General features: G+C 39.1%; 1 protein-coding gene across 4 annotated transcripts; it reads left to right on the forward strand.

Moving 5' to 3' along the window:
* The first annotated feature begins 8,232 nt into the window (after positions 1-8,232).
* CDH11 (cadherin 11) lies at positions 8,233-117,586 on the forward strand. Of its 4 annotated transcripts, none has more exons than XM_067540107.1 (15): positions 8,233-8,310; positions 12,501-12,628; positions 13,688-13,824; positions 66,920-67,050; positions 86,630-87,034; positions 88,171-88,465; positions 91,664-91,783; positions 92,261-92,428; positions 95,081-95,268; positions 99,287-99,540; positions 104,185-104,321; positions 104,502-104,623; positions 105,412-105,529; positions 113,473-113,724; positions 114,746-117,586. In XM_067540107.1, exons 5-15 carry the CDS (start codon positions 86,807-86,809, stop codon positions 115,240-115,242), a joined length of 2,379 nt encoding a protein of 792 aa, XP_067396208.1. In that variant the 5' UTR covers positions 8,233-8,310; positions 12,501-12,628; positions 13,688-13,824; positions 66,920-67,050; positions 86,630-86,806; the 3' UTR covers positions 115,243-117,586. The 4 variants fall into 4 exon arrangements, with proteins under 4 accessions (XP_067396208.1, XP_067396212.1, XP_067396209.1 ...); XM_067540111.1 differs by lacking the exon at positions 114,746-117,586 and adding an exon at positions 109,998-110,083 and having other exon boundaries at positions 113,473-113,579; XM_067540108.1 differs by lacking the exon at positions 66,920-67,050.
* Positions 117,587-144,179: the final 26,593 nt, after the last annotated feature.

Here is a 144,179-nt window from a genome sequence, read left to right on the forward strand (position 1 = left end):
GTACATATTAATCATATCAATCTAGTTAAAAACACCAGCTCTTATAAATATCCTCAGAGATCCCTCTAGAACAGAATATATTCTTCTTTCTTGTAGGTTTACTTATTTTGTTTCACTCTTCCATGGTGTTCAGTTTGTTCGTCAACTTTCAGGTCCTTAAAACAGATCCTTTAGGATGCTGCAAAAGCTCTTATCAACAAATGCATTTGAAATTTATCCAACTCTCCAATAGTTGTACAAACTGCAAATCTTGCAGACTGAAAATCCTTGGATCTTCTGGGATATTGCTGATTAAGATCATGTTTAATCTCCTTCTAATATCCTCTCAGTGGTTAGATCCTGATCTCAGTGATATACATTCAAAGTAACGCCATTAAATTCAATGCAAAACATAAGTCAAATATGTTACTTTAGATTTAGTGTCAGAATAGAGGCCTAGGATTTTATATTTTAACTCATTGCAATAATAAGTGTAAAAGCATCTGAATCACAGACCAGCTTCCTCATCCACAGTATTTAGTGGCCAAAATGTTTTTAAAATCTTTCTGGCCTAATTTGAACTTTATAGCAAGAGTAATTGTAGTAATAATTCAGCAAATATATTTTTAGCTTCTACTACTGTATCTATTTGCCTCCTTAAATTTTCACTGCAGCACAGCCTTAATTTGTCCATAGAGTTTTTGGGAAATTTTGTAATTATAGATAAAACACCAGGAAATATTTTTTGCCAGAATCATTGGAAACAAATCCTCTCCTGTCCCTATGTTGTCTGAAATCCCAACCATCTTAACATATCTTAATCTGAATTTGATTTTCTATGGATACATCTATGGATACAGAGAAACAACCTGCAGCTCTGCTGCAGCTGGTTCAGGTCGGCTGACTCAGACCTGTTGGGCTTGAGTTCTGGGGCTAAAAATCACACTTTAGACATTCGGCTTAAGCTGGCCTTTGAGCTCTGAGACCCTCCTCCTCACAGTCCTCCAGCTCAAGCCTGAACATCTACACAGCAATTTTTCATCCCCAGAGCTTGAGCCAAGTCAGCTGACCCAGACTAGCAGCAGGAGTTTTATCCCAGTGTAGACATACCCTAGGTTATCTATGTGGAGCATCAGTATGATGGCCTTTAGTATTCTCAGCTAAAATAGTATCATGTCTGTCAACCAAAATCAATATTGGATTTATTCTTCCTTAAATATTTGTGTAGCTTTCATTGGTATATGGGAATTACCTGTGCAGAACAACAGTGTTTCAATTCTCTTAGTCTCTTGCTTTCTAATTACAATGGTGATGTCTCCAGGGTGGCTGGCCCTTGTAAATGAAGTAGGTCCAGATTCCCAATGTCAGGCGGCCAATTAAGAGGGTGGGGTGGCACCTGGGGCTATAAAGAATCAGGGAGAATCTGAGAGGGAGATCTGGTCAGTCAGAGCTCCCTGAGTAAGACTCAGAAAAAGGCAGGTGAGAGCAGGGGGACTGTGAAAGTTCCTATAAGGACACTGTAGTTGATTTCTGGAAGAAGGCTGAAGGCAGGAGAGTACCAAAAGTGCTTTGCTTGCTGACTTCCCCAAGCCACAGAGCCAGGGCTGGATAGAGCAGAAGGCCAGAAAGCAGCAGAGGGAATTGCTTGCTGATTTCTAAGCAAGACTAAGTGACAAATATTTATCTTGTCTTGGACCCCACTCAGCGTCAATCTGGGTTTGAATTACCATGAAGGCATGCAGCCTTCTGAACCAGTTTCATACCAGACATGGAATTTGTACTGCAACGCAATTTTGATGACATTTTAGAGACAGTTCACTATGTCGATGTGGGCAGCCACAAACCATGACACATATTGTTGAGGACTGCAAAATGACTTAACTTTCTGGAGGTCTTCATGCCTTGAACATCGCTGATAAGAACACTGGGGCTTGGCTTGACTGGATTGCATACACCAAACAAATAAATTCTAAGCAAGAGAAATGGAACCAAGGCCCAGAGAGGGCTGAAGGTGGGGGAGCAGTGGGGGAGCTTACCTATTGACATCTTCAGGGTTGGAAAGCTGAATCCAGGGGAATAGTGAGGGGTGCTCTCTTGGTGGTGATTCTCCCAGCAAAAAGGCTGTGGAGAAGAGTAGGGTTGCACTTCACCTGCAAGGGCTCAGATGACTGTCCTGGCAGAAGGAGAGAAGAGGACCAAAGAGGAGCCTGGGTGTGGTGAATTATTCTGGAATGTGGTATGTGTTATGTCAATAAATGAGATGTTTTGGGATTTTTAAGACTGCTTGCACTGGGTGGTAAATGGACTATGTTTTGGGACTTATGTTTTGCACAATGTTTTTATAATAAAGCAGCCCTAAAGAGAGGTATTATTGAGGTAAGAGAGCCTGGTGTACAGTTATGGAAAACTGAGGTGGGCACACTGGTTGTGCCATAGCCTGTAGCAGAAGGGCACTCTGGGTGGGGCCGCCGTAAGACAGGGACCAATGTAGACTTCTGTAAAGTGGTAAGGATAGTACGTACCATCAAAATTAGTTCCTACTGCTATGAGATGTTCTAGGCATGATATTAGGAATCACCGCTCTAACTCCATGGGTATATTCCTGTATGTTTTTGTGTTGGTTAATTCTAGAAGGGATCATGGGCTGGGAACAAACATAACTGTTGGGTAGGATGATGGACATTGATTTTCCTTAAGTTCAGAAAGGGAGCTCTAAGAAGAGAGAAATAGAGATCCTTCTATTCCATATAGATATTAAGTAGAGTGAAAGTAACCTGGAGTAGATCTAGTATGAAGACCTGCTGATGGAATAATTCTTCAGAGACCCAAATTTCTTAGGGTACAATTATCTAACTGTAAATATTGGAGAATGCAAGGGACTCTCTTATTTACCTGTTTGCCGTATATATGTGTTCTTTGTGTGAGTGTGGTTTATGTTCTTGTGTTAATGATCACTTCTGATGTAAAGATATCCTTCTTTTCTACGTTGCCAGGAAAGAAAAAAACATAGAGGGTATATTCTTCCGTTCCCTGACAAAATAAAACAAAACTAATTGGTGGTAGCAATATATAAACCCATAAAGAAACTCTCTAAAAACAACTTGTTATGGGCAGATCCAGTTCTTTACTTGCAGGAGACAAATGAGAAGCTCCACTGAAGTGTTACTAGGGCTCTGAGAAACCTGCATTTGGCTGGGTTTTCAGTGCACTGCATCTTTTCTGTTTCTCTTGAAATTTCAGATTGTCAGTGGGACAATCTGGCATACTTTATGCTGATTCTGGAGTACCCGGAAATGAAATAGGGTATTTTCTTTCTTGCAGAAAGACAGGCCTCTCATCCCTAAACATGACTCACTCTGAAATAACAGATGCTCCCCTAAAATAGATAAGAGAGCAAGCTACTCATCCTCCCTAAAAGCAACGAAGTTACATGGTGATGAGTGCAGTATGAACGCCTTAGTAAGATTAGAGAGGACTACCTCCCCTAACCTCTAAAAATAATGCAAAAGCAAGAGAAGGAACCTGAGCTTTCTTATGAGTGGCAGTCTCGTGAAAATTAAGGCTCTTCCCACAGAAGTTAAGGTCTATATAAGCAGTTAGGGGATAGCAGAAAATCTTCTCTGAGGTTCCCAGGAATCTGCTGCTCAGGTTCATGAAACTGGGTAAGTTATTTGTATGAACCATATGGGATTTATTTTTTTTATGAAAAGTGAAAGGGTCCAGGCTCGACAAAAAATATTACATTTCTCCATGAGTTTTTAAATGATACGGTATATGGGAATTTTCAGGTGGGACTGATGTTCATATCTCTGATTTTACTCAGTGGCATGGTAGAGTAGTCTGAAAATGCTTTCCACCATTTACCAACATACACCATATCTTTGCTTAAAATGTCTGACATTGTTTGAGGTTTTAAACCTTTACATTATTTTAATTTCTCATTTTGAAAAATGAACAGCAAGGGGACACAGATCTCAGCTACTGAATCATCAGAAGATTCAGCTTTGTTTTCTTCTCTTGTACTATGTTTTTCTTCTCAATAACTAATAAATAAATATTATATATAAATAAGTAAAACAAATAACCAAAAGCATCAGATTGCCAAAACAACAGAAGAACAACTATTGAAAATTTGTTTTTAAAAACTCTGTTTTCTTGGCATGCTGATATAAATGCCTGAAAAATGGCAACATCCTCATTTACTGAATGATGAAGCATGGATGAATTCAGCTCTGTTTGATTAGTCTTTTTTTTCCCCCTAACATGAAAATTCCATACAACAACAACAAATCTCCAACTTCAGTTATATGTTAGTTGCTTAACTTTCCATGTTAGTTCATCTCAAGTCCATTCTTGGGTCCAAATATTCTCCCTATTTCCAAAATCTTAGTAGTCTTTTCAGATAGGTGCTCCATAAAGGAGGACAAATCTTCCCAGACCAGGCCAAAGAGTAGCAGAAGCCCTGCCCCTTCTCTGCTGTTATGATCTTAGATCTGTAGGGGCATGTGATGGTGGTTCAGCCTGCCACATCTATGAATGGATAGAGGTGTTTGGCTGGTAGAGCCACCTAACTGAAGATACAATGACCATTCTATGTCTTTACACCAACACTCCATCAGTGATACAAAAAAGAACCCTCATGGGGCACTATTCTATGGTGTACAGGGATTGCAGACACCATGGGACAAGAGTCAAAGATCACTGAAGTTGGTGGAAAGATACCCAATAATTTCAATAAGAATTGTATCAGGCCCTGTGACTTTCCATATCTTGTGCCTCCATACATTGGAACCTTACTGCTTGTGCTGATTTTTGAATGATGTAACTGCAGCACGTGATTTATCCCTCAAAAGTCGGAGACTGAAAAAATTTGCTATTTCATCCACCAACTAAGAATAAAACACATCTTGCCTTCCTTGAAGCAAAACCTGTCATTTTCATCCAGCCCTCTCACTGCCAGGGAGTTACTTATACCCCTTGACTAACTAGTATATGACAATAGAAAAAAAAACCATTTTTTTTAACTGCCACAAAATGTGAATAAATACCAGTCTTTTTAAATAAACATCCATGATCAAGCAAATTTGTGCTTTATTTTACACATGGGCATTTCACCTAAATCTTATATTGCATTTAATGATCAATGAACTTTCAAAACTAAATGGAAGATTTTTTATTTTTACTAAAGCAACATAAATTTTCATTTTTCTATGTTTCATAACTGAGACTGTTTTTCTGTTTTATGATTGATTATTATGTGAATCATCTAATATTTTAGTTCTGACTCATATGACTTAAACAAATTATAATGTCTAGTAATATTTATATTTAATAATAAAAGCAGTATTAAAGAATTATAGTTCTAGGACTTTAAAGAGTCAAGCAAACTTATTTCTTTGTCTATCAATTTTTATTCACTTGAGCTTATTAGATGGAAATGACTGTGAAATTGTTTTAAACATCAGATAGTTCAGTTTGTTCACCTTTATTTATGGTTTAAAGTAAAATTCATAACTAAAGCTTTGTCATTATTTTGTTGGGCTGTACACAAATGGCTCCATTTATAATTGTTTACCTGACAGCTACAATTGTGATAGTGACTGAGCATATGTGCAATGTGGTCATTCATACATCAGTATAACAGTGGCTCTGATTATGGCTTTGTATGGGTAGATAAGTAGCTATTGACTCATAGTAGCAGAAATAGCATAGGGACATACACAAAAATCACAAATAAAAATCTGAAATACTTGAGGCGCATGCTGGGCAAGATTGACTATCTCAAGCTGTGGGTATTAAATGAAGAAAGATCTTTGTGCTAGATAAGCATGACTGCCTGGTGTTCATCAGTACAGAGGGTTAGCAGCTAAGATTACAGGAACATCATTTTCCCTTAAATCTACTTGGCCACATTTTTTACTATTCGCAAACTGAAGTTACACACCCTCAATATATACTGGAAAAAACATCACTTGCCAATCATAATATGCATATTCCTTAAATGGAGCACAAGAAAACAGAGAAATGTCAAATTGTAAAGAGTTTAAATATCCTTTTGTTATGAGTTGTAATAAGCAAAGCTATTGATTATACAGCACATACTTTACAAAAGAAGTGCCAGTCATAAGTGGAATTAGAACACACATGTTGGTACTAAGTATTAAGCTCTGCTATATTTTTCTACCAAATGGTCTATGTTCAAAGTGTGCATGCTCTCTAGTAAGTTAAAATCAGTCTTTGGACAATTGTTTTCATGTCAAATGAATTACATTAATTACTTCCTCCTAGTACTAAATCATTTAACAACCCCACCCAGGAGCTGCAATTTTAGTTAGGGCCCAATCCTGCTTGCCCACTCAATTGCAGTGCCATTGAAAGGTAAATTCTTTTATGCAATGGTGATACATTTTTTTTTTCCAAAGTGCAGTGTCAGGAATAAATGGGCCTCAAACTGCTAACTGTAAATCATACCTTGTCTAAATCTAGCTTTCTGACCTGTATCCCTAAAAGCCCATTAGCAAAAGGCATAGATGCATTTAAAAGTTTGAAGTCCACCTGACATACCATTTATGTTTCTTCTAATTCTTCTGTGCTATATGGATATTAGGTTATGAATATATATATTAAGACTATAGTTACAGTGAAGTTCATAGATAGCCTCTGCATGAGGTACTTTAATGTACACAAATTATTTAATATACGCAAAGATCAAGACCTTGACAACAGGAGCTAAATAGTTTCACACTATCTGAGGATCTGTTTCAACATTTGCTGAGCATAGTTGAATATCGGCCTTTCCAGATCCATGGTCTCTGGGCCCATCCTGTACTTATTCAGTCCCCAGTATGGTTTAAGGCTGATCAGAATTAGGCCAACTGGCTATGGCCCAAAGGACTGGTATGCTAGGTAGGTATTGCTGGGATGCAACAGCACTTTGACCGCATCCTCTTTCTCTCAGCTCTTCCCTCAACATGCCCCCCATGCTGAGGGATACCTAGGGTTGGCATAGTTAGCTCCTATGCCACTCAAATTCCCTCCTGCCAGGAGAATCTGCAGGTAGACACCTAAGCCAGTTTTCTGCCAGCTTTATGCTTCAGAACGGCTTGACGCTGTTGATGCAGCCAAGGATCTGGCCCAGAATAATTAATTAAACTGGGTTATTTGTCCCTATGGGTGTGAGACGAATCTATTTACAGAGATAGAATGCTATTCTAAAGTAAATTTGTGTATATTAAAATACTGCATGCAGAGGATATATTATGCACTTTGCTGTAACTATAGTCTTAATATATCTATTCATAACCTAATATCCATATAGCACAGAAGAATGATAAGAAACCTAAATGGTATGTCAAATGGACCTCAAACTTTTAAATTCATCTACGCCTTTTGCTAATGGGCTTTTAGAGATACAGGTTAGAAAGCTAGATTTCTTATTTAGACAAGGTATGAGTTACACTTAGCAACTTTCAGATCCATTTATTCCTGACACTGCACCTAAGGAAGAAAAAAAATGTATCACCATTGTATAAGGAGAATTTATCTTTCATTGGCACTTTCAATGACCTTCCATTAAACCGGCATTTGAAAAAATGGAGAAGGATCCATGCACAAAAAGATTCACCCTCCCTTTCCCCCAATTATAACATGAACAAATTTGGGCCTCGGTTCTGTAATTTGATCTCTGTTGGCAGGCCCTTATGCCTGCATGGAATCCCCGTGAAGTCATCCCTACTGGTCTGACCACACAGATCAGATTGTGGATTCTGGGCCTTTGATTCTCCTATGTGGGGGGAAGGTGGAGGAGGAGGGGCTGGATGCTGACACCACAGTTGCTCTCGGGCCGGCCGGGGAGGAGCAGGGTGGAGGTGATGGCTGGCACTGCCACCATGGTGTCCTGGGACCAGCAGGGAGTGGGCGTGATGTAGCTGGGCACTATCACCACAAACACCCCAGGGGCAAGGAATAGAGGGGCAACAACTCTTTCAGGATATTCAATTTTAAAAAAAAATGACCTATCTGATGACTTTTACATTGAGTTGACGACAATTCCAAAATCCCTTCCTTTTGTGGTATTCTGAATGAAGAGTCACTATCCTCTGAACTCACCCTCAGTACCTAGATATACTTCTGCTCAACAGCAGATGTCCACTCCATCTTACTTTTTCCTTTCTTCCTTCCAGATTTAGACAACCTTTTACTAACATGATACACTAAGGGGCCTGAAAACAAACTTTTCTACTCCCGGATGTATCAGAATGAAAACATATGCGAGCCTAGAGCGCCATTTGGGAGAGAGGCGGAATGTACTTTTTGAAGCACCTGATACAGGTCAGTGTTCATCCTTACAATTTTCACATTTACATGAAGATACTTGTGCACTATTCAACTGGTAAATCACAAGGAAAAGGATTGTAATATACAGCTTGGAAATCTGGTATTTTCTATATAAGATGTTTGTTTCTTCTCCTTACCCAATCCTTACCCCCCTTTAAAAAAATAAAGCCTTTGCCTTTTCTCTTCCTGTTTTAATACCCTCATGTTCAAGGTCTCACCATCGCCCTTATGGCCATGCAGAAATCCCAAGACTTGAAAGCTTTGTTGTTGCAGTAGCTTCTCTATCAGTTGTCTTTAATGAGATGATTTTTTTAATCTGATGATATCATCAGTTTTTAATCTGATGATACATTTCTTTTACCTTTCTCAAAATAAACATAGTTAAAGTTTACGTTTCCTGAAAGAAGATAATTGTGTCTGCAAGGATGGCTGCAGCTATTGGGTGTTCTCTGAAGGTTGCCAATTTTCAGTTGTGCAATAGATGAATTAAGTCCTAATCTTGTCCCTCCCACCAAGATGCATACTTTTGCTAAAATACACTATCCCTCTAGGCTCTCCTCACTGTGCTGCTGCAGCTGTTGCTGTTTCTTTTTCCTTCCTCTTGGCTCATGAGAATACTTCTTTTCTGTCTTCTCTACTCCCAGCTGCTCTTTGGTTTCTCACACTGAACCAAATTCTGCTTTGTTTCAGTGAAACCCTATTGAATTGATGTCGTAGGTGTAACTTTGATCAATAGTATCCTCTGTTAGCTGTCCTAACTCCTCATTCATCTTCTTCTTGACACCTTCTCTCTCACTCCTTCCTGCTCTTCCTCCATTTTGAGCTCTTCCCAACTCCTGCTGCAGCAATATGGGAACCCAGTATCATGTTGCTCTTATACCTCTACTACTTTCCGGCAGGAAAAAGTGAAGGGAATTGCAAGAGTGTTATAGGTAACTAAGAAGGAAAGGACGGCTTCTGGAAGCCATAGGGAAGAAGTGGCCTCTTGGGGACTAAAGAAGAGGAGTGGGGAAAAGAGGAAAGGCGGCAAATCTTTCATATTAACGTAGCAATAATCGCAAAGTATCCAAATGGATAAGGTACAGGGATAACCTTCTGAACTTTGGAGTACTTATCTGAACTGAATCTTTTGAAATTCACCAATCAATAATTCCCATCAAACCTTTTCAAACAGACTGTGATATTTGTTCAATTTTAACTTTTTTAATTTAGGAGCAATACATAAGTTTTAGCTGCATCAAAAAGATCCGTCTGCAATATGTTTTTGTGAATGTGTGGGTGAAGTTTCATGAACTGAAGTGCAGTACTCACTTTCCCAGAATAATTATTAAATTAGCAGAGCTGCAAGGGCTCAGATGTTTGGAAAACAAATCAGCTAGCTTATTTTCAAATAATAAATTATGTTAACTTACTATGTGACCAGTAGAGTTTTAACCAGCTCCAGATTTTGTACATTTAAACCCACTGCAGAAAATGTTACCTTCTCTTAAATTTTGCAGATCTATTATCACAGATGTTCCTAACTGAAATATGCACATATTCACAAACACATAGTGTATAGTAATGTTTAAAATATGCATAAACTTCCTTTATTTACATCTAACACTGATTGCATTTTGACAATAGATTTCTAGCAGATGCATGTGGTAACTATGGGCTATATTCTTCTCTCATTGCCACTTTGTCATTGACTTCAGTGGGAGCAGGATAAAGCCCGATGTCCATGGCAGAGATGTTGCTACTTTTTCACTCCTAACTTTTGCTTGGGGTAGTCATCTCGAGACAGATCTTCTTCTAGTTAAGTGAGATAAATGTAATGAGCCCTGGCCACAATGCAGAATTCTTAGCCTCCAGCACCAGCTTTCATGGGTGAGGAGGGAGGTTCCCTAAGCAGCAGAACTAGTCTATAGAGAGGCACTGCATGGCACAGAGACCTATATGTGGCAGGTTGGGAGGACCTTGTTCAGGTAATCCATGTGGATCTTCCATCCTACATCCCATGAGGGGACGACATATAAGAACCATAAAGACGGTGTAGGTTCTGGTGTTCTGTGGCCTGGGGGATTCTTCTTCCCTTGCCTCCTGCATATCTCCCTTTAATATTTGGTCTAGGCTGGAGACTGGAATCTGGAGCTATATGCCAAATCTTGAGGTTCATCAACAGGAAAAATGCCCATTGACTTCAGTAGGAGTTTTGCCTGAGTAAGGACATCCAAAATAAATCTCCTGCAATGATGACATAGTAATTAGGAACTGTTCCTTTATTTATAGACCATGTAGGGGCTAAACCTTATGTGCCACATTCTGCCCTCAGATATACCCGTGCAACCCACTGACTTCAGTTTCTCACCATGACCAGAACTTGACCTAATGTGTCTTGTGTTGTGGTTTGGCTGCTGACCGTTGATGCAATTGAATATACACAAAGGGCAGCACTGAGCTTGGGACTCTATTGATTTGAATGGGAATTCTGCCTTAATTTTTCCTGCAGGATGGAACCCTCCAACTACAACTGCTACAACTGACAAGACAAATGTAATAGCAGTATCTGATTAGTTTTAATCTTTGAGATTTCATCTCAGAAAGCAGGGGGCAAACTCAAGCCAATCACCAGATCTAATGTTGCCATACTCATTTGTTAACATGCCTCTTGAACGAAATTAATGAAACCTTTCATTATAGATTAATACGCTCTTTGACTACAGAGTATTAGGGGTACCTTTTGTGTATGCTTAATTAGATTGAAATTGCTTTCACATTTCCTTTATATTCAAGAAAAATCTGATCTCAGCAGTTTTAAAAGAAACTCACAAAAATTACCCCTCCACCTATGCTCCCAAAACTAGCACCGGAAAAGAGAAGAAAACATGTTCCAGCTAACTCTCTAGCTCTGGTCTTTGCTAAATGGATATTCAGCTGCCACTATAGACAACAGCAGAACCACACTAAGTATTAGCCCCTACAGTATGTACTCAAAGGAAAATAATTGCTTATTCCTATGTCATAATTCCAGAGGATTTAGGGCCTAATCCACCTTGCATGAAAATCAGTAGAAAGACTCCCATTAATTCAAGAGGGAGTTGGATTAGGCCCTTAGTGAGATAAAGTAAACTTTGTGTTCTATATGGGACCAGACTTTATATGACTTAGCCAACTCTAGCTTGCGCAGGGAAAAATCTCACAAGAAGCAATTTTGCTGCCCTCCCTCAAAACAATGCTCACAAAAATATGACTTCTTCACAGCTTCCCTCTCCCCAGAAAAATTCCCCTCACACAGTACATCCAAGATACATTCCCATCAAACTTCCTCTCTGTAACATTCTTCCCCAAAAACTCCTCAAAACATTTTCCTCTCCCTTCATTCCCCTCATCAACTTTGCTCCAATAAAATTTCCCCCCAAAACCACTTCTTCAGCAAAACAAATTTCCTCCTCACCAAATATCTTCCATCTGAAAACCCCATTCCCAACAAAATAAAATAACCAGTAAATAATATATTATTAGCTTGTTTTACTCCTTTCAGCTCTCCCCCACGTTTATCTATTTCTTTCACTTCTTGTATCCTGTTTGACCTAGATTGTAAACACCATATGGCAGGGACTGTTTTCCTTGTTACATGTCTGTACAGGGTCCAGACAATGGAGCCCTGAGTCGGATGTGGATTTCTCAGGTGCTCACATGATGCCAGATGATCTTACTTCATATGTACCTCAAAATATTCCTACCCTCTGAAAACTATTTCCCCACAAATGCAACCCTGCCCCTGTGGGATTGTGCATTGAATCCCCAACTCACCATGTCCCTTTGAATAAGATTTTTCCTTTAATTCACCAGGGACCTAATTCTACCAAGACAGACTCCCAGCTCTTTCCCTGAGTGGTACTCCGAAGGGAACATCTTTAATTTGCTGGACTCATGAGCATTGTGTGTCTCCTGCCCAGGATGCTTTAGTTCATCTGCTTACCAGGCTGCCCCCTTCCAAGTTTTGTTCCTTGTCCAGTGGCAGTGCCCATGCTATTTTTTCCCTCCACATAGAGTTGTTGGTAATGCTGAATTAACCACAAAATACAAGAGTCATGTTCTTAGGGGGCTGGCTGTATTCTCACAGAACCTGAGTGTAGCTGGGGAGACCTTGTGGAACCAGACTGACTGAGGAATGAGCAAATTATCTCCACCTGATGCAGGCTCCTGTGACTGGATCCAGCGCAGATGCTAAAGTAAACTCCTAGGATTAAAGACCATCCCCAACTGCCTCGGCTATGCTGGCTGGAGATTAGGTGGCCTGATCTGGTCCGTCGCTGCTGGATCACAGGTGAAAGGAAGAGGGATGCTTTATCCACTGCATTCACTGGGAATCCAGGGAGCAGACAGGTCTTGACCATGACTAGCCACCACTGGTTCCAAGGCTGATGGGGGAGGAGGACTGAGGCCTTGGACAGCTGCCACTGGTCCCTGAGAGGGGAGGGGACAAGCGGGGGGCATGTAAGGCATCTGTCACTGCCTTTAGCTTTTGAAGAGGGGGCCTGGCCCTGGACTTTTCTCTGGACTTCACTTCATGAAGTGAGAAGACGCGTCACTGCTGCTGTTTGCTGAGCAGGCTGGGCTGGGAGGGAGGGGACCATGGCCCTTTCTTTTGGGTGTGAGGATGCTCCTGCCCCTAGTTCTCAGGCAGCCAGAGCCAGGGCGGCAGCAGCCTCCCCTGCCGGGCCAGGGGGTCTGGAAGAGGGGCCCCCTCCCCTGCTAGAGCAGGGGGTCCTGCATGGGGGGTGGGGGGTCCTGCAAACCCCTTCCCAGCCCAGGGCCGCTCACCCAGGCCTCTGCCAACCAGCGATCTGCAACTTTCCGGGGCTCGCCCCGCTCCACTACCAGCCCCGGCTGCGGGGCGGTAGGCGGGCTCCCCTCACCAATGGGCCCGGCGCTGGTAGTCTTCCCTCTTCCTGGGTGGGCGCCGCCCGCCGGCGGAGTGGATCTGTGGGGGGGGATGCGGAGCATGGGCCGGGGGGCGGCGTGGGGAGCGCCCCAGCTCGCCGAGCTGCAGGCCGGGGTGCTGGCAGCCATCCCCCCCCGGGGGAGCAGGGCAGGGACGGGGCGCCGGGCTCCTCCTCGGTCTCCCCCTCCCCGCCTTTGGCCTCCAGACAGTGGCTGGCTCCGCTTCCCCAGCCCACGGCCAGCCCCGCCCGGCATCGGGGGCGCCCAGGGAGGGGAGTCGCCCTTCGGTGGGGGGGGGGGGGGAAGAGACGAGCCAGGGAAGAAGCAAAGAGCCTCCAGCCTCCCCCTTCCTCTGACCCCGCTCCGCTCCCCCGTGCGCTGCCTCCCCCCCCCCGCCCCTCCTTCCTCCCTCCTGCCTCTAATTCCTGCCGCTCGCTCGCAGCCTCATTCCGCCGCCGCCGCCCGTGGAGTGTAACCGGCCGAGGATGCGGCGGTGGCCGTGCAGCCGCGACTTCTGACTGGGACTTGCCGCCTCGCCCTGCGCCGGAGCGGAGCCAGGGAAGCCGGCTGGACGCCCAGGTGAGGCTGGGGGCCGTGGCCCTGCGTTGCTCTTGGCGGCTGGGGTTGCCTTTGAGGCTGGGCGTTTTGGAGGGAGGGGGGGCGCTTAGAAGCTGAGGCTGCGGCAGGGGAAGCAGCTGCGAGGTGGCGGAGCAGAGAAGGCGCCGCGCTGGGGGGTCGCTGGGAGCCGAGCCGCTGCCCTGGGACCGAGGGAGCCGAGGCGGGCAGACGCCTCGGTGCGCGCTCGAAACTTGCCAGCCGCGAAGGGCTGAGCTGGGAGCGCGGCGGCGGCGGCGGCTGCAGCTGGAGCTCTGCGCCGCGGGCAGTCCGGCCAGCCGGGAGGGGACCGCCCGGCGCGCACAGCCGAGAGAGACCCGTTGATCGGGGGGCTGGAGGGGCTTGGCGCGGTCGTGGGACCCGCCGCGTCTGGCAAGTCTCATTCCGCGCTCCCGGCGCGAGCCTGGCTGGGTTTCTCCGCAGCGGCTCGGGGCGAGGGGAGCGGCGGTGGTTCCCGCAGCGGGAGAGGCAGGCGGTGGAAGGACATCTCTTGGCGAGGCGCTGCTTTTCGGTCTGACTTGGGGGGGGTGTGTGTGTGTGTGCGTGTGTGTGTTCAAAGCCGGGGAAGCAGATGTGCAAAGAAACGAAGTGAAACGCTTCTCCTGGCCCCTGCAGCTCCAAATCACGCCAGGGCTCTGCAGAAGGGGAGCGAAAACAGGAGTGCAGGCAATAAAAGCTGTCTTAGCCAGAATGGGAAGGGCGGGGGGAAGCGAGCAAGACTTTGGTTGTTTTTTTTTTTTTGCTTGTTTTCAAATTCATGCAGCAGTGTCTAAGATGGTATCTGTCCCCAGACCGGGATAGGCAAAAAATCATTCCGCTTTTGGTGGTCTGTATGTCATCCCAGATCCCACCGAAGGTAACAGAGATGAAGCTTTAAAGCTGCACATCCACACCAACACCATTAACTTTTAGAATAAAATCGCTTCCCCTGTAATCCTCCAGGCGTACATATTGCAGGCTGACATCACAGTACAAATGACTTTACCTTGCATAGATATGCTCATGTGTTATCTGCTCTTTGTAAAATATTAATTTGGCCGGGATAGGACTGAAACAAGCCAGTTGGTATATACTGGGGAATCCTCTTTGTACCGTTACCCTGGCTGTGTAATAGAGTCTTTACCTACTGAAGAATCTACGACAAAGGATCCTCTTTTAGCAGTAGGAGTCACTAATTCAGAAAATGGCCTTTAATTTGGGGGAAGCTCATTTGTTTTTCACATTCCAGTGGCGTGTAACTCATTGGAAAGGACTTTCTTACTGTTGATTTGTGTTGACGATATAATAAGTTCACAGACCATCAACCCTCTATTAAGAAATCAAATATTTATAATTATTTAATAATAAAACTGTTGAATGAAAAAAAAGCAATAAATAATTCCAAAGCAGAGATACTCAGACATGGTGAAGAAGGAAATATACTTTTTTTTTTAAAGCTTGCCTTCATATTTCCAGATTTATGTGGTTTCCCAAGTAAATATCTCATTTTTTTCTCTAGTCCAGTTAAAATGTCAATAAATAAGTTTTGTATTTAATTATGGGTTTCTACAATAATTAATCTGAGGTGTGCATAGATCAATTACTTTTCCACTGGGATTTCAAACACAAGTCGATGATTTTCTGGGTCTTGGGATTATTTTTATATGAGATAGAAATGCAGCTGTTTTCTTATGAGCAACAGTTTTATAGTACTACATCAGCACAATTTGTGATGTTGGGAGATAAGCAATAAAGAACAGGAGAGAGAATAATGCAAACTAGAGCAAAGCAACCAAGCGTCATCTGTAATTCAAGAAACCTACTCCCCCCCCCAATACATTTCTCTGCCTATGAAACCCTAGAAAACAGAAGTTTCTGATTGCATTTCCAAAGCAGTTTTCCTTGCTATTGTAGGAGAACAAAGAAATAAAGTTACAAAACAAAGGACTACAGATTTTACAAAGGAATGTAGACCTCTATAGGAAAATAAATTAGAAAATACCTTGTGATTAGGATTTTCTGGTTGTGGAGCCTGAAATATTGAATTTGTATTTAAATCTGAAGCTCTGTACTCTAATATGAAGAAATAAGTATGATTGAAATATGCTATTTATAGACTTCTCACAGCAGCTTAAACTTTGCTGAAATACACAAAGTCTGTTCTTATAAGTGTTTTTGTCTATAAAAATCATGATGATCTGGGCTAGGTCATTACTGCAGAAGCTATTACAATAAATTATGTTAATAGATGGGATAAGTAATTGCAATTTATGATTGGCAATTGCTGAATGAAGACCTTTATAGAAAAAGGTCGATTGAGAGACTGGCTGATAAAATGAAATTATTTCTGTTGCACAATACATGTGGAACAATTATAATGGTTAGAAAGCTTCTTGTGATTTTCCTGATAAAATACATCATTTGTGTGTGTTATGTGAGTTCAAGTGCAATTAATGTACCATTTTAATAAAGTTTGAAGTATTGCCTTTCATTCAGTTCAGGATATATATATGAACTTTGGAGCTGCAGTAGCTTAGGAGGCTACATTTTCTACAGACCATTTGAACAAATAATGAGACTAAGCAGAACATGTTTTTATGTTGGCAAAGTCAGCAAGAGGCAATCATTTTCTTCTTTGACTACTACAGTTTTCTTAATAGGATGTTCTTTGTCATTCAGATACTGAGCAGGTATTTATAGAAATATAATGCAATTTCAAACTTCTTTAAATAATTAGTTCTCTTTTTGCTTAGTGTGTCTCTATTAAAATTATTTGAATCCATTCTGTGAATCAGATGTTTAGCCAAATTGCTTTAGTGTGTGAGAAATAATGTTTTCATCTTGACTTGTTTCACCTGAAACCATTAAGCAACATACCTACAAAAAGTATTTGTTGGTGTCAAAGTCTTGGTATTCATATTTAAAGCTCAGAATCTATATTCAATATCTAATAATATTACCACTTTTTTTTTTTTTTTTTTTTTTTTTTTTTTTTTAAAGAATGGCACTTCAGTTTTCATTGTACCTTTCTTGGGCCCAATTCAAAGCCCACTGAAGTAAATGGAAGGATTCCCACTGACTTCAATGGACTTTGGATCTGACCTTGATAAATATGATTTAAGAGGACTTAATTTTATAGTTAAGTACTGTCATCTCATTTCACTGTCTAACTTACTTTCTGCATTCATTTTTTCTCAATAATACTATCAAGGAGTTGAACAATATCAAATGTGTCAAGTGTATATCATTAAAATTCTCCCAGTGACTTTGGGGGTAGGAAGGTGTGGACTGTAATTATGTATTTGAGTTATATTGTTGAATATCATGGGTTTCAAAACATTCTCCTAGAATGTATAGTTATTTTTGCTTTTCAAACACTGTCGTCTAAAACTTCATACATAGGAGTACTAAACCCATTGTTTTTGTTTTTGTTTTTGTATAAATAGTTTAAAGTCATTAAAAGATTACTGCATGGTTATAAAACTATATTTGATATATTTATAAGTCAGAGGATTGATTTGACTAAAAGATCTCAAGTTTTTAAAATGGTTTTTACAGTACTAATATTTGTTATTGCTTAACAAACTGATCAACAGGTTTCTGGGTGTGCTGAATAATTATGTTTTTTAAAAAAGTTACAGAAGTATGGATCAAGAAGGAATTTTCATCAAATTCCTCCACATTTACTAAACTGGACATCATATAGTTTAATGTCTCTGAATTCACTGTGTTAATAAAGAAATGATAGCTGTAATGTAACCTTAGCTGGAAATTTAGGGCACTAAATTTGGTAATTATTCTTTAAAAACCATTACACTTGTGAGCACTAGAGGGCACTAATGCTCTTCTCTAAATCACTTCTTGTGGCCCATCTGCTTCTCAGGGCACTATGAAAAGACGTTTTGTTACTACCAGCATTGCAGGTCCTCTCAGGGGAGACAGAATTCAATCTAGCTGTGGTTCAGGCTAATGCTCAGGCAGTTTGTCAGGATTAACATCTTTCTAGTCAGTGGATCGTGTTACCTTCAGCATCATATTACCACCTTGTGGAGTTCACTACAAAGTTTTGAAATCATGTAACTTTAGATTGTCTGAGGAGTGACACAGCTGGAGTCTAGGTGTAAAATAAACAGTATCAGTTCTCCCAGCAGCAATGATTTTTAAAGTATTTGCTGTCTTTCTCTGTCTTCCAAAAAGAGCATCACTCCATGCTATGGGAAAGCAAACAAGTGTTGAGAGAGAGAGAGAGAGAGAGAGAGAAAACCATGATAAAAAATACTGGTAACGCTTGGATAATCTCTTAGCACATTCTTCCCAGTGATGGAAGATATTGAAAACGACTGAAAGACACTTTTGGTAAAAACATGTATGCATTTTATATTCAGATGGCCAGATGTGGCTCTTATTTACAGTGCTGTAAACTAGTGTCATTAGAGTTCCTCTGAGTTTACATCAGTGTAACTGAGAACAGTATAGGTCTCAAAGCATCCCAGCAGTCGTGCGAACACTTTGGTATACAGAATTCATAACCATATATAACTGATACTTTAAAATAAGCCATTACTAATAACATGGAGAAATGTCATATAACAAAGTATTGATTTTTAAAATGTTAATTGTTGGCATATTAAATTATAAATCAATCTGTGAAAAGTACGGTGCATAAAATTTCTGATTCCAGTGTTTGTATTTATTTGGGCTGAAATTCAGACATATGACCGGAAGTTTAGATGCCTTGTACAAATTTCAGTATATAATTGCAACATCAGAAATTCTCATGAATACAGTTTAATGATAGTTACAAGGCTTCATTATAGCATATCAGTCAGTTAACTCCAAATATCAATCATATAAGTTATTCTATAGTAGCATGTAATGGTTAAAGAGAGCTGCTACATACTTTAAGAGAAAATTATTATTGACCCTGTACAGAGATACTGAGGTGCAGAGTTCCTTTCCTTCCCCATCCCCAGTGCACCCACAAAGAAAGCATCTATAATGCTCTTAGCTGTGCTCAAAGTGAATGGATAGTCCGCATTGCCTGTGGTTCTCAATGGCCTCTAAGGGAACATCTAGCTGTGGCTGGTTCATCGGCAGTGCTTTCCCATCTCCCAACCCAGCTAACATTCAGAGGCTGATATGAAGGGGAGCAGCCAGGATTGCTGCTGGCTCCTTTGTGGAAAAAGGCATTATCCCTTCCTCTGCTTGACAAAGACATAATGCTTTCTGCTGTAACTGGCTGGGTTGGTGCAGTGGTTTCCAAACATCCAGGCCTTACAGTGTTCAGTTGGCTCCAAGAGCCATAATTTAGCTCTTCAGTTTTAAAATGCTGTCTTAAGCAAATGTTAGTTTGTTGCTTTAAACTTTTGCAGTGAGCAAGAATCCTCTCCCTTCTGAATCAGCAAAAGAGTTCATCAGAGTTCTTAATTGTATTGGAATGGATACTGAGTTGAAGTAGTAGAAATCAATGTAAATGGATTATAGGAGCAAGGATTAAGTGAAGAGTGGAAAAGTGGATGCAGGGTTTTCCAAAATAGTACTGCTCAAACACTACTTTACATGTCCAAGAATAAATTATTGTTATAATGATGATTTAGTAGTTCATCAACAAAAAATAAAATACACCACAAATGGGCAGATATACAGTAGCTGCATTATGAAAGCTTTATGCAACTCATTAGATATTAATATTTATTGTAAAGTAAACAGCATTGAACAGACCTGCTGCTGATATATTTTAAACAGAATGAATCCAAATGTAGAAAACCTCAATATATCTAAGATGTAAAAGCATTTGAGATTTCATGTAACTGGACAAGTAAGAGACTGAAATAAGTTGCAGAGTTCCCATTGATGCCAATGGGAGGCACATTGCTCAAAAGCTGGGATAACGTACAGAAAGAATGAAATTAAACAGCCTTTTAAAATACAATTTACAGAATTTTAACATTTGTGCAAGGTGGCAGCTTGACAGCACTTGGAGCTCAGCTCCATTTATTCACCAGACACGTACTGCATGACAGTGCAAGTTCCCCATGCTACTCCACAAGCATGCCTCGGTCCTGTTCTAGGGAGAGTCTATTTCATCCTCTGTACATATAGAAATCTTGGTCTCCCCAATGAAACTGGCAACTGGGGGCACCCACTGGGATTTTTATCATATGGACATTGTGTCTGCTTGGAACAGGACTGAGAGCACCATTTCATTTCAAATGCAGCAGTAAACATCCACAGTCATTGCCAATTTGGGACAGATTAAAAAAAGGTGCCTTATCCTCTTACCTTTCTTCTTAGCCATCCAGTTTGTTGAAGAGATGCTTCTTATGTGTTGCATTTCAGTGGCCATTCATTTTTCACAATACTTACTTACAAGTATTATCGGTATGCTTTTGTATTTCTGCATAAACTGATGCTACAGAACTTTGGTTGAAATGTAATTTTTATCTCAGTGAGGCTGTTGGTGTATACGTTCAAATAAAATAAAAATCCAGAAACATATTAATTGTGTCTCAATGATTACATTAAATAGTTCATTACATGAATGCTTATCATTCTGCCAAGCATAAATCATAGTTCAGTGTAAACCAGAAATGATTGCTCTATTTGAATCAGGAGACTAAACCCTATTTCCATTAATGCTAAACTGTTTTATTAATACATGCATGTGTCGGCATAAAGTCATACACTTAAATGGTCCATCCCTCCTTAATTTAAAGTAATTATCTCAAAGATCTTGGTTGTCCCTAATGAATGAATAGTTATATTAGTCCTTTCCCCTTTTTTCACCCACTAATTTAATCATATATGTAGACATTGTAAAGCAAACAAAATAAATGGATTTTTGTGTAAACTTGGTCTAGAATTTCATGTTAAAGCGTTAGTACCAAATTAAAAGAATAATTTTAACTATAATTAGTCCCTGGATAATTAGTTTCAGATTCAAGCCTTCTGGATTTTTTAAGGTAATTTCAACATATATATATATATATATAAAAAAAATTTCAGCTTTTGAATATGATTTCAAAGCCAATTATTTCTTAACTCAAACACCATAAAAAAGATATAACTTTTAATTTGTTCTATAAAAGTGAAATTCAAAACAAGTTATGCCTTGGTTTTGAAACTAATAATTTAACTAATAAACTTTATGACATAAGGATTTTAAGTAAACATGTAACCTTTTTATGGTACTTGAACCTGTAATAATCATAGTAAGAGCACATGGTTCTAACTGGTACTTTTTTAAAATTTCTTCTTGAATAGGTAGGGCTAGTAGTTTTTTTTTTTTTTTTAAAGATCATTGTGCATAAGTGCAACATTTCAGCAGCTGTGTGGTTACTTTAGGCCAATTTTTGATACCCTTTGTTATTTTGAATACCTGACTCCACAAGAAGTTTCACTTACTTCAATGACGTCTGTGGGGTAGGGTGTTGCTCAACATGAATAAAGGAATCAGAATATGGCTCTTTAGTAACAGCTGAATTTCTACAAATCATCTTTTTGGATTTTCATGGATTTTTGTGGATTTGGCTGAAGGCAGAGTTTTCAGATCAGTTCTTCTACCAGGCAAAGAGTCAGTCCTTATTTACAGTATACTTGGTGATATATTGGCCTCTGGTTAGGCATTTACGGATACCATGAAGCTCATTTTGGCTCACTAATAGAGATGGACTTAAGTGTTTTTCTTTACTGGAAATAATTTGGAACCAGGGCAGAAACTGCAGTAACTATTTAGTGAGGAGTAAACAATACTGGGTTGAAATGGTAGGATGCTGCCAGATTAATTCAACATATGTATGTACCAGTATGCAAAATACACTGCATGTGATTTGCCCCACCCTATCATTAAGGATAAGCAAACCAATATAGCTACAATAAGAATCAACTCAAACTTTCATCCAAAATTCCAGTGAACCTGAACAGTGTACCATTTAAGTATAACTCTGCCTCCCTCACTGTTTTCTAGTTTTGCATGTTTTTTTTAACAAATCTCCACCTAAAACCTGACAGTGTAAATTACTGAGACTTACTATTCTTTCACAATTTCAAGCCCAGATGTAAGAGGTTTAGAAAATTTGAACAGGGTTCGGGTGGCTAATATCAGTGTTTAATTATAAAGTTTTTTTTCTTGATTTATATTTTCACAGTTGTGCACAATTATGGGTTTTAAATTTGTTTTGTTTTAAATTTTCACAGTAGTGGGAAATTATGGAGGGGTCAGTCAGTGGGGGGGCAGTCAGACAATAATTATTTCATGACAGTTGACATTCAGATTAAAAAAATTAAAACCTTATAACCATTAAAACAGAAAACACCTTGTCAACATCACGTCAATATATTCAAAGTAAATATCCTTAAATCAAACTCTAATAAGTTCTCAAGGAGTATTTTTATTACTTTGTCTAGCTGTAAATTTCAGTTATTACAGATGGAAATATTTTTGTTGGTTTATGTGTGAATGGTGAAATAAATGTTTACTGACATTTACTAATAAAAATATCTAATCTTTCCGAGCCTCATCATATTCCAGTTCCAGTTAGAACATGCAGCCAGGAGAACGAGTCTGATCAATGGGATTTGCAATAATTTTCAGTGGGGATGAAATGTAGTGCATTGCAACAGCAATATATTTATGTATATGAAAGGGCTAATCAAGTAGTAAGACAAATAGTTGTAGGTCAGACTAAATGATCATAATGGTCCTTTCTGACCTTAAAATCTATGAGTCTAAGACTTATTTAATATTCATGTGAAATATGATGCATTCACAAAAAATGGAGGCTCACTGGACCTAATATTCAACTTTCAAATACTGAATGTATTGCACTTTTTAGAGAGAAAGAGATGTTGTGGGTTTCAGGAAAGAATCTGTTTGTTAAAAGTTGGTTAGTGCCAAGCCACTATAACAAAGATAAATTTGCAAATTTGGGCTCCAACTTGAAGACTTCCCTTGCACTCTTTTTGCGTCTTCGCCTTTTTCACATAGGATCTTGCCAACTGTTTCAAAGAAAAGATGGACAAGATCCACTATGACCTCCTCTTATGCCCATCTCCTCTAACAACCTCTTCCCCTTCCTCTGTGTTATCTACTCAGAGGCTTCCTACTTCCTTTCATCCTCTAACTCCTTCACATGCTCTAGTGAAGTTATCGCTTCCTCCCACTTGATCTTCCTTGCTTTACCAATCTGTCTCCCCACATATTATCAATCTCTCTCAATTCAATCCTTGATTTCTACCTATCTCTTCAACATCTCCTCAAAATCTCACTATCAACATAAACGTAGCATGGCCAAACTCCCCCATTTTCTGTAGATACCACCAATGTTCTTCCTGGCCTATAACTTGGCTCCTTCCTCTCCCTGCACATTCTAGTGTGTCCAAATGCTGCCATTTCTTTCTGCACACTGTCTATGAGATAGCAGGTTCAGGCCATCATCATCCTTCCATCTCGATTAACGTAATCACTTCCTGTCTGCTTTATTCCCACATCAACCTTCTTTAGTCCATTCAAAATGCTTATGCCAAGATGATATTCCTTGCCAGTTGATCTAACCACATCTCTCCCCTAACTTCCACTTCTCTACAGCATTAAGTTTTAACTTCTTCTCATTGCCTTCAAGGTCTCATAAATTCTTGCCTCTCTTCAGTGCCAACCCTGTCTCTTTTTGCATTGCCCTCTCCTCAATCAGAGATATCAGCCTCAATATCCCATTCATCCATTTCAGTGGCAAGCATCTTTTGTGCCTTTCTCCATGCTCTTCTGCCCCCAGCATGTCTGGAGCTCCCTGGCTAAACTGATCTGAAAATCCCCATCCTCTTCTCTTTCAAGCCCATTCTTAAGAACTGCTTCTGCTATGAAACCTTGATGAAATTAATTAGGACATCCCTTTATGCAATAAATAAATTGATATATGAAACACCACTAGCTCACTTTTTTTAATACAATACGTTGTGTACTGGTCTTCACTGGATACTTGGGCAATCTTAGATGCTACCATAATCTTCTTTATTGTTTTGTTACCCGTCTGTGGTAACACATTGTCTAGGTTGTAGGCCTCAAAGGTCAGGTTCTTGTTGCCTTTCTGTTTTGCTAGGTGCATGGTAAGCTAACAGCTGCAGGTAGGAAAAATAAATAATAAACTTTATATTGCGCTTTAATACATTCCTAGTTAATTAATATTCAACAACCCCCCCCATTTAAGTAATATGAGATTGATGCAAACTGATATATGAGCAAGCAATCAAAGAAAAAATGGTATTCCACCTTTACTCACTCTCCAGTCATTCTTAAATTGATCTGTTGTGCCTATGTAGTACATCTTATGTACAGTATGTGATACAACTGGGACACTTACAGTTAGAATGGCAGAAAATTATGTAAATAGTTTCACCCTTGGATCACAGTTTTCAATATTTTTGTCTACTGCTTTTCAGTGATGTTGGAACATGTACTGTCCATGCTGTAATACCACCAGTACCAATGAATTCCATTGAAGTAAAAAAACCATAGGCTGCCTCCATACTCCAGTAGGGTTCTATAATTCTGTATCTTATGCAAAAGCATCTTATGATAGCAGGTGGGAGCTGACACGGTTAGGTCTGGACAGGTTCTGAAAGATGAAAATCAAAGCACATTTTTAAATGCTAATATGTTGAATATCCCTTTCAGCCTGACAAGTGGAGATATTCAGCATATATTTGGAAAATTATGGAATTTTGCACTTTATGTTTTGAAGTCCTCTTTAAAAGGAGCTACATCAGTGCATTGATAGACAAATAGGCTTCCAATTATTTGACAAGTGGGTTTTTAAAATTAGTTATGAGCAGAAGAGAACCTTTGGAACAATGAGTCTTTACACCTTGTCAATTAAAATTACTCAAATTGATTAAAAAGAAAAGGAAATGGAATAATCCAGGCCCTCGTTCAGGGGGGAAAAAAAACCTCTTTTCAGGAAAGCATTTAAGTATGTACTTAAAGTTAAGCACATGGTTATGTGCTTTTCTGAATTAGAGCTAATTTCATTTAAAGTAAGAGATCATGATAGAAATGTAAACTGCAGAGATACAAATACATGGCAATTCTTAGAGATGAGTCAACAATGGAACTCCCTTTGTTTCCCAACTTGGGCAACAGGATAAATAAGGACCTAAAACTGAACTACTCCTGGATTTAGTTTTTCAATATTGAAAAGAAACCGCTCTAAAATTTGTTTATTTTTAATGTTAATGTCATAATTTATATATTTATATGTATAATTGTTTCTTTTGATATTATTAAGAAAGGCTTCAGCCTTAATCAATTATATAGAAGAAGAGGTTTTTAAGAGAAGCTTTTTTTTTCATTCAGTTTGCAACAAAGACCCCTGGCCATGTACTGTGTGTTATAGGATCAGCATCTATTTATGTAATAGTAAATGGATTAAATTCTGCCTGTAGTCACTCTGGTGTAAATCAGAGTAACTCCCTTGACATTAGTGGAGTTACTCTGATTTACAACAGTGTTGGAGAGAATTTTGTCCAGTATTTTAAACCATTTTTTATTATTACATTACCTCAGTTTTTACAACAGTAACCTACGTGTAGGCATACCTTTCATGACTAAAAAGACTTCTGAAGCTAGCTGCATTAGGCATGCAATCCACGCACTATCATATGTGAGAAATTGCACTAATATAACTTTAATTTTCCAATCAAATTGAACAAGAAATGAGTTTGGCTGAAATAATCAAGTCTATAGCGAAAATGCCAACTCTGATACTTACCAAGATATGATAGTTGCTTGTTGTCATGACCTTGGGTTTTTTAATGTTTAGCTAGAGGTTGAAAAGGGTGCTGCCTGTAATTACTCCTTTCATAAGGTTCTGTAGGCCATACTCTGCAACAGACTTGAAACAGATTGTCTACATATATCAGCTTACTGACTCACTGGGTAGCAATCTATATTTTATTCTCATAGCCATTAAATGCTATTTTTATGACCAACATTAATATATATAGTCAGTGAGACAATTCAGCCTTTCTGAATCTCCCTTTTAAAACAAAAGCAAATCAGCATGTTCTTTTTTTGAGGGAGGTAGATGTAGAGAGATGTGTCTAATACTGGATTGTTGTTTGATTTTTTTTATTTAAAATGTTAACAAATTTTCACATTAAAGGTCTACAAAGACATGATTTTTCCACAACTTCCAGTCATTTTTGCTGTAAGAAATAGTACATTTTTTTGCTCAGAAATTTGTCTGTTTTCACCTGAAAACTAATCCAGTTTTATTAGACATGGGCCCATTTTCAAGTTCAATATAAAATGCATAAAACCTGGAATTTTATAAGTTAATTTCCTTAGAAATATTTCACACACCACTTGTAAATTCCTCTGACAACTTTTTATTCTTTGAGTCACTCTTTTGGACAATTTCCTATTTCACCTATTTTTTGCTTATGTATACAGCACTTGTGACCAGGGAGTAAATAAAATATCACATAAACATTAGCCTGCTCTATCATTCTCCCGAAATCATTATACATATTTTTCCTTTGGGGCTTCTCAAAAGGCCACAAGCTTTATTATCCAACAAATTAGTGACATATCAAATGCTTTAAAAGCAAGGACATGAATTTTTATCTATATCCAGATGCACAAAATTATGCTTCTATATCTTTAGTTAGCCAGGCATATTCATTATGCTGCCTTAAGTCTATGCCTTTATGAATTGAGATGTCAGTCTGAATGACACAATCCCTTTTCATCCCTGTTCCTTGAAGGATGGACAGCTTTCTGCCACAAATGATACCATGGAAGTCTTCTCTCAAACCTACTTTCCTCAGTTCTCAAAGCCTGGTGAGGCTATTTCAAGAGTCAATGGCAATGCTAATAAGAGTGGTGACAGCTCTCTATACACTACTTATGTCCTTCTATAGTCCTTTTAAATTATCTCCTCACCCTCCAGAGAAGACCACAGAATGCATGGGATTAGGTTCAGCTCCCTGTCTCTGGGTGAACCCTTAACCCTCTATTTCAACAATGCAGATAGGTTAAGAAGACAAGGTTGGAGCCACTTTAGGTTTAGTTGTGGATTCAGTTTGGAAGCCAGATCAGGGCTAGGAGATGGGTTTGTTGTCCATATCACCAGAAATCTTCTGAGTTGCTGTCACATGATATCAGCCCCAACTGGTTGAAATCTTTCTATAACAGATTATCTCACAACTTTTAATTACATACAACACTTCGAAGATGGCAGAATTCTCAGGCCTCCTGTAAAATATTTCTCCCACTGTGACACATTCTGAGTGCAAGAAGGTGCATGTACTTATAGAGAGGGAGGAGTGAAAGACTAACTGATCTATTAATTTATTTTCTCATTTAAACAAAAGTGCTTTCTCCTAAACATATCCCCTGAAGAAGGCTGCACCACTTGGTCAATAAACTTATATTAAGCTTAATTTTGCTAGAAATACTGCGTATGTCACTGGCTTAGAAAGTGCTCAATTGTTGTTTGAAAAGGTGTTTGTGTGTATGCATGCTTATGCTTCCACCAGGAGAACGTTTGGAAAATGCTGAAAGAGAAGGTGGGGGAGGTCATATCTTTTATTGGATCAACTTCTGTTGTTGAGAAAGACAAGTTTTCAAGCCACACACAGTTCTTCTTCAGGTCAGGAAAGATATTCCAAGCATAACAGCTAAATGCAAAGTGGAACTTGCTTAGTGTAAGTGGTCAGTGCATATTCTAAGGGACTATTCAAGGTAGAGTGGCTCATTAACACCTCTGCAGTCATAGACCAAAAAGAGGGGATTAGTTGGTTACAGACTCTTGTAATAAACCTTAAATCCAGTGTCTCTTTTCAGTCCATGATTTTCAGTGGCTAGAAGAGTTAACAATTGAAGATCTGAGGTTAGTCTTTTGAAAGTGTTGTGCAGTTTTCCATTGAGGATGAGAACCAATATGACAGACATAGAATGATCGCTTTGTGAAAAGTGTTCACCCACAGGTGATAGGAAAGCTCGTTTCTCTCACCAACAGAAGTTGGTCCAACAAAAGATATTTATTACCTTACTTGCTTTGTCTCTCCAATATCCTGGGACCAACATGGCTATAACATGGAAAATGCTGGACTTTTGCTGAAATCCCTTGTATTTCAAAGGCAAAATAATTTTCTCTTCCAAGGTATTTGTATATGTCCCAGTGAGCAGTCATCTCTGGCAGGAGTGATTAAGCAGAATTGAGAGAGGGGCTAGTGCCTTCTGAGGCATGGAATCCCAAACTCTCACATCAACTGGTAGTAGAATTTTAACAAGACCCCTCCTCCCAGGAATGACCTCCAACACTTCACTGCTTATATACATTTAAAAGTTTTCTCCTCTGTATTCCCACGCTCCATGCTCCACAGAACTCTCAAAGTATGAGCATATAAGCTTTGTGTGAGAAACTACACAGTGGATGGGAGGGATGGAATTTACATCCCAATTTGCAGGCAGTACGCAGAATAATGTTGTAACCCTTACTCTTGCTCCTATGTTAGAATAAGTGTTGCAACCCTTGCATAATCCTCTAAATGAGAGATGCACTTTAGAGGTGCTTAATCTCAGACTTAGTGGCTATGCTTCCACCAGTCTGACTTCCACTCCAAACTCTCTTCCATGGTGTTCTATGTATAGCCTAGCTCAGTACCACTTTACACTAGTAGGGTCCACTACTTCGATAATGGAACAGTCGCAGTTCCATTGTATTAGGCACCTCTGTGCTCCCTATATACCGTAGGATCCTAATGCAAATATTTCATACCATAATAAAGAATGCCTCTTAAGAGCTTCATGCCAAATTTTTACAGTGGACTTGCAAAAGTAGTAAATCAACAAAAATGAAACTTGCAGAGCGGTGACAGCATTTGTTATCAAGACAATATTGAAAATACATAAAATATTTGAAACAGGGAGAATCATGCTTATAGTTCAGAGTTGCTTTGGTTAGGAGATGTGTTGCTATTGAAGGAAGCGATCAAGACGATTCCCTGAATTTTATCGAATTTGTTTTAAAATTTAATTTTTTTTTTCCTTCACTGTTTTTTAATGATCCTTACACAGACAGAAAGATACTTTGGAACTTTGGTGTGTTTGTAGAAGCAAGCTATCCTTGCTTACAATCAGCTAGCATGGCAAATTTAAAAATCAGAGTGTTTCAGATAAATTAGCTGTTGAGTAATTAACAGAACAGAACAGAGTGTATTGTAAAATGTCTGTGCTCTGTGTTAAGCGTTCTCAACCAGTTTGTTTCTAGATTCCATGAAGGAAATGGAAAAGAGGATTTTAGTGCAGGAATATCTACATGTAAGGTTCCAGAATGCAAAACTTTAGAGAAATAAATGCATAGTATTTTAAATCACAACCTTGGGCCTGTTTTTCATCTCCTGCATTGCCTCTTGACCTAAACTGGATCTCCTGGTCTCCGAAAATCCGACTTTAAATTATCAAGAGCATAATTCATCCTACTGAGGATGCAAGGTCCTCCTCTCTGCCCAGTTTTGTTTAAGGTGTGGGTGAAATAGTTGTGGGGATAAGAGTTGCCACAGCTGTGCAGAACTGGGATTTATGTAGTCTTCAAATAGTGATGGGCCATGGGAAAAGTCACTGATCCATGCTGAGGAAGACCTTCTGGCTGGCAAATTCCTGATATGGGGTGCAGTGAAACTACCTTGTATTCCCACAGCCTGCCAGCAAGCTGAGCCCTGGTCTAAACTTGAAATTTTGATTGATTTAGCTACGTTGCTCAGGGATATGAAAAATTTGCATCCCTGAATGTAGTTGGTAATCCAATGTAGCCCCAGGTGTAGATGCAGCTAGTTTGACAGCAGAATTCTTCTTTTGACCTAACCACTGCCACTTGGGGAGATGGATTACCTACACTGACAGAAAACCCTTTCCATCAATGTAGGAAGCATCTACGTTATGGTGCTACAGCAGCATAGCTGCAGCTGAGAGCATGAATTCTATTCCTCCTATACAACCCCCTGCTTTGGTTAACAAAACATATTGACTCTGGCTTTGAGCAGAGAGGGGTGAAATTTCACCTTAAGAGATTTAAGGATTTATTTTCTTACACTGAAGCCTAGTTAACTCAGTTGTAAAGCCTCTTCATTATGAGGATCTGTTATAGACTGATCCTGCCCCATCTGTAAACCTAAACATTCCCAATACATTTACATTTTGAAAACAAAAATGTAGTATTTCCTCATAGCACTTGTGCACAAATATTGATAAGGGCCCGTTTTCAACAGAGATGGAGACGGAGTTCTATGTGCCCAAAATGTGCACACTTTCTGTGTGCAAAAAATGTCATGTGCTTGCACATGCAGAGTATTGGTTCCGCATGAAATAATCTAATTGATGTGTACAGTACATGCATGCACACTTATTTTGTATACATGGAAGTATCATGTTTTGAAAAAAAATGGCCCTAAATATGAATTTATTTCTTACATGGAAGCCTAGTTAACTCAGTCAGAAAATCACTCCATTATGAGGATCTGTTTTTAGGCACTACTGGCTGATTTTGCTCCATAACAGGTATATAATGTAAATATTAAGACAAGTTAATTCAGCTGGAAAATCATTTCAGTATGAGGGTTTTTTCTGGCACAGAGAGTGGAGCTTGATTTAACGTCTTCTGCAATGAACTACCTACCAGGTGTGTGTGACACAAAACTGATCCCATTGTGTAGCATAGCAAAACTGATATTATATGGCCCCTTTGAAGTGCTAGGAGCACCGGCTCTTCCAAAAATGCTGCTAATGCTGTTAGCAGTGTCAGCCCACAGACAAGGGGTTAAACAGGGTATGGGCCAGCTATCTGTCTGGAGCTTCAAAGAGCCAAGTTCTACATCAAAAAAAGATTGCAGCATTTCCTTGATCAAAGCTCAGGTAATTTAATTATTTTCCTTTATGAAACAAGGGTCCTTGAATGAGCCCAGGATGTCTGGATATTAGAATCTAGGGAATGTATTGTTTCACTCCTTCTAATATCCCAGCATCAAAGAGAGTTTGTCCTATAACCAAAGCAGTCAGAAGTCAAAGAACTCAAGCAAGGATTGGAGAGTGAAGCAAGTAGATGAGATTCATTTTCCCGGCACCTATGTGAGCTGGAAATTAACCTGACTCCTGTATGGTGAGAGATTTACCATCCTGATTTCTTGTGTTTATTTTGTGTAACTAAACATCTGGACTGAACCATAGAAAGTGCTGAGTGAAATGCTGATCTCCCTCAACCCCTGTAAGCCCTTTTTATTTTAACATTGTTTTTCTTGTTGCATGATTTTGCTTTGTGTCTTACATTGTGTCTTGTTAACAAGTCCTAGATTTAGTAAATTTTACGTGAGTGGGGGTAACTTTATCATACTTTCTAGATCCAAAGGGCACTGTCTAGTGTACACTATCTTATCTTAAGAGTGAGCAGAAGAAGCGCTCACAAACCTACCCGATTATCCAGAGACTGTAGCCTAAAGACAGAAGAGGTCTGGTGACAGTATTTCTGAGAAAAGAATACAGTCTGATTCTGCTGTCTCCTTGCACAGAACTTCTATTGAGTTCAGTGGCAGTTTTTTTGTGTATGGGAGAAGTCAATATTGGGCTCTGAATGTTCCAAGAAATCCAATTAAAAGTAAATGTACAGGGGAAAGAAGAAGAGAGGAAGGTGAGAGTATATAAGTGTTGAAAATCATATAATCTGTACATCCTTCCTGTTCCTTCCAGATTTCAGTTCAGGATTGAGTTCAGATGGTTGGCATTAATTACACTCACAATATGGTCAATAAAGATATATAAAGTTATTTTGTTTTGTTTTGGCAGAAAATTGCAGTCTGATACAAAGGGGGCCTAATCCTGCAAATGCATATATAAGTAACTTTGCTCCTACTATTGGACCCTTTCACTTCCATTTTTATTTGGTCCTGCCTGCACTTCCTTCTGTTGCTCAGAAGTATTTCTCAAGACATTCAGGGCCCAATTCTGACACATTGTTGACTTTTATAGGAAACTCACATAAGTAAAGTTTCTCAGAAGTGGTGAGTGTTTACAAGCCCAGGCCCAGGCCCATGCAGTGTATGTGTTGGATGTGTAAGTGAAATATTATTTCTGTTTCAATGAGAAATGTTGGTATTTTCTCAATGCCTGCATTTGCCCTTATTGTGTTTGTGTATGTGTATTCATGGACTTGATCTTGGAACCATTCTGTTGATCAAATTCCCATTGAACTCAGAGGGATCTCTTTGTGCAGAGTACCTGGTACCCTCTGTCTATATACTTCAGCAGGGAACAGAATTAAAGTAGCAGGAAGCAAGTCGCTAGAGGCAAGAAATAAATGTTACTACATACAGTGAAAAGTGTTTTTGAACATGAAACCAAAGTGATAAAGTATAAAATATAAATGAAATAAAATATGGTAGGCTTCTCCCAGCTTCTCATGCTTAATTGTAAACTAATAGAGGTGCCCTAGATGTTTAATTTTATCGGGCTTTTGGCAAACTGAAACATTTTATGAAATGTCATGACAGTTGTTACAGTATAAAATATTTGCCAAACTTGGCTGAATTTAATTGTTCTAAATACTGTACTGACATCTCAAAGAACATGTCCCATATTTAAAATACAAAATCGCTTAGGGCCGGATTCTGCCAGCCTTACTCATGCTGACAAGTACCTGAGTCCATGAGTAGTCACATTTAAATTAGTGGGACTACTTGCAAAGGAAGGTACTCCTCAGAGTAAATTAAGGGTGGCAGGATCTACCCTTATATACTGGCACCCAGTAACCTGATAACTCTCCCAGCTATGAGCTTTGCAGCCTCACTCAGTAAATATGTGAAATGAAAATTAACTCTAGACAATAGTATTAAAGCAGATTCTAAACTAGTGATATAAGCTTGAGGTAATACATTTATTACAAAACCAAATTTATGCATTTTAAGCTGTGCATCTTTCAAGTGCAAGATTTTTTATGTTCTTTATACTGAACAGAATAATAATAATTAAAAAGGGTAGCATCTTGTCTCTAGTTTTAGCTAAATAGGCATATTTAAATTATTACCATATCGTAGCTTAAGTCCATAGTTTTCAGCAGAACTGACCTGATGAAAGATACTGATTCAGAAATAAGTAAAGTTATTTAGTTGGTGTCACTGAAAACAAACGTGCAATAACATTGTAGATTGCATTGTAACCTGCCACACATTGTTTCTAACTAATTAACTTATATACACACCTTTCTGCAATGTCTATTTTATTTTTATTGTTCTGAGCATAGTTAATTTAAGCAGAAATATACGGTCCTGAATTTTCAATATGAAAACAGTGCAGGGGTCTGAATGGTTACTTTCATCTGTGAATGATATAGTGAGAGTGCACATGCCTGTGCCATTACTGGAGAAGGAGGAATTGATTAGCAATAACACACTTCATTAACACTGCACTTTCTCAATCATAGTAATTGTGGCTCTTCCCCTAAAACACCAAGTAGAACAGGTTTCATTTCAACCAAATCAATCTAATGTGTTAAAATTTACATAATTTCCCCTCTTTGCATTTATACAGCAGCAGGATTTTTAATTTGCATTGTCTGCATAGTCTATAATCAAAGTGTTAAGAGCATAAGGTTTATTCATTATGTGTGGCATGTGGTGACAAATTTACATAATGGGCTGCATCTTGCTGGTATATTACCTTCGTCCCTGTCCCCCACCTTTGTAATATTGGTGATAACTTATTTTCTATAAATCTGCTAATTCAGTTTCACTAGCCTCTGAGTTCCATAGAGCATGTATTTAACAGAAATGTCCTTATAAAAAAACTGTAACACTGAAAGATGAAAATTCCTAAGGGAAAGCTTTCAGAATTGGACTAATTTTCCTGCTTCCAAGAGAAAGGTGGTAAAAACCTACTCAAGTCTGGATTGCTACTGTACACTGAAGTTAAAAGTTATCATTACTGAAAGAAAAGATATCTATTTCACTTGTAAAATGCAGTGGCACTTATTTCTTAGAGCCCATCCGGTGAGACATTTGAAATATAAATTTGAGAATAAAACCAGTAAAAATAAAAATACCACAAATATAAATCTCCATAGTTTAGTTTCACCTATTAGGGTCAAACTCTTCGTTTTGAAAGATAAAAGTGCATTTTTGGAGGAACTCTGCCACTGTTAAGTAAGAGGAAAAATATAGGATCTTGATAAAATTTGTGACAGATGAAAATACTACATGTATGTATCAGTGTAATCCATTTGCTGATTTATGTATCTAAGGCCTCTGCAGATTGTAACAAATCCAGCTATAGTATGAGAATTGGCATTTGGGTCTTTGAATTGACTGAGATAAATTTAAAAATATATGGATTAGACATCTTCCTATTTGCTGCTCAAATAAGGACACTCAAGGAAGAAATTTAATAGCCTTATATGTTTGTTATATACTTTTAAATTAATTTAAAGTGTGGTGGCACATACCATGCTCCATACTCATTAAAATAAATAAAATACAAATGTTACTTTAGCAAAGTTGGCTGCCATTTTCATGTGATAGATTGTTCCAGGTTCTGGCATACAAAGTGGGCTCAACATGCCCATTTGTCGTCAGACAAAATCCTTTCTGCAGATCTGCCGTCACAAATGAAGAACACATGTAGAAATGGACACTCATGATCAGTATACTAGTTATTGAAAATTTAACTATGGGGACTTCAGTCAGCTCTCCAAATACAATTGATTGGACTTTATTTCTTTGTATGTTGTAGCTAAACCTTTCCCCTCCTCCACAATCATATTTTCTCTTCTTTGGAATCAATGGGAGTATTTGTAGAGTAGGGTAATAGTCAACACCAGCAAGAATGGCAGAATCAGGATTTTATTAAGTAAAGTATTTAGTTGACACTTGTGAGTATTTCAATCTTTGTAATACATTTAGAACATGATTTGGTTATATATATAATATCTTTTATATTCAAAGCATTCCAAAATGCTTCACAAACCGCCGTGTAGATTGTGTTAGTGATAACTTCATAGATGAAAAGAGAAGCCATTAAATAACATAGATTAATTTATTTCTACATGAAGAAATTCCGCAAAAGCCACCTCAATAGCTAACTACAGTCTGTATGTTCAACTATACTGTAAATAAGATTATAATATGTACACCTCCAATTTGTACACAAAGCATGGCAGAATAAGAAGGGTAGAAAAACCAAATTTCAAGCCAATTAAATTTGGAGAGAAAGAGCTAGGAGTCTATCCAAGGAGAAAAGATCAGGGTTGAGATTACACATTCATAAATGGCAAGGGTCTTGTGTTAATGTGATTATGCAGTTTATAAATAACAACATTATTTATCTTGTCAGTGTTTCACATAATTGCTATTTATGCTGCATAAATCCCCTCAAATGCTGCTTCATCCACTTTCAAGTTTCTCTGGCCACCATTTTGACTTCTTTCCTTCTTCCTCCATGTCTGTTTTTCTGTGGTTTCTCTACAAGGGAGTGGCCAATTCCCCCCCCCAGTCTTATGATTAAAAGGACAAAGCAGGAAACAGCAAGAGAAAAAACCTGTCCATATAGAGGACTGTAATGAGAGCAAGACCATCATCAACTTGCCCAGTCCTTTTTTCAGAGGTACTGGTGTCTTCACTTTCTATTCAGGTTCATATACCTTGGTCATCACTGTAATATCTGAACACCATCTGGAATGGGGAAAAGGGTAGTGTGTGGTAGCTTTTAAGCAACTCCTCTAGTATATACATGATTATGCGAACTGGTAGACACACCAAATTGATTTTGAGAACTCTGCAAAATATTTCTATCAAACTTTAAACCCACTTGAATTGCAACTTGATTTTAAGGTTTGATGTTGCCAAAAGTCAGCTCATGCTTTTGATTAAACTTGGGCTGACAACATTTAATGCTGCTCCTTTCTGCAGGCCTTCCTCATTCCTACCTAACAAAATGTAGGAAACTGCCTCATGATGTCATAAATTAGAAAGGGTACCTGGGAAATGGGGAGAAAAGGTGCGTGTAGGAATGGGCATGTGAAGTCAATGGAACATGACAGTTTATACCAGCTCTATATCTGTCCCCTGTGGGGAATACCACCTGGAGATTTTAGTTAGTTGAACTTGAGCTTTTAAGTAAACCTACATGTTTGCTTTCAACACGTGTGACTTCAACTGCTAGGTTCATTTCAGGAAACCCTTTGTGAACCAAACCAACACCTCAGGGTTTGCATAGCCCTACTTATGTGAGCTTTCCAATAGAACAAGACCTCTTTCCACAGTATAAACAGAGATTCATAGATAAAATAATCTAAAATTAACATGATTCTTTTCTACAAATGTAAAAGCAATATATTTTAATCAAACCTGCTGATCCAATATTTCCCTCTTCCCCTATAGTTGGAGGTGCCTACTGCTATTTCCTCCCTCTCTTCATTCTATTTGATATTTTATTCTCTTCCTGTGCTATAACTTCAGCAGCTGGCTCTTATATATCAGATTTTGCTGGAATCTTGGTTTGTGACACTTCTTCTGATTAAGAAAAATCTGCTTGATATGAGATGCTGGGGGAAATGAGTTAAAGTAAAAATGTTTGTGAGAGCTTTAACATCGTGTGTCTTGGGAGCTGGGTGCAGAAGTTGGTCGGTATTTACATACACCAAGGGAAGGTACACTTTTAAGTCCTTTGAAAATACTGGTAATACTGGGGTTTTGGAAATAAACATGAACAATTTTTTCTTAACAAAAATATAATTTCTCTCTCAACTTGAGTCATATTTCTGTCTGAAAATGCTGTCTACTTAACAAAAAAAAAACCTAAAAAACCCCCCCAAGCTTTTTCGTTTTTTTCAGGATTGTTTTTTGTTTTGTTTTTTGTTTTTTTACTATGACAGCACTTTGTGTATAGTGATTTCATTGCTCCCCAGTATAACAACAAGAGAATGGGAGCAGAAAAACTCTTAATTAAATCATTATTTAAGATTATGTCCAACTATTTAAAGGGTGCTCATCTGCAAATTGGATATTTTTTTAATGGTCAATTTAAAAAAAGAATCAAGTTGACAGTTTTCTTTTAAGTTTAACTTTCATTTTCAAAGGAAATAGATCAGCTGGAAACAGACAAAATATGCCACTAACGAATACATTGATTCTTTCCTTCCTTTACCTTGTTTCAATTCAGGAAATACACCAACGTTCAACATTTAATAGGTTTTTGGAAACTCTTGGTTTTAAATCAGAAAAGGATCCAGAGTTATGACATTGCTGATTTTAGAGAAAAATGAAATGTCATGTAACTGGAATAAGTGCTACAACTCTTTGTAAGATGATTCATATTTTTTTCCAGCATGATTACATTTTATAAATTTCCAGTGGTGAACAAGGCATGTTCTGATCTCTCAGGCTACCAATACAGATTGATGGGTAGTTCTCAGCTCTCAGAACGACAAGCAGCAACAGCAGCTAATGACAGCATTGGAATTGTTGGCACCTTTTTACACTGCACTGACTCTATGCTCCCAAGATAATTGTCCCTCAGCTTTGCTTTGCTTTACTGAATGCAGGTCACGTAGCAGTGCTCTCCATGAAATTTCCAAAGAATTTGTTTGTGACAGCAGTTAATTTCAAAGCAAAAAAAAAAAAAAAAAAAAAAAAAAAAGAAAAATAAGGGAAATAAAAGCTGACCCAATATTCAGCTCAAGCAAAATGGTATTATTACCTTCCAGGGCTTGGTGTTTTTTTGTTTTTTTTCTCAGTACTACCATTTAATCTAGGTAGAGCCCAGGACTGTGACAGTCAGTGAAAAGAGACCTTGTCTAGCCTTAGAAAAGGTTGAGTATTCAAAGAACCTCACTCCATATTTATTGGGGAGGAGCCAGGAGATTTTGGGCCAGGAAGATCCTCTATGCTGGGGAGTAGGGTGTAGGAGGGAACTATGGATGCAGCATATCTACTAATTTCCCCCTTTGAAAGTAAGAATACTCTGTTTCCCAGCAAATTATACTTATTGTTCCATGCAAACGCGTAAATCAAGAGCTATTTTAAAGGATGCCATGCTAATAGCTGGGAACTTTATGCCTTGTGTTGAATAAACCTCCCTTTGAACTTGGGGAGGAGGGGTCAGGAAACTTGGGTTCTATTCCCAGCTCTGCCACTGACCTACTGGGACATTAGGCAAGCCATTTCACCTCTCTGTCTTCCCCTTCTTATCCTTTAGGTGGCTTGTTCATTCAAACTACAAGATCTTCAGGGCAGGGATTGTCTCTCAATATGGATGAAATCCTGGTCCTACTGAAGACAATGGCATTGTTGCCAATGTCTTGAATGGGGCCCAGGATGTCACATAATGTATTTGTACACTTCTAGCAACGACTCTATTGAAAATAATAAAGGATCCCCTTACTCCTGTTTTGGTTCTGAAAACTAAAGAAAAGTCATGTAAGAAAGTGTCTTCCAAAGTTTTGTTAGGGATAAATGATCTGCAGATCACTTTAAAAAAAGTGCAATAAAGATAGGCCAGATATTTCTCATCATCTGCAGAAGGAAACACCACTTGAAGTTTTATGAAGAGGACCCATATTCTGCTGTTGCTGCCAGGAAGTTGAATATAGAGGATATGAATTATTTATGCAGGAATATTAAAAAGGTATTAAGCCTAAGGAGGTGTCAGAAGAGCTTCTCCTGTTGAATGATCAAGATAAAGCTGATAAAGTCCTTATAACTCATTCAGCTGTGCAAGCTTTAATTACTAAAACCTGGGCTGAACCTGACAGAAATTTTTCAGCTTCTTCTGTACTGCAAAAGTTTATACAGCCTGCACTTGGTAAAGCTCATTTGTGAACTGCCTCTTCAGAAGTTGATTCAGCAATGATGACAAAGGGAACACAGATCTACGTTATCTGTAGAGGCCAATAATATTCTTAAAGATTTAGCTGATAACAAGTTAAAGGGTGGAGTTAAAAAATATGATTTTTCTGCAGCTTTATTTAGCCATATCTATATATGCACTGTGTTCCTCCAGAACCTTACTGATATGGCTTCATGAAGGTCAGAAAAAAGACCTCCTCTTCCAAATTTGCATATAGAGTATATCCTTTGTATACAATGCACTACAATGAATGCTGTCTTTCATGATGCTGCTCAAGACTGCTTAAATTTGACACTTAAGAATTTGATAAGTTCTTATAGCAGCTGAGAAAACCTTATGATTATGTGTTTGATTAGCTACCTCTGTGAAATTCTGGCTGTTGTCCTGACCCTTTAAAGGAACGTGTTTTTGGAAATTCTCTAGATCGAGTCCTAAAGGAGTTACTGAACACAAAGGAATCCTCCATGCTTTTTCCAGCTGTTCCTTCAGTCAGTTCTACAATACTATTTTTCTTCCAGCCACACTTTCCCTAGGTTTAAAGAGGAAGAAAGGAAATGTAATATACTACTACTGATCCAATTTGTTACTCTTCATGGAGAGTATGATGATATCATGAAGTACAAAATCCTCCAGGTGATCATTCTGACTGTCTACTGTAGGGTTCTCTAGTAGGAACGTTGCAGTTTGTAAAACAAAGAACGAAAGCACACTAATCACTACGGACTGATAGGTACTCCTGTACGCAGGGTATGTCTAGCTAGATCAAAGCTAGACTGAATAACAATAACAATGAAGCCAGCAAGTGCTGCAGTTCTACCTCATAATTATAGTAGAGACATATCCATAGTTACTCAAGCTAACTTTCATCTAGTTAGATCAAAGCTAGCTCAGGTATGACTACATTTGCTGCAGTCACATCTCTGGGTTGCACAGTAGACATACCTGTTCACATAGAATTCAAATAGGCACTTCTTATTCCTTAACTGTTGTTACCATCTTCAATCTATTTTCAAACAGAAAAGAAGCATCACATTTTAATAAAAGCCTCTTCTTTCTTGCTAACAGGTCCTCATATAGAAAAGAACCAGGGAGTTTACTTCTTTGAATTCATTGTTCCCCAGAAGTTGGGATAGGCCCAAACCTAAGACAACAGGTTTGGCAACGTGAGAGTGATTTTGTACAACCTTTCTCCACAGATGTTTCAATGTCTAGACTTTATAATCCAGAGGAAAATTCATTCCATCCTGTCGTATACTCAGCAAACGACTCATCTCAAAGTCAGTTTCCAAACATAATTAGGTCTTTCCTTCTGCAAGGCAGAAATTAAGTTGGGTCACTGCTCAGATCCAGCTCCCAGAATCATACGACACTCTGGAATTCACTAACCACAACAACCTTCTTTGTCTTGTATATTAGATTTTATGTAGGGCAGGCAATGAACTTAGTTTTTCCTCCTTCTCCTTCCTTTGAAAAGGAGAGTGTTTTCTATTCCCTAGAGATGAAAAAGGATTTTAAATTTTACCTAGACTATCTAAATTCTTTAGATGCAAATAACATATTTTATTATTTTCATAGTGGGGGGGAGGGAAACAGTGGAATATATCTGTGCTACATAGGGAGTGACTAGAGTTGTGGATAGCCTTATCTTACTCTGAGAAATATATAAATGAAGAAATTTCATGTTTCACTGAGCTCGTGCTTTCTATTGGGTTATTAGGGGAAACCTCTGCACAAGAATTCCAAGTAGTTATGGATCCATTAACCATGTTCCACAAATGTCACAGCCTGCCCCATCTTCACAAATGGCTTCCTTTCTAGACTGATGGAGCCCCCTATGAAGCACAACTCCAGAGCACACATGCGGTTCAAATCCCTTGAATGGGCTTTCCCCATCCAGCCTACAGTATGCAGAGGTACCATGCCAGTATTGATCAACCCTGGGGGCTGGAGAATATGGATTGTTATATGGAATCTTTGGAAGATGCTTACATTTTTTGTGCTGTCCTGGCAGCTGCTTCTGGTTAGCATTCTGAGAAAAGAAATACCCAACAGCTTCAGATTAGTAGAGCTGAAAAATATAGAAAATTCCTAATGTCTGACATAATTTATTTAATCCATGCTACTATTTGTAATTGATTTTCATTTAGGTTAATAGAAAACCAAAATTCCCTTTAAAAGTCAACCTTTCTTCTTTTAAACAAATTAATATTCCTTTCTTACTACCTCAAAACATTTTGGTTTTAAGATTAAGCTTCTTTATAGTTCAAAAAGTTAAAAATACATGAAAATGCTGTTAGTGAAAAGATAAATTTTGTAAGAATTCCTAGGCCTTGTCTACACTAGAAAGGATTTGCTGGCATAGCTATGCCAATATAACTCTACTAGCACACTCTCCTAGTGTGTACACAACCTATACCGGCTTTTACCTGTATAGCTTCTACTAGTTCCCTGAACAAAATACGCTATACCAGCAAAAGGACTTCTATTTGTGTCAGTATAACTACATTTACAGTAGGGCTTCTGTTGACATAGCTATAAAAATCACACCCTTCACTGACATAGCTATACCGGCAAATGTTTTAAGTGTAGACCATACCTAAATGAGGTTTTAGAGCTTTCAGAGCTGCCATAAGCAACTGGGAAACATCGTATTTGTTTAACTATCTCTCAGTTACGCACTGATTCTACACCATGACTTCATTTAAAAAACTTGGTAGAACCAGAATTAGATGAGGGTAAAGCTCTCAAGTGATGTTAGCATAAAGAAGAGAAGGAGTTCAAAGGCGGGAAAAGCCTGAGGAAAAAGGACTGAAAAATAAATAGAGTAAGAGGGTGAATGTTGTATTATCTGAACTAGGAGGCAGAGCACTGGACATACAGTCAAGAAATGTAGATTTTATTCCCAGGGCTCTGCCACTGACAGAATGCATGTTCTGGGACAGGTCACTCCACCTCTCTGTGCCTCTGTTTCTCCTCCCATCCTTAGTCTGTTTTGTCTAGTTAGATTATAAGCTCTTGGAGATGGTGACTGTCTCTCACTATGGGTTTACACAGTGCCTAGGATAGTAGGAGGCCTGGTCATTGTTTGAGCCTCTAGACAAATATAATAAGATTTGTTATGAAATAACATACATGATCCTTAAGGCTTTTCTTGCATGTTACATACAAGCCTCATGTAATAGAACTGAAGCTTTTGGCTGTAGTACCATATGAGGGCAGCTGTACATGACCAAAGATTAAATTGGCATTACCAAGTTTGCAAAATCAAGCACTGAAAAGTTAGAAAATGAAAGTAGTAGGGTTGCCTGTGAAAAATATGTATTGTACTTGCATAATATCATACAGTCCTTAACTATGTAGTCCCATGCTATTTGCTCACTTTTAGAGTTCTATGTGTAAATATTTACATGCAAAGCATTATTATTTATTGATCAATAACAAGTTGGTTTGCTTTCTTTTCTCAGTGCTCATTCACAGTAATGTGCTAAGCAAATCTGAATTCTTAATTTAGGGAAATATGTTCGGTGATGCTTTGTATTGTGGTTTTCTCTCCACCACACTCCCTCTTTTTAGATTATAGTGAAGATCTGAGTGCTCTAGTTGTTTCAAGGAGAGAGGAAAAAACTTGATTAGATATTGGATCTTCAGATATGTCAATATTAAGTATACAGCGATAAAAGAGTCCAGGAAATCAATACATCTCTTCTTCTCCTTGCCCACCAAGAAAGCAAATATTATTTCAGCACACTTTATTTTCCAGTACTTTTCTATTGTGTATAAAACCACTTTATTTTCCTTGATAACTGAAGAGGCAGTAGTGCCAAGTTATAGAATTTACTATCTTGCTCTTTCTTTGCCAGTTGGCTAGTAGCGTTTAGGACATGCTTAGGTTAGTCTCAGGTCAGCTGCTTTGGGGTAAGGACATACAAGTATTTTGCTGAAATCCCCCAGCAGAAATGAGATGCTCAAGATGAAAAAAGCTGAAAGTGGTAGGAGCCATGAGACTCAGAAGAGCTCCATCCAATGGACATTGCTATGATTTGTTTCCTGTTAACCATCATAGCAACACATGCAGCCATCTGTGAGTTTTTAATTTAGGGTTTTAGCATTGTACAAAGTTAAATGTTGCACACACAGAGAAGAATAATCACTTGATGCTAAATTTTTCCTGAATTTTCAAGTATAGACACTTGTTTGTTAAAAATATTGTACACGGTTGCTGCTGTTCTTCACTTTTGTATTCTTGTTTGTTTTTCGGCTCTTTCCTCTTCCAAAATTTGGACTTTATAGAAATGATAGTGATTAAAGTTTGGTTTCTTGTGCTCATGTCAGAGAAAGAGAAATAAATCTAAATGTGGGCTGTACGCACTTCTTATATTCTGTCACTTCTGTATTGTATGCATTGTTTTGGCTTTTTTATTGTTTTCATAAATTTTTTTTATACATACAAGAAAAACATACCAAGCTAAGAATCCCATGATCTTGAAATCCAATGTTAATAAAAAAGGAGAGTTTGTACAAGGTTAAAGAGGAAAATATTGAGCAACAGAAGATCCAGAAGTAATTTGAGCTTACAAAATGCGATAGTAAAAGGATATCCACTTTTCCCCTCTGAACAAAATTAGTTTGACTCTTGGAGAAAAATGGGCAATGTATTGGCATACTGGCTGAAATAAATAGATTCTAATATTAGCACATCACCCTTTCAGGAGAAAAACTGTGTTCAGCTCACAAAAATAGTCAATCAAATCTTTCATTCCTTCCAGCCACACTTGTGTCATTGTCTAATTATGTTAGATGAGGGAAAACTCCTGCACCTTTCATGAAGTACTGATCTCCAAGCTCAAACACCTGAGGATGTCCTGAACCTTAGTGCGCCCATTTTATTTCACAAGGTTAAAAGAAAATTAATTTCAGTTTATCCGGTAGGAGGAGTCCAGAACCAGGAAGGGTTTACTTCTGAATTCTACAAAAAGTTGTTGGATAAATTATCAGATTTGCATCCAGAAACTCTGACTGAATCCCAGGAAATTGGATGCTTGCTAGAGACTATGAGGATGACCTTTACAGTAATATGGCATTAAGAAGGGATGGACTTTATGGAAATACCATTAATTAGCCAGAATTACAGGCCAATGTTGATTAGAATTCAAGATGGCAAAAAATCTTTGCAAAAATTGTAGCAACCTTTCTGGTGAAATGCTTGGCCCATTTAGACAAAACTTCTGTACACTAACCCAAGAGCTGTGATGGAAATTATTGGACACTATTTGTGAATCTAACGTTGACTGAGGTACCCATTGGGATTGTCCATATATAACTTTTATTTAGTGCTGGAAATAGGGCTGCAGTTAACTAAAATCTGGGAGCACCCAGAAATGTTGGGTATCCAACTGGACTGTGCTAAACAGAAGTTCTGGCTGCGATTATTGCAATTATTCTAAAGAATTCTCCTAACTTAACACCAAATCATGGTCAGGCATTGTGATTTTTTCTTTCAGGTTCAAGTTATAAGATAAATTAGAAAAATAGGAAGTAACCTCATTGTGAAAACTATGCCTGAGCTGGATACCTTTTATCACAGAATTTCTAAAAAAGTGATATCATGAAGGTTCAGATCTTCAATTATGTCATTTGGCATTTAATGTACATGAAACAATGATATGGCAGGTACTAAAAGAAAGAAAACTACAGCAAGCACACATTATTCCAACGAGATGTTTGCCATAAAGAAAAGAAGAACGTCTTAATCAGGTTATGGCAAAAAAATTAAGTGGGGAGAGGAGTGGTAGAATACAAACCAACTTGAGGCTTCAAGTTGATCATAAACTTCTTAATTATGACGAAGTTTGGAAGTATGTATAGTTAACTGGGCTATATTAAGGGAACAAAGCAGCAGAAGATTTGGGATGAGCCAGTCTCTTTTGTGAAATCAAAGCAGTATCTTCCAGGGTGAAAAGTTCCAGAGGGGTAGCTGTGTTAGTCTGTATACAGCAAAAACAACCAAAGTCCTGTAGCAACTTAAAGACTAACAAATGTCTGTGGGCATAAGCTTTCATGGACTGCAACCCACTTCCTCAGATGCAACTGACTTATGCATCTAACGAAGTGGGCTGCAGCCCATGAAAGCTTATGCCTGCAGACATTTGTTAGTCTTTAAGGTGCTACTGGGCTCTTGTTGTCAAAGTAGTGTGTTTCAGACTTGTATAAGATGCTGAGCAGGCAAAGAAATACAAATATTGCTCTGAAGGTAGCGTGGAAGCATAAGAGTTGAAGAAAATAGCTTTTGTTGTGTTTGTAAATATGAACTAAACTTTTTCTGGTTTCTTTTGTCTTTGTGTTTGTGTAGGTGACTCTGTCTATTTGGTGATCCTTTCAAATAACTGAAAACCACTATAAGTAGACGATTATGTTTAAAAACAAATATTATTATATTAATAAATATTGATTTTATCAGAGGTAACAGTGGTCTTTTATGACCTGAACCACTGCTTAGTCACATACCATTGATTTCAGTGGAAGTTGGACTAGGCCCTTACAGAGAATGTTAAAATCAAATTGGCTGTAGTTTGATAGATTATTTTTAAATTCCCAAACCTTTTAAAAAAAATTACATTATGAATCCATATTTTATATAACATCCATTTAGTATGTGTTTTATATTTATTGGGTATTTAATAAAATAAAATAAAATTGGATAGTTAGTTTGTAACACACAATTCTGTGATTTTCATCTCTTTTTCTGTTCACAAAATGTCCACTAATAAATTGTCCTTTCATTTATTCATTCAATACTATTCACCATTTAATTTCTGCAAATTATTCTTAGGTCACTATCCTATGTATCCTTATGTACGTCAATAACTAGCTTTACACATCTGAGTAGATTTGGAGAATAAAATTACTGGTGTGCATTGTTTAAGTGATAAAACTCTAAATCTGTTCCTTGTGTGTGAGCAATTTGATGCATTTCAAACCATTCTGATTGACCATAGAAGTCACATGATAGTATTCTGCTCCCTGATTGCATAAGTGTAATTCCTAAAATTAGGTGTCCAGTATGAATACTGGCAATTAGAAATTCTAAATCTGCTTTCTATGACTATTCTGTAATGGTTACTTAACATTTGCTGTTTCACCAAACATTCCTGGCAGAAACTCATTCAGTAGAATACTCAGAAATACTGAACACACACAGTGTGTGAACATGGTCAAAGAGAATTAATTTAAAATGAATACTTATAGACTTTTTGGCAGTATTTGCACAGCACTACTCACAGGTCTATCAGAACATCTTTGTTTTCTTTTGTAAAAGACATGGATGAACAGATAGCTAGAAATATTTTTGTATTTTTTGTATTCAGTATAAAAAAAAAGTCTTTTGGAAAGATTTTCTTTTTATGAAGCATAGAAAACAGAGCCTGGAACTTCCCTTATATTTCACAGGTATAGAAGGGAAAGTTCAATATGGCAGAACTCTGGTCTCTTTTAAATTATACAGTTGATGTCATCTATGCAATACAGACTACAGCTATGAGTCATCAGACCCAGTTCTTTTCCTGATTCTGTATAACAAGACCATCTCACAATCAGAGATGCAGATAGCAGTGTCTCAATACAGCTGACTCTTCAAGGCATGGTATCTCTACAGTGCCCTGTGAAAAATCACTGGCCCTTAAAACAGGAAGTGTGCTGTAATAGTGCGATCCTTCTGTTGGAGTCAGTGATGGATGAAGTGAGAGGATCTTATCCTGCAATATCTAGTGCATGGGTGGATTTCTGTGTCTGTGTGGAACCCTGTTGACTTTGCTGGGGCTCTGCACAGGTGCAGCAGTCTGCCTGCATGTTTATACATTCCAGGATCAGGGCCTAAATGAGGTCTGAATCCAAACCTTACAAAGGGCCCTTAATAAAGGGCTCCAATTACTTGTTCAAGCCATAACCATTCCTCCTTTGCTCATTGCATTCCTGCCTCCCTAGTCTCCATTAAGACCCTGCTGTTCCATGGCAAACCCTGGTGCTCTTTGTCCTGTACCAGGGATCCTGGGATCTAAACCTTGCAAATCCATCAACCTCTTTTTCAGCACATAGCACTGATTAGCAAATCCATGAATCCTGCATGCGGTACTGAAATGCATGTTTAGCTGTTTGCTTTGGTCACAGGGTAAAATTGGACTTGCTTACCCGTTTACCTTGCTTACCTGACACAGTGGTGGAGTCAGTGGACATGCAACTCTTTGAAAATTAATTGATATTTTTTTATCCATTCCATATCCATTTTCCCCTTACCAGCTGCTGGCTTCAGTTCTCTGCTGCTGTTTCTTTAACTGAAGTTTCACCAAGTCACATAGTGCATTTCATTCAGTGTTTTATATTTTTCCTGCCCCATTGGTGTATTAGTTGATCTGACTGGCTTTCCATATCCTTAAGCTTTGGATTCAGTTACGAACTGGAATGCTGCTGGGTTAAACTATTTTCAACTACTAATTTTACTTTACTGGCATTGAATGTTCAGTGTATTATTTTCTTTGCCACTGATTTCCTTGAGGGACCCTAGGTTCTTCAGATAATGCAACTTTTCTTCTTTACACAGTTAAGTCCCTCTTTCATGGCCAAATTCTGCTCAAGTGCATATCTGCAACACCTTCAGTGGCAGTTGTGTGTGCACATCCAAATCTGACCCTGTCTCATCAGATATAACCTGATGACTGTATGTTGTATAACCTGGTGACTAGCAATCAGTGTTTGTCTGATTTACTATTCCCTCTAAACTTTCTAGTTTCTTTGCATAGTAATAATTTTCTGCTAGTACTGTATTCTAAATTCCTAAATTTGCTTTCCTTATTACCAAAATCCTGAATAATTGTCTTCAGTAAATGTAGGTAGGTAATTTTCCCATACTATTAAACTGGTTTTTGCAAAACATTTTTAAACTTTTTTGTGTGTGAAGTTTTATGAGAGGGTAGTTGTACCTATTTCTTTAAGAATATGCAGTCTGAAACATTTTAGAAAGTAATGTTACTAACCATAGTACATATGTAACCCTTCTGCCAGTTGGAGCCAGGTTCAATAGCTAGGAGATCCTTTCAACAATACAACACAAAAGCAGCTCAAACACCCACCCAGTAACCTGGGACAATTACACACCACCCCTTGGGTGCCTCTAGGGGCAATACTTGCCCTCTCGCAAACATAGAGACTGAATGTAGAAAAGAGGTTTTTAATAAAAAGGGGGATAGTAACCCCATATTAACTTGGGAAAACGCCCCAAGTAGGATTCACACGCATAAAAACAGGAACAAAACGCCCACCCCAAAGTACATGGGGTAGTTTCCTTTTGCTTGCGGGTGTTGTCCTTAGTCAAGGCAGACCCAGATTCTAGAGGTGCAGTTGCAGAGTTCATCTCCCATCCTAGTTGGAGGGAAGGGGAAAAGAAGGCATCTTGCTCATGCTGCCATTCAGCTATCTTTCCAGCTCCTCTGCCAGTCACCCACTAGCTGCCCTACTAGCCGCTCTGCTGCCCACCATCACCTTCTGCTGCCACCTGCTTCTCCACTATGACCTCTGAGGGCTGGTCTCTTGAGATTCCACCCAGCTCTGTGACTCAGCTCTCAGTGATTAGTGGACAAACCTCAGTGTGGAAGCTGGGCAGGAGCACTGTCCCCCAGTAGGTGATTTCAGCTGTATTGCTCACTTAACAAAGCCAAAGACTCCTAGCAGAATCTTAATTAGCTCTGTCTTTGGATGGTGGCAGGTTAAACCGTTCCTGGGGTTCTTAGGCAGAGCCCACACGTCCTGGCAGGAATACCTGTCCCCACCCATTATCCGCCTTCACAGGGCTCTGGCATCCGAGACCCTTCCTTAGCCAGTTCGGTTCAGATGATAATGACCCTTCAATCAGAACAGGCTAAGCACAGTTCTGCTGCCCTTTGCTCATACACTAAGGGGAACAACATATCATTACTCCTGCATTTAACAGATTTTAAAAATATTTATTAAAGCTAATGTCATAACATGATCAAATACAGCGTTTTTAAAGGAAAGAATTTCTGTACATCTGGGAATAATGCATAGATTATCCAAGAGGTACAAGGGTTGGTTTGAAAGTCATACAATACAAAGAGTAAATAATCTGCAATATCCCAGATTAAGGGTTATCAGTTTAGTGATACAGTTGAGATATAAGCATTCAAACATTCAGGTACATCAGTCATACAAAAGAAATACTGAGGTCGGTTAGTGGACAGCAAGTATAACGATGAGTGTTGAGTGTTCCTCAGTGAATGATACGTTCAGGATAGGTAGTCGTTCAGCAAATATGGTCCACAAAACAAAGGTCTTTCTGCATCGCTTTTCCATTGTGCTCTGGCTCATTGTTGATTTGTAACCCAACACAAGCCAAGATGGATCATTTGAGCAAAGCAGCCCCATCATTTTGAGCAGCTAAGCAGGGTGGGTGTGCTCATGCAAATACCAACTTGACAGGAGAGAGTCCATTCAGACCCTGCTTACACATAGATTATTTTGTTGAGTTAGTAATAATCTTTTTATGAGGTCTAACAAGCACTAAAAATAACATTAAAATCATGTTTGACCTGCCAAGCATCACTGACTCATCTAGTCATTGGACTCTTAGAACATCTGATATTTTCTGTTTCGTAAAGTCTCTAGTGATTTTGTTTTTGTCTTGATTCCAGTCTTAATATTCTTAAAACTATTCTTAGTTTAATAATAATTCAGCAATTCAACACATAGCGCCTTCTGATGGGGCACCTGCCCCTCACTGCCAGGAAAGGGTTAAGAGGGCCCTTGGAAAGGCAGTGAATAGGAAGGAGCTGCATGGCAGGCAATCAGGGCTCAGGAGGCCAGTATATAAGGAGCAACAAAGCAGCGCAAGGAAAGTGCCTCCCAGGAGCTTGAAGGGGAAGTGGCAGGCAGGCAATCAATCAATCAGCAGACCCAAAGGCCCTGAAGCAAGGGTGGAGAAGGTACTTGGGCTGTGGGGAAGTGGTCCAAGGAAAGCTATGGAGGAATTGGGGGAGATGTGGTGAAAGGCTGCCGCACCTAAGGCCCCCTGGGCCAGGACCTTAGTAGCGGGGCAGGCCTGGATCCCTCCCCCAGCCCCTGATTGCCATAGCACCGGTGGCAGGACTGCAGTGCCACCATGGGAAGTGGCCTAGAACAAACTGCAGAATCCCCTGGAATGGGGGGAGCACAGACTGTGACTCGAGCGGAGGGCGGAGTCACGAGAGCAAAGGTCCAGTGGAGACAGGCACGAGACACTAGAGAGAGGCCTTTGCCTAGCTGAGGGCTGATTCCCCCGACAACCAGCAGGAGGTGCCAAGGCTGGGGGGGGCGGGGGTTGCACCTTGCTACAGGTCTATTTTTCAATGATGGCATTTGTATCCACAAATCTGGTAGAGTACTCTATTTGTTCCTGAATGTAATTGCAAGTTCTAAAATATGGTCACAAACACTTGCTTTCATCAAATCAAAGCTTTGGTTGAAGTATGACTGAAATTAGGTTTCTGTTGTGCACTGTGCAAATCCTCAATGCTGTGGGACCTGTGATTTTTTCCCCCTGTTCGTTATATCTTCCTTCAATTCAAGTTTGATCATTAATATAATATGTTTAAGGTTTTTACTGACACCTTCATTTAGCTATGTCCTCTGAGTTGAAACTTTATGATCTTTGATGATATGTTATGTACTGTGATTGTGAAAAACCAACAACACACAACGGTGAACAATTTTTAAACTTCAAACCAATACTTTGGTGCACCTAATTAATTCCCAAGGAAGATCATACAAAGAGCATATTGCATGTACCCTTTTGAAACTTTCTGCTAATGGGATATTTTGTTTATTTGTTCAAATTTCCTTTGTAAAAATATATAACCTTTTTATTATCTGTAAATAAACAAAAAAGGATTCATTACAAATATATCAGCAAAACAATAGAATAATCTTGGAATAAGTTTTTGACTGAGATATATGTTATCCAAAACCAGTTTGGAGCGACTCATATTTCACAATGGCGACTAAACTGGTCAGATGCAGCTTTTCTACTTCAAAAGAAATGTAACATTGCTGGATTTTTGAAAAACAAAGAAGTCAAGTGTGGCTAAGATGTTCTTCAGCTAAATACTGCTTTTCATTGAAATGACCCATTCTTCCATGCAACTAAACATTGCCATATGTCTAACCTCCTGCAGGAATCGTGAGGTTGAAGAAATGACAGCAAATGTTTGGGAGTCCTTGTGGCCTTGCAATGTTTTTTCTTAAAACTAAAACTGAAGCAGCAGGCGCTATGATGTGTTGCCAGCGAAGAGGCACATGGCAACATGCTGGCTCACCAAAACAAGACAGCTTCAGTCTTGAGGGACCATTTTTCCTCAGGACCATGAAACATGCCCTTACATATTACAAGTGAATCAATTTTGTACATGAAAACAAATGCTTTTGCCAAACAGTTTGGGCAACTGCATATGCAATTGTTTTCACTGCATATGTGTAGGTTTATGACATTCAAATGTAAGGTTTTATTGCAGTTATAGGATATTTTCAAAAGTGCCTGAGTGTTTTAGGAGCACAGGTCCCATCTAAAAGTCAATGGCATTTAAGGATTTAGGAGCACAAGTCCCAATGACTTTCAATAGAACTTGTGCTCCTAAACCCCTTAGGCACTCCTGAAAATCCCTCCCCTAAATTTCATATGCATAGTTAAGTAGGGCCCATGAGAATATAACTATTATGAGTTTTGTTAATTTTAATTGTTAAAAATATTCCTGGGCTTGGCCCATGAGGGCCTACAGAGCATCATTTCTTGTATTTACTGCATGGGGAGCCATAAAACAGTGACATTTTGCAGTTGAAAGAGGTAACCCAACACTTTCTCTACCACCTCTCTGTCTCTCTCTCTCTCACACACACGCACGCACATTTGAATAATATAAATGTATACACATTTTACTGTGCCTGTACTTAAGCCATAAGTGCAGTTTGTAACACTAACAGCAGCATCCTGCCCTTACTGTGTCATGCAAGGGATAAGTGGGGGAGAAAAGTGGTGTTGGTTGTGGAAATTTTGACTAAGCCATCGAGCTCCAGGTGATGCTGCTGCTTAGTCTAAACAAGCAGCGGATTGGCAGGAACCTGACTGTGCTTCCACCCTTGAAGACCATAATTTTACAGGGTATTGAAAAGGAACTATTTGCAGTTTTCTAATTTCAAGTTCCTGGACTTCAATGCTTGCATGCTCTGGGCTTTTCCAAGAAGTCTAAGGGAGTTAGGTGCCAAACTCTCAAAGCAATTCAGTGGCAGTTGACTGTGTGTGTTGTGTACATTACTGTGGATGAGTCCCTGTGAAGGGGGGGGGCAGTGTCCGGGGTTCTCCCTCGGGGTCCTTCATGTCATTTGGGCCCTCAGATTAGTGCTGAAGCAAGTACCAAAGGATATATTGCTGGGGTGCTGTGCATATATGCTTTGGGTTCCCTTGCATCTTCCCTCTTTCTTCCTCCCTTCCCCACTCACGTTCATCTGTGTGCAGTCCAGTTCAGAGTTTAACCTGATACTGTCTATAATTGTGATTTTTATTTGATATACTATACCGTGCACAACGATGTGTATATGAAAAATCTATTTATACAGCATACAGTGGTGACATGTTATCTTTTGAGCTACTGTGTGACATATACATTACTACAGGATGTCACAGAAATAGTCTGTGAAGCATCACAGAATACTGTAGAAGATAATTCATATCCCCACTTATAAGTGAAAATTTTATTGTATTGTTTAACTTAATTGAGGGTTGTTCAGGATTTTGGTGTGTTAGTCATTCCATTCAGAGTGGCTTTTTTCTATACACACAACTAACACAATAATTAAACACCGTTGAAAAAATACCATATTGCGTATAGAAAATCTGTCTCAGAAACATAAGTAATTCTTATTAATCCAAATTCTCTGCAAATTGGGCTACCATACAGAAAGTGTCTACTGTATTTCAGATTATTGTCTTTTCATTTGCCCCCTGAATCCTGTTTGTCTGTGCACACAAATATATGTAGTGCCAATTATTATAATATGTAGTGACTAAATACAGCAATCTTATCCTTTTTCCCCAGCTCCAAACCATTTGATATAGTTGATAAACAGCAAAAACGTTAACTGTTAATTTCACAGATTCTCAAACTTCCACATACGTACATTTTCAATTTCTAATAGTGCTTTTAGAAGCCATACAATTGTAATTTAGTAAGAATAACTACAGGCTAAAGCTGACTGTCTAACTACTATACATGCTAATTATGATTACCATGAACAGTGAATGGAAATTCAGCAACTTGTTGAAGTAAATATGTCCACCCACTATCAAGTGAAACCTATTAGGTAATTAGTTTTTAGTTAAACTCCCTTGGTTTAGTGCCTTCACAATTCAAGATAATGAGTTGGTTTTGATAAGTAGTACTGTAGAACTACCCATACTTCTGGTTCATTCACAACATAACAGACAGAGGATGAAAGTAACCTTATTTATTTTATCAACAATTTGCTGCCAGTCAAATTGAATGTTAAGTATGTGTGAACATTCTATCAATGTAAACGGGATGTAAAGTAGGGAAAAACCTAAGGTATTTTTAGGAATAAATATTCATTACCAAGGCCAGCAGGAACACCTAAAGAGTCAAAATTATTAAAAAATAGTTTGGACTTAAGTAGTCGTACCATCTACGGTTTTTTTAGATTGCTTTGCAAGTGTGAATTAATTTAGCCTCACAGCATCTTTATGCGATATTGTAGGTAATTATTTTTATCCCTAATTTACGGATGAAAAAAACTGAGAGAGACAGATTTGCCAAGGCCACAAGGAGGTCTGAGACAGAGCCAGGATTATTCCCCCATCTCTCTGCCAATTATGTTTTAAAAGGGAGGAAATTGCTAATGTATGATTGTATCCAACTTTTATTTTTATTTCAGCTTTCTTGCAAATAGACATTTTCCTGCTCCCATTTGGGAGACAGTTTTCAGGGCAACTACCAAAAGGGATCTTTTTATTAATTTGACCTTATTTTTACTTACTATTAGCAATAGGTTTGTCTCCAGGTACTGTTCTTCAAGTCACATGGCTATCTGGGCTGAGTGTCATTTTAACAACAGACTTTCTTTGTTATAGTCTAAGTATGAGGAGGGGGATACTTACAGAACATTCTGGGGATATACAGTTAGAAGGTTTAAAGAATAGTCTCATTGGCAGAGAATGACTTGAGTTCACACCTGTGCTGATCTTCAGGTTCAGACTGTCCAATTTCTCTCACTTAAAAAAAAAAAAAAAAAAACTTTTAATCTACATTAATTGTATAAGAAGAAGTTTATAGTTGCCCTGAAGTTTTTGGCCTGTTGCAGGGATAACTATTACAATTAGATTAATATATTTCTTTAGGTTTCATACGATAATACTTACTTAGGCAAAACTCCAATTACCTTCAGTGGGAGTTTTGCTTAAGTGCTTAATACACAGTTGGTTCCTTAGATACACCACATACTTGTTATGTTGTTATTTGGTTATATATATTTCTACTTCTCTATCGTTGTTTTGAACAAATCTCAGAATACACTCACTCATAGCTTATACTAGTTCTAGCATTGAAAATTAAAGTCTTTGGTGGTATTTGGAGACATAATGGCCAGCAGACAAATGTTAAATATTAATAGTAGACTATTTTGGTTTTAATAACTTAATAATATTGTGCAACTAAAAGATAGATTATTATTTATGCCTTAACTCTCAAGGCTAGATAGGTAGGCATGTTATGAAATTTTGGGGAAATAACTGCTCATTATAAATATATATATAGTAATTTCTAGTGTAAATATCTTCAACTGATGGGAAATAGAAAATCAAATCACCCACTGCCAACATTGCTGAAAATCTGGATTGCTGTATTAGTTCTGGAGAAAACTGTAACACTGTTATATTCCTCTATATTCCCCTCTTGCTACTTCCACATATTTGAAAATATTGTACTTATCTATGGATGTGTTGCCATATGTTTAATTTTAATTCTGAAAATAGCAACTCTAATGTGTTTTACTGTTTGGCTGTTACTGTGAAATCATTCCTATCCATGTTGTTCAAATTTATAATAAGAACCAGAGCTTTTAAAAGCAATTATTGCTAGGATCAGTAATATTCTCTTCCCACCCTTAGATTTTTATTAATTTATATGTCAAAAAGTTATATTTTTGCATTGCCTCCTCACTTCTGGGTTGAGGAGTCAACTTTCCCCTGTTGAGAACACACACAGAAAAATTGGTATGGAGGAAAAGTGGGGGGGGGGGGGGAGGAGAGAGAGAGTGAGTACGAGAGTCTTAAAGATTACCTAAAAAAAAGATTACCATGCAAATAAATTCCAAATGGTGTGGGGATGAAATAAGTTTAAATTAAACTATAAAAAGATTCTTTAAAACCTCTAAAGTGTCACTTTCGGGTTTGCTACAGGCTCCAGAATGAATCATGAATCTTTCTGGGATGACAGAGATGTTCAATCAGTTGAATCAGACCTATAAAAATTCAGAAACCTCAGATTTCCGTAGTGATTTTAAACATTTCCTCTTTTCTTTCTTTATTAATAATAGAATGAAGGTTGGAGAAAATGTACTTTAGACAAAAGAACTCCATGTCTCTTGTGCACTTTGGACCTAAGCTCTCTAATGTCCCAGAATTATTCTTTCTTGCATGTTTCTACCTGACCTGGAACCAGCAGGATGATTTTATGGGACATTATATAAAGATTTGTTTTTGAAAGGTTAGTTGAAGTTTATTTCTGTGCTGAGTGTCCCCTACAGCTTGACTAATGGGGGCATTCAGCACATACTTCAGTGGTTCTTAGTTTTTTAGGTTTCCTTTTCAGGTCACTAGGAGAGGTTGTTAAAAGGAAATAGAAAAAAGCAGAGGAAAGGAACAGAAAACAGACGCTGAAAATGACAGGAATGAGAGGTACAGTAGGGGTCAGATCCCAGTGAAGTCAGTGGGAATTCTGCCATTGATCACAATAGGAGCAGGAGCAGGTTCCTAGATATACAAATGAAGGAAAGAACAGAGATAAGAAAAGTGAAGGTGAAGAAACAAAATTAGTAGCAGTGGTGAATTTGATGCTAAAATGTATGCTCCAATGTATGTAAATGTTTGATTTTTTTTTTTCAGGAGGTATCAGAAGCTCGGATTGTTTAGCAGACAGTTTTATGTAAACTGAGGGTGACATTCTGGCTCCATTGAAGTCACTAGCCAAACTCCAGTATGACTTCATTAGGATCAGGATTTCATTCTGGTAGTGTATTACTCCAGCAGTTGGAGAGCCTGGGTGAAGTATGATTTTGTAGGAAAGTAGGGAAAGGGGGTCCTTTGGGTTGTGTGCTTTTTGCAGTTATGATAATTGTGTGTGTGTGTGTGTGTGTGTTGTTTATTTTATATCAATTTATTTATGCGATGGGAAAATATACAATAGAGTTTTGCCCTTGGTGATTTGAGGACATCCACACACTTAAAATCTTTCAGAATGCAGAGAAATCTGTTATTTCCATATTTTCCAGGTTGGGTTCCTCAGTTCTCCTTCCAGTTGTTTTCCCCTTGGTCACATTTAGTGTTTGTCTGTGGATACACTTCCAGCTTTTTAGGATGGTTGTCCACTCTCTCTCTCTTTCTCTCTGAAGTAATTTACATGTGTAAATGAAAATGTGTGTGTGTGTGTGTGTATATATATATAGTGGATTGCTCCTACAAAAATTTAGTTTTTAGGAAAAACACAGAAAAGTTGGATTTATGGAAACAAAGTTTGGTCTATGATATTTAATATGACAGAGTACACGTGCCTGGAACCTTTGAATCCACTTTTATTCTTGGTACTTCGATTAGACTGGAGTAGCACAGGTTTAATTAACATAGATTTCATTCTCAAAGGCCCACACCCTGTCCATGGGCCCACATGACCCAAAAGAGAGGGGAACATTAGGTCCTGCTGTATTGGGATGGTTGTGAAGAGCTGGTGAAAGGGGCACAAGCTCTATACATTGGAGTGTGATTTGAGGAGAATTCTTTTGTTGTGCAGCTATTTTGTCCCTGGTGGGCCCTCATGGAACTACGCTGTCTTATTCCCATTTACTTCGACTTTGAACTGCGCAGAGGATTTGGTTTTCAGTACATACAGTATTCAGTTCATACAGTACATTCAGTATTGATATTATAAAAACTAATCATCGTTTATTATGGTCCACTATGAAAATGTACCTATTCTACCATCCAATTTGTCATTACAATCGTGTATTTTTTGTCTTTCATTTCTCACTTAACTTAATTTTCATCATTACTAACCGGTTTTACGTTTGTGGCAGATTGTGGCTGCTTTTCACATTGATCTCTGCTCCTCCTCCTTCCATACCCCATCCTGATTTACTCCTTCTTCTTTTTTTTTTATCTTCTGCTTTCCATTTCCCACCTCCACCCCTTCTCCCAGTTTGTTAATTCCCCTCCTTCTCTTGTTTTTGTTCCCTTGCCCTATGTTCTGGCCCACTTCTTCTTAATGTGGTGACTAGGAATTTTATGCAGCCATCTCATGCTGGGGGATGAGCTGTGTGTGCCTCAATGCTGCCCCCCTCCCCCACTCTCTTTCCTCAGTAGCTCCAGCAAATATTGAGTAGTCCTGCCACAGCTGTCCTGAATCTACTGTGTACATGTACACAAAAACATAGACCAGCTGACAGTGGCCCCAGCTGACTCTTGGTTTTGGCTCTGAACTCCCAATGCTGGACTATTGTTTCTAAGTCCTCTGTAGTTATATTTACAAGTCTATTAATGTGCATGTACCTAATTTACACAACTTGGGATTGCCTGTGTTTTTGCTTTGCCTATTGTGTGCATTTGGCTCCATTATCCCTTGGTAAGAAGAACAGTTATAAATGTTTATTTGGTTGAGATGTGGAGTAAAAATATTGCAAAAAACAAAACCAAATATGAGGCTTTTACTCTTTCCTGGTTTTGATCTTTCTCTTTATTTCCTACTCCCCCTTAAAATGTTGGAGAATAAACAAATTCTCTACTTCTAGGAACTATTTTATATTTATATTATATTGTTAATTGTCATTCTTCTGATAGTGAAGTTGTTTTATTAGGCTGGGTGAGAAGAGAGGACACGTGTACAGAAATGTTCTTTTAACAGTCTTGTAATTATTATTATTTTTTCCTCTGTGATATTTATTCCTCTTTTGGTCGATGTTTGCCCTCTATTTGTTTTATTAAGTGCTTTGCATTTGTGGGTATGATTTATGCTGTTGTTTGCATTCTGTCCTCACAGGTGCAATGTATTCTCTGTTTCATCAGAGTATTAGGCATTATGTTGCATATATGTGTGGTATCATATATCATTATCTTCAAGACAGGAATGGGATGAGTACCTGATTGTCTGTCTTAGGTTTTGTCATTCATGTATATTGTTCTGATTGTGTATTGTACCCTTTTAAAAAATATATTTCCCCTTGTGAGGAGCATCTCTTGGGAGATGCTAATTGCCTTCAGCTCTCTTTGAACACATAGAAAGTACTCAGTACATTGGAGGATTAGGCCCTTAATGCCCATAAAAGTGATGGACTATTGTCACTTGATAATGCTGGGAATAGTGGCACTCAGATGCTATGGATGCTTTGATCAGAAGCACCTTTTTTGTTCCAGTTATAGGTGGCTCGGAGGCAGAGACTACCAACAGTCAAATTGTGCTGTGAATTTGTGATGTCAAGATGAAGCTACCAAATATATTTTCACTTATGCATTAGCCCACTATCTTTAAATTTGTATTTCTATATAATTAACTAATTCTTATTCATATTGTAAATACAGAATTAGTTTTATAATCTGTGCATTATATTTTAGTTTATTTATTTTTTATAATGAAGTCTGGATTTTCAGAATTAGACAGGCACATATGTGGCACATATAAGCATCAAGATTGTGTATGCAGTTGTGGTAATTGCAATATTTGTGTGCATTATATTGTGTGCATATGAAATTCTGAAAATACTTTCTTGTTCATTCATTTGACAATCTTTTTGTTCTTTGATTTCCTAATAATATCAGGTTACTTCTTAAGAAGGCTGTTATTTTTAGAGCATAGTTTTGTTACTTGATCTGCTTGCCTTTTTGTTGTAGATAATTTTATATTGTAGGTGGTATAAGAATTGTATTAGGTACATTATCATATTTATTTTTTCTGTCTTATGTTGCACTTCACTTACCCAATGTTAAGATCAACTTCTTCTTCATTTTATAAATGAAGTGATTTGTAGGGTATACATTTTGTACCTGTGTATACAATTCCTTTTTCTTTATTTTTACATTCCTATCATTTCAAATATTGATGTGTTTCATCAGCCAGTAACTGATGTCCCACAAACCAGAGCTATGCTATGCTTTTGCTCACCATGTGTATTTTTCTGAGGTGAAATGTTGCATGTCATATTTTTGCTCAGTTTTAGAACTGGCTCTGAGGTTAAGGGATGTGTGTTTCACTTTTATCTAGTAGTGTAGCATATGTATTCCCTGCAGAATTTCCCATACTGTGTACAGGTATGCTACATCAAATAAATTATATATATGTATATAGATATAATATTTAAAAGTCTTACCAAGGTCATACGGTAGCAGAGCCAGGAATAGATCTTCCAACTGCCAGTCTTATGCCCTTTCTTCAGGGGCTGTGAGCTTAAATCATCATGTTATAAATATATAGGGTATTCTGTTAAACCATCCGAGACAATTTTTAACCATACTTGTGCTGATCAGTGTGTACAAGCCGAGTACCTGTACTTTATTTTTGTCATTTTTAACACACTATCTTTAATGTTCCAGATGAGCATCTTGAAATATTTGTTGTGTATTTTTTATAAACTAATAGCAGCTAGACATGGAGTTCAGTCCATCTGGACAAATAATTCATTCAAGGAATATTAACCTCTTTTGCCTTTGATTATTGTGATTTCCTTGAATGCATTCATTAAGTGATATTATTTGATCAATATCTTTTTGAAGCTTTTTCTTTATAAATCATTTGTGCATATTAGACACTTTCTTTCCCTGAGTGTTTTGCTAGTAAAACTTAAACAATTAAATATTTGCAGAAACCAAACATAAAAGAGGTGAAAATATGGCAGTAGCATTTTTTTTAAATGAAAATTAATATTTATGTATAATATATTTTGTTTATTTACTTATTTCTACTGTAAATATTCCAGTATTTTTGACCATATTAATTTTAAATATAGTAAGAAACTGGTTAACGCTACTTCACTGGGGAGACCTGGTCACAGATTGGTACCCATCAATACCAGGAATTTTTTTCTGATATTTACTCTGCGTTTCCCTTTTTTAATTTCATCTTTGCCCCCTTTTATTATCATAAAAAAAATCTCTCTGTCTATCTTATAAACTCTTCGGACATTTACATACTCTTATCATTTCTTTAATTGACAAGCTGTAGGTATCATCTCTTAGGAAAGCTATCAGTACCTAGCTTGCAAAATCTTTCTGTCAGTCCGTATAACGCCTTAATCACAGTTGCTGTTTTCTTCTGAAATCCTTCCAATTCACTAATATTTTTCTCTTCTATTTGTAAATGTGGTAAATGATAGGTATTTTTCATGTAGCAAAAGACAAATGGGGTGCATGAATAGTTAGATAGATAGATAAATAAAGTAAGAGGAAGAGGGACAGAGGCACAGAGAGGAGCAAAGGAGTTTTTTAAAAGGCTCATATTTTGCATGCTATTTGATTGTATTGGTTTATTCATTTCTGAAAACATACCAAAGCTGTGAATGTTTATTTAGTTCTGCTCCTAATAGTGTTTCTAATAGAGAATTATTTTGGTACAATGAAAGACATTTGTAAATGTAGCAGATAAACCCTTTGGCAGACAAGGAGTGTTTTGTTCAACACAAGAATTCTATTGTCCACTGCTTTAGTTGTCAAGTGTCTAGGGAACCCAGGATTTATGATGATGTTACAATGGCCCTTTCAGTGCAAAGTCTAAGAAGCTGGGAGATTCCGTTCCTCTGCTTTTCAGACTCTAATCTTTTTATCATGAGAGGACAATGCAGGATTCAGCTGCTTCTTGGGCCACAGGACTGTCCATTTAACGTCAGGCATTGTGAAGTAATTACCATAGTGACAATGGATTTTTGCATCTAACCAGCAACACTTTCAAAATTTCTAGGGCTGTCACTTTGTATGAACCAACTGTTAAGACATGGCTTACTTTACAAAAAAAAAAAAAAAAAATTATCTTCTTAAGAGTTTGATTTAAAGTGCCAGTATGTCAAATCCATTTGAAGCACAAGAACTGTTCATTGGCTGTTTATTGGAGTTTTCTAGTGATTATAATTGTACTTTAAACACAGTATTCTATAAATACAGCAGTTTTTTCAGTGCATTGGTGGTTTTTCTTTTCTTTTTTGTTTTGTTTTTTGCTGTAAACTGCAGATCTTGAATATTCTGTTGGAAAACAATGTAGCAGGAAATAGTCACAATGGAAAAAATAACAAATACAAAATATGATATCAGATAATATAGGTAATGCCTGTTGCATACCTATCAAGATTACCAAAATAATTAAATTAAGCATTTAATCATTATCCCTGAAGTCAAAGGTGCTGAAGTTTTTCAAAAATTGCAAGGTAGGGTTACCATATTTCAAGCTTCCAAACAAATAGTGGACACTGCTGGCGGGAGGTTACAGAAATACCATACCATACCAAGCCACCCTTACTTCTGCGCTGCTGCTGGTGGTGACGCTGCCTTCAGAGCTGGGCAGCCAGCCAGCAGCTGCTGCTCTCTGGCCACCCAGCTCTGAAGGCAGCACCGCTGCAGCAGCAGCACAGAGGTAAGGGTGGCAATACAATACCATATTGCAACCCCTCTATAATAGCCTTGTGACCCCCCCGCTTAGGGTCAAGGCCCCAGTTTGAGAAATGGGGCTCTATGCTTTTTATACTAATGTACTGGATGGGAACTGTAGAGTAGCTTTCCATCGTGTTTGTCATGAAAAATCATTGGTCATAGTATTTCTCCTTCCTTCTCTGAGGTCAAAATGCAGATTTATTTGCTTCACAGAATGATCGGTATTAGTAAGAAGTATTGATTTGAAACCCACATACCCTGCATAAATGCTGTGTGATTGGTAATGGAGTTCTTGTTTGACCGTTAAACTATTGTGTATCTGGGGTCCATTATCTTGCGGTTATGTACATAAGGCAGCTTCACTAAATAGAGTGGGGACTGGGAATAAGCATGAGAGTTTTGATTCCCAACTCTGCTCACCCCACATAAAGTTAAAACTAGGTTTTAAGAGCTGATGATATGCAGGTGTGTACGTGCTGAGAATGAAACCCATGCACTTCCAACTCCACAGACACAGGTCTTCCAAAAAGGAGGAGAAGCTTTCCAAGTGCACCACCTTGGGCCTGTAAAGGCAACCATGTACATTTTGAACCATATGAGCAAATTCTCAAAATGGCAAAATTTAGTCCCTTTCCAATGTTGTTCCTTTTTTTGTGCTTCATGTTTGTATCATTTCAAACAAAAATGCAAAGACAAAAAGAAATGTACTTGTTAAAATCAGGAATTTGAAAAATGTGATATGTATTTCACTGTAAACCGCATACAGTTTTCTACATGATGTATTTTCATGAATCAAGCTTTTAGCTTGATATTTATTAGTTATTGAATGATTGCTCACTATATGCCATAATCTATAGTTGTTACATTTTTGTTTTCTTTCTTATAATTATATAGAGCTATAGTGAATCCTAATGTACTTATTCTGTTTGCAAAATACCAATGAGCAAATTGCACTTTTCTAGGAATTATTCATAATTTGAATTTACTTGGTGAACATGTTTTCCAATTTTTTAAATGTATGGATTGATCACAAATATCTGAAATTGCAGGTTGAGTTGGTTACCAAGTTGTGATTGGCCAGATACGTTGCATGTTTTTATTTCTGTTCTCTGATGGGATGAGTGAGAAGCATTTTTGGTGTGACTACTTATGCAAGTGTAAAATTTGTTATCCACGAATACGTGCATGCAACTGAAATTAGCTCTCAGTCTCTGAACATTTTTGCCAGTAAAATTTGATTGTTCTAATGTGATTGGAAAGCACACACAAAAGGAAAGTGCGAACATGGCTGAAGCAAATTCATTTAAAAATCCAAATGAATATTCATAGTGTTTTTGCATTATTTACCCAGCTCTAATATTTAGAAACATGTTTGTAATCACATCAACACATATTATAAAGTATTTTGCAATAATTTCCCTAAAAGTTTTCATTTAATTTTTGGGTACTTGGATAAAGAAAATAGAATTCAAGCTAGGAATCTAATCTATTCCTAAATTTCCATTGGTAGCAGCCCAAGAGCCTGTCAAAATATCTGGTGGGCATCAGAAGCATGAGCCTCAGTATAATTGCCTATCACCGCTTTGCCATGAATCCAAATAGTTATGGTTTTTGTCCATTGGTAGAATTTAGTTCTATGTGGCAACATATCTTTTGAAAAATAGAACATGCTTAGGGCTTGATCCTCAGAGATACTGACCATTCGGTCAAGAAGAGTTAAGGGTTCTCTGCATCTCCTGGGAAGTGTTTAACCCCTTGCAGACCTGGGCCCCTGGCAGACTTGCATGGGCTCCTTTAACAATCAGAAGGATTCCTCATGCACACACCCCGTATTTGAAATACTCATTCAAGCACAGTATTGGCAAAACTCTTACCAGTTGAGAATACAGTTTGGCTACTCTATGGATGGAATACAATTGCCCAGATCCTGGGATATGGTGTGACTGATCTTTGCTGCATCTGGGTATATTCTGGACTTTAAAGCCAGGAAAGCGATGTACAGTAGACTTACTTCATTAGAGAGGAACCCTATTGCCTGCCTTCCCCCCACCTGCTTCCCTACTGCTAGCATAGAAGGCTAAACCCCATGGATCCCTGACTTTCCTATCACCCTCTTGGGCCACTGGCAGCTAGTGTAATTTAGAGAACATATAGGCTTCTTTGAGTTATGCTCAGGGACTGGCCCAGCATTTAGCCAGCCTGGTCTGGGGGATCACAGAGGCCATCTTCCTCAGCTGTGCTCACAATCCTAGGGTAAAATGCAGAACCTGAACCAATGTAATACTTTAATCGCTAATATAAAATATTCACAGGAAAAACAGCATGTGAGCAATTCATTTCCTTTAGTTTTAATGTTGAGTACTCTACACAAAATATTGCAAATCTTTTACAAAAAAGAGAAACATCTATTTAATGGCTCAAAGTTATATTACACTTATTTTATTATTTAAATGTTTAGCAAACTGAAGTCTTTAAAGACAAAAAAAAAAGAAAATATTTGAATCATACAAGCGGAAAATTGTATTCTTGTAGAAATAGGAACTTAGTTGTCTTCTGAGTAATTCAGCTTGTTGGGAACATACAGGAACATACTTCTCCGTGCATTATGTCTGTGCCATCCCACTGACTACAGTTAGCTTGCACTGGTATAACCGAGTTATTATCTCATGCTGAAATACTTAATAATTATTATCAACTGCATAACGTAAGCTCTCTGAACATAAGATGCAGCACCCTGTGATCATCTCATAGTAATAGTCACTGGGCAATGGAGCAGTAATCATGCTTATTCTCTGTAATGTGGATGTTGTAGCTAATTTCTGTTTAAGACCCTAGTGCGGCTCACCGTTCTGTGTGGCTGGACACCAATACGTGTGTGTAGTCCCACTGACTTCAGTGGGATTTTGCCTGGGTGTAAGAAAGCTCTGGTTACATCCCTTTGCAGGATCAAGCCCTACTTTAGTACTTCTTTAACATCTACTAATTGTAAAATGCTGCCAAAAGGCTTCGATAATTTTAATATAGATTTTACTGAAAGGGGTAAACGAGAGATTTTTAAAAAAATTCAAAACAGGATTCAAATTTTATGCTATTTTACTGAAAATTTGAGGCAGTACCTCTCCTATTCTCTCCTGCTCCAGGCAATTAGTAAGTACTGTAGTCAACAGGTGTATGCACACAGCCATAAATGTCCAGCATAATGCTGAATCAGACTGTAGGTGCTAGCTGGATAAAAAGGCAGCATTCAAATACTATTGAGTGACTCTGAGATTTTACTCGGCAAGGACAAGTAGCTCTCCATTGTAAACTAATGTAGTCATCCTCGGTAATCTTGATTAGTTTAATCATTTGATGTACATGAAAGATATCTGAGAAATTTTCCAGGTTGCATAAAAATTAAAGACCATAACAATGACTGCATTTAATATTAAATTGTGTCTCCTTCAACATAAATACAATGATGCAGGGAAGTTCCAGCTGGCTGCTTGAAAGGTAATCTACAGGTATATTTCAGGAACACAAATCCCACTTTTATTTCTGTTTATTCTAACCAGGTTAATGGGCTCAAAGGTCCAGTCCAGTTTGTACATTGGATCTTAGAATTAATGGGTGAAACCTCTGTGTTTAGAGATTGACACCATAAGCCTTGCCCATTGAGTTTGGGAGGTGCTTTTTAACTCTTCAAGAATAGAAAAAATGTTAGGAAAAAACTGTGATGAGTGCCCTTAGGAGAAGGCTGCTATCTATTGCTGATGCATCTCCGTCCAAGAGAAAAAAAGGGGCGAACATTGTGGAATCCTTCAATTATTCAACTAAAAAGCCTGAGGAGCTCTTCTAGGTGCCTGACACTGTATGTGTCTGTTGTAAACAATTTTTATAGCACCTTTACAACAACTTAGGTCTGTAAACTCCTGTTTTGTTTTTTAATTCTCTGCTACTGTTGTTACCCGTGCTTAGTTTTTAAGTGTTAGAACGAGGAATACCTATGCCATAATCTCCACCACCTTGTGATTATTGTATCTTATAAATGTAAACAGTAAAGTGGGAAGGGAAATTGCTGAAAATAACTGGTCTTAAATACCAGGCTACGCGTCCATCTATGTGTACATGTGTAGCCTTATTGGTATATGTTTGTAAATGTCAATTTCACAGCACACACACACACAAACCAATGAAAAATTATTTTCAACAATAATAATTGGAATATAAAGATAGGCAAAGTAGGAGAAAATGCTGCTTGAGAACTTAGAGTTTAAGGATATTTACTTTATATATTTTGACATGCAATGTTCAATTTGTGACTTAACCATTATAAAACATTAGTTTTATGAATTTCAATGTCTACTGTCATTAAATAATTAATGTCTGACCCTCCCATAATTTTGTGCAACTGTGACCATTTCAACCAATAAAAATAAAAAAATAAAAAAGCTTGAGAATAAATATCTAAATTGTCTGTCAAATGTATAAAAAATTAAAATTGAATTCTTCCAAGCCTAAATATATAGAAGCATCAAGAAGAGAACCTGTAGCCTTGGAAATTTGGTAGAAACAAAATACACATTTTGTAATGTACACATTATAAAATAATGCTGTTTGTTGGTATCTAAATAAAGTTAATTTTCTTTTTATCTGAAGAAACCTTCTTTGACCTCTAATCCAACTAAAGATGTGTTCCATTTACCTGCCAAGCAGGAGAGCCACCCCCAGCATATTTTCAAATTCCCAATACATCTGTAACCCTCATCATGGACATATAGTTCCACTACTCTAGAGGCAGTTTCCATTTACTAAAATAATCTTTTCCTTATTCTGTCATGATATTAAACTATCTGATTTTTAATATGCCTGAGAGCACTTAGAAATGCTGGAAGCACGTTTTGTTGGCTGATTACACCTGACATGTGACTGTCACTGTTATTTTTTTCCTACAGTGTCTCTTGCACTAGATAATGTTCCCAGAGCACATTTTCTTTCATGAGATTCTATTCCTCTAGGAGGTAGAGAGAAAGATGTGAAGGGATATTGACATGGCCTCCAGCACTTTAATTATTGGAACATTCTTCCAATAATAGATCTGTATGGGTAAAAGTTACTGGTAAATTCTATTCCTGGTCTATAGATGTTCTTCTGTGTCCAAAATCCCATTGGGCTGTTGGGGTAACTTAAGCGCTAGTTTTTGTTTTGTTTTGTTTCTCTTTTTTAGTGGTGGCAATGTTGCTCTTGATTTCAAATGAACTTTTCATTCTTTGCAGCAAGAGCTGAGATATTGGATAAGTGGCAGCACAAAATTTAAATCTGCATTGTCAACACAGACTCATTAAGTGGCCCTTCAAATGGAAGGAATATGTTTCATAAAATGGCAACAAGTTTCCAGTGGGTGAAGGTGAGTAAGATATCTGACTTCTTGTGCTTATAACTAACCGTTTAGGTATATGTTGCTCTCTTTTTATTGCGCCAAAATATATACACTGTGGTATTTCAAAAATTAGTAACCTCTTCCTTAAGTCAATATGTTGACAAATTTTCTCAGAGTTTTCATAGGGTAGGAGTGTGACCATTGGTCTTAAATGCTACTCAGCAGAGCTGGTGCCTTAGGACATTGACCATCTTGCCGTGACTATCCTGTAATGCACTGTTTGACAAGCTGCAGTATTCAGATCTCATTCTTTTATATTTAGAACATCAAAGCTCTTCTTGAGGTTACATGAAAAAGGAATTAAGTACTGAAGAGGTTGGGATGATGGTAAGCTGTAGTCAGGAGTTTTCCAAAACAATACTGGTAACCATATTACATCAATCCAAAAATGGGCTCTGTGTTGTTGTTTTTCTAAGTCTGCATGGATGAGCAGTTTCTGTATTTATTTTTCACCTGTACCATTTCATGAAATGTCACTAACCTTGAAACAGCCATTCATACTTGTGCTGCAAAAGGTTTTGTTGTTCACTGTGAGGCTTAACGGAAATATGTTGCTGAAAATGTGGAGACAAGGTGATAGGGGAAAACCTCAGACTTCAAAAACGGCCCTATTGTTCCTGGTCCTCCATAATTCTATTATCAGCTTTTAACCTCTCACATTCTGTGCTTTTCTGATCTATCACTGAAACTCGGGATTCCTCAGATGTGAGAATTCTTAGGCAGAAGTATACATATTTTTCTAAAATCAATGATCAAATCAGTAATAAATATATAAGTAGGGTCATTTATAGCAACATCAGATGTAAGATCCCTTCTGAATTGTGATGTTTAAAATAAAGTCTACAAGACTAAGACATTAAAGCTCTGTAGCTAGCTGATTCATTTACATCTTTTTACATTCACTATGACAGATGCTTCATTTCTGTGGAAATGTCCTTGAATGATGATGATCTTATTTCTGGCAGCCAAATGGACAAAACACTACAACATCCCTGTGTACAGCTATATCAGATGTACATGTCCAACATTCACTGAGTCGTTAAGGTAGACTGCAGCAATTAGTATCAAGTTGCAATAGAATGGATTCAACCATTAAACTGATACCACTCTGTTTCATTTCTTTACAAAATCTATGGGCCTCTTCACTTTTAAACTATGAAGAAGCTGTTCTATACATTTCTGTCTAACAACACTTCTCATTTTGTTATTCATTAAACTCAAGGGCCAAGTGTTGCCAGCCATACTCAGTCCTTAATCAGACAAAACTCTCAGTGACGTTAGAGTTTAGCCTGAGTAAAGGCTGCATGATTTGGCCTCAAGTAACTGCACCACATGTGCAAAAAACCAAAAACAAACAAAAAACCCCAAAACGTATTAATTGGGGGCCTGAATCTGCTCTGCTTCTCAACAGAAGGGGTTAGGCAACTGATTTAATTGGAAGAGAGATTGAACTCTCTATACATACTTATGCAAGTAGCTGAATTATAGTGTTCACCTCACTAAGGTTCTGCTTTGGTTTCAACTTGTGTGTTCTGGCACCTCCCCTCATTTCTGGCTTCTTCGACTAGTCCAGGACTACTCCTACTCTTTTCATACTTGGCTTAGCGCTACACTCCCAAGCAGATTTTCTTTTAATGATAACCTTGGGTGGGGGTGAAAGGCCCACCAAATTGTGCTTGAGAAAAGTAAAGAAGAAACTTAGAACTGCTAACATGGGGCTCAAATCTAACTTAACTCAAGTTAAGTAGTACCTTACTCTGCAAGCAGTCCCATCGGTTTCTCTGGGTACTTTTACATTTCAGAGTTAGGGATGTAATCATTTCTGAAAGAAGACTCCCTGCAGAGTGATTTTAGGATGTTCACTGTAAGGTAGTTGAATTGTCTCCCTATAAAGGAAAATGAACAAACACAGCTTTTGTTGATTGTCATGTAAACCTGTGAGTCCATATGGTTTTTAAATTCTGTTTCATTCTGGAGGATTTTTTTTTCTTAAATGATTTCACTCCTGCTGTGTCTATTCAGAAATGCAGATTTCCTGTTTCAGTATCTAAATCATCAACAGTAACTAAGGTAAAATATTCATGTACAATTATGATCATTGAAACAAAACAGCAAACTGAAGCTAGGCTGTAGTCAGTGTACTCACATAATATAGACGTGGCCCATTCTGCCTGAGCTCTGCAAACTAGCACAGGCACAAGTGATGCTCATGTTGTTGGACTGCTGAGCTAAAAATTGTGGTGAAATCAGAAACTGCAGGAGAAGACTCTAAATTAAAGATGATTTTTCTTTAAAAATGTACTCCTAAACTTTATTGTTTTATATGTGGCATTGCTCCATGACTTCCAAATGCAGTAAGGGAGATAAATCATTTAAATATTCTTCGCTGTGCAGTAACATTGATCTAATCTAAATTGCCAAGAGATTTAGGTGTATGTTTGTGCATAGGATGGAAACATGCATTGATAATATTTAGCACTTATAAAGAACCCTTTTAAAAACTCCCAATGACTTCAATGAGATGTCATGTGCTTTTGAAAATTCCAACCTGCCTACTCCAAACATTGTACAAAAATGAACTAATTAATCTTCACAACTCCATTCTGAGGTGGGGGGAGGTCTCATTAGGTTTATGTCATAATTTTATATACAGCAGAACCCTGTTTATCTGATCTAATTTGGACCGGAGCCATATCAGGTAAAAAAAAATTCAGATAACCTGGAGAATGGAAGTCTAGTTCAATATTCTAGGCTGCCAGGTTTGGTGCATTTAAGTAAGAGTTTAGCAAAACCCTGTAATACAAAGGCAAAGATATATCCAATAATACATGTCCAGCACATATTTGTACATACACTGTCCGGATTTAGACTTCTGTATTCAGTATATGAAGAAAAATCTCAATTATATAAACAAACACTTGTCATTTAGGCAGAATTGGGTGACTTCAGTTGTATATTAAGGGTCTGAGTAACAAAACACTGAAGGTCATTAGTAAATTTAGTCATGCAAACAGTCCAGTTGACTTCATTTGAACTGCTGAGCAGGGCCCGTTGGCCAGATTTTCAAAAGCATAAATTAGTTTATGCCAGTCCCAGTGTCACACAGTGTGACTGAATGTGCAAACTCTGACTTGTACATCAGGCATTGCTTGGACTAAAATCACATCTTTGGAAATATAGCTAAAATGGTTATGGGTCATTTTATTTATCTTGTTCAAAGCATTACCAAAGAAAATATCGATAGCATAATTTTGCTTTGTGTAGTCAAAATGCCAAGAACGTGGTGAGAAGGAAAATATATTCACATTATACTGTCTCTCACAATCAAGTTATCTCTGTAGAGCGGAGCGAGATTTTTCTGTCAATTTTTTCTTGATAGAAAATGTTATTTGGGGAAATGTTGATTTCCCCCAATTTTTTAGATTTTCTGTTGAGGAAATTAAAACAAAATATTTAATTTCAGGTCAGATTAATTAAAAACTAAATATTTTGTTTCAAGTCATTTGATTGAGCAGCCATAGTACCTTCTGTGAGTTATAGTTTTACATGTGTTGTATTCCCATTCCCTTCTGGGCTCAGCTCCCTGGTTGGACTTCAGCTCCCATTATGCACTGAAAACATAGGACTCCCATGATGCATTGTGGTGTCTGAGTCTCAGGGGAAGACCACAATGCTTATAGGAGATGAAGTCCAGGTAAGGCGCTCGGACCATAGAGGAGGATGGGGACATGGGACAACTAAACTAGACTGCCCATGAGGCAGCACTGGAACATATCTGTTTTTCAGACAAACAACATGAAAACTCTTTTTTGGTAATTTGTTTTTTGTTTTTCTTTGATAAAAAAATAAAAAATGTGTATGGAAAGCAGATATTTTTATTTAAAAATATCTTGTTTATTGAGAAATTAAATTTTCTGTCAAAAATTGTTTCTATGGACAATTTTCTGCCAAGCCTACTGATTTCAGTACATAGCTTATTGGAAAAAGCTAACTTCAGCCTTAACTATTGGCAGATTAATGTCTCATAATGAGCCTTTTCAGATTTCCACATTTAATAGTTTCAGGAAATAAATTATGTCATTATATAGTGAAATACATACATGATACACTGATACTATTAATATTACCCAAGACTAGATAATAAAGAAATACTGCTCCAAGTCATCCATGAACTAGAAAAATATGATTAAAGAAAAATTAAAGGAAAGCTATGTATCATGCACTATGTCCTAAAACTGGAAGTCATGTGATCAAAGAGACTGCTAGAAGTGATTTCCTTATCACCAAGGTTGCACTTTGTCCCCAGAAGCTCAGTCCTAGGGACTCACAGCAGAAATATGTCCCATCCAATCATAACTGCTGTGCTAGGGCTTAGAAAGACATGATTTCTCAGAGATTGCTTGGTCCTCGATGATTCAGGGCTTCATAGATAATAAACAATACCTTGAATTGCTCCTAGAAGCTACTTTGCTGGCTCAAGTATGGAGTTTTGCTGCGTAATACAAAGAACACTACACACTGTAAAGCAAGACCATTTAATTCACTTGAGATATTTACCAAGACCATTTATTTCATTGCTAGTCATAGTTAAATAACAACTTCTTTAAAATATATTCAGGAATCTTTCAGAAATAGGCACTAATAGAATTTACAAACCTAGTGATTTTTGCAGTTTTACTAATTTGTAAATCACAAGGATCAGGGATTGGTAAAATCTAATAGAATGCATTTCTGAAATAAGCTTTTCCCACTTGATTTTTGACAACCTGCATTTGCAACCGTTCAGCTATTTTATTTTGAAACGGCTTTTCAATTATATTCTAGTGCTGTAGGGGAAGGTTTTTGACAAAGGCACGACATAAACCATTTATACTGCAGCTCCATCATAGTTCCCATAGCTAAACTAGACTGGACAGTTCATTAAAAAGAAAAATTAATAGCACAAGGGTTGCAGGGAAACAATAACAGATGATGACTGGCCTGTGGCAGCCCATTGAATTCATGTAGTGGGATAAAAATGATTCCCTTATCTCATAAATGAAGGTTTGTTCCAAGGTTTTAGGCAAAGCCTATCCATCTAGTCCTTTGCAAAAAAAAGCTGTATATCTGGGATACTTGGTAGGTCCATAAAAGTAGTATTTTGGAACTTCTAGCTTTTACCCTAATAGAAATGACATATTTCCTTAAACTTTGAAAGCACAATAACAAACATGATATATATCAGAATAGAATATATTAAAGGACAGCTAAATTGTAAATTGGATGAATCCCCTGAACAACCAAAGCAGGTGGGAATGTAGCAGGCACAGTCATGATTCCATCCTCTCACTCATTGGCCAGTGCAGCAGGGTGCATTTGGGGCACAAATTATTGCCTCACAGGCCAGTGCAAGAAGCAGGTAGGGGAAGAATTATAAGGTCCGATGTTCCTTGGGGCTACTCCTGGCTAGTGCAGTTTATGGACAACTCCTCACTTAAATGCCACTATGTAGCTTGTTTTCTGAGTCTGCTAACGGCTTCAGCTTTCCCATTTTCTGTGTAACTTTGAAAATGTTCTTTATTAGAACTGAAAATGTGACAAGTCCACAGAAATATACTACAATAGGAATGTATGAGTTTTGTTACAGCAATGCTACGAACTTCATTTTCAGGGGACATTTCACACAATATAGATTCTGTGATACATTAACTGTCTTTTTAGGTTAAGGGGCACAATCTTCTATTGAAGACAGTTGGATTTTGAAAGAGCCCAAGAAATAGAGGTTTGAGCCGCATTTGTGTTGAAAATGAAATATAGGAATGTGTAATTTACACAGTGTTAAAGGAGATGAGCAAATTATCCATGAGGTGGTATGTACCTTCTGTGTGGGACAGATGACTGGTGGGCTCTGTGATGAGTATTGACTGGTGCAGCTGGTGCCCCTCTTTGCCCGCCGTTACAAAGACAACATAATAATTAGAAAAGATCATTTGTAGCCTGCTCTGTGATACTAGAGACAAATGATTTCTGATGGAAAACCATGTATAGCCGCTTCTCTCATCTTGTATCTGGTACTATGAGTGGGCGTAGGATCCAACAAGAAGGTTTACTCAATCTGAAAAGGCATCCTAGCCAACCTGGAATAAGATCAATCTTTTTATTATTTATTTTATTATTATCTATTAATTGTACTAGTTGTTTTGGGTTACAGTGAACCAAACATAGATAAACCGTCAACTAAATTTTTTAAAAAAAAGTTATTCTTCTCTCTTAATTTTTCTGCCTATTATAGTTACAGGTGACACCTAAGATGACTAGAACTGAATTATCCTGGAAAATTTGTTAATGTTATGCAAATAATCTCATTTGGGGCACGTTCTTTTATTTATTTCTGTGTTCAGGGATTAGAAGCTAACTGCAAATCTTGCTACTTTATTGTTTTATTTAAATTTTCACAGGGACTACTACTCCTTTCTCCGCTATATAGGAGAACATAGGAGAGAAAAACACTATCCCAGGAAGCTGCCTTTCTTTTGATGAATCACAATGCACAAATTGTTCCAAGGACAGCACAACAGAGTCTCTGTTAGGCTCTATCACTGCACAGCCAATAGCCCAGCAGTTAGTGCTGCTCTGCTGCATTCTTGCAGCATAAACAAAACAATACAGAAGTAGTGTGTTCAAGGAGCCTGCAATGGACTTTACTTTAGCTGCTGAGTCCTTCCCTTATTTAATTATAACCCTTTAGCAAGTTATATTTCTTTAAAAGATGAGCTTCTATTTAATAAACGTAAAAGAAATACAAAAATATTTTAATAGAGAAACTTATCTGTAGAGAATAGAACAAGTTAAATGTATACCCCAAATTAAAAAACATAATAAGAGGACCACCATGGCTAAACAACAAAGTAAAAGAAGCAGTTAGAGGCAAAAAGGAATCCTTGAAAAAGTGGATGTTAAATCCTATTGAGGAAATAGAAAGGAGCATAATCTCTGGCAAGTGAAGTATAAAAATATAATTAAAAGCCAAAAAAGAATTTGAATAACAGCTAGCCAAGGACTCAAAACGTAACAGTAAATAAAATGTTCAGCACATCAGAAGCAGGAAGCCTGCTGAGCAACCAGTGGGGCTATGGGATAATCAAGATGGTAAAGGAGCACTCAAGGGAGATAAAGCCATTGCGGAGAAACTAAATGAACTCTTTGCATTGGTCTTCATGGCTGAAGATGTGAAGGAGATTCCTAAACCTGAGCCATTCTTTTTAGATGGCAAATCTGAGGAACAGTTCCAGATTGAGGTGTCATTGGAGGAGGTTTTGGAACAAATTGATTTATTAAGCACCAGGACCAGATGGTATTAACCTAAGAGTTCTGAAGAAACTCAAACGTGAAATTGCAGAACTACTAACTGTGGTATGTAACCTATCATTTAAATCAACTTCTGTACCAGTTGGTATGATGGGACAGACTAGTTTGGCAATTGACTGATCTTTGACTACTGGTGATAGATAAGTCAATGGCCTGTGATGGGATGGATTCTGAGTTATTACAGAGAATTCTTTCTTGGGTGTCTGGCTGTTGAGTCTTGCCCACATGCTCAGGATTTAACTGATTGCATATTTGGGGTCAGGAAAGAATTTCCCCCCAGGGCAGATTGGCAAAGACTCTTGGGGTTTTTCACCTTCCTCTGTAGCTTGGGGCACAGCTCACTTGCTTGTGGATTCTCTGTACCTTAAAGTCTTTAAACCATGATTTGAGGACTTTAATAACTTAGTCATAGGTTAGAGATTTATTACAGGAGTGGGTGGATGAGGTTCTGTGGTCTGCGTTGTGCAGGAGGTCAGACTAGATGGTCATATTGGTCCCTTCTGACCTTAGAGTCTATGAGACTGGAGAATAGCTATTGTGACACCAATTTTTTAAAAAGGCTCCAGAGATGATCCCGGCAATTACAGGCCGGTTAGCCTAACTTCAGTACCAGACAAAGTGGTTGAAACAGAACAGAATTATCAGACACATATGATTTGTTATCAGAATATCAGAATACGACTTGTTGGGGAAGAGTCGACATGTTTTTTTGTAAAGGGAAATTATGCCTCACCAACCTATTAAAATTATCTGAGAGAGTCAACAAGCATATGGACAGGGGTGTTCCAGTGGATATCGTGTACTTAGATTTTCAGAAAGCCTTTGACAAGGTCCCTCACCAAAGGCTCTTAAGCAAAGTAAGCTGTCATGGAATAAAAGGGAAGGTCCTCTCCTGGATCAGTAACTGGTTAAAAGATAGGAAACAAAGGGTAGGAATAAATGGTCAGTTTTCAGAATGGGGAAAAGTAAATAGTGGTGTCCCCTGGGGTCTGTATTGGAACCAATACTGTTCAACATATGCATAAATGATCTGGAAAAAGGGATAAACAGGGAGGTGGGAAAATTTGCAGATGATATAAAACTACTCAAGATAGTCAAGTCCAAAGCAGGCTGCAAAGAGTTACAAAGGGATCTCACAAAACTGGGTGCCTAGGCAACAAAATGGTAGATGAAATTCAATGTTGATAAATGCAAAGAAATGCACATTGGAAAACATAATCCCAACTATATAGATAAAATGATGGGGTCTAAACTAGCTGTTACCACTCAGGGAAAGAGATCTTGGAATCACTGTGGATAGTTCTCTGAAAACATCCACTCACTGTTCAGCAGAAGTCAAAAACGCTAACAGAATGTTGGGAATCATTAGGAAAGGGACAGATAATAAGACAAAAAATATCATATTGCCTCTTTATAAATCCATGGTTCATCCACATCTGCACTGTGTGCAGATCTGGTTACCCCATCTCTAAAAGATATACTGGAATTGGAAAAGGTACAGAAAAGGGCAACAAAAATTATTAGAGGTATGGAACAGTTTCCATATGATGAGAGATTAATAAAACTGTGACTTTTCAGATTGGAAAAGAGACGACTAAGGGGGGATATAATAGATCTATAAAATCATGACTGGTGTGGAGAAAGTGAATAAGGAAATGTTGTTTACTCCTACACAAGAACTGGGGTCACCAAAAGAAAGTAATAGGCAGCAGGTTTAAAATGAACAAAAGGAAGTATTTCTTCACACAACACATAGTCAACCTTTGGAACTCTTTGCCAGAGGCTATAGTGAAGGCCAAGAGCATAACAGGGTTTCAAAAAAAAAAAAGAACTAGATAAGTTCAAGGAGGATCGGTCCATCACTGGCTATTACCCAGAACGGGCAGGGATGGAAAACCATGCTCTGAAATGACCCTAATCTCTGTTTGACAGAAGCTAGGAATGGATGACAGGGATGGATCACTTGATGATTATCTGTTCTGTTCATTCCTTTTGAAGCACCTGGCATTGGCCGCTGTCAGAAGACAGGATATTGGGCTAAATGGACCGCTGGTCTGACCCAGTATGGCCGTTCTTATATTCTTAATTCATATTTCTTTTAACGTTCTATTAAAAATAAGTGTAGAAAATGTCCAGTGCTGCTAGAATATATTCATACATGGCTTTTATAGCCCAGTTCTTATTAAGGTTAAACTCTCATTTAAATGTTGAGGGGCTGCAGAACTGGCCATAAGAAAAATTATTTACTGCATAATTAGCATGTACCATTGTCATGGACCTGCAGTGTGGGACATTTTACTAACAGTTAGTTCATTAAAATATTTCAATGTATAGATTTGGGGAGAAATAAAACCACTGGGAGACAGACTCTGATAAACTTATTCATGGTGAGTAGAACTGTACTCCAGTAGGAATCCCATTTAAGACAGTGGGTTTCAGAATCTGGGTTAATGAGAAAACATCAAAAACAATACATACAAGATATTACACTGACTGTTCACTTTATTTGCATCCTTCACATTCACATATTGCCTTCAAACATAGAATCTGCTTTCTCTAAAGTACATGAAATTGTGAACAGTCTACAACAGTGTCCTTTGTTCTGATGACGTAGAATTACTATATCGCTAAGATAAAAAACTGTGAGTTGTGAAATTTTAACAAAATTGCATAATTTGCTGATGGAAAAACAATTATTTTTTACAATACTTAAGCATTCATTGAACACTTACTTGTGCATCCTCATTGTTCCATCATTGTACATTTGATCCAATTTGTTTTAAAGCATGAAAACCATAGGTAGTGCGTGAGTCTTTTTTGTGTGGAGGCTATGCCCTGGAGTGCTGGAAGCTCCCTAGAAGGAGGGTGGCCTACAGCGCCCAGAACATGGCCCTGCTCCCTGAGGTCCTACTCATGCTCCTCCCACTGTCCCACCTGCACTCCTTCTCAAGGCCCACCCCCATTCTGCCTCTTCCTCCTGAGGCCCTGCCCTTGCTTCATCTCTTCTCATGCCTTCTCCTCCTCTTCTCCTGAGGCCGCATCCACTGCTTACTTCTCTCCACCACCTCCTCCTCCTCTCCCATCGCTCATCCTTAAGGCAGGAAAAAAGTGGGAGGGCAAGATGCCCACAACTTATACTCTACTTAGAGTCCTATAGCTGGCCCAAAGTGGGTGGCACTAATCAGGAAATGGCAGACAGCCCATGCACTGATTCAGCACATCGCTAGCTGAATCTCCAACTGCCATGGTCTGTATGGATTCCTCACAGCAAGGCTAAAGCTGCCTTCAAATGGTAGAATCTCTCAGGGAGGGTAGCGCTACAAACAGCACACTTGCTGGCTCAGTTTCAATTAGCACTTCATGAACGAGTGGAGGTACCTCAAATCTATTCACTTCAACAGGTTGAAATAAAGAGAGGATTCTGCCCAAAGTGCATACAGAATCATAGAAATGCAGGACTAGAAGGGCCCTTGACTGGTCACACAGTCTAATCCCTGGCACTGAGGAAGGATCGTCTCTGACAGGTGTTTGTCTAATCTATTCGTAAAAAGTTCCAGAGACAGAGATTCCACAACTCCCTAGGTAATTTGTTGCAATGCTTAACTGCCCTTACAGTTAGGAGTTTTTTCCTAATGTCTAACCTAAATCTCCCTTGCTTCAATTTAAGCCCATTTCTTCTGTAGAATCATCAAAAACTTCTATAGAATCATATAAGGTGTGTGTTTTGGTGGGTCTTCTTGTAATATTCAGCTTTTGAAGACATTCAAAATTATCCTTCATTATCCTGGTCTTTGATTCTGACTTTCTATCTCAGTGTTTTTCTTGGGATAAATCAAATTAGCTAGCAAGAAAAATGTGAGGGTAATTTTGCCTTTCTTGAGTATGAGTGCCTTTGCCTTTCTTGGGTATGAGTGTAAAGAAATACTCAGAGCTGGTTTAAAACGTGAACACAACATATAATTGGAAGTAACTTGACTTTAGTTGTCGGTGATTTCCCCCACAGGGCATCATCTATTACCACTTACGTATATAATAGCGAACCATATTGAAACTAGAGTGGACCTAGGCTATGGTTATATTGGATTTTGAGCACATAGTAAATGATGAGACGTCCACTTTATTCTGAGATGCACAAGTACACAATTATTATTTAAAATAAACTCTTCCACGAGTGTAGTCATTATTTCAAATGACTCTATCAATCACTGAGTTCTTTAATAAGACTACCTTTCTTATGCTAGTTGTCTTCCTGCAGAGTTTATGCTTAAAAACAGACAGTCTATGTCACATTTATCTCAAGCGGATCTCCCTAGGGCAGCAAGTAAATGTAAAACTCTGTTTACAACCATTTTTCATTTCCCAAGCCTTTTAATATCAGTCTCTCAGGCCTATTGCTATGTCATTCACTTCATAATGTACTAAGTTGTCTTGTCTCTTTCAGTGCTTGTATTAGGTATAGTGCTTGGCAATTTCACTCTCCTTGAATGACTACAAATTAAACTAAATTCAGAGGGAAATAATTTCCTTCTGTGATGATTTCAGAGTTAGATACTGAAAAGAAATATCACATCCTATTAATCAAGGTGCTTACTTTTTCTCCTCCTCCCTACTGAATGACTTTTATTTCCAAAGAGCCATTGGTATACATTTTAGTGTATGGTTTCCTGATATTGAATCTCAAAACTACCAATGGAAAAATGACTACATTTCAGAAACTATTCTCAGAAAAACCTCGGGATTATTAGGTTTTTAAACATCTCAGTAATTCAATATAGTGCTGTAAAATATAATTGAAAATGCAGAAGTTTAAGGTTTCCTTGGATAAATCTATACTGAATAATACTCTATGAAACTGCAAAGACGTATGCATATTAATATTTTTATTTGTATTACCTTAGCATCTAGGACCCCTACTCGTGGACTAGGACTTATTGAGCTAGCTGCTATACAAATATAGAGCATAGTGAGTAGTCTCACTGAAGTCAGTGGGACTACTCACAGTACCTAAAATTGGGCATGTGCATAAATCTTTGCAGGATTGGATTCCCAATATTGGGACTAAGACAATAGTCATTTATGGTCTAATCCTGCAACTGTTGAAGTCAATGGAAATTTTGCCACTGCTTCAGTGGAGCAGGTTGAAGTCCTCGTTGACATTTTTTCTTCCCAATTACTAATAAATACAAAATATTGAAGGTTTTGTACTAAATAGTTTTAGGGTATGTCTGCACTAGAATGGGAAGGTGTGGATTCCAGTGCTAATAGATGCAAGTTAGTGCATTAAAAATTGAAATATAGCCAAGAGAGGCAGGAAAGGGTAGCCAACCAAATATGATCCTGTCTGAGACCATAGGTACATACTTGTACACTATATGTTGTGCAGTTTCCTAAAGTAACAAAGATTCATAAGTTGGTCTGACAGTGCAAGTGTGTTTTACAAAAGAGAAAATACATTTAAATGTGCCATTGTGCCATACTACTTGAATCTGTATATTTTACTTTGCCTAATAAAAATTCTCAACACAACACCAGATTTACTGAGCTATCTTTGTGACACTTTTTTTTTTTAACTGATACAAAAGCAGGAGCACAGAATATGTCTTCTGCTGAAAAACATTAAACTAAAACTGGAAACCTATCAATTGAAGTGCAGTGATACTTTCTGGTTACAGTGTACCTTTTGCAATCACATTTTCCTGCAGTAAGAATGGACAATCCTGTCAGTTTTCAAGAACTTTATTTACTTAAATATCTTTAAAATGCTTTTTAAAATGTCTCTAGGAGCTTCTCATTTGAGTTATACAATTAGTAGCAAGGATAAAAGCAACAAAAAAACAAACAAAAAAACCCAGCAAAACAAAACGACATAATGAACCCATACCAAACCAATCCAGGATAAATATACTTCTCCTGTATATAATCATGCTCCCTTCCACCCCACCCAAATACACATGGCCATTCTGCATTCCTCAATTCATCTACCTCAATAAAATATAAAGACTAGTTAAGATTCATTATGTACCCTAAAGATGAACAAATTCAGGCTTTCTTGGACCACTTTGGTTTCCAGATCCATCCCATTTAAACTGGGAGACTATTAGTTTGAGTGCATCTGATGGGTGCATTTGTGCGCATGTCGATCAAAGACAGAGATTGTCTCTTAGGCATCCAGGCCTCAGTCTGTTTAGGATTAGATCATGGAGTCATCATGAGTCCTGAGTAAGGGCCAGTGTGGAATTGTGCTGCCCCAGAAGCAGACGAGGGTCCAACATCTCCCTCTGTGCCAGCTCAGCTATGTTGATGGATGTGTTGAGGAGGTGGAATTAAGGCTCCACCTATTCCCCACCTGTGCCCAGCCACTCCCTGCCTATGTGAGCAGTAAGGGGTGTAGCAGAGTCATAGCAGCTGCTCTCCCACTTGTGCTCCGACCCGCAATGTGGATAGCCCATTCATATAAGGGGTAACTCGTGCTCATATGCATGACTCCTAATGTGACTCACAGTTGAACCCTTGAGGTTCTATAAACTGAAACCCTTAATCTCCATCAGAAGATAATTTGGAGCAATATATACGTGTTCAACCTTGAAATAAAATATGTATTTGTTCATCTGACAGTTAGTGCCAAAATTTTGCTATAACAATGCTAATAAAATTGTCAAAGAACTTGCTGGGGATTGAGAGAACATTTCTCTTTTCCGCTGTTTTTGGCAACAACTGAGAGCTCATTCCGACTGTGAATTTATGAAATTTTACGCAATATTCTTGTAAAATCTCTCAAAATGCTATCATCCATCATTTGTCATTACAGTGTACTCTTGAATATATTTTGTCAAATGTATCCCGGAGGAACAATTACTATTTTAGTGTATCGTGCAGAAGTTCTGGACTAGGAATTGTTTAGGCTATAATACTTTGGCACATGGTCAGAGGTACTCACAGGAAATAAGCTTGGCTCTATTGGGATTATTTCTGCTATATATAGAAAAAAACATTAAAGTTGGCTAGACATAACTTCCGAGACTCTGATTTTGTCATTAAAATAATCTCTGCTGACTCCTTAGTTTTGTCTATGATTCATATGTAACCAATCATAATAATTTTTGTCCAAGAAACTTTGAAACTGAGAGAAAAACATTTTAGTATGGTTGACTCAAATTCTGCTTTGCTGCACTGGGATAACATGATTTACTACATTAAAGTTGCACTGCTATAAAGAAGGGCAAAATTTAGACTGTGTTTGCACTTTGGTAGTATTCAAAATATCTACAATATAGTTAAAATTAGTTTAGATTGTATATTTAATTTATGAATGGTATTGATGTAAGCAATGTCAGGGTAGCATTCAGACAGGCCCTAAACTGGGTGTTCAGGAGAAAAGAAGAATAGACCCCCGCCTTCTCCATTTAGCACCCATTGCAACAGCCTACCAGAATTACAATCCTGGGCTCTGGGAAGGACAGGGACTGCTCAATGAATGCATTCTGGGGAGCATAGTGCTCCAAGAGGGGAAGGAGCATGGCCTTATTCTGACCTTGTAGCAGCCCAGGGAGTAGGTCTGTGGTACACAAGGCAGTACACTGCACCGGTAGAATGTGACTCAAGGCTTAAGAAGGATCAGTGTCTAATAGGCTCAACAGAAGGCTTGGTGTAAATATATTTCTAATAAAATATATTTTTTAATTTACATTTTAAAAGGGCTGAAGCCCAGCCTACATTTTTACAGGTACAATTTTCACCTGCCTTTTTACATCTGTCATAGAAAATAGCACATGCAAAGCAGAGTACTTGCAACTCTCTCTGATTTTTCTTTTTCCTGTGACAATTTAGTTAGAAGTGCCTATAGAGAAGTGATCCTCTCCATGGCTCAGGGAGACTTCAATCTGTGTTGCATATTTGCAATACACATTATATTATTTAAAGTTTTAAGTTAACTTTGCCCTTTATATCTCAGGTGAAAGCAAACCACACCTGTTCATTTGTTGCCATAGGGTTATTTTCTGATTTAATAATGTGAGATAGCTGATTAATTCTTGTTGCTATGTATTCATGGTGGGACTAGCATTCGGTCACTAAAAAGCACCAGAATTTGCTTGTTAGAAATTAAAATCTACTGTCTCTTTCTAGATCCATCTTGTCCCAAACCTTGATAAAGTATCTACTCAGGTATAAAAAAGGAGAATAGGGTTGGATTTCCAGTCATTTCTAATGGAAATGCATGTTTTTGAAATCAGAAAATGTTTATTATGCAATTGCAAACAGCAGTGGAAAAATTGGGATATGGTATTCAGGGCAATCTGGATAGATGTTCATCCATATTGTTTTCCATAGTTTAGGAATAGTATAATCTTTGTGTAGAATTGGTTGAATAATCATAAGAATTTTAAAACAGTTATTCCCAAGTAATCATTGATTGAAGAAAGGCAAAATTCGCAATGAATTATTCTAACTTTTTTATCTACATGTAATGTGGTACAGCATCTGAATAAATCTGTTGCAAATTGGCACTTTCTGGACATTAACCAGAGCCACATTCCAATCATCTGCTGCAATTTCAGTTCCCAGATCTGCATGCCATGCTTGGGGAGTGATGAGGTATTTTTCCTCCAGCCTTGGCCAAAAGAAAGACAATAATTGGTTTATAAATTGTTTAGCTGCTTTTCCATATCGGCTCATTAAAGAAATAAACTGTTTGTTTTCAACCTGGAAGCTTTTTTAAATTGTGGAAATGATGTGAGTTAATTGTTTGGGAAGCAAGATTCCTTTCTTTTTAGAGATGTCATTTTAGTTTGGTTTTTTGTAATACTTGTTGTTTTTATACCTTAATTTAGCAGCATCTCTTATAAGGCTGGTAGGAAGTACTTTATAAATAAAGCACCAAATACTCAGCTGGTTTAAATCAGAGTAACTTCATGGACTTCACTGGTGCTATGTCAATTTACTCCAGCTGTGGATCTGATATAAGGTTATTAACTTTCCTTATTAAGATAGGTGTGGATCTTACTATGGTGCACAGTCTTTACTGCCATGAGCAGTCCCATTGTGTGTTTACAGGATTGGGCTCTTAGAAAAAGCCACTTTTAGACCCCATACTTCCCTCTGCATTAGGAATATATAACCCTGTTCCTCTCACAGAGAGGTTTAAAAATAAAGGATTGGAGGCAATTACCACTTTAAACCTTAATTAGTAAATTAAGTATGGATATGTGGTTAATGTTTTGTGTCTAGTGCTTCGTGCTTCAATAACTGATAGTAAACACTTGTATGTATCTGCATGTCTGCTCCATTATTTTAAAGCATCTTTTATAAAGCCTTTGCTGATAATTACATAACAATACTGGTAATAAAATTATACGATGTTTTGGGTATTATGGAATATTTGGTTGTTTACTTACTTTAATTGTTGGTGGCATCATTTGAAATTAATGATCTGAAGAACAGGATTCAAATATACAGGGTTTTTTGTTTTTTTTTTAAACTTGTTTTTAAATTCTATTAATGCAAACTGTTCACTTGCTAAGCCTGCTGCAAAATAAGCCAAAACAATGCACCAGCAGTAAAACAGGGCAACCGTCTCCATTCATCTTCTTGGAGCGTTGGGGCCTTATTACAAAAATGTACCAGTGCTAGTAACTGCTGCACTGCAGAATAGCATGCTTACAGCAAATATACATGACTAGTATAACTTGCATGTCATAGTGCTCCGTTCATTTGAAAGGACAGTGCATAGGAAACTGCTCCTGAAATTCATCCATATTTATAGGTTGAGTGAATGCAGTTATGCAACAAGCTGAGCCAGCTGCAGTATGTAGAGTTTTGGCTGTGCCCAAACAGATGAATGCGGACAAAAAAACATCCCCATGTAACACTATAGAGGTGATTTTAGGGCCTGCTCATTGTGGGTTAAATTCAGTTCTCAATTACACTGGTGTAAATCCAGTGTCATTCCATTAAGTGGATTGGAGTGACTCTGGATACCTGGTTACCTGTGTAACTTAGAGAAGAATCTGGCTGATTATATTTAAGATGACATTTCTAAACTTTGAGCTAGATTTAATGGATATTTACTTAAATGGTAGCCAGTAAAAATCAAGTAATAGGTGTTGCAATTTGACTTTTCTGCACAAAAGTGAGAAATAATCTGTTTCCATTTTCTCTAGAAATCAGTTATCAGAGAAAGAACTGAAATGATTGCTTCATGTTGAAGGTTTTTTCCACGAATAAACCACTAATAAAACAGAATAAAAACTAATTTTCAGTCTCTTACTTCAGGCTCTAATGCTTCTGGTGTCAAAAATAATTTCTCTTATTAGCAAAATGTCAGCAACCTTAAGTAAACTCTGAAATGACAACTCTGACTAAACCCTTCATTCCTTGATACAATTCACAGTTTATATATTAAATAGATTTCTGAATTTTTAAAAGCATTTTTCTGAGTCAGTTTGTGGGGTTTTCCTTTAAAGGTTGAATAGTGTTCTTGTCTTTCCTGTCTCCCATTCTTTTATGACTCTTTCATAACATGGCATAGAGAAAATAATGTTGACAAAATTAAAAAGGATACTTAAAAATGTTCTTAATATATATGCCCGAGAAAGAAAAGTCAAAATTCCTCACTCTGCGACAGATTATGTTCTCATATAATATATGCATAAAACTCACTGAATATATTACTCTGGAGCCATTGCAACATCATAATTAAGGTTGTTTCTGGTTTACACTAAAAATGGGAGTTCATGTCTTTGTTTTATATGAAAACACAATATTTTTGCCTCAAATGTTTAGCACACCCTGTTCCTCAAACCTGAATGTATGTGTTTTAACAGAATTGTGCAAAGAGTATGTGCGGGGGGAGGAATCTAAATGGGATTTTGGGAAATGCTAAATGCATGTCATTCCTACTGGGAGAGAGTTAAGATTGTGGTACCTTTTCTGTGGTGTTTCATGACTGTGCTAACAGTGTGTCCCTTGGAGGGATAGAGTGTGGGTAGCCTTAACTTTTCAGTTCCTTGGGTTTTTTGTTACATATATTTTTATAGAGCATCCTTGATTAACACAGAACAGTGTGTGTGTTAGTTAATTGGAAAGAGTGTGTGTGTGTGTGTGTATACCTCTGAAAATAGAATGTACTATAGCCTTAAGTCAGTATTTTGTTAATATTCTGTGGCAGATACAAAGTGACTTACAGAGAAACTTAAAACAAACATTCTAGGAACAGTAAAAGTTGGTTGCTCAGTACAGGTGTTCTTTAAATAAAGGCTGAAAAACATTGGACTGGAAGCCTCAGGGATATATCCAAGTGGTTCTTTAAGATGTTTTGTTAGTACTGGAGATGTAGGCCTTAGTGCAGGTTTCACTGTATTAAAAAAATCTTATGGCCAAACTTTGACCCTGACCTACTGTTCATAGATCAGATATGAAGAAAGAGGCAACGTCATTTGAGCAACTACTAACTTAGGGGTATGTCTACACTGCAACAAAAAACACACGGCATCAAGTCTCAGAGCCTGAGTCAATTGACTTTGGCTTGCAAGGCAGTGTAGCTGTTCAGGCTCGGGCTGGAGACCAGGATCTGAGACCCACCCACCTCACGGGGTTTCAGATCCGGGTTCCAAAGCCCAAATGTCTACACTGCAATTTTTAGCCCTTCAGCCCCTGTGTCAGCTGACCCAGATCTGCAACCCTGGGTCTTTTGTTGCACTGTAGAAGTACTCTTAGAGACACCGGGAAGGGGTGCTACTGCCAAAGGTCACATTGCTGAAGAGTCTTGAGGTGTTTTTATTAATTTATGACAGTGAAGGTTGGTGGAGACAATAGTGACAAGGGATGCTTTGAGGTTTGTGAATGTTTCCAAGCACTCCCTGACAATATTTTATTAGAGTACTGAATGCAAGTTGTGACCTAACTGAATTAGGAGAAGGGGGAAAATATAAGTGACAGATGCTTCAGTAAAAAAGCAAGGAGTTTTGCTTGAAAAGCACCAGAAAAAAAACTGTTGTAATCTAGAACAGTCATAGTTGGTAGTAATTATATCAAAGTATTATTTTTTTATTGAATCATTAGTTTTTTATTGCTGTTATTTTCTTTAAGTAGACAACGGGTATTACACCTGTGTTATATTGGTACTAGTTTCATTTTGGAAATTACACTTTGCCTATAACACAGGGGAAAGACTGACATTTTTCTCCACTTTTCTTTCTTTCAGCAATTAAGCTGGGAGCCTGCAGAGCATTAAAGGGATGCACTTAATGAAAGGTGGCATCCTATTTGCAGAACATTACATCTGAAATTTTCCACTAGCCCCAACTTTTGGACTTCAGAAGTGGCTCGGTGTGGAAGGAGTAGATTCTTGAATACTCCTGTGCCTATAAACTAACCAAAAATGAAGGAGGACAGTTGTTTACATGCTGCTCTTATCTGCCTGGGCATGCTGTATTACAGCCATGCCATGTCTACAGAAAAACTCAACCATTTAAGGCCGTCACTCCATGGTCACCATGAAAAAGGAAAGGAAGGGCAAGTTCTGCATCGTTCAAAAAGAGGCTGGGTGTGGAATCAGTTCTTTGTAATAGAAGAGTACACGGGACCAGATCCTGTACTAGTTGGCAGGGTAAGAAATATATTATACTTTTTCAGTTGTATTTGTATAGATATTTCCTACCTCATTGCTGTGTGAGCTGGTTTTTTCCTTCAGTACTTTTCTTTCATACCAGCTGTGTATTCAGCACCATCTGAAACGTCTAGTATTAATCATTTCATCTGTAGCTCAATAAAGGTCTTATCCAAAGTGTATTGAAATCAAGGAGAGGCTTTCCATTGACTTCAGTACACTTTGACTCAGAGCAGTAGGTTGAAACCTTCTCCGCTGGGACCAAAAGGATCATTTTCACAACAAGTCTGATCCCCAAACTGGCCACTGTGTCCCAGTAAATCTTCATGCCATTCTTAAATTTGATGTCCAGTCAGTGGAATATTTCCCTCACTGTTGTAAGACTAGCCTAGGAAATACCAACCTGTGTAAGAGTTCTAAAGTAATGGTTAAAAATGGACTTGATCTGACACACCAAAAGAAAAGAGAAACATGTAAGTATATGTCCACAAAGCAGCTGGGAGGTGTGAATCCCAGGGCAGTTAGACAGATGCGCACTAGCTGTGCTAGAGCTTGTTTGCTAAAATAGCAGGGTGGCACCGCAGCATGGGGTAGCCCTTGAGCTCAGACCCAGGGGGTCCAGCAGGCGTGGACTTGGGTGACCTGAGCCACCACCATGCTGCTATTTTTAGAAGAGAGCTAATGCAAGTCTATGTAACTGCTCTGGGAATTACACCGCCCAGCTGCCGTGTACACATACTGTCATTGTGCATCTAAATTTAAGCTATTGCTCTGTAAGATGAAATACATTTGACTGCATTAGATATACTAGGTCTGATTCTCCCCTCTGTTACACCTGTTTTACTTCCTCCAAAGTCAGTAGGGGTTATTTTAGATTAAGATTGGTCTAATGGAGTCAAATTCTGTCATCAGTTCATTGATTTAAATGAAAGTTAGACACATGTAAGCAAAAACAAATTTGATCCATTGTGCACCTGACTTATGAAATTGAAGTCTGCTTTAGTCATGAAAGTTAAGAAAGTTGAGTCAGCAATGGCTAGACAATAATGTACAGTAATTCAATAACTATTTTAATGGCTGGAAATACAGTATATACTGGTTTGTTACAATATGTACATTTGTTTATCATTTTATAGCTTCATTCAGATATCGATTCTGGAGATGGAAACATTAAATACATTCTCTCAGGTGAAGGTGCAGGAATAATTTTTGTTATTGATGACAAATCAGGGAACATCCATGCAACAAAGACACTGGACCGGGAAGAGAGAGCTCAGTATACTCTAACGGCACAGGCTGTCGACAGAAACACTAACAGACCTTTGGAACCACCTTCTGAATTCATTGTTAAAGTTCAAGATATAAATGACAACCCACCTGAGTTCCTACATGAAAACTACCATGCTAATGTGCCAGAGAGGTCTAATGTGGGTAGGTACAGATAAGTGAATGCCGGTTCCCATTTTATGGAGTAAATTACATTGACAGTCTATCTTTGCTAAATCTAATTAACATCTTCCCAACTTTCAGAAGGTAAAATTTATTCAGTTCCTCTATTAATCAACGAAACATCCTCTGTCATTTGCTCTAATTAGCTGAAGGATTCAAACTCTGCTATAGCAAATCCAGTATTACCAACCTCAGGAAATCAAAAATCTTGACTCAGACTCCCTCATAAGATCAAAATCATGAGACTGGTCGCACAAATCATGAGATTTAAAAATCACCATCAAACCATGTATTTTAATCTGTCTTTTGATTTTTAACACTGCTTCTACTCTTCTGGAACTGTTTGTGTGATAATTTCATTTTGAAAAGTCAACCTTTAAAGCACACATTCCTCTCCCTGGCAGCTCAAATGGAGAATGAGGGCAGGTCTACACTAGAAGTGCTACAGCGGTGCAGCTGCACTGATGCAGCTGAGCCGCTGTAGCACATCTGGTGAAGACGCTGTATACCGATGGGAGAGCGCTCTCCCATCGGCATAATTACTCCATCTCCGTGAGAGGCGGAATCTATGTTGGTGGGAGATGCTGTCCCGCCATCATGGCGCCTGTGTGGACAATGCTTAGATCACTGTGACTTGTGTAACTCAGGGTGTGGTTTTTTTCACACCCTTGAGTGATTTCTGTTAGATCAACTTAACTGATAGTGCAGACCTCAGTGTATGCTGGAGGTATATGAACTTATTGAAGGAGAATTTGAATGGAGAAAGATGCAAAAAAGATGCAAGATGTCTTTGTTTTTTTGGGGGACTAGTCCTAAGCAAAAGACTCATTTCAATATAATTGTGATGCTTCTGTTATTGCTATTTCTGAAGTATCCCTTCACAAATGGAGACCTGGGGCAGAAAGAAGGCATCCCTGATGGTGGGAAAAAGAGGGAGTACTTGTGTTAAGTGATTGTACCCGACATAAAACTCAGTGGAGAGCACTCTGTGATGTGATAAAATTAAAATGTGATGGAAAAACTCTAAATCGCACATTTAGATATATAATGTAGAAGGCCTATAAAATGAAGCTAAAAAATGAAAAATGAACAGCTTAATCACACAAAGCACTTCCTCTAGGTATCAAGTTTTCCAGTTATTTTTCAGTAAAGTTTTATGTGAGCTGCAAAGATGTGTACATGCAAGAATATCTTTACTACGTCAACCACCTTTCAGATCTTTCTGGCTTTCGGTACAGTAATTATGATTAGTCCCTAAATATTTTTTTAAATAAGTAATTCAGTTGTATTCAAAATATTTCAAAAATAACTTTAAATTATTCTTCTTTCTTTGTATAATTTGATAACTACATAAATATATACAATATCCCACAGTCACAATAATTTAATTTTTCAAAACCTCTCATAATTGTTCAAAGAGCTAAAAATAATTCATTTTATTTTAATTATTCTTCCTTCCTGCTGCCCCTGGGCTTCTCCCTTTCACCAAACGTGGCAGCACCCTCTGCCCTCACACCCTGTTCAGCACCCCTCTGCTCCTCCTAGGGTTCTTCTCTCACACATACATGCAGGCCTGGGGGATAGCAGTAGCGTCCCCTTCCCATCTCCTCTTTCCCAGGCTGGTGGAGGGTAGGGGTGGGCAGCTCCAGGGGGCTTTTCACACCCCTCTGCCTATTCCTAGGCTGGATGTTGCAGGAAGGAGAAGTAGAAGCACCGTTCTGTCTGTGTTTCTCACGGGAGGGAGGAGGGAGTTGAGTCACACAGGGCTTCCGGGCTCTTTGTTCCATCCTTCCTGCTCCCCACCTGTGAGAACGGTGAGTAGGGCAGGGGGATGAGAGAGGAGCAGAACCGCACTTAGCTGCTGGGCTCTTTTCTCCCTCTGCCTCCCACCCCTCCTGTGAGCATGGTGAGCCAAGAGGAGAGGCTCTGCTGGCTTCCAGCAGAGCTGAACTTCTTGAGAGAGTTGGAGCATCTCACGTCATCACAAGATGAGCTCCAAACCCCTCTGAAATCACTTGACATACAATCGTGAGAGTTGGCATTACTAAAAGGCTGATGGTTGTGTAGACTTTGCAAGCCTGTATGAGGATCATGGAGGGGGGGCTCCCCTAATTGAGAGGGGTCAAACCAGGGTTTGTGGAGCAAGAGGTGCAGTGATCTACAGGGCATACAGTACTCTTCATCTTGGCTCAGCTATGTAATGTAGCTGTAAGCTAGGGCATGATACCATGTTACCTCTTTTAAATTATTCCCTGGTTGAAATCAGCCCACCCCTGTTGAGGGGATCACTACAAGCACCATTTCTGTGAACGTATCTATATGAAGGAAGTAGTCTTGTGTGGCCGTATAATGCCCAAGTAAGAAATGCAGTCATTTCCGAGGAAAAAAATACTTGTGGGAATAGTGCATATTAGGCCATAATATGGGAGATGACCCATAATCTCGGTCATACCTGGTGACTCCCTAGGGCTTCTATTTTCTAATGCACAAATAAGAACATAAAATGGCCATATTAGGTCAGGCCAATGATCTATCTAGCCTATTATCCTGTCTTCCAACAGTGGCCAGTGCCAGGTGCTTCAGAGGGAGTGAACAGAATAAGCAATCATCAAGGATTCATCTTCTATCATCCACTCCCAGCTTTGGCAATCGGAGGCTAGGAATACACAGAGCAAGGGGTTTTATCCTGACCATCTTAGCTAATAGCCAGTGATGGACCTATCCTCCATGAGCTTATCTAGTTCTTTTTTTGAACCCTGTTATAATCTTGGCCTTCACAACATCCTCTGGCAAAGAGCTCCATAGGTTGACTATGAGCCTGAAGAAATACTTCCTTTTGTTCATTTTAAACCTGCTGCCTATTCATTTCATTTGGTGGCCCTTAGTTTTTGTGTTATGAGAAGGAGTAAATAATACTTCCATGTTTACTTTCTCCACACCAGTTGTCATTTTATAGACCTTTATCGTATCTCCCCTTAGCTGTCTCTTTTCCAAGATGAAAAGCCCCAGTCTCATTAATCTCTCCTCAAATGGAAATTACTAAATAGATCTCAATAATTGTTGAAACTTCGTGGAAATAGTCACATAAACAGGCTCATTACACTCTGACTGAGAGAATCTCCTGGTGGCTTAAGCAGACATATTTGCTTTTTACATGTATCACTTTCTGCCTTTTTTTAGGTACATCAGTTATTCAGGTAACAGCTTCAGATGCTGATGATCCTACCTATGGAAACAGTGCCAAACTGGTTTATAGTATTCTTGAAGGCCAGCCGTACTTCTCTGTGGAAGCACAAACAGGTATGACTGAGCCAAGCTTATTTGTGTGGAACATCATCACTGTATTAAGTACGTTACTAGGAAGAACTAAATATTTTGGCCCTGAAACTCAGTAACAACTTAACATTGGGTTTGCGTACAGATTGCTTTAAGCCATCTTTGTTCTCTCCTTCTCCTGCCTGAACTATTCAGTAGATTGGTCCCTTGGCATGTATTAGCATTTAAGAGAGGTATCCCCAAGACAGGACAATTCCCCTTGTGTGAGTTTCAGAGAGATGGTGTAGAAGCTGATATGCAGCTTTTATGTTGCTGAAAAATTACCCTGGGTGATACTTTTTGTGGTCAGCTATGCTGCTTTCATCATAGTGGTTAGAATCCAGGGGGATACCCTGGGTCATTGTTGCATCTAAGTACATCTTAAATACACTCTATAACATGCAGGTACCTGTTTTACGTAACTAAAAATATTTGTATGACATCTTTCCCTTGAACTTACAGGAATTATTAGAACTGCTCTTCCCAACATGGACAGAGAAGCTAAGGAAGAATATCATGTTGTAATACAGGCAAAAGATATGGGAGGACACATGGGAGGACTCTCAGGGACAACCAAAGTGACAATTACACTTACTGATGTCAATGACAACCCACCAAAGTTCCCACAGAGTAAGTGACAAGTCCTTTAATACATAACAGTTACTACTAATTATACTTAAAACTTCTGTAGTGCCTTGTATATTCAAACTAATAGTAACTAATGGAATACCACAACAGAAATGTGAGATAGGTAAGTATTATTTTCCCAATTTTACCAAAGGATTCACTGTGATGCAAAACCTTTAAATGATTTGTCTATTGCTACACTGTGAGTAATTTTCAAAGCCGGGATTAGAAGGCAGAGATTTCATGGCTTCATGCTTCATTTTTAAAACCATCAAACCATGTTGTATTATAAACATACCTATGGTGAGATCAATGTGATGTGGTCTAGACTTTTATGAAAGTGAAGGCTGGTAATTTAGACAGTTTAAACTAGGCTGGAGAAAGCACTTTGAAAAGATATTTTAGGGGAAAGACTTGTACTGCAGCAGAGATGGATTGAGATGACTTAATAAGTGTTTTCCAACTCTAATTTTTAACACTACAGTTGTACAAAAGCTTCCTCAGGAAAAGCAGGCTCTGTTTAGCATTCTCTTCAGACTCTAACGATGTTACCAGAAACAAATCTTTGAGATTCAGTCAAAAATATGATGGGGATTCAGGAGGAGTTAAAAGAATGGATCTCCAAACTCTTACCTCCTTTATGTGTCAGCAGTTTTTGGAGATGTACAATATACATGGGGTTCCCACAGTACCTTCGTCTACACATTCCAGAAGGCTCTTACAGTGAGACTTTCAGTACTCTCTGTTCATAGCTATTTCCAAGCTGTAGCTTATGATAGACATTTCTCACTGTGCAAAATCCCCTTCTTTTTATTGATGAATATGGGTAAAAGGCAGTTGATCTATTTATCTTTTTACATCAGCTGCACCCTACACTGTCTAAGGTGTTTTTCAGGCAAGAGGTGCTTTCCTTGGCCACAGATGAAAGAGCATTGCACATCCTGCTAACAACTCATGGTTATGCTCTTTGACAGCCCTTCAGCTGAGCGAGCATCACTTTCTATTTCACGAATTCTTTCAATTTTAGGGCCTGAGGCTACAAACTTCACTTGTGTGAGTAGTCCCACTGAAGTCAAGGACTGTTCATGTGGCTAAAGATTGTAGGATTGGACCTTTACTCCCTTGTGAATAGTTATAACCCCAGGTGGCAGATCAAATAAATATTAGCTCAATTAAATTTTCAGATTGGTGACAAAAGAATGCTAGTTACTATAAATAAAGTACATTTGTTTTTAGTAGCCAGGCTGGCTATTTGGTTTTCATATGTATTTTCATCTTATTTCATTATTTATTTTAGTTAATTCAAACTTCAGGGCTGCATGGAAGTCCAGGCATAGAGCGTTAAAACTACCCCTATCTTGGAAGGGATTTTCTACCATGTAGGACAAATTGCACTGAATAAAATTGAATATTGTATTATTTGTTATAAGTTTCACTTGTCCAGCAAGAAAAGAAAGATATTAGGTTTGCAGGAGTCTACCAGTTTAACACGTTGCGTACACTGGATATCCAAGTGACTTTCTGTTAATAGATCAAACTGTTATTGTGCAATCTGCTTTAACTTGGGTTCGTTTGTTTTTGGAATTAGTGTTCTATTTCTATCATGTGTGCCTACTGTGTTTACAGTGAATGAGGCACGTCCACACCTGGTATAACTCCACTGATGATCCTCAAATGATTCTTGGGGGGTGGGGGGTAGATTTAGCCCATTATATTTTATCTTGATGGCTGTATGCTTTTCTGAGTTTGATCAGCTCAACGTTGATAATGTAAACAATGTTAAAAAGGTTAACAGGTATTTAGGGGCATGCTGTACTATTTAAACTCTGGCTTGGGTTGGAGGGCAACCAGAGAACACACCACTGCCGGAGGACTGTGCCTGAGGAGACGGTACCCCCTGGAGCCTCCTGATGCACAGAATCATTGCTTAAACTACACTATTCTCACCCTTTCCAGAGATTTATGCTCCTGGGACCCACCGAGTGTATAGTCCCTGAATTAAGGTGGACATTTTCCTTTCATTCTTCCCTCTATGTATATGTACTGGGGCCCAATATAACCTGGCATGTACTGAGTGGTGCTAAATTTCAGTACTCTCAGTGAATGCAAGTTCATATTCCAAGCCATGGAAAGCAGCAGATTTATTATTTTAGGTGTCACAGCAGTGAGATCTTATCTAGTTCCTGCTATATAATTTGTGCCTTTTGAATGAATGGGCAGTTACCCTCCTAGGCTTCTGGGAGTAGAAGGTCATACCATGAGTCATTTGAAATGTAATTTTCTCTAGATTTTTGTAATAACATCTCCAATATGAATTATAACTTTGATATCACAATAATTTTTGCATTCTGATTGTATGATCCATTGGCCTTTTAACTCCTGCTAGAGCACTAGAGGTGAAGGTTGTAATTGGAAAGGTAATTTTATACAGATTAGCAACATGGTCTCAGATTTCACCCAGGATCTCAATCTTAAAGTAACCCTCGGCCTTTATAACATAGCCATTCCTTCAGAGGATAACTCCACTAGTGCATGTGGATAATTTGAAAGTTTAATAATTTGCTGTGCTATTTTATATGTATAAAAGAACCAGGTAAAATTACAAATACTTGAAGAAGCAAACTGTGCAATTACAACGGAATGCTTTTTGCCTAGGTGTGTACCAGATGTCGATATCAGAAGCATCTGTTCCAGGGGAAGAAGTAGGAAGACTGAAGGCTAAAGATCCAGATATTGGAGAAAATGGCCTAGTGACATACAACATCATTGATGGAGACGGTGTGGAGATGTTTGAAATTACAACAGATTATGAGACTCAGGAAGGCGTTGTAAAGCTTAAGAAGGTGAGCAATGCTGTCCTTTCAAAGTCTATTAATCTATACAGTGTTACTTCATTTTCTTTCTCACAAAAGATACAATAGCAATAGATTAGTTCCCATGCTAAAATTATGGTAAATGCATTTGTGTATGATTTTGTTTATGAAGCTGTGATTAACTCTGATCATCCTCTTTTACTGTTATCTGATAATTCCTGGAGCCAAAATGGAAGGAAGTAACAGAACAGAAAGCAGTACAACAAAAAGGATCTATAGTGGGGTTATTAATATAAAGTGAAAAAACTATTGTATATTCTTTAATAGCATTCTGTACTGATCTATCACTTGAGAAATCAACACCTTTCACTCTTCAAAGCATACTGAGAATTAACACAGAAATAAATTATGGGTTTGCTTTGATTGTTTTAATCAAGCATTCATTTTCAGGTTGATAGTGTCCTAATAATTTTAAGATAATGTGCAACATATAGAGGGTTTGCCTGTATTTCTGATTTTAAAAAATCATTTTAAATATCAATATTACTTCCCCCACATTCTGTGTAGATAGAAAGAAAAATTGAGGTGGGTGGTGTGCAAATAAGAATAGAAAGTCACATAGAACAATGTTATACTCCCATCAAGGTATTCTACCATTTGACTAGCTAAGAACATCTCAAATGGTTTGTGCCAACAATTCAAAAGTAGTTTCCTTGTATTACATTGCTGATGCTACGACACATAGCACAATGAACATCTGATAGAAAGTCATGATGAAATGCAACATCCTCAACTTCATTAGTAACAAAGCCTTGGGCAACACTGAAACCTAGCAAACACTCCCTGTACCTAGATAACACTAGGTCACTTTCTGTGCCCACTACATTACCAGTGAGTGCATAGTCTCAAATATGGACCATGGTATCATTGCCCTCCAACACATGGGCTTACGTGATTCTTTGCATTCATGAAGCACTTTACTACTTTACTTGTGGGCCAAGAAGCAGCATCTCATTAATATCGGATCATATTCCATGAACTTCCTGTTTTGCTTTTCACCTTTCACTTTCTTCACCATGTACCTATGTCATGCTAGATCAAACCCCAAATGTTTGCTGTGTGTAGGAGGAATTGAGCAGTTATCTACAGAGAATTTCTTATCTCTGACCCAGTTCTAGGTTTCCAATTTCATGATGGACTTGAGTAACATTAGCTCACCCTGGAACTTTTCCCAAAATGAGTACATTGATCAGGAAAAAGAGGCTCTTGCAAATGCTGCCATGACACAGAACAGCCCACACAATAAAGTCTCAAATACAGTAAGAGTATGCAATTGATAGAAGATCAGTTAACCTCTAATAAAACAACACTGTCATAATACTTTATCACAAAGCGCATACCTGTAATCCAACAAATAAGTACACACATACAAAATGCAAACAAATCAATACACTGTTTTATTCTCACCTTAACAACGTAGCATCCAATTTCCTGTTTCTCAAGCCACATACAAAACATATAGGGCTCACTCCTGTGACATGCTGAGCAGTCCTATGAGTCGCTGAGTGCTTTCAACTCCCACTACCTTCAATGGAAGTTGAGGGCACTCATCACCCACAGGAGGTGCTCAGCATTTAGCAGGATCAAGTCTATAAAGACCAGTGCATGACTGCTTATTTCTAATGCCAGAGAGGAAGCAGATCTGAAATCCCTCTCCCCAACATTCCTGTATCCAACCTTCTCATGATTACCTGACATGGGATAATGGAATTTAATCCCGTGCTTTGGGCCTACCAGTCTTGAAGAGTTTCTCTAAACTCAGAGTCGAGCAGGACTCAGTCAGGGGTATTTGCATATCCACAGCCGATCCTGAGATAAAGAAACAATTACAAAGTTAACGTCACTAAAAATATGGATAGCAATGTTGGTTAGTACTAATAGCTGAACTAGAACATATTGATTAGCTTGGCACATTGCTTTTTTCATCCTTGTAGATATCTTCATCTCTGCTCTGCTTTCATGTATAATCCCAAATGCTGAAGAGCTTATGCAGTGTATTTCCAATACATCAGATGACATCATTGGACTTGCACTGACAACGTTTTAGTACAAATGGCCATTTCCTTTTTTCCTTCTACGTGAGCGTGTGTAAACTAACATGTATATCTGTCATTTTCTTTTTATAACATCTATTCTGAATTAACAATTGTACATTTTTTCAAACAACTTTCATGTTTTTTATAATTACCTGATTTTGGTAGTCTAATTAATTCTTTGTCATTTGGGTAAAAATACTTGTTTGACAAGCAGAGTCTTAGATAGTCATATAGCCCCTTTTCCTGTGCCTTACAGTCGTTAAGGTGTTATCCCCACAGCACCCCTTTGAGGTAGGTAACACTATTGCCCCCATTGTACAGATGGGGAACTGAGGCACAGAATGCCTAAGTTACTAGCCCAAAACACACACAGTCAGTAGCAGCGCAGGGAATTGACCCTGGTTCTCTTAAATCCCAGACTATTACCTTAACCATGGGGCCATCTTCCTCTCTCTGCTGGTTAAGAGCTATTCACCATGCTCTGAAGAGGATACAGTGCATTTTGATGTGTTTTTCCCATTTTGCGGCCTGAACCTCTGTTTGTGGGAGCCTTCTTCTTTGATTTGAACATGTGGGAAAGGAACAGATCTTCTATTGGTCTGTTTGTAAAGGTATCCATATCTATTTCTTGGAAATGGTGCTTTGCTTTTGAGATGGCAGGACAGTCACTGCACAGAATACTGGTAGCTATTGCACTTCTGTGATGGTTTTTTATTTCTTTCTTTTAATAGCTCTTCGATTACTAAGTTTATACTGCTTTTTTTTAGATGTAGCTGGCGTATTATCACTGCCTGCAGTCCATTCTATGCTGTTAGCATAATGTGATAACCACAGTTGGCACCTGCTTCTCAGGCATTTAAGGACATAACCATATTGTGGCTTATGATACTGAAGCATTGCAATCTCTCTGTGTCAGTAACACATTGCAGGTACACCATAGTTAGGATCAATCATCTGAAACATGGAGAAAAATTCTTACCTCCCAGCGTCCTATGAGGCTTATTTCCTTCATATTTTGAAAGTGCTCTGAGCTCCTTGTAGCTACAGAAGTGCAAAGAATATTACTATTAATCTTCACACTTTCCCCACCATTGTGCTTATAATATTTATTCATCAATGATTATTTCTACTTACTTTTTGAAAAGTGGTTATTCAGTAGATAAGGTAGGAAAGACACGCCGCCAAATACAAGGGTAATTCTATTACAGCATTTATCATTAACTAGAAGTTACATAATTTACATATGTCATATGACTCACAACAGCATCTCTTTCCTTCATATGGGCCAGATCCTGATCCTTTCTCTGGCCATTTAGTGCCAGCTCACCACCACACAGTGTCCATAAAGCAGGCAAATCCAGCTTTTGGAGGATTCTTCCACAATGGGGAAAGTCCTAGATGGTGTAGGGCCACTAAAGCACCTCCTACACTACCCTTTGACCACAATCTATGTATAGAGGGTCTGTCTCAAGGAAAAGGACCATTTATGGATTTTTGATTCAGCCCCTAGTGTATGCCATCTTCCAGCTGTCCCCAAGAGACTCCCTGCTAGCTGGGGATAGGCATAGCGCAGCATGCTCCAGACACATCCCTTCTGTACTGTTCCTTGCCCCAACATGTTCTCTGTGCTGGGGTGGCTGGTGGAGTAGCATCAGGGATTCCCTTCTGCTGGAGGAATCCCTAGTTGATGAGATGTGGGTGGTTTCCTAAATAGTAGGGAATCTGGCCCAGCATTTTGAGCTTCAATCTCTACTCTATATATAATGGATAACTCCTCGCTTTGACTTTTTACCACGTTTTAGAGGCCTCAGACATTTAAGCTTTGGCATATCGAGAGCTATGTTCACATCTGTTTTATAGAGATTCTGCTATCACATTCTAAGGAACTAGCTTTTACATATCAATGTTGTTGGCTCTATCCAACTGATGCCTCATCTTCTTATTTCTTACAGCTCCTAGATTTTGAAACCAAAAAGTCTTACAGTCTGAAGGTGGAAGCAGCCAATGTGCATATTGATCCTAAGTTCATCAGCAATGGACCATTCAAAGATACTGTAACTGTAAAGGTTGCAGTGGAGGATGCTGATGAACCGCCCATATTTTTAGCACCAAGTTACATTCTTGAAGTACAAGAGAATGCGGCAGCTGGTGCTGTTGTTGGGAGAGTACATGCCAAAGACCCTGATGCTGCAAACAGTGCTATAAGGTACGCTTCATTAGCCTAGTCCTATTGTTTACATATAGAGAAACAAGTTAGTTTATATGATGTAATAATACATAGTCAATTATCTTCTTTTATTTGCATGTGTCTTTTCATACCTATTCATTTGTACATTTTCTCATAATTAGGAAGTATTTAATGTACAATTTGTTATAGTTATAACCCACACATATTGGTCACTATTACACGATATATTTCCTCTAATACTATCAAAGACATCACTTTTTCACTAGAGTTAGACCTGGTCTACACTGGCGACTAAGGTTGACTTAAAGTCACTTAAGTTGACTTATTTACACCCGCGTCTACACTGGCACCACACTTAATTCAAATTAAGGTGCCTGTAAAATCGACTTGATAAGACCACCTCCGTAAGTGGCATAGTGCCTAAATCAAATTTGTTAAATCGATTTAGTGTTAGTGTAGATGCAACGGAACTTAAATCGAATTAATTGACCTCCAGAATTCATCTCACAATGCCCTGTTTTGACCGTTCTGGACAGTCGTGCTGTGCTGCTCAGTGCTCACGCTAGCAGGAAAAGTCCCCTCCCCTCAAGCCCGGGGAAGATTTGAATTTTCATTTCCAGTGCTGCCAGCGTGGAGAGAGCTTTGTCACTGTTCTCTGCATGGCTACTGCAAAGCCCAAATGCGCTCCAGCATGGAGTTGACCAGAGGTCTTAGACCTCATCGGGCTGTGGGGCGAGGAGTCCGTTCTGGCTCAACTCAGAGCCAGCAAAAGGAATCTGGACATTTATGGGAAGATATCCAAGGGCATGCTGGAGAAGGGACACCAGAGGGATGCTCAGCAGTGCCGTGTGAAGATCAAGGAGCTGCGCCAGTCATATGAGAAAGCCAGGGAAGCTAACAGCCGCTCTGGCTCCTCACCCAAAAAATGCAGGTTCTATGATGAGGTGCACCCAATTCTCGGTGGGGATTCCACCATGGTGCCTTCCCGCAGCATTGATACCTCTGGTAGGTCACAGTCCATGATCAGCGATGAGGACTCCATGGATGAGGAGGAGGAGGAAGCTGAGGAGAGCAGGGTGCAGGAGAGTGGGGTGTCCGTTCTCCCCGAAAGTCAGGACTTATTCCTGACCCCCAAGCAGTTCACCAGCACACAGGACAGCACAAATGATCCTGGAGAAGGCACATCTGGTGAGTTTTCTTTCTTATTAGCATTGCTGTCCTTGTACATTGGGTGAGGGGGGCGCAGGGGACCTCACGTGTTTCGTTGACTGTACTGAGTGGTTACCCAGGGATCAGGTTTTTTATGTGATGAGAAATGCTACGTTTATCATCAGTTGATATCTCATGGAAAATGTAATGTATGTAATCTGTTATCCCTTGAAAAACTTTTCAGGGGAGGGCTGCCTTGGTCCCCCCTCCATAGTAGGATTCTTCTCTACAATCAAGGTAGCCAGCATCATAGCTTCATGTGTTTTAAGCATAACCACCACCACCACCCCCACCACCATGCTGTCCGCAGTTCCTTTCTGTAAGGGTTTAAAATACAAGTGAGATTTCCTTCCTCCCCCACTACCACGCGGTCTGCAATTCCTCTCTGTAAGCGTTTAAAACAGAGAGAGAAGGAGAGTGAATCATTTGCTACATTGAATCAAGGGAACCATTTGCTACATTTTAATGGAATCATTGTGTACATTGTATCACTGGAATCATTTGCTACATTTTTTCAAGGTTTCATTATCTAAATTGTTACATTTGTTTCATTTTCTTCACTATGCTAACTGTGGCTACCTGGTTATTTTTCTTTCATTCGGTAGACACCTCGGCACTGGACCAACCCTTAAGAAATGCTGCAGACAGACTGTCTCAGATTAGGAAGAGGGGGGAAAAAAAGGCAGAGATGACATGTTTGCGGAGCTCATGAACGCCGCCTCAGCAGCAGCAGAGACAGAGCACAGAGCGCGGATGCTGACCTTGTCACAGAACATGAACATGGACAAGGAGAGTCACCGAGAAATGATGGAGCATGATCGCAGCAACACTCAGGAAATGCTGCGAATCATGTGGGATCAGGCAGACATGCTCTGGTGGCTTGTGGAGCTTCAGGAGGAGCGCAGGCAGGACACAGTCCCGCTGAAGCTCCTCCATAATGCTCCTCAACCCAGGGCTTTGCCGCCCTCCCCCTCCCCTGCCCCCAAGAGGTCTCAGAGGAGATTGTCCAGGATACAGTATGTGCTCTCCTCCACCCCGGTGGAGGTGAGCAGAAAGCAGTGGTGGCCACGCTGATAGCTGGCCAGCCAGCTACCACCCTACCCCTTGAGACAGTGAATGAACACTCCCCCTCAGCCCCCTGCCTTGCCCCATGACTTGAATGTTCAGAAATAAAGTTTTGCATCATTTCAACATGTTTCTTTATTAAATCATATCTTGTTTAGGAGGGGTTGGGGGGGCGGGGGGAGGGTTCACCAAAGGCAAACAACATACAGGAACAGAAATCACTCCTGCATCTCATTGCAGAACCTGGTTTTCAAAGCTTGCCTAATGCAAAGTGCTCCGCCGTTAGCTCTCAGCGTAATGCTGGCATCTGGCTGCTCATAATTGGCGGCCAACCTTTCTGCCTCCACAGCCCAACCCTGGGGGAATCTTTCCCCCTTCACTTCACACACATTATGAAGAACACAACAAGCAGATATCACAGAAGGGAGGTACTTCTCACTTATGTCCAGCCTACTGAGGAGACTCCTCCATCTGCCCTTTAAACGCCCAAAGGCACATTCTACAACCATTCTGCAACTGCTTAAACTCTTATTAAAACACTCCTTGTCACTATGAAGGTGACCGGTGTATGGCTTCATTAGCCAAGGGAACAAGGGGTAAGCAGGATCCTCCAGGATCACTATGGGCATTTCCACACCCACAATCTGAATTTTTTGGTCAGGGAAGAAAGTTCCTCCTGCATCTTAGAGGACAGCCCCGAGTTACGAAATACACAAGTGTCATGCACCTTCCCAGACCACCCCACAGATGTCTGTGAAATGACCCCTGTGATCCACAAGCCCCTGCAGGACCATAGAAAAATACTCCTTGTGGTTTATGTACTCGGTTGGTAGGTGTGCAGGTGCTAAGATGGGGATGTGCGTCCCATCAATGGCCCCCCTGCAGTTTGGGAAGCCCATCGTGGCAAATCCCTCCACTATGTCCTGCACATTTCCCAAAGTCACTAGCCTGCGTAGCAGAAGTCTATTTATGGCACTGCACACTTGATTCATGGCTATGCCCACGGTAGATTTACCAACTCCGAATTGATTCCCAGCCGAGCAGTAACAGTCGGGGGTTGCCAGCTTCCAGAGAGCGATGGTGACTCTCTTCTCCACGTCATAGCTTATCTCAAGTGAGTGTTCACGCACTTCAGGGATGGTGCCAGCTCCGAGCACAGTTCCAGGAAAGTTGCCTTTTGCATATGAAAGTTTTGCAGCCACTGATCATCATCCCACAGCTGCATAACGATGTGGTCCCACCAGTCTGTGCTTGTTTCCCTGCACCAGAACTTGCACTCCACTGGCTGCAGATGACACGTTACAGCCTGCAGCAATCGGGAATTGTTCTGCTCAATGTCTTGTAGCAGGGCAGACTCGGTGGCATCAGTGTTGTCTCTGCTTCGGCTTCTTGCTCTATTTAGAAAATAATCGATGATAAGCCGCGATGTATTTGTCATGCTCACAATTATAGTGCAGAGTTGAGCTGGATCCATGTCGCTGCAGCAATGGTGATTGTGGGGAGTAAAAATATGGCGCAAAAATACCTTTCCTGTTTTGGGCAGGGGGGGAGGGGGGGCGGGGAAAGGGTGGGAGAAGCAGCGTTGTATCCTGGGACGAAGACACGCGTTCCAACAGCCATCGTGGCTAGTTGCACTGTGGGATACCTACCCACATTGCACTGCTTTCTTATAATTATTAACATTTTAATGACAACCACTATGTGTCTTAGTGTGTATATGTATGTGTATATATATATATATATATATATATATATAGTTAGTTAGTTAGTTAATTAGAGAGGTATTAGAGTAAGTAGTATTTGCTAAGTGTGATTTCTGTGGTCATCTCCCTACTGTTAACTAAGATCTAAACTATTTAAAATGCTTTGTTGGCATAACATATACCCCAAAGAGTAGCAAAATGAAAGTCTGAAAATCATAGTAAAACTGACTGTTGATAAGAATATAGAGATGTGTAGTAAATCAATTAATAATCTAGCAAATGGTACATTCTATACTTTTCTGTGTGTTCTGAAGATTAAAAGAATTTAAAAAATCTTTATAATAAATATGAAACAGATGGAAAATATAAATATCTCAATATTTTCCATGCATATTAAAGGAATCTAGTCACTTTTCAAAGGTCATCATTTAAAGTCTTCAAAGAATAAATGTTTTCATTATCTATACATATAAGAACCTGACATTGCAAAATGCCTCTGATATGTAGACATTAATAAATGATTAAATACATTTCCATTGAAAAGTTGCTTGATAAATTCTATTAATATATCCCTCTTGCAAGCATGCTACTGCAAAACTATATTAAAAATAATATGCAATATACTGTTGAACAAACACTTAAGCATCAGGCTTTTGTCTAACATTTAATTTTCACCCCCTTCAAGGTATTCGATTGATCGTCACACTGACCTTGAAAGATACTTTAGTATAAATCCAGAAGATGGTTACATTAAGACCATAAAAACTCTGGATAGGGAAGAAATTGCTTGGCATAACATCTCTGTCTTTGCAACTGAAGTCCGTAAGTATTCCACTGAGGATTTCAACTGAGTGATACAAATATTATACTCCTCACATTGTTTATGTGGAATAATACAAAGCAGGAATAATTTGGTTTTGGTTGTTTCTTTTTTAACTTAAATAAAAGTATTATAGCTTTGTTTTATCTCCTTTATGTTTTGTTTTTCACTTATTCTTGTAGACAACCGACATCAGGAAGCCAAAGTTCCTGTAGCAATTAAGGTCCTTGATGTGAATGACAATGCTCCAAAATTTGCATCAACCTATGAAGCATTTATTTGTGAAAATGCTCAGAGCAACCAGGTATCCTCTGTCTGTTACAGTCCCCTGATGAAGGAAGTTCTTTATCACTAGGTTGGAGTTCAGTTTTGTATGGGAGATGGAAGTTGGATTGCTAGTTTCTAATTTTGGCAAAGGTGCCTAGGGCAAATAGAGAGAGACATTTTTGTATTTGACATCAAAACTGAAATAAATTAATGTATGAGAGCACACACATATTACGTTTGAGTTTGGGCTGGCCTTGGCCATAGGCATATACCAGCAAATTTACAATAGAAGCAAGGGTAGGAGTTAGTTTTCACAATCCTGTTAAATATTGACAAGGCATTCTGCCTTCTATGACAGGAACCACAGAATGGGCTTACAAGGAGTAGCCCACAAATTTATCCATAATGCCTGTGTATGTATTGTCCCAGTGCAGATTATTCCTTTTGCTAGTTGGAGTATCTTGTACACAGGATTACCACCAGTTGGAGTATGGAGTATTTTATTAACACTTCTTTTGTTACCTATATGTTTGTTAGTTTGCGGGTGGGAGGTTATGCTAATTTCCTCAGACCTGCCCTCATTTGAGCTCTATATAATATATTTTTTAACATTTGTATTGACTAACTGTAGTAACAAATAATTGTCCGTTTTAGCTTTATACCCATAGTATATTTATAAAAGTAAATGCTGGGGTGGTTTATTTTTTTTCTTTTCCCTTTGGCTTTCAAAATTCACAGTAGTGAAAAAAACCCAACTCTTAGAATGTAATATATGATGTACACAACAAAGGCACTGTTTGTTTACAGGCTACCTTTCTTTTACAGCCATTTATTACAATTACTGCTGATGACAAGGATGATGCAGCCAATGGACCGAGATTTATCTTCAGTTTACCACCTGAAATTATTCATAATCCAAATTTTACGCTCAGAGACAACAGAGGTTTGTATCAAGGTTCACCATATATTAGTGTCCAGAGCAGTGAAAGTAGAAAACAAATGGGTATTATAATTTTATACAACAGTATTTTCATTAACCTTGACTGATTGATTGCTTTTGAGAGTTTTGGGGGGGAAAAAAAAAGCAGAAAATATAACTGATAGTCGGAGACACTCCTTGGAATAATTTAGTTCATGTTCACTGGCCTTCATATTCATAAATATATTTTGCAAATGACATGATACTCTATATGATTAATGCATTGGTATTACAGCCACAAGAATAGACAATAACTAGAAGATGCACAATTCTGCCTTGTTAAAGGTGATAGGTAGGCCAAAATTTTAGGAATTCAGCATGACCCATACAGGGCTCAGCATGGGCCCTAGGGTCAGTTGTGGGGGAAGGTATGGGATAATGTTTTTTACTTTGTTTGCCAATGTGTGGATGTCCTGGGACTTAAAAACCCTGGAAACTGTTCATTTAAAAAATGAGCTTTAATACTTGAGAAGAAGCTTGCTTGTCTCCTAAGATTCTGTTCTCAGTTGCATTGGTTGAAATCATGAAGCCAGAGGAATTATTCCAGATTGACATTAGGATAAGAGAACAGGTTCTGATCACTTATATCCAACATGAACTTTTTCTCACAAGCATTATAATGTTTCCAAAATTTCATGCATCATTTTGGCATGATTTCTTTCTTTCTGAAAACTGAAGAAAAAGGTAGGTACCGTCAGAACTCTCTGGCCAAATTTCTGATGCATTAAAAAAAATAATAATAATATTGATGTCTGCAGAGAGGTTCCTCAACATAGCAATTGTACACTCATAGGAAGTGGGTAAAGGACCCCAGAGAAAGTATATATTTATTTTCCTTTATTAAAAAAAGAAAATGAAAAAGTAAAATTAGTTTGAAGCATATATTTTAAATAAAAATAAGTAAATCAATAAAAAGAAAGTTAAAATGTGCTCTTTGCCTTCTGGACTGTGTTTCACCTTGAAAGATATTTTGCGGCCAATATGTCAACCCTTAAAAAGAGACTAGATTGATAATGGACTAGCTTTTCACCTTTGGAGAGTTAGCTTCAAACTGAGATGAGCAGTGAGTTTGGTAATATCAGCTAACTTTCTAAACCCACCACACAATTTGGCATCATTTGGTATAACTTGCAGTCTGTTCAAGAGAGGTTCAGAACTAAAATAGCAGGGGCATCCCATATTAAAACTGAGATGCACTGAAACAGATTCAGGGAGATGTTAGCATAGTCCCTGGTTTGAGCCAGTTCTATTATTCCTTTATTTTTACAAGCATCAGATTAAACTTTCTCTCTTTTCTTTTTTTGTTTTGTTTTTGTTTTGTTTTTGTTTAATGAAAAAGTTAGCCCGGATAAAAAGGGTTTTATGATGGAAATGCAGGTAGCATCCACAATGCCTTTATATGACTCCACTGCAGTACATTATTTCAACAAGACAATGATATTTTAAGTCACTTGAAACACTGTCCATATAATTTTGTTTAAGAAAAGATACATAGTGTAATGAAATCCTTGCTTCATTTTACTTTTTCATGCTGTATTGTCGCTTCATCATTTTCATACATTCTTTAATATCTAAGACAAATTCAACGGATTGGTTAATTAAACTCTTTTCTGATTAAAAAAGGTGAAATTAGAAAGTAAAGTGAAAAAGTGAAAATTGAAGGTACTTCTAGATAGTAAACCTTTTCAGTGTGTTACAATTTGCAAGTCAAATCACTTACGTAATCATTTAGAGTTTATTTTTTCATTTGTAAATCAAAGTAATCTTTGTATCATGCCACCTCTTTCACAGGGAATTGCTAGTTTCAAAGAAAAAATGGCTTTATTAACTGTGGGGAATGGTTAATGAAAACTCCAATGTTTAGGTCTATTACAGAACTTTACCATGAATACAGTCCTATAATTATCATTTAATAGAGTTTCTTTCTACTGACTCCTAAAAGTAATTACATATTGCAGTAATCCAGAAAAAGTAATCACATTCTACATCCTATTAAAAGCCTACTGTGCTACCAAGTTTTTCAGCTGAGGCTATCCTCCATAGAAAACATGAGATAATGGGTATCTCATGCTGTGATAAAGCATCAAATTACTTTTGCTCTGAGTGTTTACTTACATTATACCATGTAAATAAACAGCACTTTATTTTCCCAGACTATGTATATGTTTGGTGTCCAATCCTACTTCCACTGAAGTCAGAGTGTGTTTTGGAATTGACTTCAAAATGAGCAGTAGCCAGTCCATGATATTTTTAAAAAGAATAAAGTGACAGATTATTAATAGACATGTTTCCTTCTTTTAACCTCAGCTCCATGCTGAATTCAGGTGCCAGCACAAAGCCAGTTGATCTGAAACTGCTGCATTGGCCTTATGTTGGCCCTTTACATATGGGGGAATTTCATCCTAGTGCTTGCCATTGATGGGATATAATAATGTTCTGGAATGCACAAATGTAAGATATGACTTTTGGAAGACTCATGGTTCAGTCCTGCTGCCACAGAAGGAGATGGCTAAACTCCCTTTTATTTCAATGGCAACATGCTCTGATCTTCATGTCACATGTTTGATCACTGGGTTTTGAGGACCTCAGTAATAGATGTGTGCTCCAGTGCAATTGTCCTTTGTTTCTTACCATGGAATTTTACCCAGTAATAATCACTGCCTGATGCAGATTCTAGGCAATTAGAACCATGTCTATTTGGTCTTCAGTGCAGAGTCAACACTTTCACCTCTGATGCAGCAGTTAGTAATGCTTGCTCTGCAGTAAGCTTCTTTTATCAAACAACTGTGTGTGTGTCAGTTTGTGTGTGTGTAAATAACATAATAGAGAGCAAACAACAGCTGCCTTCATGGAGAAAGAAACTTAGAAATCTTTGGTAAGACTTGAAGAAGCAAAGAGGAAAATCAAAGATGGGAACATAAATATTGGTGGATATGATACCATTTTAGCTGTAAATGCCACCATTTCACAAAGAGCATTGGTGATCTATTCACCTTAGGTGACATCTGACTGGAGGAGTCTCCTGGAAACAGCAACTGGAAAAATTAAAACATTTATGTTCCAGAATGGATTCTGAAGGTGTTTGGACATTTTCCTCATTTTGTCATGAGGTACATTGTGTTCCTTTAAACTGCAAGCTAAAGAGCTGCAATATGGTTCTTGCAGAATGCGTAAGGAATCCACCTTTAACCTGGAATGGACATTTAACTTTGGTTTCTAGGCCTAATACCATTTTCCCTGGATTACAGTTAGGCTCTGTTTTGGTATCAAAGAGCATGGAAATGATGAAAAAGCAAGGATGAAAATATTACCCTGGATTATATGTCCCTTTATCCTGATAGGGTAAGGTTTTGTTGTCTCCTATGGGCATTATATTCTTTCTGGAAACGAGAGTTGGACACGAATAGAAGCACAGGAAGAAGTGACAGATAGTGGACTTCATAATATTTCACATGATGTTTTTGAGTGGCTTTCCTTTTTATCTTTCAAAAAAGTATTTAAATGAGAATCAAAGTTTTCTTAAATCCCAACTGTGTGACTCCCAGTATAATTTTGAAAACTTTTGTTGAGGCATTGTTGTAACTTTTAAGCATTCATTTAAGCAATTCTTTTATGAAACTTTGCAAATTCCAAATCTTTGCTTTTGATCACAGATCAAATATGGAGAAACATACAAGATTGCATAAATTGTCTTGAAACTTAGTTATTTCATACAAATAAACAAAATAAACAAACAAGTCTAAACAACTCACTTTATGACATATTAGGGAATAGAGATTTAGGCTTACTTGCTTGGTGTTAAACAGATTTATTTAGTAATAAAATTGTAGTATCTTGGCCTAAGGTAATCAAATCAGAAAAGTAATTTTAGACAATCAGATTATATCAATTGTGAGATTATTGATTGGCAACTGGATATCATTTGGCATTTGATGGGGTTGGAAGCAGGACTCTTCCAGCCTCTTCTGTCCTGTCTCTGGAATCTCCAGGCAACTGTGTCCATTGCAGGAGAGGTAGCCCCCTTCATGAATCTGCCAGCTATTTCACCATGAAGACTATCTGCCATCTTTGAGCTTCTGTTTGTTTGAGAAGAAATGGACTTTTAGTCAGAGTGTGGAAAACATTGTACAGTACGCTAAATATTAGTGGAAACTTTTTTAGCCTTAAAATGTAAAAGGGCAGTTATAAAGACTGATAGATACTGGATGCCACATTTCAACTGTCAGCAAATTATTATGATCACATTCTGTACCCCTGAAATTTGAAGACTATCACACAAACAGTGCCACCACTAAAATGATAAAAGTGTAAATATTTAGCAGCACTAATAAGTTCTGAAATGGATCAAACAGTATTTTGCCAAAGCTACAAATATTTAAAAAATCAGACCTTTTATTTGTTCATCTTTCTTCATGATTTCCTTCTTTGACAGGTTCGGTGGATAGGGGGAATACAATGGACATAATATACCTGGACTTTAGCAAGGTTTTGATACAGTCCCACATGACATTCTGATAAGTAAGCTGGAGAAATGCAGGCTCGGCAGAGCTACCATTAAGTGGATACATAATTGGTTAAACAACCACAAACAAGAAGTAACTATTAATGGAATGATGTCAGATTGGAAGGTGGTTTCGAATGGAGTTCAATGGGGATCTGTTCTAGGTCCGGTGATGTTTAGCATCTTTATTAATTATCTGGATGTAGGAATAGAGAACATACTGACTGGATTTGCAGATGACACAAAGCTACGTGGCCTTGCCACCATTTTGGAAAATAGAGCTAAAATTCAAAGGGATCTTGATAAATTGGAGAACTGTACTACAAAATGAAGTTCAGCAAAGACAAATGTCAGGTGCTGCACTCAGGGAAGAAATCCCAGATGCACAAACCCAGAATGGAGGATTGCTGACTTGGCAGCAGCACTGCTGAGAAGGATTTAGGAGTTGTGGTGGATCAGACCCTCAACATGAGTCAACAGTGGATGCTGTTGCAAAAAGGGCAAATGTAATTTTGGGTTGCATTAATAGAGGCATAGCGTGCAAGTTATGGGAAGTAGTAATACTGCTCTATTTGGCATTGGTTAAGCCTCAGCTGGAGTACTGTGTCCAATTTTGGTCAAAAATGTATAGAAAGCATGTAGAGAAACTGGAAAGTATCCAGAGGTGAGTGAGAAAGATGATCCAAGGAATGGAATGCAAGCCATATGAGCAAAGACTGAAAGAGCTGGGAATGTTTAGTTTGGAAAAGAGGAGTTTAAGGAGGGAGATGATAGAGGTCTTCAAATACTTAAAATGCTGCCATAAAAAAGATAGAGTTGTTCCCTTGCCAGAGAGGGCATGACAAGAGGCAGTAGGTTCAAACTACAGCATAGCAAATTTAGATTAAATCTCAGGAAAAACTTCCTAATTGTAAGACAATGGAACAGGTTTCTTAGGGAAGTTGTGGAAGCTCCTTCACTGGAGGTTTTCGAAAGGAGACGGAATAGCCATCTGTCTGGGATAGTTTAGATTCAACAAATCCTGCATCTTGACAGGGGGTTAGATTAGATGACCCTTGCAGACCCTTCTAACTCTATGGTTCTATGATTCTATGATCTTCTCCATCTCAAGCAAAACATTACCACCCAGTTACTGTCAAATTTCAAAACTATCGTGGTGTTTTGTATTTATACTCGGCTGAGGACACTGCTAATTTCATGTGACTCAACAATTCTACAGTATGGTGTATATGACCAAGGGCCAGATCTTGCCCTATTCTGTTCTATATGCAGAACAGCCATTCCATATAATTATACACCATTCCTCCCTTTGGACATAGCCACAGTCTGTGCTGGAGGTGGGGCCATATACTGTGTGGCCAAGGGAATGAGGAGATGGATGTTGTTGGGGAGATAAATCACCTACTCTATGGCCAAGCAGAACTTATCTAGAAAAACCCTAAACTGCAGTAACCCCCTGGAGTCCATTGCAGTCAAGATTCCAGGGAGCTGGGGTGGGGACCATATTTGGTCCAGATATGTCCCTAATCTACCACAGATCCCTAAAGATTCATCAGGTTTGGGTGGTAGTAAACATTGTCCCACACATATGGGGTGATTTCCACAAGGAAGTCCTCATGGAGATTTTCCTCCAAAAAGTCCCCTGCCTTGGCTTTTAATACAAGAGGTAAGATTCTGCCCCATTAGGTCTAATTTATTCACAGATTTCTCTGGAAATAGCATTGGTCAGACCATTAAAGGAAGTTTTATGAATCTCATTATTAAATTCTGTAATTTATGCTGAGTTTTCAATAAGACAATGATTAGTCTTTGTACTGCTGTGCTGTATTCTGAAGCTGCAGCAAAAAGAAGACTAAAATAGCCATTCTATTTTCCTTTTTTCTTTCCTTTTGGAAAAGTGAGAGAAAGAAAGAAATGGGTTTGGGTAAAGTGAGATCTGAGCTGAACATTAACCAAACCTTTTCTGAGGGGCTGAAAAGCTGAATAAAATTGTTCCTTCCACTCACCTCAGTGTTTTTTCAGTTTTGAGTGTCCTGGTTCTGGCTGGGTCTGGCAGCCCAAGAAAAGTCACAAAGAAACACTGTTCTTTGTTTTTCATAGTATTTCCTGTCTAACCAGAAGCAGGAAACACTGGAAATCTCATCAGAAGGCCTCATTTTACATACTCTCCTGTCTAATTTTGTTCTCTAAGGAATTTGAACAAACATCCAAACATTGGGGTACTTATCCAAACAGAAACTTGGAATCCATTGCTAAGATAAAGAGGAAAGTAAGAGGAAAATGTTCAGTCTAAAGTATGGCTCCAAACCCACTTAAAATTGCTACTTGTTGTGCATCATTGTGTAATTCAGTGTCTGTATTCGAGCATCTTATATCAATATACACCATCAAGATTTCTGCTTTCTGGAATCAAAGAGTGCTGGGGAAATATTGCTTATGTCAAAATATTGTTTAATTAAATATGTCCTAGTGAAATGGCCATGTGGAATATCAGAGACCAATTCTGCCATGATATATTGTGTGCATTTTCCCTTCATTTCAGTGGGATTTGCACTCACATATGAGTATCTTTGGGCAAAATCTTAATAAAATCTAGTCCTTATAGTTCTATAAGGAGATAGCCTGAGTACAAAGGACCTGATGGTAAGCTCACTGAAGTCAATGGGAGTCTTGCTTTCTACTGACTCCATTGGCTTCGGGTCAGGCCCAGAATCAGCATAGGTCAAGGCCTAATTCTGCAGATGCTTACTACTTGGCATAGTGCTTAATACTGTGAGTTGCCTTAAGAAGTCCATTAGGTCTACTCTCCATACTGAGCACCACAACCAGTAGTAATTGTTTTCATGATTGGCTCCTGTGTGTGTGTGTGTGTGTGACACATACTATTTTTAGCAAGTACCCATTGTTGCAGAAAACATGTGAATTGCCAGTGTATATGTTCCTAATATTCTAAGCATTCAGCAGTATATGCAACCTCTTTTAAAACTGTCATAAATACTCTTGCCTTATAAATAAATGTTTTGATCGTTCTTGTGATGTTGTATTCCCTTATGATAAATAATTAAAAGGTGACCATAAATATGCAGAAATTGTAAATGAGAGTAATTTAGGCAGTGAAAGAAATGTGATATGCAATCAAAAAAGGCCAGGGGTATATTGTACCTCTTGTATTCCATATTCACCCTGGCATAATTGAAATAAATACTGCAGTACTGTACGTAAGAACTATAATATTTATTTTCTAATGTGTCATTCATTAGAAATGAGACAATCAATTTACTGTATATAAGTACAGCATTAAAACAGTCAAAGCAATTGTAGCAAAATGTAGTTTCTCAATATTTATGAAGAGGATGAGTCTGAGGAGAAATTGGATGATTAAAGATTGTCTTGTTTGTTTAAACAGATAATACAGTGAGTATTCTTGTTAGACGTGGCGGCTTCAGTCGACAAAAGCAGGATTTATACCTTCTTCCTATTGTAATAAGCGATGGTGGAATTCCTCCAATGAGCAGCACCAATACCCTCACTATTAGAGTCTGTGGCTGTGACAGTAATGGCTCCTTGCTCTCATGTAATGCTGAAGCTTACATCCTCAATGCTGGACTTAGCACTGGAGCTTTAATTGCCATTCTCGCTTGCATTGTGATTTTGTTAGGTAAGGAAATTCCCTATCTATTTATCTGTTTTTGATTATATTTAAATGTTAACCCTAACTTAGCCACATTTGACATACTCTATGTTCCCTCCCTGATTAAGCCTAGGTAAAGTACCCTACACAACTGCTCAAGAGAGTGATACTAACTCCATGCAAAGTTTTTGGTTTTGTGTCCTTCCCACACATTCCTTATTGATGTCAGCCAAGAATAATTGTTTTGTGTCAGCTCGTTGTCTTTAACTTCCCTAGTGTTGAAGGGGGAGGTAAAGACGAATGGATGACTTAGAAGACCTGCCATTGAGAGAACAGCTGTAAAGCACCATAAATGTCCTGAGTATTTCAAAGTATCTGTATAAATCACTAGATTACCTCACAACACAACATTTATTTAAAAAGAAAAAAAAAAAAAAAAAAGAGTGACAGAGAACAGGTCACTTTTGCCTTTGTCCCTTCCCCTATTTATACTATCAAAGGAAAGTTATTGAAATCTGGAGCTAGAATAATTTCTATTTCATTGTAGCAGCAGAGAGTGGAATTAGAATTCAGCGTTGGATGTTGCAGGACAGCAAAGGTTCATTTTTACCTTGCAGTTATGCAGCTGATTGGGCTCTATATCTCAAACAGGTCCCCCTTTCTTCTGAATAGTCAGCTTCCCCAACAATCACAGATCTCTGGGCTGAGGGCTGTGCAGAGTAGGAGTCCATCAGTGTGGTACCCAAATCAAAGCCTTATAGTAGTCAGGTAATAAGCACTGGTATCCAGCAAAAAATGGGCCTGGTCCAAAACCTTGGATCTGAAAACCCTCTAAAGATACCATCTAAATCCAAATTTTGTATCTCACAGTCACAGCCATCAAGAGTAGTTAATAATAAGGGTAATAATTATAATCAGAATGTGATGTGCTTTAGTCACTGAGTGATCTTTCTCTTTAGATGGGTCTCTGAGACATGCTAAGCATTTATAAAAGTAGACTTTGTTTGGAAATTAATCTAACTTACATTCTTACTTATTTTTTCTGTAGTCATTGTAGTGCTATTTGTAACACTGAAAAGGCAGAAGAAAGAACCCCTAATTGTTTTTGAAGAAGAAGATGTCAGAGAGAATATTATTACTTATGATGATGAAGGTGGTGGAGAGGAAGACACTGAAGCCTTTGACATTGCTACTTTGCAAAATCCTGATGGGATCAATGGATTTATTCCTCGTAAAGACATAAAACCTGAATATCAGTATATGCCAAGACCAGGGCTTCGGCCAGCTCCTAATAGCGTTGATGTTGATGATTTTATCAACACAAGAATACAAGAGGCTGATAATGATCCAACTGCTCCTCCTTATGACTCTATTCAGATCTATGGCTATGAAGGAAGAGGCTCAGTGGCTGGTTCACTTAGCTCATTAGAGTCAGCGACAACAGATTCTGATTTGGACTATGACTATCTACAAAATTGGGGACCTCGCTTTAAGAAACTAGCAGACTTGTATGGCTCCAAAGACACTTTTGATGATGATTCTTAACAATAAAGTTACAAATTTGGCCTTAAGAACTGTGTCTGATGTTTTGAAGAATCCAGAAGAAATGTAAGCAGGTATTTTTTTAAAAATCAAGAAAAGGCTCATTTAAACATTTAAGTTTGACAAAGAGGATTCCTTTAATCATAATAATAATAATAATAAAGGACATAAAAGTGGTAAATACTGTGAAGTACCTTTTCTTACAAAAGGCAAATATAGAAGTTGGTTATCAACTTTCCTAGAGAAAAAAACCACTTGTGAAGTACAAAATATTTAAGTGAAGGAAAATTCTAAAAGTGAACCTACAAATGAGGGAAATCGTTTATGTATTATGAACATCTAAATCTTTTATGTCAAAGAAGCTTCCACACATTAGAAAAAGATAACAGTTCTGAGCTGTAATTTCGCCTTAAACTATGGACACTCTATATGTAGTGCATTTTTAAACTTGAAATATATAATATTCAGCCAGCTTAAATCCATATGATGTATGTACAGTACAATGTACAATTATAATGTCTCTTGAGCATCAAACTTGTTACTGCTGATTCTTGTAAATCTTTTTGCTTATACTTTCATCTTGAACTAATATGTGCCAGATATAAAACTCTGTCTTGTTGCAGTGGGAGGCGCCCTATTTCTATGTCATTTTTAATGTATCTATTTGTACAATTTTAAAGTTCTTATTTTAGTATACATACAAATATCAGTATTCTGACATGTAAGAAATGTTACGGCATCACACTTATATTTTCTGAACATTGTACTGTTGCTTTAATATGTGCTTCAATATAAGAAGCAGACTTTGAAATAAAATGATTCTTTTTTAATTCTTGTTTTGGTTATTAAGCATTTAAGAAAACATGTAGTGTTTCTAATGTTCCATTTATAGTTCTGACTAATTTACTACAATTGTGACCTTTTAATAGCCCTATTTATTATGTGTTTGTAGTTGGTTTATTGCCTTGTTAAGTGATTATTTAAAATCAAAAATGTTTTACAAATGTTTTTTAGATAAGAGTCTGTAGTGTCTGGTGAACATTTTGTACCCTCTATCTACAGCTTGTAGCTGCTCCCAGAGCACAATAACACCATTCACTACAAAGTTATTGTACTCTGGATTAAATTAAATGTAATCCTTTTAAATATTTCCCATGTAATATTCATTTATATTATAGCCTAGAAATTCCATGGCTCTCAGAAACGGCTTCATACATGGACAGGAGTACATTGTGCTTACAGTTTACTCCACATTTGTTAATTATAATATCCTTACTAAGTAAATTCTGTGAGTTGAAAAAGACTTAAATCTGACCCACTTTAGCTATGAATTCCCTAAAGACTGTTCTACCTGACAATTACCTTAATTATGGTTCTGGCATTTAGAAATGTTTTAAGTTTACTTCAGTAGAATTGCCTCACCTACAGCTAACAAGACATTTTAATTTTTAATAAAAGAAATAGCGAGTACTTTCGGAGTTGTTCTTTGTCATGTATGTTTTTAATCTAATAGAATTGATCTATAACCTTTTTTATATTAGTTTGGAATGGGCAAGGGACCAAAATATGTAGCAACATTCTCAACATCTGTGTACAGCTGAAATTCTGCTAAATTTAATATCGTTTGGTGGCAAGGGTCCGAGATCAGCAACTGCAATACGAGAAGAGGCAATAAATTTTTCCATCTTTGATTTTAGAAATTCCATCCTTGATTTTCAGTCAGGCACCAAACTGCATAACTTTAGAGGAAATCCTATTTTTGATGTATTCCTTAGCTGAAGTCCCCACATGTAGTTACATTTAAATCTATCTATTAAAAATTAAGAGAAATATTTTCAGCCATATATTCATAAAATATTTACTTTTCCCATTGTAGCCCTATATTAGTTTGCTGAAGGAGCAAATTCACTATACAACGTTTTATTGTAATATTTTACTTTATTATAGCCATATGCATTCTATATCATTCTATTATTTTTTAACTTGGTTCAGATTTCCTTGGTTGTTGATTTTCCTATGTTTAAAATCCAAAGAGTATTTTGCTAGATTTGCACATTTCTCCAACATAAATTTAAATAATAATAATAAAAAAGAGCAATTTAAAAATTAACGTAGAAAAAATAAAACTACTGCTGAGTTTCCATCCTTATCATTGATGCTAGATGTTTTTATTTCACTATTTGGCAAGTTTTAGAATTAATAACTGCATTTTCTACGTTTGTTTAATTTTTTTTTAAAGGACATTGTTAACTAAATTTTTTTAAATAGCTTTAAGTGTTTGATTTTTAGTCTCTGTTGTTTGTAGTTCTCTCTTAGAAGCTTGGAAATAAATTTTCTTTCCGTGCTGCTTTTTGTCCTTTTTCTTTTGGCAGTCTCCTCCCCCATATCCTGAGTGAATATGAAATTATCATAGTTCATTATTGATTAACTCCTAGTTTGTCCATCAGACTAACTCGTTCTTCCTGTAAAATTCTGGGAGTGTTGGTTATTAATTAACAGTTGCAGATGTCCCACAAACAGTTAGTTCCTGGGGGTGGGGGACATTTGTGTGTGATAATCTTCATGCTGCTATTCCCTGGCTTCTAAGGCCCGGCTCTTTGGCTATGTCTGAGGGCTTGTTCAGCTCACTCCTATCTGTTTCTTTGGTCCTGAAGTGGCTGTAGATTGGCTTGGAGTTCCTGACGTAAACTGGATCTGGCTGTTGGCTGTAATTTGTGACAATAGCTGTACAGAGTTGAGGAACATAGGAATTAGTTGTGGTTATTCACATGATATGCATAGTGTGTATAAGTTCTCAGAGGGCCTAAGCCACCATCCACTGAAATCAATGGAAAGATTCCCCTAACTTCCATGGGCATTGAATTGTCAGTGTGGCTGTGAGTATTTTAGGGAGAGGGCATGATGCAGGAGGATTGGCAGATATAAAGGATTCGGTCATTTTAGAAAATGGTAACCCCTTAATTCACAAAGGCCTTGCCTGAAACATCATTCCTAGAAAAATAGGCTACTATCACGTTCATCAGCCATGTGCAGAGTTTAAATTTAATTTTCCCTCATCACAGTCATCTAAAGACATGCATGTGCGCACCTATTGGCAAAGGGTGCAGCCAGCTTTTTGTCTGGCTGCTGTGGCTGTATTTGTGCCAAGGTTCTGATAAGGCCTTTCAGGAAAACTGTACCCCAGCTATGTCAGGACAAGTCAGCTATGTCTGACTATAAAATATCCATAGTGCAGTCTATGTAGGATGGGAGGGAGGCTGTCCTCTCCTGTCACCAACAGCACAGAGCAATTGTGTATGCAAGTATGGTGCTAGTTGCTTAAGGGAGCTGCAAGATCCTAATCTGCTTGTTTTAACTGCCTCTGTGTCAGGGTCCTGGTGAGTGGATTTGGGAACCCTGTTTTGTCAAGCAGCATCTGATATTATGTAACGGACACCACTTCAGATGTGAGTACAAGCACACACGCACCTAAATATTTGCTTTCTGTGCACATTTAAGTGAGATTATTCTAATGTTCTCAGTGAATGAATGCAAAAGGGACGTGATCGGAACTGACGAAAAATTAACTTTTACGTTTGAATGAATGACTTGAATGTTCAGAAACATTGGTTGTTAGAGTAATAAAATGATGAATTTGAAATTACTGGAGCTGAAACTCTACACTTCCAGTGCTATGACTGTAGGGGCTGATACTCTTCCTTTTATAGTCAACAGGATTTTTGCCCTTGATTTCAGTGTGAGTAGGGATTAGACTTTTGTATTGGGGTGATTTATGGGATAAAATACATAATTGGGTCATGAAGGGTCATGCTAACAGTTAATTTATTATGATTTGTATAAACTCAGCAGGAATGGTGGAAACCAATGAAGAGACAGGCTACTATTAGAATTTTGTCTGTGTCCAAAACTTTATTACAGCTTTAACAACAAACACAAATTCCAAAGGTAACATGTCCCGGCTGGAGTAAAAATGGGGAAGTGACATCCACCTCAATCTCCACCTGGCATTGCCACTTGTTCATAGCAACCCAATTGTCCAAGGTCTATCAAGTCCATTTAAACAAAAGGCCCTAACTCTTGTGTGATTCATCATTCTTTGCACTTCCCCTCACATTCTTTGCTTTTTTGTTCTGTAGTATCACTGCTTTCTCCAGCAGATTGTTTTAGAAGAGAAACAGGCTAGATTCATCTAATATATTTATTTGGAATTATTCTCTCAGCTCTAGAAAAACTCAGAAGAGATGGAAAATATCCCAGTGGTAGCATTAGGGAGACCATAGAAGATAATATTCTGCCATGTCCTCTAAGGAGCTGGGCGCAGGGTATGTTAAGAGAAACAGAATTCCAAAATTGTCACGAAGGAGAGGGAGGCAATGATGTATGCCGAAAGGAATTCAGGAGACCCATCAGCGGCCTGAAATCGTCCTGATGCTATGAGAGTTCTGAAACATCTGTGCAACTGGTGGTGGAGTTAATCACAGACCTTAACCATTGAAAAGCAAACCCCTGCAGAAAAAGATTTTAGAGGAGAGGCAGGGAGCCTCCCCCCACCCACTAAAGAGAGAACAGAAGGCAGCCGCTGCTCTTGAGTTGCCAGTGCTTCGAGAACCATTTGTATGGCAGCAGCATCTCTCTTCTTTCCATTGTCACCTTCTCGGGTCAACTGCAGCAAGAGGACAGGAACACATGAGCAACGACGCTGTTGCTGAGGGAGGGCGTCAGCCCCTGCACTGCTGCCAGCCCTTGCTGTGACTGCTGTGAACCTTTTTCCTTCCATGGGAAAGGATTGGGTAGCCTAGGCTAGATGCACATGGGAGAACGGAGGTGTCCAAGTGCTACTGCCATTCACAAAGCTCCCAGCTCAACGCGGGAGGTGCGTGCAAAAGGTGCCTCAAGGCCTGATGCCCCCAAGCCGCTTGGAGGCCTAGCTCACACACAAGCCCCGCCAGGGTTCTCAGACCAGGCATTACCCCACCTAGGAACACGCCTATTGGCTGGCATGCTGCACAGAAGGCAGGTGGGGCAAGCAGCTCCCAAATGGCGGGGGAGCTGGCTGGCTTGCTCGTGCCCCAGTGTGCCCAATAATGCAGTAGTTTGGGCCCTCTCCGACTGTGGGAAACCCAGTGTTGAGTCCCTCTGCCTGATTTGGAGCAGGGACTTGATCCTAGGCCGCTGACATTCCAGGAGAGGGCCCCGCCCCCCGCCATCTCTCAACCTCTGCTATTGATGCTGTGCCACTTAGTATAGAACTGATTAAATAGCCATTGGCCCAAAGTCTTGCACCTGTCTCTCCACTGTCCCAAGAGAGTGCCCTGCCCACTGGGCTACAGATGCAGCCTCCCACTTTGTCTCTTTCGCAAAGCTTATTTCATGATTTAAACAACTTCAACAGAAGAGAGTGAGAGAGCCCCTCCGGCCAGAACACCAAATAGGCTGGTGGTTCGGTCCCTCCAAAAATCAGCCTGAGAAGAGAGAGGATTTGAAAGCAGGTCTTCCCCATGCTAGGTACATGCCCTGACCACTGAGCTATTGGGGTGAATGGCATTGGTCTGTTTTTTCCACACATAAGGGGTGAGCTGTCTTAGCGGACTAATTGCAGGAGAGGGCTCATGGCTCAGACGCCTGAACAATTAGGTGCCTCCCTCTGGCCCGTTAGTCGAGTGGCTAAGGCCAGTTGTGGATCTGGGCCCCAAACCCTGTACCTTTCCTCTGCATTTCACTGCCGGCTGCTGCCAATCAGACACCTACCCTTTCCTCTGTATTGTACTTAATGTGGGAGTCATTACCTTTGTTAATCTAGACCCCTGTGCCGTCTGAAAGGGACTGTGGTAGGGCGTGCTGCTTCACACACTGGGCTAGGCCACCTTTCATCACCATCACAATATCAGTGCCTCTACCGAACCAGCCATCCCAGAGGTGTACGGTAAGTCGTCTCCTCCGCATGGCATGTATGGCCCACCCCACTTTGATCATTGGTAGAATTTAAACCCATTGGCTGTACTTTACTGTGTTACAAAAATCAAGCCATTGTTTGCAAATGCTGCCCGGCTGCTCTGCCATACCCACATGTCACCACCAGAACACCTGCATCATCAACTTGGCAATGGGATTTGAAACCAGGCAAAGAAATGTATCATCTTAATTTACCACTTTTAAGAAAGCCTCCAGCCTGCTGCTAACATGCCATGCTTCTTCCATGTTTGCCACCCTGAAAGAACTGCATGTATTCATGCAGAGGAGCAGCACCAAGGCAAGCTGTTACAGCACAAAATGAACCAGGAAACCCTTATGAGGAGCGGTCATATATGCTCAGAAGAGTGAGCATCCAGTCTTCAGTCTTGCCAATGTTCATGATTTTATCACAGTCACACGCTATTTGATGGGGTTTTTTTTTTTTAAATGCTATGAGGCCTGCATTCAAGAGATTGCATGAGAGTCAGCTTTCATTGTTTTTTTTTTAAAGTAGGTTTCTAGCCCCCACTGTGGCAGAGAAGCTTGAAAACCATGCAGCCTAAAATCTCAACAATCAGAATGCCCACCCAAAAAAAGAATTAAAAAAACGTAGCATTTAAAAAAAAAATAAGTGCATGAATTTTTACGCCACTGATGCTTTTTTAGACATAATTTGTGATTGCATGGGATTGTCAGTACTACTATTTCGCAGTCGTCCTCATGGAGCAAAGCCACCAAGAAGAAGGTGCACATCAGACAAAGAGCAGACACCTGGATTCCAAGTGTTATGTAAAACTTAAAGTCTGCGTTCTTTACCAAGCTATGCATTTTCACATGTGAAAAAGAGGCACATGCATTAATTAATTCCAACATAGCCACAGACACTTTTTTCAACTTTCAAAAAGGATAGGTTGAAACAGAAAAATTGGGTGGCAAAACTGCACATGAGGTTCATATTTTCGTTCTACCAGAAAGTTCCCCAACACTAGGCCCATCCCCACACAATTGAGTCAGCTCACACTACTGATTTGATAAGATTAAAGCACATTTGTAATTTAAAAAAACTGTCTTCGTCAACAAACTTATCAGTTCAGGGGCCCCAGTTACTTTTCCTTCACATCTAGTTGCCCTGATGCTTTCACTTTTTTTACTGCCATGACTCTGGCATCTTTATTCTCCGCACTGCACCATCCTCTTTGGTTGGGCATGGAGTGGGTTGGAGCAATATTTCAAAAAGAGGAAAAACATTCTCGTGTGCTAAGCAAGGCTCCCTTAAAAGGTCTCATTATTCCATCACTGCTGAAGACGTCCTCTCTTACAGTAGATTATTCTTCCAGCTACAGCCTGATCTCATATTTTCTTGTTCAGGAACTGAAGAAGTCATCATTAATCAACGGGAAGCACATTTAGCAAAGTTCAACTTGTATGAAAAATTTATGTCAACCTTTAGGTTCTATGACCGCGCCATGACTTTACTTAATTAGTTTTATAGTGACTTGCTGGTAATGGCTGATTCAGATAATCGCTTTTTGGTTTTACTGGACATTTTAATAACATTTGCTGCTATTGATCATGGAGGTTGTGGATTGTTAATACAGACAACCAGGCCCCACTTTGCTTATGTTTGCAGTCAGAGCATGTTTTGATGAAGACCTGGGTGGCTCACGGTCCTGAACTTGATCTAAGCTACTTTTTTACTTGCTGATATGAATCCATGCTAGTTCAGTAATAAATGAAAGTTGTATCTACCTGTTGGGCTGGCCTGTGTTTAGTGAGTTAGACAAGAATCTACAGTCCAAAGTAGTTATCAAAACGAGCACCTTTGCATAAGATGCCAAAGACTGAACATGGATGAAGAATGAAATGCCCTCTCTGCGTCTCATGCCTGACTAACTCTGCAACATTGCAATTTCCTTGCACTCCCCGGACTACCCTGTTGGTTTAGCACATCTCTGCTGTGCTAGCATTAGAGGAAGTGAAATGAGAGTACTGCCATAAAACATGATACATCTCTTAAGCACACAGATCCGTAAAGCCTACTGTTCCACAGCTGAATAGCAAGGAAGAGTTAAGCATCACTATTGAAGTTAATGGGACAACGTTTAGTTAGTTATCTGAAAAAAGGTTTCAGTTTCTTTTTCTTGGACTCATTAGAATTGGTCATTAGTCTGTTGTTTTCAATCCCATCATAATTTAAATGTTGTGGACTTTATTGTTCATTGTCTTTTGTTAGGCCTGAATCGCTGACACAAGACCTGCACAATTATTTGAGATTCTTGGAGCATAGCGCAGCATATTTTTAGATCTACTTATGCTAGTCACAGTAAAGGTCACACACACTGGATTTGGTTTTTGCTTTGTGTCTTGCCCCAAAGATGCTATTTCCTTTTCTGATCTCTTTTAGATTACATTTAAAATTAATTCTATTTGCCATCCCTACTGCCTTGAATACTTCACCAATAGCTTTGTGACCTGCGTTCAGAAGTCAGCATATTATGTGCCATCAAGAACATTTATGGCACCAGGTTAATTTGTCTACGCTAGCTATCAGTGTTGTTAAGGAGCACTCTAATTTGATGCTCAACATCCTTAATGACTAAATAGGTCCTGTGCTTTGTCATCACTCAGTTCCCCCAATCCTTCTCATTCACATATAAGCATCAAGCATACGGTGGGCCGAGCAGTGACGTAAGTCATCCCCAGACTAAGGTCACTGTATTCAGTAAAGGTACACCAGGAAGAATGTGTCCATATCTGTACTTAATGAATGGTACTCTCACGCTGCCTAAATCAGAGGGCTTTAAGGGCTGCCAGTGCATATTATTCAACTTTTATTAATTCTAGTAAGAACAAGCCAATGAATTTAACTTGAACTGTTGATGGAACTGTAAGCTGCAGCCCATCTGTTTGCCATCCTAAACAATTGTTGGGCCAACGTTTATACCAACATTTTGTTCAAGGACTTGAAGCTTTTAAGGCCCAGTTGCCTCAAAAACTACACTCCCATCCTTTAGACAAGGCAGACATTATGGGCTAAGGTCTCTTGTGCCTGTGCCTTAACACTGCGCTTGAGCTAGGCATTTCTCCCATGTTAGAAATGATGCAGGGGTTTTGCTTGAACGCTTACTGTAATCCAGCGCCCATATGGCTTCATTTGGAGTGTGTAAAGGTCAATGCTTCTGTTAATAAACTAGTACAAATACTTCCTTGCCATCTGAGCACGTTTCTCCTTATTTAGATTGGCAGTGATTGCCACCACAATCTGGAATTCCCTTTCACTGTGGGTTGTTGAAGTGAATATGATATTTTTTTGGGATTTTTTTTTTTTAATGAAAGTTTGTATTGCATTATACTGTGCTCTGTGCAATGAGAACATCCCATACGGAAAGGACATAGGTATTTGATGCAATAATACATTAAATAGTACATATGATGGAACCATCATATTCGTATATCTGTTGCATGTTCTTGTGCAATGAAATATGTGAAAGCAGTCATTAAGATCTTTATTTTCATTTGAGCAAATATATTGAGCCATATGCAATAAAGCTGGCGTTTTTAAAGGCCTAATGGAGTCAGCTATCCAACTCCTATTCAATATGTGGGCATCTAACTGCATTAGGTGCCCTTGGAACCTCTACCCTTAGTCCATCCATTAGAGGCAGAACTGCTAATACAGCCACTTCCCATTATAAGAACTTTTTTCAGTTGCTTATAATTTTTAACTATTTAGGCTGAAATTTGCCTTGCCAGGTGTCTGCCTCAGGCCGAATTTTTTCAGCGAAAAGTTTCAGCAAAAGTGGATTCAGTTGTTTTTGAGAACAAGATTAAGGGGAAAAAATACATTGTTTAGCCATGTAAAAAACAATTGACAACTGGTTTTGCTGAGTTGCTCTAGCACCCCTATGCATTGGAGCCGGGCCTTGAAATTTGGCAGACGGGTCACCTTTGTTGTAAGGAATGTGCCTTTTGTAGTCCATGTGAAAAGCACCCAAGTTTGGTCAAATGATGAGCTTCTGAACAACCTCAGTTTGCACATGCTCAGTAGAAAATTGTAAGAGTTTTGGGGACTACTAAAGGCTACAAAGCTTCTGTCTGCAGTGAGCATGCTCCATCCCCTCTTCCCTCCTGTGGACCAGCCAGACTGTGCATAGACTATCCCCACAGAGTGACTGCATTCCCAATCAGGACTACAGGAGTTGGAGTCAATATGGTTCCACATGAAGACATTTCTGTTTCTCTCTTCGAGTGTTTGCTCATATGCATTCCATCATAGGTGAGTGCGCGCCCCGTGCACGAGCCTCCGGAAGCTTTTCTGCCCCTAGCAACCCCCTGCGGGTCGGCTCCTGCGCCCCCTGGAGTGCCGCGCTCATGTCGCGGTATATAGGGAGCCTGCCGACCCCATGGCCACCAGTTCCTTCTTTCCGCCCGTGACGGTCTTTTGGAACGCTGCCCCTTGCTTTATCGCAAGTAGCAATCTCCTTAAACCTGTTCTAGTTTATAGTTTTATAGTTGTAGTTAGTTGTTAAAGTTCATAGTTTTAACCTGTATAGTTAAAAAAAAAAAAAAAAAAAAGTAGTAGTTTTAGTAGTTCAAGTTACTTAGTTAGCCCTTCTTCGGGGTTTAAAGCCTGCGTGGAATGGAAGGCTTTCCCCATCAGCGACCCGCACGACCGCTGTCTTCGCTGCCTGGGCGAGCTCCACAGGAAAGACAAGTGTCGTATCTGCAAGTCCTTCAAACCTAGGACGCAGAAGGAGCGAGATGCCCACCTTCGGACGATCCTGATGGAGTCGGCGCTTCGTCCGGTCTCCGAGCCCTCGGGATCTCCATCGGCACCGAGCGTCTCATCGGCGCATAGTGCGCCTCCGGCACCGGCAGCGGCACCGGCGCACAAGGTGCCGAAGAAGAAGAAGCGGCTTATCACTTTATTTTTTTTTAAATTAGGAAGTTACATATATTTTTAAAAACCTACTTTGAAAGACTATTAAGGTTGCAAAATCATGGAACAGCTGTGGCTAAATTTTGACCTCTATGGCTACAGCTAAAATCTAAGCAAGGAGTGTGACTCCCAGCTCACGTTGACATACTGGCATTAGTGCTCATTGAGTAGAGTAGTCAGGGGCATCATGAGCAGGAATAGCCCGGAGTACACAAATCCACTTGAACGTTGTGGGTATATATATTTGGCATGGCTAGCCTGTTATCCCAGCTCCCCTATTTTTTTAGTGCATTGGCTTGATGACAGCTAGCATGAATATATGACATTAGAGAGCATATTCCCTACTTCCAAGTGTAGATTTAGCTTACGTGTGTCTTTAAGAAAAAAACAACAAACCCACTCCCAAGCCCCTAACCTTCAAAAAATCTTAGGAACATACTTTTTGGTTTGTATACTGAATGAAATACTCAAATTATTTTTTTGCTAGAGAGTCATTTCTTTTATTGGCATTGGATTTATTGGCCAACATGCTTTTGGAAATTTAATTCAGCCAAGCTTCTACCAATAAAACATAGCAATCAAGTTGCTCTGAGCCACAATTGGCTATCTTTTTTGGGGACATTTGTTCCCTTGGTTTGGTAGTTAAGGGCTTGCCTATGCAAACAATCAGACTACAGCAAACTGGGGTGTGAATCTACCCTGTACTAGCCTGCAGCCATCTAATTGTCCATGTGCACTATGCGGACACTTGTTAAGAGTTCATGAATGCACTTCAAGGTATGCCTGTTTCAAAGAGGACTGGATCAAAGCTCTCAAACTGTTAATATGTGTCTGCAGGGTACACACAGACAGACAGCAGCAGGACAGTATGGAGTAGATTCACACCCTAGCTTGCTAACAGTTAATTGTTCATGTATGAATGCGCTAAACTTGACAACTGTTAGACTGCCGGGGTGCTGAGACCACTGCCTATCATGCTGACTAATACTGCCTCATTATGTCTTTGTTCGTCCCAGTCTTTTTGTATCCAGCTGTTGGCTTATACTTAAATTATAAGCACTCTAGGGCAGGGACCATCTTTTTATCTGTGTTTGTATGGTGCCTAGAACAATGGGTGGGGTTCTGGTGCGTGCCTGGGGCTCCCAGACACTATGGTAATAGAAATAATAAATAGACTAATGTAATGCTTTGTGGCCATGCTACTTATTATAGTCACTGAAGTGTCATTTTTAGTACTAGAAGTGTCACTCGTCAGTCAGCTGATTCCCTATATTGTACTCGTATCCTGGGGAAGTCTGGTAAAAGAAACCCACATGGCGATTATATCACCTCTTGTGTCACTGATTAAAAATTAGTTGAGCACTTTGAAGCCCCTTTAGTTCTTTCTTTATATACAATTGGCACAGAGAACATTTAAAGGCATTCTGGGGGGTGCATTTTCAAAGCACTGCTCAAGCTTTCTGTTAACTGGATTTGAGTTTGTACCTCTATGCAGCACTTTGAAAATGGCCCCCTAATTGGGAAACTAACCAGGTTTTTAGCTAAATAATTGAAAACGCTATGCATCAAACTGAAGAAAAGGCTTATAGTGTATTTCAAGAACCAGACTATTATAAAACATCTTAACAATACAGAATGAGAATATTTTAATCAGTGAGACCACTGCAAACTGAAATTCATCTTACGGCTATCTAGACAGGACCTAAAATTCTTCCTCTCAGCCTGAAGAATGATTCCCTACTTAACAATGTTGCAATCATATGGCAGTTATAAAAAAGAATATTTAACAAGCACTTACAAATAATGTTACGAAGGGAAGATTTCATGTTTTTCTATAATATCCTTATGCTGTGTTGAGCATTCTTGAAACCACCGGTCCCACACACCAGGCAGAACAGAATATTGTAGCACCAGACAGTAAAATGTTGCCTGCTATAAGACTACATCAAAGCACGTAAACACATGGTTAACATTTAGAATGCAAATAGTCTTATTGAACCTAATGGGACTTGAGTGAGACTACGCACATACTTAAAATTTATATGTACTTATGTGCTTGCTGAACTGGGACATGAGGTCTCAATCGCTTGTAGAAGTGGGGCCATATTACCTCTTTCTGTTTGGTGGCTTCTCCCCTCTTTACTCTACCAGTTTTATTTCATAGCTGAATTTAGCTACAAGGTTAACCTGCATTTATTTTTTAAAGATCATTGCAGTTTGAAGCCACGTCGTCACTAGTGCAGATGGGTATACATGGACTAGTGTAGTTTAGCACACAAATACCGCCGCACACAGCTGGCAAATGTTAATCCATGTGTACCAGTGATAGATGGAATTTTTCACCTGCAAATCCCACTTTTGGCAATGGGTTTTGCAAGTGACAATTCTTCCAGGTGCCAACTGCGCTTGGTGGTGTGTGCAACAGCAGAAATCATGCAAATAACACATTAAGCACACACAATTGCTCTGTAACACCCATGCAACAATCTGTTTTATTTTCACTATGACAAGGATTTTGGACAGTACTGGGGACTGAGCCCACCTTTTCCAAGGCTGAAGAATAAACGTCTATAGCTTGAGCTTGAGAAGTAAGCCCCTGAACTGGCTGCTGTAGGAGACACATAGCCTGAATAGATGAAGGAGCGAGGGGGACATAGAACATTAACTGATGATGAACACTAACACATATGCATCTGATATTGTCAGTATCTCCCTCAACTTCTGCTAAGGTATCTTCTCAGAAGTGCTCCCTATATAATATGTTTGTAAGAAAAAAGTATGAGTTGTTGCATAATAAAATGTAATGTGCATTATAAATATGTATTACATTGGTTTTAATTTTTGTTAATAATTATGAGCCCGAATTCACAAGGTGCTCAGTGCCCAATGGAAGTGGGGATGCTGAGGAAGTTGCAGATGCTCAGCACCTCTCAGGAATTGGGCCCTGTGAGCTATAAAGATGCAGTCATAATGTTTCTTGTAAAGCATCTTAATTTGCACATTGACCCAGGAAACCATGTGATGGATTACTCTGCGAGAGTTCAGTCAATTTTATCAAGAGCTGATATGCTACCCAGGTTGATATGCTGCCCATTCCAATCAGCACCGTAACAGTTTGAAAGTTCCTCTTTCTGACCAGCCCTAGAATAGCAGCAGTTAAAAGTAATGAAAAACAATAAAAGAAAAAATAACAAACACAGTAAGAGTTGACATTTGAGCAGTTTGTTTCTTATTTTAGCACACTTACAAAACAGACCCATCATTAGGAATACTGCCGTGAAGGCATCAAGAGCTAAAGCTCCTAGTTGACAGTTTTGATTGGGCCAGTAACTCATATTTGACTATATGCACATCACTGGCTGAGTAAAGCGAGCAACAAGCACTCAACTTGGTGGCATTTGCCTCTTCATTTGTAATGCTTTAACTTTGGCATGCTGCATCTGACCCATGACTAAACTGCAGGGAATATGCTAGGCATCGGGGACACGAGCCAATTGATTTTGGTACAAATTGGAACATTAGACAAGCCTGAGTCATAGGAAAATCAGGGTCCCCAGACTGCCTGGTGCATCCGGAAGAGGAATCTGCTGCCCACACAGATCAGAGCAGTGGCTTAACTTGCGATGTGGGAAGAGTTTGTAATTTGGACTCTGACAGGAAAAAAAACATCAAATACAGAGAGCACCTTACAGGGAGGTGTAGAAGAGAAGCAGGGATCAGGGGGCAGGGAAGCTCAGAATGGGTGGAGGAAATGGGAGACAGGAGGGGTAGAGGGCAAGGGTGATGGTGGAGCAGCAGGAAGTTGAAGGATGAGGCAGTAGTAGAGGGCGAAGCAAGGAAGGATGGAGGAGCAGTAGAGGTAGGAGGCAGCATGGCCCAGGAGAGAACTGGGAATAAGTGTGGAGGGAAGAATAGTGACTAGGAGGTGGAGATGTGGGGAGTCATGGAAACAGGGACCCAGATTAGGGGATAATGGGGGAGGGGGAAGAGGCAGGGACCCTGAGAGGGGTGAGTAGAGATGGGGCGGGAGAAACATGGATTTGAAGGGGGAACAGGAGGGAACACAGAGACCTTCTTTTAGGGGTAGGACCCTGGGGGCACACAGAGTCCCTGGCATGGGAGGGAGAATGGGGCGACAACATCATGGGGTCAGGTGGATATGGGGACTCAGAGCTCCTGGCTTAAGGTGGGGGAGTTGCAGGGAGTCCCTGAACTAGACAAGGGGTCCACAGAGAGCACATGGGATGGACTGGAGGGATGCAATGTGCTCAGCCTACAGACACTTTGATGTGTGGCACCCTAAGTTAGCCTCCCTGTACCTTCATTTACCAATCCATTAAACTGGATACAAAAGGGCCTATCTTACAGCAGTGTTGTCACAATGTACTACCATACTAACTAAAGCAGGATTGCAATACCCTTGCTCACACTGTGTAGTATCTTACTCGGGACTGGATGGTGTCCCTGTCACAGGAGAGTGAGGGCTCTTACAGCCTCATGCAGGCTCCCCTTTATCAGCTTGCTACACCCCATCCTGCATATCTGTCCAAGGACTTGATTGGGAAATGGGAGAAAGTTAGACTGTCCATCCCAATACACAGTTGGTGTTCAAGAGGAAATCATTTGCAGTGGGTCGAGGACTTGTGTAGATTACTTCATCTTCTTTTCCTTGTGTGCAAGAGGAGAAGAAAACGCTCCAAGCCACAATCTGGAGCAGCACAACGATGGATGAACCCCTACTCGGGCGCTTACAGCAAAGCAATAATGGAGCCTTTTGAAAGCCGCTCAGTTGACTTTCAGTATGACCGCTCACAGAGAACCATTCTACTCACTGTGAGTAAGGGTAGCAGAATCTGTCCCTTAACTTTTACAAAGTCTTTTGACATTCTTGGTTGGACAGTGCTATGGCAGGACAAATTATTTTTATTAATGCAATGGTATTTTGTGAGGTAAGGAACATTCCTGTATTTATTATTCACAGAGCATAGCTGAATCTGAACTGGGGGGGGGGGGGTACTTTTTATCTCTCTTCCCTCTCTCAACATATTCATTTTATTTTGAAGCACTTTCTATAATTTGTTTCAAGTAAAAATGTGCTACTTCTACTGCTTTTATTAACATGTTATCAACTCACATTGACATATAAACATGCAATTAATTTAATAGTATTTAAATTAAGCCTTCCAGAATGTAAAATAATCTGTTGGAAATCTTAAATTATATGCATATAAGACTGACTAATTGTATTGATATTGCTTAAATACAGGTCCTATAGCAACTGCTGCCATGCTATTTGAATGGCACAGGAAACTTAAGAAGCAACAGCATCACTTAATCCAATATTTAGCAATATCCAGCTTGTGGAAAGTGTTCTAAAAAAACCCAGATCTGTTGCAAGAAGCTTGCCCCATCATCAAGAGAAGGAACCTCTGCCAAACAAGCATATCTGCAAAATATTGCATGTCTCATGCAGAATAGAGTTGGAAGCAGGGCAACTGTGTGATTTACCATAATTACCTTTATTTGAGTCTGCTCTTGGCTAATAATTGACCCTCCATGATAATGCCCCAAAATTGTTCCCTATATTCCTGTGGAAGATGATTAATAAAGGCTGTAAATGTATTGTAGTTTATGAAATTATATTTATCCATGACCGCCTGATAGTTTGCAATCCAAAAAGTAAAGAGACCCAGATGACTAAAACGTCTGTCCAAAAGTTTATAAGCACTTTTGATCCTTGTCATATGGGGTAGACTTGGAGTAGTGTTGCTTACCATGCTTATTCATCACATCCACCACAGTAGAAATAGCTGACAGGGGAAGCAGAGGAGAATAAAAATTCAGAGTCCTTGAAGGAGACATAATATTTTTTATCTGCCCATTTGCAAGTTGGTGGAATGGTAGCAGGTGTTTCCCAAATAGTCTTTGCTGGGTCCAGGAGTGCATCATTAATGGATAATACAACTCTAGTGGGAGGTGCTTATTCTAAACTGCCAAGCAATTTTTGTTGCAAATCCTTGACCCCTCTGAGCAGGATTTAAAGAGTGTCAGACACCTTCTTTATAAGGATGGAACTCATCAACCATGGATGGTGGTGGATGTACGACTGTCTCATCTGAGATGACAATCAGCTAGGAGTTTGAATCATATCTTCTATATCTCTCCTACCCGCCTGCACCTCGAACTGATCCTCATGTTGGGGTCCTGATTGGGGAGAAGAGGATTGAATATCTCTAGCCTCCCAATGTATCAGAGCCAGTGGTCTGGCAAACTGCTGTCAGTGTACAGCCCAGAAATCCCAGTAGGGTCACTGGGAGATGCCCATACGGAGAGGGGGGTGGCATCTAGATTTGGCCCTGCCACCCTTCATGTCATGCAAAAAGGTCTTCCCTGGGGGTGTCAAAGAATGGGTACCTGTATAGATGGCTAAGAGAACCCTGCAATGAGGAGGAGGATACTGAATTAATGTCTCCCTCAGTAGCCTTTAACGGAGGCAGGGGACACCAGCAGAAAAGGATGGAGAGTCTGGCAGCACTGGAGAACGAGATGATAGTCCAGGGACCGAGGTCTAGGTACCAAGAAACATTTGGTACCTATGAGTCATGGAGATTCTGGTTCATCTGCCATTGATAAGTCTTTTGAGTACCTAAATCCCAGTGGTACTGAGTGGCGGTACTAGCATGGTAGCACGTTTGGCAATTGAAGCAGATTGTGCTGTAGATTTAGAGAGTACTGAATTAGATCTGATGGTCTCTGATACTTCATTTTGCACAGTACTGTGGGTCTGACTGAAGAGGTACCAATGCGGTATCGATGGTACCAGTCTGGAAGAGTGTTTATCATTGCCCTTCCTTTACTCCTGTAGACAGTAGCAGGGCTCTGTCAGATTCATGTTTCTCTTTAGAACTCCAGGACTTTCCAGCCCTGCTGGTATCAGAGAGGGAGTCTTTTGCCTTCATGGTACCGAGCCAAGAGGTCAAGCCTTCTGATACCATGGACTTAACATGGGACCAAGATTATGAGCACTTGAAGTGTAGCACCCATAGGGACACTACTCAAAGAAGAAGCTCAGCTTTCTTTTAAAAAATTAAGGTGCAAAGGTTATTTGACTTGGTTCTTTTAATATTACTGAATTGTAGAGATGAGATGTAAAACAGAAGCCATGAGCACTGGTCTCTGAAGGTTCTGCAGCACTTTCAGAGAGAGTGGGAATGTTAACCCTGTTATCCTGGCCAAATGCCAATTCAGATAATCACATCCTCGCAATGGAATCCTGTAATTCCTTTTTAAACACTGGTGTCGTGTTGTCAAAGTATTACTGTATGTTCCATAACAAATTGCCTGCATTTTTCTACCTTTTACATATTTCACAAATGTTTTGTGAGGCTTAATGACTGTAAACTGCTTTGAAAACCTCCGATAAAGGCAATTTTGAAGTCAGTTGTTGCTAATAAATAACCATGTCAAAATTTCTCTTGCTAGACCTCTACTATCTAGCCTATGCTGGTGCTGCTAGCACAAAACTACCATCCTTCCAAGGCTGATCTATTGTTAACTTCCTGAGGACAAATGGAAGAGTCTCACCTTTATTTATAATATTACATAAATGTCACCCTCTCACTAGCTTTGATCATTTTGATCATTTGTGCCATCTTAACACTGCAAATCAATAATAAAAATAAATTCACAGAATTTCTAATAGTCTTAACATTAGAACTAATATTGTATAACTGGAAATCAATGGCTTCAATTAATAGGAATATATGGCTTCATTTTATAGGCACAACCTTTGTATTTGAAAGTTCCATGACATATGGGATCCCACTGGTGCAATAATTACACCATGCCTGAAAGTCATAATTAGTTTAAAATTTAGAGGTACTATTTTGTTATAATAAACAATCTGATGCTAGTTAAATGTTAGTTCTCTGTTTCTTTAGCAATCGCTGCATCCTCCTTGAGTTCATACACGCAGTGCTCCTCCTCTGAATCCCCTAATGCTATGCAGTTCTTTTAGTCTCTGTGTTTCCATGTAGCTTTACATGCATATCTTACTTCGTAATATAAATAAATATTTTGGGCCCAGTTTGGGCATTCTCATGCAAGAAAACTTGCAATGGGATTGAGGCTCAAAAGGTGGGCTCCCCAAAGGTATTTAGGCATCTAAAGATATCTAAATCTAAGTCCCACTTTTGGCTCCCAAGTGATCTAAAAAACTCCCGCCAAACCCTGTAGGTACCTAAACTAACTCAGGTGCCTAGGCAACTTTTACTACAAAAGGTAGGCACTATTATTTCTGATTCTAATCATTTGCACTGCAGTATCACAGATGCCCAAGCACCTGTCTTCTGCCTAAGCCCCAGAGCAATTCACAAACTAGGGAAAAGAGGCATTTGACCACCTGTCACATGTGGGCCCAATCAGCTAGCCATGCTAAGTGGTAGTCAACTGGATTGGGCCTGATAGGTAAGTTCACAGGGGAGGATGAGGTTGCCCTCCCTCTTTAACCTAGTGCTTAGGGTGCTCACCCAGACTGTGGGAGACCCTCAGTTCAAGTCCCCCATCTGCCTTAAGAGGGGAAGAGATTTGAATAGGGATCTGCCCACTCTTAGGTAAGTGGACTAGGTACTAGACAACAAAATATTTTCACAGGGATCTCCCTTAATCTTTCCTATTGAAGTTGTTTCTCTTTTATGAAATATTAATTGGATCAGAGAAAGAGTTAGAATGACTAATGCCTAAGGATTAGGACACTCATCTGGGAGGTTACAGTCCCTGTTTAAATCCTTTCTCATCAAGCAGAGATGGGGGACTTGACCTGAACCCTAACTACTATAGGTGATAAAGGAAGGCCTCCTTCTCCTCCCTCAACTCTTTGACTGTTTTGTGTGGACTCATCTGAGGAGCCTGATTTGGTAGGCAGCCTCTGAGCATGCCTACCAGATCAGGCCCCACACATGGGTTAAGTGGTCAAATGCCTATTTCCCCCCTTTTCTTGAATCACAAGCAGAGATAAGTGCCTTCCTGTAGCCCGGTCTTGGGCACCGAATTCCAAGACAAGGGCAAGATTAAGGACACATTTCTTTGGTTGGCATCTCCCACTGGCTACCGTAGGTGGCTCCACACCTACCATACTGGCTTTGCAGCTCACATTGTAAGGCACCTCTCTCTGCCCATTTAGTGTATAGGGAGTCTAGATGGCTAATTCACTCTTTGAGGGTGGCAGTGCTGTTGCTGTGATTTGCTAGGTGCCTAAAAATGAGGCATTGTGGTGCTCAGAATTACATGCCTACATCCCTCGTTGAGCCCTCTACTAGTTTTTAGTGGAGTTGCAGCATGGGTGGGAGTGAGCTGGCTGAATCTCAGCAAAGAGAAGATTGAGTGATGGGGGTAGATAGGGGAAGCTGCCAGAGGAAATGGCAGAGGTAGTATCAGTTCCTTTGACTGAGTGAGTGCACCTGCCAGGGTTCACAATTGAGGGGTAATTTAACCCCCCAAATACCATTGAATGACCAAAATACAGTAGTAAACATCTGTGTCTGGCTCGGAGCTTACAAAACTATCCTTTTGGCTGTGGCCCTTGCTTCTGTTATTTGACAATTACACTACTTCAATGCACTTCACGTGGGGCTTCACCTTCACACCTTTCAGAGACTGATGCTGGTGCACATGCAGTGGCTTGCTTACTGATCTGGCCATCTCACTGGAAGCACTGGATACTTGTGCTCTGGAATCTGCACTGGAGATTAAAATATTGTGTCATATAAAAACCTAAATGTCCTGGGACTAGGTTAGCTGAGGATCGCATCCTCTCCGTACTGCCGCAGCTGTGGTCAGCAAAGGGGGCTTCTGGCAGGGGGGGGGGGGGGGGTCTCTATAAGCGGTCTGAAGCTTGGTCTGATATAGCCCAAATTTGGTAACCTTATGGGCACACTGAAAAACCATCTGCTTGATAGGGTTTGTGGGGAGGTTGAGTGTGTTTTCAAAGTGACTGTAGGCTGTAGGAGTGGAGAGGAGATGTTTTGTTCTTGGCTGGATGGCAGGAAATGGTGGGTGGCTGAGTTGAGTCATTTGTCCATCACAGACTGTTTCCTTTTTTATGTTACAGGAGTATTATGGTGTAAAACTGAGTTGTCAGGCACCTCGAGCCTTTGTATTTAAATCTAAATAAACAAAGGGGAGGAAATCTGTACAAATGCCTCCTGATGGAGATTTCCCTGAGGTAGCTCCAATGGAGATTGCGTGTGAGCACTTGTTCCAAGTGAGCCCTGCAGATCATTCAGGATCTGCATGGATCCTAGATGAACAGCGAGATGCCAGAGCTATCTGCCTCTCTGCCAGTCTTTGGTCTGTCATGTTCTGCCCTTTCACTTTCTGGCTGTGCAACTCCAATAAAGCTAGATTGACAGGGCTCCCACAGCTGCTGGCTCAAGTGGTGGCCCCTGGCCGGGGTGATCCCTGAAGCAGAGAGCTGTTTTAGGGGACAAATGACCCATGTTTCTTTAAGGCAAGACCAACGTTAATTGTGCCAGGCATTTGGCCTTTCGTCATTTTAACAATAACTAAGAAAGCAGAGAAGCTAGTCTTTCCCTCCGATGCATTACACTTCTGGCCACATAATGTTATTCCCTCACTTATATATTAAGAACTGGAGATCTGGTTCTGGTGGTGGATTCATTGCTCAGACCTTCATATAAGTCTGTGTATATGACTTTTAGCAAATGAAAAAGGAGCCTGTCTCCTCCTGTTGACTAGGGTGGGTCAGTATGAAGTACCAACTCCGGCTTGCTTTACTCATGCTAGTACCCTCATTGCCTCCGGCGGGAACGCTCATTTCAACAGGACGAAGAGAGTAAGGCCACGAGTGAGGCTGTAATGTGGGTTCTTCCTCCTAGGAGCTATGTGGAACTTTAGATGTTTCTCACGAGTTAGAGAGGAGTCTGTGTCCCTTGATCACATCTAGCCCCATAACTGTTAGCTGCTTCTGTCCTTTTGGCTAGCATCCAAGCCCATTTCACAAAATAATTGCAAGGTCACAGAGACCAGCTGGCCTAAAGGCAAGACACTGTCTAACAGAGAGATGGTGGAGATTTATAGGAAATCAGGACAGTCTTCAGCAGGTTCACAATAGAATACAGAAGGACCTGCTTAAGCTTAGTTTATTTACATGCTCAGTTCTATGGGTTCATTGGACTCACTCACCCCTGCCTGCGAGAATGCCTTCTGGATGGCTCTACGGATTTATTGGATATCAGAGCACATGAGTATGTTCCCCCTCTAGTGTTTGGAGACTCAGCTTAAATTAAGTAATACTGCAACCTGCTTTATACAGAGATCTCTAACCATTTGCAGGCTACACCCAGCTCCCTTGCTGTTAGACCACGAGTGCATCCCCAGTCCAGACATATTTCCCTCTGGAGGAAATTACCTTTTGCTCAGCCCATGCAGCCTTTCAGCACACTGACCTATATTTCCCCTAAGCTTCTTAAAGCATGGTCTGTTTTGAGCCTTCAAAACTCCCAGCCTCCCACACACGTTCCCTGCTAACACATTTGCCTGAGTCAGGAACTGTAAATGTTCTAATGCCACAAGAGCCAAGCAAATCCCCACTTTCACCAGATTTCACCTGCTGCATCCAAGTGCAAGCCCTCAGGACAATCGTTAGGCTATGTTAATTATGGCAATCAACCTACCGATTTTGACCTAATTAAAACTAATTAGCTTTCCTCTTTATTTCTGAACTTCCTCTCCCTAGTGAGATTTTACTTTTAAGGTTTTTTTTTTCTTTTTAAAATAGCAAAGCTCCTCTAATAACTTTGTTTTTCAGCCACGGCACCCTTGACAGTAATGGCTCAATTCTGAGAGGTGGTGCTCCATCACCTCACAGAATTGAACCTTAAAAGAACCATGGTAGTGTTGCCCAGATTTTTCAAAGTATTTAGGCAGCTGAAGATGTGAATAGGCATCCCGTGGGATTTTCAAAGCAGCTAGGCTCAGATCCACAAAAGGGATTTGAGCATTGTGATTCTGAGCAGGTGCCTAGGTTCCTATACAATGAATGGGAAGTGATGGACACTTTAGACTGCAATCCATAAAGCCAGAGCACTAGGCGGCTCCCTGACTAAACTAGCCAATGGGAGACACTGACCAGGTGAGTTCTAAGCCCTAACCTTTTTTGGAGATCATCTCCTTCCTGCAGCCTGGACTTAGTTTGTGGACTGTAGGCAGAGATAGGCACCTGAGGGAAGATAGGCGTTGGTCTGCCTAAATCATGTGGGGGGCCTGAAACAAAATGAGGGGAAGGAGGAGCTCAGTTATAACCTTTAGCCTAGGGGACAGGGTACTCACCAGGATGTAGGAGGTCCCCAGTTCACACAACTCCTTCTCCTGAAGGGGAGAAAGGATTTGAGCAGGGAGCTGCCAACTCTCAGGTGAGTGCCCTAGCCATTAGGCATTAGACTCATTTTAATGCTTTTTCTCTGGCCCAATTAATATTTAAATATTCAATTATTTAATTAAATTAGAACAACTTCTGAAGGAGAGATTGAGGGAGACCCCCATGAGACTACTTCATAGCCTACTGGCTAGGGCCCTTACCTGAGAGGTGGCAGATCCCTTTTCAAATCCCTTCGCCTCTTAAGGGAGAGACAGGACTTGAAGTAGACATCCCACATCCTGGGTGAGAACTTCTCCACTAGGCTAAAGTTGTAGAGGAATGCCTCCAGCCCCTCGGGCTGTTTTGTGTGAACTTGCGTGGCAGCCTCTGAGTACACTCAGCAGACTAGGCCCCCACACATGACTTAGGGGCTGAACGTCTTTCTCCTACAACCTGTGATTTGCTCTGGGGCTTAGAAGGGAGATGGGCATCTAGGCACCTAGAATGAGGCTGCAATGGCAAAATACTTAAGCACCAACTGAGTTTAGACACCTACAAAGTTAGATGGCAGCTGGGAAGTTTTGTGGATCACAGTGGTACCTAATAACAGGACTGAGATGCCTAATTATCTTCACGTATCATGCTCCTAGTCATCTAATTCTCACTGAAATAAATCAGAGTTAGGAGACTGCTAGCATGAAGTTTCAAAAGCACCAAGGCACCTATCTGCATCTCTAGGTGTCTAAATACCTTTAATAACCTGGCCTTGTATCCCTCTCATCATCCTTCTTTCCTTAGGGGATACTGATAAAGGGTATGCCTCTCTTAACAAGGAAAACAAGCATGTCACAGAGTGTAACTGTATTCAGTTATACCACTTTAAGTAATAACTCCTCCAATTTCTCTGCCCTGTGGCCATTTTGTTTCATGTTTTTGTCTGTTCCTGTTTTATTCCAATAATGTCAATATTGCTCAGTAAATAAATAAAAAACTAACTTCTTTTCAGAAAGAAAGAAATTACAGCATGTTGTAACTTTACATGCTTTATGCATACTTTGTCCCTGTAGGAGAAATGTTTAATCATCTGTAACTTAGACTGAAATCAAACAAGAGTACCAGGCTAATCTGTTTTCAAAGCCTTTTTTTGTTTTCTTTTCTGTTTTCTTTTGGAATCGGATACAGTATATGTGGGCTGTGCATGAGCTCTTATGAATAATAGACTTCACTTACCTGAATGAAATACCATTGTAGCTTTACTGTGCATCTCCAAATAATTCTGCCTATTATGGCCCTTTGGGATCTTCTTGAAATCTATTCTTGGTCCATGTAAATTTTTTCTAAAATTTCTGTATCTGATTGTTGTTTTTATAGATACAGTAGTGCCAAGAACTGCATGTGATATTTATTTCTTTTCTCCATAACTAATTAAGGACATTACAATATACTGTTTACAAACTGTGCTTTATACAAGCTATTTGCATTAATAGAAGATAAGCGTCGATTATTCATTCATTTCTAGACACTGCTCAGGCTATGAATGTGAGAAGTATGAGGCTACAGAAGGCTCCATATTTCTGGTGGCCCTAGTCTGTTAGCACCCACCGCTAGCACACATCTGCCTCATCATTTACCTGATGGTCAATCTTTTCCCACTTTAAATGATGAATATTAGGACCCGCTCCTGTGAGGTCCCCTCAGTGATAAGCATCCCAGTCCAACCATTTAAAAAAAATCACATTTATTTCCCTTGGAAATAGGCTCTTTCTGCCCCATCCACTATAGTGCAAAGTCTCACCCATCTCATGCTTGTCAAATTGTACTAGTCTGTGGTCCGGTTTAAAGTCAATGGACATCTTCCCACTGATCTCACTGGTTCAGTCCCTGTACAGCAGCCAATCTTAGGGCCAGACTTGTTTCGACTTGTTATTTACAAGTCTGTTTCCTTGTTTTGTAATAAACCCTTTCCTTGTCGAAGATGTATAACTAATTCAGTGCCCTTTTTGCAAGAAAACATTCCATTGACTTCAACAGGAGATCTCAGCTGAAAGCCAACTGACCTAATGTTTGGGGGTTTTCCCCCCAATACACTGAGTTCTGAATTAGGCCTTTAATAAGACAAGCTAGAATTTAGATTAAATGTTTACAGCTCATAGACTCATAGACTATAAGGTCAGAAGGTATCAATATGATCATCTAGTCTGACCTCCTGCACAACACAGGCCACAGAACCTCGCCCACCCACTCCTGTAATTGACCCCTAACCTATGGCTGAGTTATTGAAGTCCTCAAATAATTATTTAAAACTTAAAGGTACAGCAAATCCACCAGCAAGTGACTCACGCCTCATGCTACCGAGGAAGGCAAAAAAACCCGAGGGCCTATTCCAATCTGCCCTGCGGGAAAATTCATTCCCAACCCCACATATGGTGATCAGTTAAACCCTGAGCATGTGGGTAAGACTCACTCACCAGCCAGACACCTGAAAGAATTCTCTGTAGTAACTCAGAACCCACCCCATCTAACATCCTTTCACAGGCCATTGGGCATATTTACAGCTAGTAATCTAAGATTAGTCAAGATCAGGCTGTCCCATCATACCATCCCCTCCATACATTTATCAAGCTCAGTCTTGAAGCCAGCTAGGTTTTTGCCCACTGCTCCCTTTAGAAGGCTGTTCCACAACTTCACTCCCCTGATGTTAGAAACCTTTGTCTAATTTCAAATCTAAACTTCCTGATGGCCAGTTTATATCCATTTCTTCTTCTGTCCACTTTGTGTCCACTCCTCTCCCTCCCTGTTATTTATCCCTTCGATTTATTTATAGAGAGCAATCATATCTCTCCTCAGCCTTCTTTTGGTTAAGCTAAGTAAGGCAAGCTCTTTGAATCTCCTTTCATAAGGCAGGTTTTCCATTCCTTGGATCATCCTAGTAGCTCTATACACAGTAAAAAGTAAACTGGTTTCAAATATGAATGCAATCAGGGGCATGCACAAGTAGGGGCATGGGCTCTCCCAATAATCCTCCTTCAGCCCCAGTGCATGGGGCAGGGATCTGACAGCTCTTCCGTCCCTGGAGCCACAGCAGAATGTGCCCCTCCAAAAGCCAACAAATTTTTATTCCTGCGCACATTCCTGAATGCAATAGAACTTTACTATTTCACATCAATCAGTGAGGGTCATAAGGTACTTTAACTCTATTTAATGGGTAGAGCATTTTTCTTTAGAATGGTATAAACTAATGGAGACACAAATCTAGACTACTACTACTACACCTTATAGCATTCTAATTTAACTGAATCAACGCAAGAACAGGACCTTGGTGTCATTGTAGGCAGCTCAATGTGCAGCTGTGTCGAAAAAGCAAACACGATCTGAGAGTGCACAAGGAATAGGATGGTGATAATACAGAGACTATAATGCCTTCGTATGAATCAGTGGTATTTCATCTAGAATATTGTTTGCAATAGCAATCACCCAATCTGAGTAAGAATATTGCAAAACTAAAGGTGGGGAAGTCCAAGAAGGATGACGAGAATAATCAAAGGCATGGAAAAACTCTCCTACAAAGACAGATTGGAAATTGTTTACATTAGACATGGATTATTTACATTAGAAAGAAGATTAATAAGAGGGGACATGACAAAAGTATATGAAATAATAGATGCTCTAGAGAAGGTAAACTGGGAACATCTGTTCTTCCTGTCTTATATGAACAAAAGGAACATAAGAACGGCCTTACTGGATCAAACCAATGGTCCATCTTCCGACCGTGGCCAATGCCAGGTACTTCAGAGAGAATGAATAGAACTGACATTCATTAAGTGAATCTTCCTGTCAGCCATGCCTAGCCTTTGGCAAACAGCAATCCCTGCCTATCCTAGCTAGTAGTCAGTGATGGACCTATCCTCCATGAACTTAACTAGCTCTTTTTTAAACCCTGTTATAGTCTTGGCCCTCACAACATCATCTGGTAAAGAGTTTCACAGGTTGACTGTGCATTGTGTGAAGAAATACTTACTTTCGTTCATTTTAAACCTGCTGCCTATTAATTTCCTTTGGTGACACTAGTTCTTGTGTCATGAGAAGGAGTAAATAACACTTCCTTATTTACTTTCTTCACACCAGTCATGATTTTATAGACCTCTATCATATCCCCTCTTAGTCACCTCTTTTCCAAGCAGAAAAGTCCCAGTCCTGTTAATCTCTCCTCATATGGAAGTTTTTCCATACCCCTGATCATTTTTGTTGCCCCTTTCTGTACTTTTTCCAATTCCAAAATATCTTTTTTGGGATGGGGTGACCAGATCTGCACGCAGTATTCAAGATGTGGGCACACCATGGATTTATAAAGAGGCAATACAATATTTTCTGTCTTATTATCTATCTCTTTCCTAATGCTTCCCAACATTCTATTAGATTTTTTGATTGCCACTGCACAGTGAGTGGATGTTTTCCAGACAACTATCACAATGACTCCAAGATCTTTCTTGAGTTCTAACAGCTAATGTGGACCCCATCATTTTATCTGTGTAGTTGGGATTATGTTTTCAAATGTGCATTACTTTGCATTTATCGACATTGAATTTCATCTGCCATTTTGTTGCCCAGTCACCCAGTTTTGTGAGATCTCTTTGTAACTCTTCACAGTCTGTTTTGGACTTAGCTAGCTTGAATAGTTTTGTATCATCTTCAAATTTTGCCACTTTTTCCAGATCATTTATACATATGTTGAACAGTACTCGTCCCAGTACAGACCCCAGGGGTGTGCTCCGCCGAAACGGAGGGTCCGTGCTTTGAGATCTCAGTGGTGAGAAAAAGGCAAACAGACAAGCCTTTGACTGCAAAAGCTGTTTATTCAAGCCAGCAGCAATACAAGCTAGGAAGTCAGGCGCTTACCACAATAAGGGAGGGGAAGCCTATCTCTCCCCGTAAGCGGACTGCATCAGGAACAGACCTGCCACGTAGCATCACTGGTACCTCCACCGGCCTATGGAGACTTCCGAGACAGGACGGCCCCTGGGAGTCCCAATATACTCCTTCCCCCCACTTCTAGCAATAAGCTCATTGGTTATGTCTCAATCCACTTGGGGACTGGATCTTAACACTTGTTGTTTTCTTTGCTATTGACACTTAGCTAGGGACCAATCCACTATAAGCTGCAGTTACTTGTTTACAACTTCTGCTGGCTTTTAGCTGGCTTAAACTGGTTCTGTGGTTAACCTAGTTTCCTACAGTTGACCTAGTTTTCTGCAGTTAGCCTACCTCTGCGCTTCATCCTGAGTTTATGCCCAGGTCATGAGGCACCTAGCTTTGCTCGGGAGGCCTACTATTGCTCATAGAGCCTAGCTATTATTACTTATGCTAACTCAGGCCTAGTCTTGACACTCACGTTACCCTCGCGTCACAAAATTCTTCCACTCCTTACAAGGGGATATCACTATTTACTTTTCTCCATTCTGAACACTGACCATTTATTCCTACCCTTTGTTTCCTATCTTTTAATCAGTTACTGATCCAGGAGAGCACCTTCCCTTTTATCCCATGACAGCTTACTTTGCTTAAGAGCCTTTGTGAGGGATCTTTTCAAAGGCTTTCTGAAAATCTGATTACACTATATCCACTGGATCACCCTTGTCCATATGCTTGTTAACGCCCTCAAAGAATTCTAGTAGT

The sequence above is a fragment of the Emydura macquarii genome, unplaced genomic scaffold (assembly GCF_026122565.2).
Source record: "Emydura macquarii macquarii isolate MOO-44397 ecotype Brisbane River unplaced genomic scaffold, CSIRO-AGI_Emac_v2 contig_561, whole genome shotgun sequence".
Classification (NCBI taxonomy): Eukaryota; Metazoa; Chordata; order Testudines; family Chelidae; genus Emydura; species Emydura macquarii.

Coding starts and splice junctions, on each gene's coding strand:
- CDH11 (XM_067540107.1), top strand. CDS start 86,807: ATGAAGGAGGACAGTTGTTTACATGCTGCTCTTATCTGCCTGGGCATG. Junction 87,035..88,170: donor ATCCTGTACTAGTTGGCAGG/GTAAGAAATATA, acceptor ATCATTTTATAG/CTTCATTCAGATATCGATTC. Junction 113,725..114,745: donor TTGCATTGTGATTTTGTTAG/GTAAGGAAATTC, acceptor TTTTTTCTGTAG/TCATTGTAGTGCTATTTGTA.